Source organism: Monodelphis domestica, chromosome 1 (assembly GCF_027887165.1).
Source record: "Monodelphis domestica isolate mMonDom1 chromosome 1, mMonDom1.pri, whole genome shotgun sequence".
NCBI classification, from domain to species: Eukaryota; Metazoa; Chordata; class Mammalia; order Didelphimorphia; family Didelphidae; genus Monodelphis; species Monodelphis domestica.
Genome location: NC_077227.1, coordinates 508541108 through 508685286, shown reverse-complemented (window position 1 = coordinate 508685286; position 144179 = coordinate 508541108). Strand labels below are relative to the sequence as shown.

The window sequence follows — 144179 nt, the reverse complement described above, 5'->3', positions numbered from 1 at the left end:
GAGCTACCCAGCTGCCCCCACAAATATTATTTTTTTAAAGGGGGGAGAGAGTGGGAGAAGGGAAAGAAGGGGAGAGGGAGAGGGAGGGAGGGAGGGAGAGAGACAGAGACAGAGACAGAAAGAGAGAGAGAGAGAGAGAGAGAGAGAGAGAGAGAGAGAGAGAGAGATGCATATTATAGAGGACTGAGCTTGACTTTGATTCCTGGCAAAATTGAAGACATTATTCGAGAGATGGTTCACGATGGTCAACATCTGGAATAGGAAGAAGTCATCATAGAGAGCCAGCATGGTTTTATCAAGAGCAAATCATAACAGACTAACCTCATTTCCTCTTTTGATAGGTTTACTTTTACTATCAACTAGGTTGATAGGATAGAGTAAAGGGATGTTGTAGATTAACAGTTTTTCTAGACCTTGGCAAAGCATTTGTCTATCATCCTATTTTTGTGGAAAACATGAAAATATATGAAATAGATTGATTCAATAGTAACTGAATGAGGGCAGGGGAACAACAAGGTAGCCCAGTGGATTGAAAGCCAGACATAGAAATGGGAGGTCCTGGGTTCAAATATGGCCTTAGGCACTTCCTAGCTATGTGACCCTGGGCAAGTCACTTAACCCCCGTTGCCTAGCCCTTACCACTCTTCTGCGTTGAAACCAACGCACAGCATTAATTCTAAGATGGAAGGTAAGGGTTAAAAAAATAAGTAAATGAATGGACTCTCATCCCTAATTTCCACTTTCCCATTCTAGAATCATAATAAAATCAAAACTATCTTTAGCCTTGGAAAGAGTATGTCAATCTACTCCACTCGCCACTGGCTCCACACACCAACTCTGTAACTTTCCAAGCCAAAACATCCCTCCTTCACCACTATTGCCCTATTAGAATGTAAGCTCCTTGAGGGTAGAGATTGTCTTTTGGTTTTGTGTCCCCAAAGGTTTAGCCAGGGCCTGGTACTCAATAGCAAGCACTTAGTCAACACTTTTTCATTCATTAGCAAAGTTTCTGATGATGTAAGATCAGGAGGAATAAATAGTTAATACACTAAATGACGAAGTCAGGATCCAAAAATATTTCAAAGGCAAGAACATTAGGCTAAAGCTAAGGAGATTAAATGTGATAGAGATAAATGTAAAGTCCCTTACTTGGGTTTAAAAAAACCAACTTCCCCAAATGAGGGAGGCATGATCTAATTGCAATTTGTCTCTAAGAGATTTGCAGGCTTCAGTAAAATGTGAGTTTAATATGAGTCACCTCTGGAATATGGCAGCCAAAAGAATTAATGCAATCTTAGTCTATATTAAGAGAAGAAGAGTGCCCTGAACGTGAAAGGTTCAGCCTTCTGACTTATCTTCTGGTCAGATTCCCTCAAGGGGATATTGTGTTCATTTTGGGGTACCACAGTTTAGGAAGGACATTGATAAGTGGACAAAAGAGGACAACCAGAATGGTGAAGGGTCTCAACAATGTGCCACATAAGGAGAGTGTGAAGGATTTGTTAATGTTCAATCCAGGGGATAAAATAATATTAACAAAATAGCTAACATCCCACTATGTGCCAGGCACTTTGCTAAACACAATTATTATCTCATTTGGTCCTCATAACAATTTGAGAGGCAGGTGCTATTTTTGTTTCCATTTTACAGATGAGGAAACTGAGAGAAATATGTTAAGTGATTTGCCCAGAATCACATGGATGGTAAGTGTTTGAGGCGAGATTTGAATTCAGGTATTCCTCAGTCCAGGTCCTGTGCTGCCTAGCTGACTTAAACTACTTGTGGGACAATGGGCAAATTAGTCAACCTCTGAACCTCATTCTACTCATCTATAAAATGAGAAAGTGATATTAAATTACCTCTATAGTCCAAGTCTATGCTCCTATGATTTAAGGAGAAGATAAAGCTTTCTTCAAGGATTTTAAAGTCTCTCCTTTGGAAGGAGGATTAGAGTTATTCTGTTTAGTCTCTGAAGGCAGTAACTATGGAAACTAAAGAGATACTATTGTGCTATAAGGAATGATGAACTGCTGGGTCTCTAAAAGAACTGGAAAGACCTACATGAACTGATGCAGAGTGAAATAAGCAGAACCAGGAAAACATTTTACAAAGTACATATTGTGAGATGATCAAATGTGATAGACATAACTACTCTCAGCAATACAATGATCCAGAACAATTCTGAGGAACTTATAAAAAAGAATGCTATTCATCTCCAGAGAAAGAATTGTTGGCATAGGAATGCAAATGAAAGCATATGATTTATCACTTGTTTATTTGTGTATATGTATTGGGGTTTGGATGTTATACAATATAATTATACAATAGGCACTTGAATAGGAGAACATTATTGAAGTGAGCAAAGTGCTATTGAGATGAGTTGATGGTAGGATTATTATTCACCCTATCAGGAGGCAAGAAGGAGAAGAAAGAGGGGAAGACATATAAGATTATTCACTTACAAAAATGAATAATATGGAAATGTGTTTTGCCTGATAATACATGTATAACCCAGATTGAGTTGCTTGCCAACTCTGGGAGTGGGAAGGGAAACAATTTGGATCATATATAACTTTGGAAAACTTATATGGAAACTTGCTATTAAATTTTTAAAAAATGAAATAAAAATATAAAAAGGGCAGTAACTAGAAGTAAAGATTCAGGCTTGACAAAAAAGAAAACTTATTAGCTATCAGTGCTGTCCCAGAATGAAATGAGCCTCCTTGGACAGAGGTTTCTCCTTCACTAGATTAGAGATCTTTGAAACAAGGCTGGATAAGCATCACTTTGGAATGTTGTTGATGACACTGTCAGGCATGGCTTAAACTAAGTAGCTCCTGAGTCCTTTTTGATCCTGTGACTGTGATTCTGTGAACCCAGGCATGGACACAAAGGCCACCCATCATATTGTATAATTATTTACATATATATTGACCCTCTCCCCTATTAGCCTTGGAAGATCCTTAAAGGCCATGTATAATTCTCTCTTTGTGTCTCTACCAGTACAAAACACATTGCATTGCCCATAATAGAGTTCAATAAGTGATATTCAAATGAATGAATGAACAAATGAGTAAATGGAGTCACTGACCACTGATACTTGATGACCTCAATAATCTTATTTACTTGCCTTAATGGAAAGGTTTATTCCTCCAGTTCACAGGGGAGCTTCCTGGGGACAAAGTGGGGAAAATCATATCTATGACAAGTCAGCTGAGCCCTGGTCCCGAGTAAGATACATATTGGTAAGACAAGGCACCAGTGAACTCTGGGAGAGCTCATGCATGACACATACATGAGGAATACATCTGCAGGAATTCAAAGGCTTTAGAGTGCCAGAGAATGAAAGGCTCTTAGAAGTCACCAAGCCAATTCCTCAGTTAACAGAAGAGGAAGTTGAAAGCTTAAAGAGGGGCTGCCAGGGGACAATGTGGTTTAGTGGAAAGAGTGTTGGACTGGGAACCAGGTGACCTAGGTTCCAGTCGCTTTCAATCACAAACCAGCTGTATGTGTCTGTTAAGTCACTTAGCTCAGTAAGACCTTGTTTTTTCAGCAACTGTCAAAGGAATTGAGAAAGATGAATCCTGACATCCCTTCCAGCTCCATCATACTGTAAGCCTATGAATCGATTTGTCTCTGGGATTTCTCAGTCTTCACTCTTTCTGCCACTTCTAGCTCTTCTCTATTTCTTCTCAACCCTTGTCCTCAGACTAACTTGTAAGGAAAATTCCTGTACACTCATCCATGCTGCTATTATGGGTTTGAATGCATAGATACAGTTTATTTTATTTTTTTTTAATTTCCCATGGTTACGTGATTCTTGTTGTCTCCCTCCCCGCTCCTGGAGTTGACAATCAATTCCACTGGGTTATACATATATTACATAGATGCATTTTAAAGGGGGACTAGAAAGCAAGAGTTAAACCAATAGAATGAATCACTAATGGTGAAATTTCAAGTAAGAGTCATAGAACACTGGAAAAGCTGCTTTGGGGACAAAATGTTATCACAGTCAAGAAGGTAACATACTTTGGAGTGCAAAGGCAGTGACTGTTGCCAGTTCTGAAGAAGGGGCCAGCCTCTCTTTTCCTCTGAAGCTGCCTATAGAAGTTCTGTAATGTCAGAAGTAGCCCAGGCTCCTGAGTATTTCTAAACTGGCCCTCATAGAGATTTATGGGAAAGAATGCTATCTACATCTAAAGAAAGAACTGTTGGAGTAAAAATCCAGAAGGAAACATACAATTTATCACTTGTTTCTATGGGTATGTGATTTTGGTTTTAAAAGATTACTCTATTACAAATATAAATAATATGGAAATAGGATTTGAGTGATAATGTATGTGAAATTGCTTGTCAACTCTGGGAGAGGGCAGGGAAGAGAGGAGGGAGACAATATGAATCATGTAACCATGGAAAATTTTTTAAAATTAAATTTAAAATAAACATTAAAAAACTGTCCCTCCTAGTGCAAAGCTGGCTGCTTGTGTTTTTAGTAGGAAGAACCAAAGAGTCGGGAGAGATTTTGGCTGTCGCAAAGAGATGCAACTCTGGGAAGCCTGGGGACTTGGGTAGCTTTCCTTGGGTGCCTATTCATTCTTACTTGTGTTGTATTCATCCACAGAGGAGTATATTTCAGGGTGTAAAAGGGAACTCTTAGGGGGTCCACTTTCCTTTTCTCCCCTTTAACTGCTCCATCTTGAGGCACCAAGACTCACCATCATCAGGAATAAGCTTCCTCTTTGCCTGGGCAGCTTGGCTATTTTTTTTAAACCTTCACCTTCTGTCTCAGTATCAATTCTAAGAAAGAAAAGTGAAAAGGGATAGTAGTCACTTAGGGTTAAATGACTTGCCCAGGGTCACAGAGCTAAGACATATCTGAGGCCAGATTTGAACATAGGATCTCCTGACACCAGGTCTAATGCTACCTCACTGCCACTGAAGTTTGACTATTCACAGGACTTGGATGAAATAAGAATCAATAACTCCATTTCTTCCCAGGAGATGGAGCACCACCAGGCTATATTAACTGCCCAGCATTTCCCTAAGGGCCTTCATACCTTGCCATCTGCTCTGCCTGTGCAGAGTATAGTCCCTTAGCATTGTCTCCTGCCTCATATATGGAGCTTAAGGACCTCCAAGTATTATTATTTGCCCTAACACTGCACCGTTAGGTCTTTTGGGCCTTTCCATCTGCTCTACAGCTGAATTTAATTTTATATGTTATCTCACCCTATTAGAATGTGAACTCTCAGGAGCAGCTATGTAGCTTGGTGGAGTAAGAGCCAGGCCTAGAAGTCCTAGTTTCAAATCTGGCCTCAGACACTTCCTAGCTGTGTGTGACCCTGGGTTTAACCTCCATTAACCAACCTTGGAACCAATACATGGTATTAATTCTAAAGCAGAAGGTAAGGGTTAAAAAAATAATGTGATCTCTTCAAGAGCAGAGACTGTTTCAGTTTTTTCTTTTGTATTCCCAGAGCTCAACACAATGCTTGACTAATAGTATTGGAGAGCTTGAACATTGAAGAGTGTATCCTAGAGTCACCACTGACTTTCTCCTTATATACCCTTCTGAGTCCTGCCCTTTACTTAAAAAACAACCAAACAAAAAGCAACCCTTACTTCTGTCTTAGAATCAGTATGGTGCATTGGTTCCATTGCAGAAGAGTAGTAAGAGCTAGACAATGGGGGCTTAGTGACTTGCCCAGGGTCACACAGCTAGGAAACCATTTGAACCCAGGACTTCCCATCTCTGGGTCTGGCTCTCAATCCATTGCTCAATCTCTCAACCCAGTTGTCCCCTCTCCTCTATGCTCTCATTTCAGACATTGTAGAACTTTCAGGGCCAGAAGCCAAAGGATCCTGACACAAGAGACTTCCCAATGCTTTAAGTCTCACCCTTGGAGTAATCATCTCCTTTCCTAGGCACCATGCCATCTCTGCATGTCCTACCTATTTCCCATTGCATTGTCTTGAGACCCTCATTTTGCTGAGGGAATTTTGCAACTATACTAGGAACAAATGTGAGTTCCTGTGGAATGCAACTGAATAGCCTTGAAGTGGGAGAAAAAAATCAAAGAGAGATAGGCCTGTGCCAGACTGCTTCTCCCCTAGTCAGTAGCAAGGGGACAGGGCGAGGATGGGAATCCATTGCTTGGTCTCTCTGCCAGGTCTCACTGCAGATACAGAACTAGAACAATCTATTAAGTAGGATCTGCTTAGCTAAGGAGCGATGGGATGCAGAAGCCATATGGCTCCTTCTTGAAATTCCATCTGAAAGGAAAGAGAGAATATTGGGGAAATTGCACTCTTGAAAGTTGACTTTATCCTTGGAAATCCATTGCCTCTCTCCTTAAGGTCACATCCTGGCTCTTCTCTTCCCACAGAACCAGATTTCTTTTGCCTGTTTCAATCCATTAAAGGTCAAAGGCTGTAACCCAAATTAAGGTCAGTGATGTGCACTCACTGTTCTACCACTCAGAATATGCTGGGATTCATTCCTGGGACTAATGGCAAATGTTATATGCTAAGGATGCCTGGATAGAGCCTTCTAGGAAGAAAAATACTTTCCCTCTTATCTTTGGTGAACATTCCATGGATCTATTTCTGAGAGACGTCACAGTGCAGTGGTTAGAGGTCTGGCTTTGGAGTTAGGACAACTCAGGTTTGAGTGGCACTTCTGACACATACTCGCTATTTGACAAAGGTCTAATTTGACTTAAACTCTCAGTGCAGTGCCTCTGGGTAATCTCTAGGACTAGGAGTTATAAATCCTTGCTGATGTACATTAGTGGAGGGAATTTCCACACTGGAAATTGTCTTCCACATCTGTAAACTCAGAGGTCTAGACAACCTTCCATCCCTGTCCCACTCCCCCAATCTATAGTAGTAGAAACCTTTCAAAGATTCCATTGGAAATTACAGAAACCTGGCGTGCCATAATAGGGAGAAACCTTAGAATATAGAGAAAAGAATCTCAGAGCTGGAAGGGGCCATAGAAGAGACTTCAGAAATTATATAATCCAGTCCTCTCATTTAACTAAATACCAAACCAAAATGGAGACCAGGAAAGTGATTAGACTGAGGGTAGGGATTGAAAATTGGTGAAAACCGGGGACAAAGCGAAGGTCCCCTGACCCCAAGGCCAGTATTGCCTCCACCTCATTAAAGTGCTCCTAAGCCTTGTACCCACTCACTTCCACAACAGACATGGAGATTTTTTTCCCTAAAAACTCTTACTTTCTCTCTCAGGGACAACTCTAAAGCAGATGGGCACAGGTTAGGCAATCAGGGTTAAGCGACTTGCCCAGGATCACACAGTTAGGAAGTGTCTGAAGTCAGATTTGAACCCAGGACATCTTATGTCCAGGCCTGACACTCTATACACTGTCATCTAGCTGCTCTATACTTCAGATCTGAAACTAAGAGAATCTGCAACCTCTGGCCCTAGGCCTCCTTCCACTAACAGCAGCTAATCAGCAGAACCTGTCAGTTTAAAAAGAAAAGGAGGCAGGGGGAAGAAAACTGCATCCTTCACTACTGCCTGAAACAGCTTTTGATTGACAAGAGTTTTTTGTTCATCCTGGATATGATGTCATCCCATGCATAATTTGGTATTTGACTGATGGTTGAACAATGGGACTGTATCCATATGGCGCCCAACATTGACAAAAAAGGGAAGTTAGAGGAGATGGTTTTCTGGATGTTGTTCTCAGCACCCTTCTACCAAGGCACCCAGTGTCCAGGGCTTCTTACCCAGACAGACCCTTCCAGGGACTTTGCTCTATGACCCGGAGAATATCAGATCTTGATCACAGACCATAGACTATTCAAAGCTCAATGGGTCCTTGGAACACAGAATATTAGGACAAGAGGGGACCTTAGCACATAAAACAGAAAATGTTAGAGCCAGGGAAGGAAGGAGCTTAGAGTACAAAGTGTTAGAGTTGGAGAAGGAATGGAGACTGATCAAAGGAGCTTGGGAGCACTGATTAAATGCTGGAAGGGACTCCCCATAGCCATCTAGTCCAATCCCCTCATTTTATAGATTAGAAACCTGTGGTCCTGGGGGAACTAACTTGCCTAAAGTCACACAGCTAGAATCAATGTTTTAATCCCATTTTAATCATTTCAATTTTATTTATTTTGATTTATTATTGAATTTATTTATTACTATTAAAATGATTTAATTTTAATTATTTCAAAGATAAGAAAATGGAATTCTAGGGCAGTGAAATTACCTTGGTCGAAATGAGAGTTCAAGTTAATGGCCTGTACCCAAGCCTTCAGTTTCTTTTCTCTTCTTTTTAAAAAACCCTTCCTTTCCATTTAAATATTCATTCTATGACAGAAGAGCAGTAAAGGCTAGGCAACTGAGGGTAAGTGATGTATCTAGGGTCACACAGCTAGGAAGTGTCTGAGGCCAGATTTGAACCCAGGTACACCTGAGTCCAGGCCTAGGTTTCTCTCCACTGTACTTCCTAGCTGGCCCAGGCTTGCAGTTTCTAGATGTAGTGCTTTCTTTATAATGTTTCTCCTTGGCTCACCATTTGGTCTGAGTTTATCAGGCCCAGCAGTGTGGTTCAGAAGGCTGAGGCTACAAGGGGTGCTGGGCACGAGGGTCTGCTTGGGTGGAGGTACAAGAACCTTGAGCAATGAATCCCACTTCCTCCCCACCCCACTCTTCTCCAGTGCCTCCCTTGGCTCTAGAAGCAGGTGGTAGCTCTAAGGATGGCAGGAGGTTATTTTTGGCAACATGGCCTACTTCCCAGATCCCAGGAGGGCCCTGCCAGGTGGGTTCTGGCCACTTCATCCCAATGTCTCAGTTTCTTGCTGCAGTAGAATATAACCCTGGCTCAGAGGCCCCTTCTCTCGCTTCAGAGCAAGTACCAGTACAATTTTTACTAAGCATCCTTCTGTGCCTAGTACTGCGTTATAAAAATAATAAAAGATTACATTTCTTTGATGCTTTACATATACTCACAAAGGAGTTGCCCCCGTTTTACAGAGTAGGAACTGTAGACCCAGAAAAGACAATTGCCTTGCCCCAACCACAGATATTTAGCAGGCCTCTGTCTTCATACTATCTTCCAGGTATCATCCTTTGCTTTATTATACCTTTATAATAATATCCCTCCATCTGTATGGAAGGTAAGGTAGGTGCTTTTATTCCCATTTTACCGAGGGGCAAAGCTAAGACAGAAAGAGTTGGGGAGAAGAAAAGGGAGAAAGGAAGAGATGGAGAAAGAAAGAAGGGAAAGAGAGAGGGGGGAGGAAGAAGAAAAAGAGGAGGGAGAGGGGAGAGAGAGAGAGACAGAGAGAATAACTTGTCCCAGGACACACCAGAAGCTAATCATACCGTCAGGACTAGAATCCAGGTCTTTTGACACCGGTACACAACCCTACAAGCACCCCACCTCCTCCCATACTCTTCCTTCCCTGTGAAGGGGCAGTTGCTTCCTTCTATTGACTGGTCCTAACAGGAAACTAGAGGCTAAAGAAGCTTAGAGTTGGATTCTCATAACGTGATGGTCAAGCAATCAGATTTTCAGGGGCTTGACCACAAAATGGGTGAGGGGTGTGTGTCTGTTTGTCTGTGTGTGTGTGTGTGTCTCCTGTGTGCTATTTCATAGCCATCAGCTGTCTAGCAGCTTCTACTTCTGTTCCCATCCCTAAAAAGAGCAAGAGACAAATTTTCTGTCTCTCACCTTCTCTCTTTTCTCTGTCTCTTTCTTCCCTTCCCTTTTAGTCTCTGACTTTTTCCTCTCTCTTTATTCTCCTCTCTTTGTGTCTCCCTCTTTTTCCCCCTCCCTTACTCTTCTCTCTCTCTCTCTCTCTCTCTCTCTCTCTCTCTCTCTCTCTCTCTCTCTCTCTCTCTCTCTCTCTCTCTCTCTCTCTCTGTCTTCCCATTGTTCTTGGTCTCCGCCTGCCATTTCCTCTTTCTTACAGTTTCTCCTCCTTTTCCCTGCCTTTCCCTCCTCTTTCTGTCTTTTAGGGAAGTTGTGGGAGGACAGGACAGAACAAAACAAACAGCCAACAGGACCCCCCCCCCCAACCCCTGCAATTCTTATTTACAAACAAGAGGCAGCTATTCATGGAGCAAGGGGAAGAAGGCAGTTCCAGCATTATGTAATTTCCCAGCCAATTTACGTAGGGCTCATTCACTGACACTCCAGGGTACAGATGAAGGAAAGGGAGGCAGTCTGTGGGAGTGGAGTAAGCAGTGGGCTGGGAGTCAGGCAAGCTGGTTCTTGTCCTGGTTCTGAAATGATTGGCTATATAGCCATGGGCAAGTAATTTGTCCTCTTTAGAGCTCAGTTTTCACATCTGCACAATGGGATCATCCTTGAGATCTTTACTTGCCTTAAAATTGTGGGTTTTAAAAAAATCCTTACCTTTCATCTTAGAATGAAAACCATGTATTGATTGCAAGACTGAAAAGCAGCAAGGGCTAGACAATGGAGGCTAAGTGACTTGCCCAGGGTCACACAGCTAGGACATACCTGATGTCATATTTGAACCCAGGACTTCTCATCCCTACACTTGGCATTGAATCTACCCAACTGCCCCCCAAATTCCATTTCTGACTTCTAATGAAGCATTGCCTACATAAACAAAGGTAGTTGAAAGAATTCTAGGTTGGGACTCAGACAACTTGGGTTCTAGTCCTATATGACACTAGGTATCTTATGCAATACTGGGATCTCTTCCCCTCCTTGAGTTTCTCTTTCCTCATCTATAACATGAGGCAATTAGAACTGATGATCTCTTAAAGTCCCTTCTAGCTCTGACTGCTTACTTCCTCTCCTATTTGGGTATCAGTTTCCTCCTTTGAAAAATCTACAAGATCCTTTCCAGTCCTAGATCTTAAATTGACTATTCTATAAAGACAATGACACACAGAGACTTTCCTCCACTTCTCCCCCATCTCCTTTTTCTCCCTCCCTGCCTTTTAATCACTTTGACTCTGTCTTTCCATCTCTCCCTCCCTCCCTCCTTTCTCTCTCCCTCTTTTCTCTCCATCCTCTCTCTTTCCCTCCTTTTTCTCCATCACTCCCTCTCTCCATTCTCTTTTCCCCTCCTCTCTCTCTCATTCTCTCTCCCTCTCTGCCTCTTGCTATCCTTTTACCTCTCCTTTCTCCTCTATCTCTATCATTCTTTCCCAAGCTCCCTCTTCTTCTCTCTTCCTCCTCTGTCTCTCTCCCCCTCTTTTTCATTCTTTCTCCAATCCCTCTTTTCTTTCTCTTCATCTTATCTTTCTGTCTTTCTCTCCTTTTCTCCTTCACTCCCTCTTTCCCTCTCCTCTCTCCACTATTTTTCATTCTCTTTCTCAAATTCCCTTCTCCTCTCTCTCTGTCTCTCTCTGTGTCTCTCTGTCTTTCTCTGTCTCTCTGTCTCTCTCTGTCTGTCTCTCTGTCTCTGTTTCTCTCTCTTTGTCTCTGTCTCTCTCTGTCTCTGTCTCTGTTTGTCTCTCTGTGTCTCTGTCTCTGTCTGTCTGTCTCTCTGTCTCTGTCTCTGTCTCTGTCTCTCTCTCTCTCTGTCTCTCTCTCTTTCTCTCTCTCTCTCTCTCTCTCTCTCTCTCTCTCTCTCTCTCTCTCTCTCTCTCTCACACACACATCAGAATAGCAAATCAGAGATTGTCTGTCTTACTTAGCAGCTATCTTCAGCCTAGCTTCATCTCCCCATATGGGAGGAGCCCCTGGGTTGCCAGCTGCCTTTTTCTGGTTTTGTTCCATCTCACCAGTCTTTACACACAGGCACTGTCAAACATTAGCATCACCCTCAGATGTCTCACTCTCTAATGCTGAAGCTTTGCAAGAGAGATTAGTATCATAGGGCTTCCTTACATGTAATAAAAGTTCAAGACATTTGTTGCTTGAATTTGATCCTTAAAACATTTTTTATCTTTGTCTCCTCCCAAATCAAACCATATATCATTTGGGAGCACTGGATCACTTGGAAACCTCACTTAAATATTTATGTGCCCCAAAACTCTTGGGGGAGGGAAGACCCACAATCACCAAATTGCTAAAATAGTTCTGATTCATCCCTCTCCTTAAGGCAGTCAATCAACATAGCCTCATAGAATGAGGGAGTAAGAGAAGCTTGCTAAGGGGGTATATGGAATGAATTGTCTTTGTTGTTCAGAAGTTTCAGTAACATCTGATTCTTCCTGATCTTATTTGGAGTTTTCTTGCCAAAGTGATTTGCCATTTACTTCTCTAGCTCGACAGATGAGGAAATTGAGGCATGCAAAGTTAAGTGACTTTCCCAGGTCACACAGCTAAGTAAATGGCTGAGGCCAGATTTGAACTAGGAAGATGAGTCTTCTGGATTCTAGACCCAGCAGTCTATCCACTGAATCACCTAGCTACCCTCAAATATTGGGCACATAAAATAATATCTTTTTAGGATATTTCAATTCCTATTTATAGTGTTAACAAAAAATTAAGGATTGGATAAATCAACAAATATTAAATGACTATGATACTAAGGCATTATGTAATAAAATTTTCTTTATGAAAAACTAATCTACTTTATTTCTTAAGTGCATGGTAAATTTGGAATCTACTTTTTCATATCCAATAGGAAGTATGGAAGGGCTTTACTGGTTGTGAGGACCAAAAAAGGTCGGGAACTCCTGCTTTAGAGGAGAGAATATAGAATAACATATATGGGATGGATTATAGAACACAAAATGTCAGAACTAGAAGAGACCTTAGAGAAGATTCCAACTTCTTCATGTTACAGATTAGGAAACTGAGGTTCAGAAGGGATAAGTGATTTTTCTCAAGATCATACAACTGGTTAGTGGATAAGCTAGGATTTCCTGGGAAATGCTCTTGGCAGCTTTAGTGCAATGGATCTAGTATTGGGCTTGAAGTCTGTAAGACTTGAGTTCAAATTCACCCTCAGACACTTATTAGCTGTGTGAACCTGGGTAAGTCACAATGTCTGTCTGCCTCATCTGTAAGATAATAAACCTTCCTCTGCAGGGTTGTGATGAGGATCAATTGAGATAATATTTGAAAAAGCTGCTTAGTACAATGCCTGGCATGTAGTTGGCATTTAATAAATGCTTATTTTCTTTCTTCTCCCTATATTAAATAAATAAAATAATAGTTAAAATAATTAAAAGCATTGCCACATCTCAGATGAATACTTCTCATACAAATCTTTCTTATGCTCCTTACAACTACTTTTTTTTGTCTTTCTTCCCTTGAATTTGATCCTTTCCAATGAACCTTTTGTTTGTAACTTCCAGTGATTCTCCTCCATCAGTTGGATCCATCACCTTCCCAGGACCTGGCCCTTTCTAGCTCACTCTGCACACACTGCCCAGATCTTTCTCAAGCTTCAGTTTTTATCAGACTGTTCCCCTTCTTAAGAATCTTCTGCCACTTCCTTCCTACCTTTCACATCTATTTACAATTATCGGCACTTTCTCTCAGTCTCCTCATTTGATGCTCATGTTATCCCTTCAAGGTAGAGCAGATGTTATTACCCTCCTCCTACAAGGAAGGAAATGAAAGGTCAGAGATTAAGGGAGATGGCGGAGGTCACACAGCTCATAGGTGGCATGCACTCACTCATTTCTTCAGACCCCAAATGCTAAATAGTGTCTACAAGAAGATTAGGAATCTGGAGAGGGACACCTATTGATTCCAGCCAGAAATGACCTGGTTTTCCCTCCTGGATCTCCCAGGGTGTTTGTCCTGACCCTGAGATGAACTGATTCAGTGGACTGATTAACAAGAGATTTGGGGAGAAGGAAGATGGTGAGTGGCCTTGAGATAGAACATTTTGGAAGGGAGTAGCTGTGACCAGGAGGAGCTGTGAAAGTGGGGAAGAAAAGAAGGCCTAAGCAGTTATTAGAAGGAAACCAAGAGGGACTGGGGACCAGGTAGATGACACAATAGATAGGGCATCAGGCCTAGAGTTAGGAGGACCTGAGTTTGAATTTGACCTCAAACACTTCCTAGCTGTGTGACCCTGTACAAGTCACTTAACCCCAGCTGACTAGACCTTGCCACTGCTCTTCTGTCTTTGAATTGATACTAGTTGATCCTAAGACAAAAGTTTTTTTAAAAATCTACTGTGGGTGGTCGGAATATTATTGTGACAAAAAGATAAGAAATATTAGTTTAAAAAAAAAACAAAAAAAGGAAACCATTCAAAGCAATTGACTTGGAAGAGAGAAAGATGCTTCTGGGATAAGGTCACCTATGTCTGTTAGGAAGATTCTGCTTTGCTGAAAACCATGTATGGCCTCTTGAAACTGGAAGCCTAAAGACTAGAAGTCTGCTGCCCCTCATTCAGGCACAGAGCATCCAATAATCATTCTCCCAGGCAATAAGGAGTCAAGCAAATGTACCAGATTGGAGGCCTGGTTATTCTTAAAAGCTCCTTTATCTTCCATTACCTCAAACTGGCAATTCTGATAAAGGAGATTAGCCATTTCTTGGTTAATTTATGTGGTTGGTCAGTTAGTCAACAAGCATCTATGATGGGTTCATATGTGTCAGGCACCATGCCAATCCCTTGCTACAAACAAAGGACAATTTGGTCATTGTGCATCTTGAGGAGAGAGGGGCAGCTGGAGAGGGCCTCCACCAAGGAGGTAAGGAGGAAAGAAAGATAGATTTAGAATTATTTTTGTTGTAGTTGTAACCCTTTTTTGTGTCATGTTGGGACTTTAGAATAGAGAAGTATTGATTTACTTTTACAACTTTCCAGCGTGAAGAGAGAAATTTATACAGGATCCCTCCAGCCTCTGAGTGAGAAGTAGTGAGTGGCCTGATTAGAGCTAGACTGGGATTGATTTACCATTTTCCTTCTTTTTCCCCCTCCCCTAAATTAATAGAGGAGAACCAAATCTCTAAATGGGGAGGACCTGAAGGACTGGCTAGAGAGTCACCCTTAAGGAAGTGGAACTTTTGTTCACACAAGAGCAGAGACAAGAAAGAGGAGGAGGGAGACTATTGTGCCCACCAGTACAACTAAGCAGCCCCTTCTTCACTTCATGTGAATCAGTCAAGGTTTCTCCCTCCAAGTTTCAAACTAGGAAAATTATAAAGAGATCCAATTTTGCCTTTCCTTTGCCCCTGTCTCTCTCCTGGGACCATGTGCCTTGCTGTTTTGCTTTCCTTCCCTTGGATTTCCCAGTTAAATGGGTTTGCCAGACACTCCATCTCTGACTCTGGACATTCTCTCTATCACCCATACTCTTTCCTTCTCCTGACTACTGACTTCCCTAGCTTCCTTTAAATTCCAACCAAAATCTCACCTCCTATAGAAAGCCTTCCCCAACCCTGTTAACTATTTCTTATTTATCTTGTATATAGTTTGTTTTGTCTGTTTTTGTTTTCATATTGTCCCCCCCATTAGATGATAAGCTCCTTGAGGGCAGGAACTGTTTTATGCTTCTTTTTGTATCCCCAGCAGTAGGCACAGTACCTGGCACATGATGGGTGCTTAATAAATGTTTGTTGAATTTTCCTGTCCTTCATTCACATTTAGGCGTCAATAGCTGAGAACTACCTTAAATTTTCTTGAGGTTTTATGTTTAAACAAGGATCAAAGCCTTGAACTAAAAAGAACAAGTCAGCTATAATAACATTTTAGATTGTAGCTAGCTAGGAGAGAGAGAAAGAGGTCAGAGGAAAGGAATTAAAACCTGCCTGGGACCCCAGAAATCACACCATGCAATCAGTAGCCTATTTGGCCTACTGCAGGTTGACTCTTACTCTTGTCAGTTGCTCTTCAATCTGTTTTTCCAGCCTCAGTGTTCATGGGTTCTTACCATGGCCACTCCCTTAGCCATATGACCTTTAAATAAGTTGTTTCCCTTCTCTGAGCTTTAATCCATTCTTCTGCAAATTGAGGGAGTTGGGTTTTGTGACTTCTAGTCATGAAGTTCTGTGAGTCTCTATTTTAAATCCTCTGAGTTGGATGCAGTAGATGGCGCTCTCTGAGAATCAGGAGATCTGGATTCTAGCTCTTTCTGTTGGAAGCCCAAAGATAGGATCTCTCTTCTCTCTAGTTCTCTCTGACTCTGTCCCTCACTCAAGTGTGGACCATTGAGTAACCAATCTCCACCAAGGAGGGGAGTCTCATACAATAGACTTTGAGGCTGAGGGTACATACACATAGCACTTTAAAGTTTGCTAAGTACTTTACATGCATGATCTTACCTTACCCTCGCAACAACTCCTTGTGATAAGTGTTAGTATTATCATTGCTATTTGACTTGCCCAGAGTCACACCAAAGAAAAAATAGACCCAAAGGAGTTAAATGATTTGATTAAGGTCATACAATTATTAAGTGGTCCAGCACTGATTTGATTTGCATGAAATCCTGAGAGTCTAAATTCTATGTTCTTTCCATCATGCCCTTTGGCATCTCTTTGCATCTTAGTTTCCTCATCTTATAAACCAGTGGGTTAGACCAGATGATCTTGAAGGTATTTTTAGCTCTAAATTCCACAATTCTGTCATCCTATAAGATAAGTATATGTATGAAGGGTGGGATTAGAATAGGAGAATTAGGTAGCTAAAGAAAGAGTCAGTGAAGGGCCCTCAGCACTGGTGAAGTTGCTCAGTGACTGAATTATCCTGGCAGCCCATTCATTCTCTAATTTATTCAATTCACTTGTACTAAACACCTATAGTGTGTGATTTCCTCTAAGGATTTGACTAAAGAAATGAAGGATATTTGGGAGGAGATGGGAATCCACTTTCTCTCCATCCTGCCCATTGGGGTGCCTAGGAGAAAGGAATCATAGGATCACAGAATTAGTCAGAATTTCAGAGATAGAAAGGATCTCAGTCACCATCTAGTCTGACCCATACTGGAAAAGATCCCCTCCCCTCCCCCAATATACTGAGGAATGGTCATCCTGTCTCTGCTTGAATACTTCTCCAGGCAGCTCATTTCACTTTGGGATATTACTAATGGAAGTTTTTTAGGAAGGTTTTTTTTTTTGCTTTATTTTTTCTCACACTGAACCTCTTAAGAAACAATTTCTACTCGTCATTCTTAGTTCTTCTCTCTGGGGTCAAGTGGAACAAGTCTAATTTTTTTGTCATTACCCCTCTTGCCTAATTTCATTATGGGAATAGGTGACTTTTCTGGAGACCCTGTTCATGGAGGGGTGGGGGTAATGCACCAGGTACTATGTAGAGATAAGGAAATGGAGGCTCAGAGACCTTGAATCACATTTTTTAAAATGGTATTTCCTGAATGGACTTTGTACTCGTGGGTTCCAGTAACAAATATGGAATATGTAGTAGTGCATACTATTCCACAGTGAAGCTGGCTATATTTTCCTTCATGGTTCTAAGGGGTACCCCGGAAGGATCTGGAAACTCTCTAATTCCATTAGTTCAATCCCCCCTTCCAATGTGTTTTCCATATCTTTAATCTGCAATTATTAGAATGCCCAGTTCCATGTAATTAATATTAACTAGATTTTACAAAAATTTTTTTTTACTTTAAAGATATGGCAAGAAGAAAAGTACAAATATTTTTTTCTTATCACTTTCTCATATGCCTTCTCAGTCCCTGGGGAAAGTGAACTAAGATTAAATGCAGTTTTTGTATGTGTGATATGTGTATTCTACCACAGCATGAGAAATATGGAAACATGTATTGTGTGAAAATACTGTTATAAGCTATAGTGGACATTTACCACATGGTGGGGGTGGGAGGGAAGGAGAAAATCTGAATCCTAAAGTGTCAGAAAATAATTTTCAGTTTCCTGGGGGAGGCAGAGTCAAGATGGCAGCTTAGAGACAGCAACAGCTCAGACCTTTGTAAACCCTTCCTCACTGATCAAAAACGCAATGCTTCCAGGGGATTGAAAACCAAATCTAACAACAGGACAGAACTAGGAAACCCTCCTCCTGGATCCAACTTAAAAGGTACGCCTCTCAAAAAGCCTGAACTCTAGAACACACAGGTTTAAAGGGAAGGAAGAAGGAAGGTTCCAGGATCCCTCCCCCACCTACAGCACTAAGCCTTCAGCAGTGGCTGGAATCTCTGGGTGGACAAGGGCGCTAGTCCAGAGGGAGTACCTTGCCAGCAAAGCTGTGCCAGGCTCAGGGCGTAGAACACAGGCGGCATAGAGGCAGCTGGAGGAGAAGTGCAGAGGAAGCAGCTCAGTCACAGCTAAGACACTCCATCTTGCCTCTACACACACACCCCCCAACCCCCTACCCCCTCCTTTCTGGAGATTTTGGCTTCCGGGCACATCTAACTTTGCAGATCAACTCCTATGCCCTGGCTCAATCTCACTAATAGGGCAAATAAGAAGCCTTCAGAGGGCAGGGAAGCTCAAGCTCCAACACCTCTCCTCCACAGACTGATCTGAGAGCCTTTCTGACTAAGCTCCAAGGGGAAAAGTGTAAAATGGAGATTTGAATCCTAGACTTCAATTCCCAGAAGTCCTTGGTACCTCCCAGAATTCCCTATAATCTCACCTGAGTCTCCACCTGGGTGAGATCACAATGAGTATTTAACTGGCTCTCTGCCTCAGACAGGTCTCTCTACTCAGCCATTGCAATGGTGTAAGTAAGCTAAGCGCAGGCATTCTGAATTGGCTAATCAGCCATGGGCACATGGTGTATTTTCTTTATTCCTTGATTTTTAATAATCCTTAATAAACCTCACAAAGTATAATATTTTTATTACTAGACTAAATTTAATTTTACAAAAGGCAGCAACAAACTGCAGGCAACAACCTTGACAACAGAGCAGGAAGCCCAGCTCCTTTTCAGCTTCTGTTGCTAGTCAGGGAAGATCTTACTAACCTGATCAAACACCAGAAAAGAGAAGAAGCCCCTTTAGGACAGAACAGTCTAAACCCACAGATCCAGCACATAATGAGAGGAGCAAAACTACTGGCAACTACAGTGGAGAAAGAAGGGGGAAATATGAGTAAACAACAGAAAAAGAAAAAAGAAATTACAATCAACAGCTTCTATCCAGGCAATGAATAAAGAGCAAATGAAACAGAGGAAGATCAAGGAACACCAAGCAAAAAAACAGAAACTCCAGCGAATTGGACCCAGGTTTTGGAAGAACTTAAAATACAATTCAAAACACAATTAAGAGAGGCTGAAGACAACTGGGAAAAGAATTTAAAAAGCAAAATAAATCATCTGGAAACAAAATAGTGTCTTGAAAGCCAAAATTAATCAGCTTGAAAATGAGGCAAAGGAGATGAAAGATCAGAAGGAGAAGGATGACCAAAAAGCCAGGTATGAAATTCAGTCTTTAAAAACTAGAATCCAACAACTAGAAGCGAATGACTTTACAAGGCAGCAGGAAATTATAAAACAAAATCAAAAGAATGAAAAAAATTGAGGAAAATGTGAAACACCTCATCCACAAAATGGAAGATTTAGAAAACAGATCAAGGAGAGACAACTTTAGAATCATTGGATTACCAGAATATCATGACAAAAGAAAAAGTCTGTACATCATCCTACAGGAAATTATGCAAGAATACTGCCCCAACATTCTAGAGCAAGAGGGAAAAGTGGAGATTGAAAGAATCCACAGATCACCTCCTGTACTTAATCCCCAACTGAAAACACCCAGCAATGCTATAGCCAAATTTAAAAACTATCAGATGAAAGAAAAAATATTACAAGATGCTAAGAAGAAGTCATTCAGATACCATAGAACTACAGTGAGGATAACACAGGATCTGGCTGCATCTACACTGAAGGAATGAAAGACATGAAATATGATATTCTGGAAAGCAAGGGAACTAGGTCTATAACCAAGAATCAACTATCCAGCAAAACTGACTATATTCTTGCAGGGGAAAGTATACTCATTTAATAAAAGAGAAGACTTCCATGCATTTGTAAAGAAAAGACTGAAGACTGAACTTGAACAGAAAATTTAATGCCCAAACACAGAACTCAAAAGAATCACCAAAAGGTAATTAAGAAAGGGGAAACAACAACAACAAAAACTTTTTTAAAGGGACCCAATAAGTTAAAATGATATGTATCCCTACAAGAAAAGAGGATATTGGTAATTCTTAAAAATTTTGTTATTATCACCTGGGTAGCTAGAAGAATTATACTTAGAGGGAACAGTGACAAACTATATAGGATGAAATGCCAAGACACACACACACACACACACACACACACACACACACACACATATATATATATATATATATATGTGTATATATATATATATATATAACTAGAGGGGAAAAAGAGGTTAATACTAAGAGAAATGGGAAAAGAAACAAAATGGGGTTAATTTATATGTCATAAAGAAGCACATGGCAGGAATGGGGGAGAACACCAATATACTGGAAGAGTAAAGAGGTTGGAGACAGGAAATACTTATTTCTTATGTGCATTGAAATTGATTCAAAGAGGGAGGAACAATCAAATCCATTGGGGCAGAGAATTGATTCATGCCATATAGAGAAGTAGAAGGGTAACAAATGGACTGATGGGGAGGGAAGCAATACAAGGGAGGGAGGGTAATTTAAAAAGACCATAAAGAAAATAAGAGGGGAACAAGAAGGGGGGTAGAAAGGGAAGTAAAATAAGGGTGGGAATTAAGGGGACTGATTATAAACAAAATACTGGTATAGAAGGAAATAGTGAAAGAAGAAAGAGCAGGACTAGGAGTAGAAATCAAAATGTTGGGAAATACATAGCTGGTAATCATAACTCTGAATGTGAATGGAATGAACTCATCCATGAAATGCAATCAAATAGCAGAGTAGATCAGAAACCAAAAGCCTACAATATATTGTCTACAAGAAACACACATGAGGAAGGTAGATATGCATAGGGTAAAGGTAAATGGATGGAGAAAAATCTATTGGCCATCAACTGAGAAAAAGAAGGCCGGAGTTGAAATCATGATAATAGGCAATGCCAAATTAAAAATAGATCTAGTTAAAAGAGATAGGGAAGGTACTTACATCCTGATAAAAGGCAGTATAGACAATGAGGAAATATCAGTATTCAGCATGTATGCACCTAATGGCATAGCACCCAAATTTCTAAAGGAGAAACTAGTGAAACTCAAGGATGAAATAGGTAGAAAAACTATACTAGTGGGAGACGTGAATCTTCCTCTATCAGAACTAGATAAATCAAACCAAAAAAAAAAATAAGAAAGGTCAGAAAAGTGAATGAAATCTTGGAAAAATTTTGAGTTAGTAGATATGTGGAGAAAAATAAAAAGGGACAAAAAGGGATACACCTTTTCAGCAACACATGGTACATTCACAAAGATTGACCATGTACTAGGGCATAAAAACATTGCAAACAAGTGCAAAAGAGCAAAAATAATAAATGCAAACTTTTCAGATTACAATGCAATAAAATAATAATTAGTAAGGATACATGGAGAGGCAAATAAAAAATGAATTGGAAATTAAATAATACGATCCTTCAAAATCAGTTAGTTAAAGAACAAATCATGGAAACAATAATTTCATTGAGGAAAATGACAATGATGAGACATCCTTTCAAAATCTATGGGATGCAGCCAAAGTAGGCCTCAGGAGGGACTTTATATCCTTGAGTTCATATATTAACAAATTAGGGAGGGCAGAGGTCAATGAACTGGGCATGCATATTAAAAAACTAGAAAGTGAACAAATTAAAAATCCTCCAATGAAAGCTAAATTACAGATCCTAAAAATTAAAGGAGAAATTAATAAAATTAAAAGTCAAAGAACTATTGATGTAATAAATGAGACTAGAAGCTGGTACTTTGAAAAAACAAAATAGAGAAAGCACTGGTCAATCTAATTTTAAAAAGGAAAGAAGAAAACCAAATTAACAGTATCCAAGATGAAAAGGGAGACCTCACCTCTAATGAAGAGGAAATTAAGGCAATCATTAAAAACTATTATGCCCAATTATATGGCAATAAATATGGCAATCTAGGGGATATGGATGAATGTTTACAAAAATATAAATTGCCTAGATTAACAGAAGAAGAAATAGAATACCTAACCCCATATCAGAAAAAAAGAAATTAAAAAAGCCATCAAAGAACTTCCTAAGAAAAAATCCCTAGGACCAGAAGGATTCACAAATGAATTCTATCAAACATTCAAAGAACAACTAATCCCAATATTATACAAACTATTTTACAGAATAAGCAAAGAAGGAGTTCTACCAAATTCCTTTTATGACATAAATATGGTACTGATTCCAAAGCCAGGCAGGTCAAAAACAGAGAAAGAAAACTATAGACCAATCTCCCTAATGAACATAGATGCAAAAATCTTAAATAAGATACTAGCAGAAAGACTCCAGTGAATGATCACAAGGGTTACTCATTATGATCAGGTGGGATTTATACCAGGAATGCAAGGATGGTTGAATATTAGGAAAATCATTCACATAATTGACCATATCAACAATCAAACCAACAAAAATCACATGATTATCTCAATAGATACAGAAAAATCCTTTGACAAAATACAACATTAATTCCTATTGAAAACACTAGAAAGTATAGAAATAGAAGAGCTTTTCCTAAAAATAATAAACAGTATATATCTAAAACAATCAGCAAACATCATCTACAATGGGGATAAACTAGAAGCCTTCCCAATAAGATAAGGAGTGAAACAAAGATGCCCATTATCACCTCTATTATTTGACATTGTACTAGACATACTAGTAGTAGCAATTAGAGAAGAAAAAGAAATTGAAGGTATTAAAATAGGCAATGAGGAGACCAAGCTATCACTCTTTGCAGATGATATGATGGTCTACTTAAAGAATCCTAGAGAATCAACTAAAAAACTAGTCGAAATAATCAACAACTTTAGCAAAGTTGCAGGATACAAAATAAACCCATATAAGTCATCAGCATTTCTATGTATTTCCAACACATCTCAGCAGCAAGAATTAGAAAAAGAAATTCCATTTAAAATCACCCTAGACAATATAAAATACTTAGGAATCTGTCTGCCAAGACAAACACAGGAACTATATGAGCATAGCTATAAAACACTTTCCTCACAATTAAAACTAGATCTAAATAATTAAAAAAACATTAATTTCTCATGGGTAGGATGAGTTAACATAATTAAAATGACCATCCTACCCAAACTAATTTACTTATTTAGTGCCATACCTTTCAAACTACCAAAAAACTTTTTTACTGAATTAGAAAAAGACATAACTAAGTTCATTTGGAAGAACAAAAAGATCAAGGATATCCAGAGAAATAATGAAAAAAAATGTGAAGGAAGGGGACCTAGCAGTACCAGATCTCAAAGTATAGTATAAAGCAGTGGTCATCAAAACAATATGGTACTGGCTAAGAGACAGAAAGGAGGATCAGTGGAACAGACTTGGGGTAAGCGACCTCAGCAACAGTCTATGATAAACTCAAATATCCCAGCTTTTGGGACAAAAATCTACTATTTGATAAACACTGTTGGGAAAATTGGAAGACAGTATAGGAGAGATTGAGTTTATATTAACATCTCACACCCTACACCAAGATAAACTCAGAATGGGTGAATGACTTGAATATAACGAAGGAAACTATAAGTAAATTAGGTGAACACACAATAGTATACTTGTCAAATCTATGGGAAAGGAAAGATTTTAAGACCAAGCAAGAGTTAGAAAAAATTACAAAATACAAAAGAAATAATTTTGATTACATTAAATTAAAAGGTTTTGTATAAATAAAATCAAATGCAACCAAAATTAGAAGAGAAGCAACAAATTGGGAAAAAATCTTCATAACAAAAACCTCTGACAAAGGTCTAATTACTCAAATTTATAAGGAGCTAAATCAATTGTACAAAAAGTCAAGCCATTCCCCAATTGATAAATGGGCAAGGGACACGAATAGGCAATTTTCAGATAAAGAAATCAAAGCTATTAATAAGCACATGAAAAAGTGTTCTAAATATCTTATTATTAGAGAGCTGTAAGCCAAAACAACTCTGAGGTACCACCTCTCACCTAGCAGATTAGCTAACATGACAGCAAATAAAAGTAATGAATGATGGAGGGGATGTGGCAAAGTTGGGACATTGGGACATGAATTGCTGGTGGAGTTGTGAATTGATTCAACCACTCTGGAGGGCAATTTGGAACTATGCCCAAAGGGTGCTAAAAGACTGTCTGGCATTTGATCCAGCTATAGCACTACTGTTTGTACCCCAAAGAAATAATTAGGAAAAAGATTTGTACAAGAATATTCATAGCTGCACTCTTTGTGGTGGCAAAAAAATTGGAAAATGAGGGGCTACTCTTCAATTGGGGAATGGCTGAACAAATTGTGGCATATGTTGGTGATGGAATACTATTGTTCTCAAAGGAATAATGAACTGAAGGAATTCCATGTGAACTGGAACAACCTCCAGGAATTGATGCAGAGTGAGAGGAGCAGAACCAGGAGAACATTATACACAGAGACTGATACACTGTGGTTAGTGGTAGTCTCTCGGTGACCGAGAATGACTATTGTTTTTGTGCAGTTTCATCTAGGGTGTACTCTCATGGCTTTGGAGTCCAAAGGCTGAGGCACAGAGTTTGTGGCACATGGGGCATGGGACTCCAGTTGTTACGGGAGGTGTGGTTGTGGCCTGGTGTTGGCGTTCACGCGCAGGGGCAAGACGTTGACGTCGTTCATCTTCAAAGGTGATGGCGGCATGGTTAATGTGGGCTCGCCAGCTGCTTCTGACAGAGGCAGCGAGTTCTAGTTGCTTTGGTGTAATGCCAGCCCACTTTAAGTTTGACTTTAGCTGATCCTTGGATCTTTTCTTTGGTCGGCCTTGTTTCCTGAGTCCAGCTGACAGTTCCCCATAGAATACCTGTCTTGGTATTTGCTGTGGGTCCATGCGGATGACGTGTCCAGACCATCGTAGCTGGGTTTGGAGGACCAGGACTTCGATGCTGGTGGAGTTGGCTCTGTCAAGGACTTCCTAGTTGGTGATTTGGTCCTGCCATCGGATCCTCATGATTGACCGGAGGGAGCGTTGGTGGAATTGCTCCAGCTGTTTCATGTGCTTCCAGTACAGTGTCCATGTCTCACAACTGTACAGGAGTGAGCTGAGGACCACTGTGTTGTACACTTTGAGCTTCGTTGCAGTGCTTACACCACTGTGTTGGAGGACTTTGGAGCGCAGCCGCCTGAGTGCCTGGCTGGCCTTTTGGATCCTGGCATTGATCTCATTGTCTAGGGACCCGTCGTTGGCAATGGTGCTGCCCAGGTACTTGAAAGTGTTGACATTAGAAAGCTGTTGAATGTAATGGACTTCTCCATTAGTGGCAATGCAGTGATCCAGAACAATCTAGAAGGATTTACAAGAAAGAACACTATCCACATTCATAGGAAAAACTGTGGGAGAAGAAACACAGAAGAAAAACAACTGCTTGAGTCAATGGGGATATGATTGAGGATATAGACTCTAAATGATCACCCTAGAGCAAACATCGACAACATGGAAATAGGTTTTCATCAAAGACACATGTAAAACCCAGTGGAATTGCGCGATGGGGTGGGGGGGAGGGAAGGGAAAGAACATAAATGATGTAACCATGGAAAATATTCTAAATTGTCTAATTAAATAAAAATAAAAATAACAACAAAAAAGAAAATAATTGTCAAAAATTGTTTCTACATGTCACTGAAAAAATCAATAAATAAAACATTTAAAAAGGCTAAATGCAGTTTTTATGTAGTATTGATCCTTCCATGTTCATATTTAAATCCATGAGTCCTCATCCCAGCAAGAGATCTGTGTTGGATGCTCAAGGCTTTGATTCCTGACTGACTGAAAAATCCAACATGGATTCCACTCCCAGACCTCTTGGTCTTTTGTTCCTTTTGCAACAGGATCTCACCTGATTGTGACCAGGCAGGAAAAAGAAAGGCTGAACTAGGGAAAGTATTGTCTCTGGATGACTGGTGCCTTTTGAATGCGCCCTAGTTCTAGCGCCACAGTGAATCATAGGTGCTCCTCTTTACCACATGGCTAGCTAACTAGAACAAATTACAGGATGTCTGCACATGCTCCATATCTCTCCAGTGCCTTTCCATTAAACATCATCATGCTCTAAAAGAAACAGTCTCTTTAGCCTCTTTTTCATAGATTTGCATTATCATGCAAAACTGTAGGGAAAGAAAATCTCCCCACCCACTTTGTCTTTTAGTCAATGTCATTGAATGAATTAACTGTCCATCAAAAATGACAGTTTAATTAAGTAAGATACCTGACCAAATGCTGATGGCTTCAGCTAGCTAGTCAGATGGGACAAAGGTATGTCAGGTGATTCAATATGAGAGAAAGGTCCAGGGCAGAAGCCAATGGGTACTGCCACACCAAAAAAAAAAAATGGACACTAGGCAATCTGTGGAAGGTTGCTTAATGTTTCATGTTTCTTAGGTTTTGGAGCTGGAAAAGACTTTTAAGATCCTCTAGTACAAGGATGGTGAACCTTTTAGAGATCACATGCCCAACTGCACCTTCAAGCCACCTGTGAGCCCCCTGAATTACCCCAGACAGAAGAGGGAGGAAGTTATGGCATTGGGTGGCTGGGCAGAGGGACGGGGCATACAAAAATGTCCTTAGGCTCAGTGGAGAGGGGGAATAGAGCACCCCTATCCATGCCACCCAGGCATTCATGCAACATCTTTGTCAACATGGCTCTGGTATCGCCCCATCATTTTATAACTGAGATAACTGAATTGGGATTCAATCCCAAGTCCTATGATTCAAAATCCAGTATTCTTTCCATTCTATTCCCTTGATAATTTTTGAGATAGGGAAAAAGAATGAAATGCTTACCTTCCATCTTAGAATCAATACTGTGTTTTGGTTCCAAGGCAGAAGAGTGCTAAGGGCTAGGCAATGGGGGTTAAGTGACTTGCCCAGGGTCACACAGTTAGGAAGTATCTGAGTCCAGATTTGAACCCAGGATGCCCCATCTCTAGACCTGGCTCTGAGTCACCTAGCTATACCCCCTTGATACTTTAGGATTAACTGAGGGGAGGATGTCCCCACATGGGACAATATCTCTGAAACAGATTCTTGGCTTTGCTTGGGACCCTATGAAAGGGTCACCCAAGTTAGGGTTATAGACAAAGCCTTTTACTAGATGAGGAGGGAGATCAAGGGCAGAGGCTATTTGAGGGAATGGGTCAGGTAATGTTGCTGAACATGAAGAACACATGAATGCTGGATTTTGAGAAACTAACTGAACTTAGAGTTCTGAACTCATATCTGTCTCCAGGGACATGCAGATCTTTCCGTATTGCCCTCCAGCATTTGGAAAGGGAAATGTATGCCTAGCACTGCCCACCCTCCTCACAGTGACTTAGAAGTAGGAGAATCGGCCCTATTACATTCCCTCAGAGGGCTGGCTACTTTCCTGACTTTGCTGAAGTAGATGAAGGTAGGATTCATACCAGCAGAGAACCAGGAACCCCAATCTGGTGAGGTGAGCTCAGGAGATATGTCCCAGTTCCCAAGCTGCTGGGTGGGAATCCTACTCTACCCCCTTCCTGCTCCCAAAGAGTTTTCCTGCCTCCCAGTCCCTATTTCTCTGGCCCCCAATCTCCCTTTCTACCATCTCTTTATTGATACTTAATTTGCTCATTTTCTACCCTGGAGGCCATAATCATAGTGACATTTTCCATTTCCTTGGCACTATGAGTCACTTTGGCACAGGTGAGGCTTTTCATTTATATGTGGGATAGGATCTGGAGGGGCAAATCCCAGGGCTTTCTGTCCCCAGAGAAAGGAAATGAATGTTTCAGATAGGATCTGGCTGAGCTCCCATATCTGCTTCTGGCCTGGGAACTTGGACTTATAGGAGGGAATGAAGGACATACCCAAGGGGCCATCCCCAAGAATACCAGCTGAGTATTACCTGTGGAACCATGGACAAGCCCTACATCCCTTCTCCTTCGAGGCAGCTAGGATCTCAGGTAGATAGACTGGAAGGCCTGAGTTCTAAGCTGATTTTCAGATACTTATTAGCTGTCACTAGGCAAGTGACTTAACCTCTGTCTCTCAATTTCCTCACCTGAAAAAGATAATAAAAGCCCTGCCTCAGAAGGTTGTTGTGAGGTAGAGAGAAAATATTTTAAAGTGCTTCTCATAGGACCTGGTACACAGAAGTTACTTTAAACATGCTTTTTCCTTCTCCTCCCTTAGTTTGCTTTTCTGTAAAATAAGAGGCTAAATGATAGCTAAGATTCCTCTTAACTCTGAAATCTATGATTCTATTTTATTAAAGACAAAGGGAAAGGACTGAGGGATGAGGAAGGAGAAAGCACCCCTAATGAGGGGGATACAGAATCATCCTGACCCAAAGCAGGAAAGAGTCATTGTTCAGAGAGATGAGTAAGACCGCCCAGCTCGAAACAGTGGCCAAATGGATAGACAGCCACACAAAAGGCAATGATACAGTGAAATTAGGTGAGACAGGCAGAAACAAAGTGACAGAGAGTTAGAGATAGGAAAAAAGAATGAAATAGGCCTGTTTCTGCTACAACCACTTAAGGCAGGATCTGCACAGGTCTGAGGGCCTGTCCTTGCAGGTTCTTCTGCAGCTCACGTTCTACCTTGTAAAAGGTAAAAAGCCTTGCCTAGTTCCTCTTCTCCACCCAGTGCTAGCGGTCTCCCTAAATAACAACCCTGTATTTGTCCTGTATATCTTTACATATATTTCATGTTGTCTCAATGTTATAGAATGGAATATTCCAATGGAATAGAAGTTCCTTGGGAAAAGAGATTACTCCTCCCCCCCCTTTTGTGTATTTTTAACCTCAGCACCTAGAGAGTGTCTGACACTATCATATAGCAGTCAACAACTACTTGTTCAATGACTTATTGGTTGATTGATTGAACCCTTTCTGCTCATTTCCTCATCTGTAAAGTGAAGGGATTATACAACATGACCTTAGAGCAGGGGTCCCCAAACTACGGCCTGTGGGCCACATGTAGCCCCCTGAGGCCATGTATCTGGCCCCCACCACACTTCTGGAAGGGGCACCTCTTTCACTGGTGGTCAGTGAGAGGAGCACTGTATGTGGCGGCACTGCAAAGTATTTGTCACTCATGTACAGTACTACTTCCGGTGACATAATCCTTTTTTTTTTTTGCACTCAAAGGATTATGTGGCTGCACAATGGAAGATGTCAGCATGGTGAGAGGTGATCTGGAGGAGGGGATTCCCCACTGTATATACTGCTGCCAGGTTAGGATTAGAGTTAGGTTTTGGATTAGGTTTTTATAGTGTGGCCCTCCAACAGTCTGAGGGACAGTGAACTGGCCCCCTGTGTAAAAAGTTTGGGGACCCCTGCCTTAGAGGTTCCTTCCTGCTTTAAATCAATGATGTATGATAGCACCGTGGCCTTGGACAACTCCTAATCCAACCCCAAGTCAGGATCAGGTTAGAGCAACTAGAAAGAGTTCCACATCTTTGATTTTCAAGCTGAGAAATTTCTCATGGACACCCCTACTTCTTAGAGTCCAGAGAAGTTTGCTCTAGGTGCTACTATGACAGAAAGAGGATAAGAGACTGCTTAACTCTAGTAAATCTAAGCCTTTTCCCCTTATAGAGGACACTCATGTTCACAGAAGCCCATAGAGAGAGAGAAGAAGGCCATTGGAAAGGGAAGGAGAGTTCTGCTGACTCCTGGTGGGTTCTGAGTGCCTGTTCTTGTTTAGTGGATAAGAAAGCCTGTTTTTGAATGTTTCCCAACTTGAATGTTTTTGCCTTTTTTGTAGAGGCCTAGATGCTAGTCAAATTCGGATGTGCCTGAAAATCCCGTGGGTCACAGGTTTTCTTCTTCCTTCCACAGTAGAGATTGGCTTTCTTTAAAAGGAGACAAAGCTGCTGCTCCCCCTACCTTTACCCCCCCCCCCCCCCCCGCCTGATTGACTCCTGCTTCTCTGGTCACCTAAGGGAATTAAAAAGTCCCACCCACCTAGAGTCAGGAGTCTTCTGACTTGGCAAATGTCTTGGAAGAGCACAGAGTCAATGCACCTTGACCACTTGACCAGATGTGTTTCCATATGGTGGGGAGAGGCATCTCTAGAAGCCTCTGTTACATCTCCTTGTCTCCTTAGGGATTACCTTTTGTTAACCGGTCAATGATGTGTGAGTGCCTCTTTTCATCCCCAGATTGAATCTGAAGGAACAGAGTGGCAGCATCACATCTGCTCCTACTGTCTCTTCCTACTACAAGCCCAGTTATTATTTCACAGATAGAAGCCCTAGATTCCACAAGGCTAGGGAAAGTCCTAAATTTGAACTGCTTTGGGAACCTGGAGAAAGTCAGTATAATGTACTGATGGAAAGCACTGGAGGCAACTATGTGATGCCATAATTATATGATCACTGGATCTGGGGTCAGGAAGGCCCGAGTTAAAATCTGTCCTCAGAAACTAACTTTGCGACTTTTGGCAAGTCACTTAACCTTTGCCTCAGTTTCCCTATTTGTAAAATGGGAACAATAATAGCACCTATTTCAGAGGATAAGAATCAAATGAGATAATATTTGTAAAGTACTTGGCACGCAGTAGGAAGCCATATAAACACTAGTTATCCTTATCTTTAGAGGACTAGGATTTAAATCCTAGCTATGCCACCTGTGTGAACATGAGCAAATCATTTCCTATTTCTAAGTGTTGGATTTAAAAGAAATGAGTTCCAGTCTTGGCTTTGACACTAACAAGCTATATTGTTGTTGATTAGTCCTGTCTGACTCTTTGTGATTCCATATGGACTTTTCTTGGCAAAGATATTTGATAAAAATGAATTAAGGCAAACAGGTTAAATGACTTGCCCAGGGTCATAAAGATAGTAAAGGGCATGGGGCTGAATCTGAACTCAGATATTTCTAACTCTGGGCCCACTGCTCTATCCCCTGAGCCACTTCATTGCCTTGTAAGCTTTAAGGTGAGCTATATGAGCCTTCAAAAAAAAAAGGAAAGGAAAAGGATGGAGTTTGCAAAAGAAAGTCCAGTGAACCTAACTTTGATTCCTGGCAAAATTCTAGAATATATTGTAAAGTTTTGATTAGTGAACATGTCAAAAAGGAAGACATGATCATGAAAGACTAGCAAGACTAGAAAGAGAGAAAGTCTATGCTGGACCAACCTCACTACATTTTTGAGAGGGTTTCTAGGATGGCAGGTCAGAAGAATTCATGACCAAACGAGATAGAAAGTCTCATGGGAAATAAAATGAATAGTTTTGATTAAAAGTTTTTGTACAAACAAAACTAATGGAGCCACAATTAGAAGGAAAGAAGGAACCTGGGGGAAAATTTCACAAGTTTCTCTGATAAAGGCCTCATTTCTCAAATATATAGGGAATTGAGCCAAATTTATACAAATAAGAACTATTGCTCATTTGATAAATGGTCAAAGGATATGAATAGGCAAGTTTTCAGAAGAAGAAATCAAAGCTGTCAAAAGTCTCATGAAAAATACTCTAAATCACACACTGATTAGAGAAAGACAAATTAAAATAATTCAGAAACAACACCATACACCTATCAAATTAGCTAACATGACAGAAAATATGCTGGAGGGGTTATGGAAAAATGGGGACACTAATGCACTATTGGTGGAGTTGTGAACTAGTCTAATTATTTTAGAGAATCATTTGAAGCTATGCCCAAAGAGCTATAAAACTGTGCATAGCCTTTGACCCAGCAATAAGACTGCTAGGTTTGTAGCCAAAGAAACCAAAGGAAAGGGAAAAGGACCTATTTGTATAAAATATTTATAGTAGCTCTTTTTGTGGTGTCAAAGGATTAGAAATTGAAGGTATATCTATTGAATGGGCATGGCTGAACAAGTTGTGGTATATGATTATAATATGATACCATTGTGTTATAGGATATGATAAGCAGAATAGTTTCAAAAAAACCTGGGAAGACTTATATGGACTCATGCAAAGTGAAGTGAACAGAAGAACCAGGAGAACAATGAACACAGTAACAGCAATACTGTAACAATGATCAACTTTGAAAGACTTAAGCTACTCTGATCAAGACAGTGATCCAAGACAATTCCAAAGGAGCCATAATGAAAAAGGCTATCTACCTCCAGAGAGAGAAATAATGAATTTTGAGTACAGATTGAAGCAGATCTTTTATTTTAATTTTTTTTACCAATTACATGTAATATATTTCCATACAAGTTTTCCTAAGTTGTGTGATTGAACTTATCGCTATCTCTCTCCCTTTCCCTTCCTCCTCCCAGGGCTGACACATGATTTGATCTGGGTTATACATTTATTTTCATGCAAAATATATTTCCATATTCATTTTCACAAGTGATTAATATTATAAAACAAAAAACCCCAAACATAAACCCAAGTAGACAATTGAAAAATCGTCTGCTTTTATCTGCATTCTGTCTTCAACAGTTCTTTCTCTGGAGGTGGCTAGCATCCTTTGGCATACATAGGTTTCTCAGTATTGTCCTGAACCATTATATTGCCAATAGCCAAGTCTGTCAGAGTTGATCATTCCATAAAATTGCTATCATTGCATACAATGTTTTCCTGGTTCTGTGAAGCATTTGTTTTTAACTGTCTTTACTTTTCCTGTTTTCTTTTTTGTCTACATTTTCTTTTACGACATAACTAATATGGAAATATGTTTTCATGACTTCACATATATAATCAATATCAAATTGCTTGCCTTCTCAAGGAGGGGGAAGTGGGTGAGAGGGAGAGAATTTGCAACTCAAAATTTTAAAAAAGATTGTTAAAAATTTATATGCAATTGGGAAATATTTAACTATATGTGTATATATATGTATATATATTAAAAGGCACTTCCTGTAAAAGTCCAAGTGAAAAGTGATGATGGTGTGGACTAAGACAGTTATAATGTGATTGGAGGTAGAGATATATTAGGAAGGGAGAATCAACCAGACTTGGCAACCAACTGTATAAGTGAAGGGGGTTGTTTGGAAACCTTAAAGTGATATAGAAATGCTAGCTCTTAGCTATTATTATTCCTTTACCTATTTTATAGAGTAATTTCAAGAACCATTAATAAATTACCAGATAAATCTATTAACAGTATCATGAACATTATTTTATAGACAAATTTGAGATGGAAAGACTATCTCTTCTTATCTTGAAACTTAGGGGTCTCTCTTACCCCTCATATCCAATCTATTGTTAATTCCTGTTGATTTTCCATTCTCAACATCTCTTATATAGGACTCCCTACTTGCCTCTGGCATTGTTGCAGGCTCTCATCACCCCATGCCTGAATTACATTTTCTTAAAGTACACATATGACCATGCCATTCCATCTGTTCAATAAATTCCAGGGATTATCACCTCCAGGCTCAAATATAAAAGCCTTTGGGAAATTTGTAATTACATATAATTGGTAAAAAAATATCTTTCCAGAAAAAAAATCCTCTGGCATTCAAAACTTTTTGTAAACTACCTCACTCTTACCTTCCCATTTTTCTTAGACCTTACTCCCCACTCCCACAAGTATTCTACAATCCAGTGACCCTGGCTTCCTTGTTTTCTGGAATAAGACAGTCTGTCTCCCCATCAGCACCCCTGCCTCCTGGCTTCTCTGACTTCCTTCAAGTCCCAGCTAAAATCCCATCTCCTACAGGAAGCCTTTTCTGATATCCTCTCAATGCTAGTGCCTTTCTTCTATTGATCACCTCTAGTTTACCACACATATACACACGTATCTTGTTTCTGTAGAGTAGTTTGAATATTATCTTCTCTGTTAGATTGGGAGCTTGAGAGCAGAGACTTTTTGCCTTTTCAGAGATTATCTCTTGCCTTTCTTTGTATTTCCAGTATTTAATACAGTGTGGTAGGTGCTTAATAAATCCTCACTAATTGATTTATCTTATTGAGAAATGAACAAGACTCAGTGGACAGTGATTTACTCAAAGTAATGGCACTTAAAAAAAAAACCCCAACAAGTTAGGATTTGAACCTGAGATCTCTGACTCCAGAGCCAGACTCATTTCAAAACAGGTTCTCAGAGAAATCTAGGGGCAGGAGAGAAGGGAGCTGGCCTCTGTACCAGGTGGTCTGTAGCTTGCAGGTAGAAGCCTGTACTGGAACTCTCCAAAGCAGCATTGTTCACCCTGGGATTCAAGCCTCCACTCTGATCTACTTTCCCAGGCAGGCTGGTGGGGCATTGGGGTTGTGGGGGAGAATGGGATGGGAAGAGACCTCAATCAGGAAAATTTCATTGTTCTGGGCTTTAAGGCCCAGGAATGTGCTGCACACTCTTTCTATTACATTATTTTCACTGCTTGCCTGTCTGCTTAGCTAATCAGCAGCTCCAACTTTATCAATACCAACTAATTTCCAAAAAGACAGCAGCTGCATGCAGCCAGAGCTCCAGAATTGATTCGAGAGTCAGCATCATGAGATGACTTGAATGAGCTGAAGCAGAGTAAATTAAACAGAACCAGGAAAAACAATATCCACCATGACCACAATAATGTGAAAGGGAAGAGCAAAAAGATGGAATTCTGAATAAATAGTTACCAAGCTTGGACCTGGACAATAGTTAGGGAAATGCACCTTCCTTTCTTTTTTGAAGAAGTGGAATGCTCTGAATGTGGAATATTGCATATACTATCAGAGCCATCTGGCTGATGTGTTGGTTTATAAAGCTGAACTGATCCTTGCCCCCTTTTTCTATTCTTTTAAAAGATATAGATTACTGGTTGGGGAGGAGGGAGTTATATTCACAAGTGGAAATGAGGTGATAAGAAAACAAAAGATACCAACAAAAAGGAAAACGAAAAAAAATGCAGGACTTAAAACAACTAAGCTAGAAATGGGCCAGGAAAGAGACTACCTCTTTCTTGGAATACTAAAAGGTCATGGGGCATCAAAGCAAGAGCACTGGATGGAAATTCAGGTGACTTTGTAGTCTTGGCTCCACTAAAAACTTGCCGAGTGACTTTGGGACAGTCACTTTGTTTCTTTTGGCTTCAGTTTCCTCCTCGGTCAGATGAAGGTGTTGGAATAGATGATTCTTAAGTTATTTCCTACTCCTCCATCTCTTCAATCTCATGCTTCCTTTTGCCTGTTGTATTCCCCTATTAGATATACATTCTCTGAGGACAAGGACTGCTTTTTTCTCATTTGTATCTCCAGGGCTTAGCACAGTGCCTGGCACATAGTAGGTGCAATGAATGTTCATTGAAATGAATGAGGCAGAAGCTATTTAGAGCTAGGATAGGTAACACACAGGAAGGATTTCTATGTGGACACATGGCTCTGGGGCACAATTATTTCCAACCTTCCTGGTGTTGTAATACACTATTGTGTGATTTTGAAACATCCCTTCCTGCCCTTAAAATTGGAAACAGGTAATAGGATGAGTTCTCCTTTACTGGACACTTACTTGGGTTCTACTCTTGGCTTTGCCACTAATTTATTGTGTAACATTGGGCTCATCAGTGAACTTCTTTGGTCTTTAATGAACCTATTTGTCAAATGAGAATAATAATACCTACCTTATCTACTTCAAAGGACAATGAGATGGTGTATATGAAAGTACATTGAAATTGTAACAGCTTCCTAACCAGCCTTAATGCATGTCTCTCACTCCTTCAATCTATTCTGCCTGGGCTTCTGTTATCATGGTAAAAAGTACAACTCTGATCAAGTTACTTATTGTCTCGAAAAAACTTTGGTAGTTCTCTGATACCCAAAGTCTCTGAACCATAAAACATAAAATGTCCAAACTAGAAGAGATCCAAAAACATGTAATTAAAAACACCCCTTAGCTTTTGTCTTAGAATCAATACTGTTTATGCATTCCAAGGTAGAAGAGCAGAAAGGGCTCAGCAACGAGGGTTAAGTGACTTGCCCAGGGTCACACAGCTAGGAAGTGTCTGATACAGCTAGGAAGCATCTGATATTTTTAAAAATGAATTTTTTATCGGTATCTTAAGTTTTTATATTATCTCCATTTCTCACTATATCCTTTCCCCGACAATCCTGCCCAGAGAGCTATCTCTTATCCTAAAGAATGTGAAAAAAGGAAGAAAAATAAAGTTCAGCAATACTAACCAACATAAAGAAAAAGACAGACATGATTATATGGTGTTCTACGTTCATGGTCCTCCACTTCTTCAAAGAAATGTAGCAAGGAATCTTCTCATATCTTTTCTTTGGGACCTAAGTTTATAATATATACACACATATACATGTTTATATATGTATATATATGTATATATATAATTTTATTGATCTTTTGTTTTTATGTCACCTAATGCTCTCCTTTTATTCCTCTCTACTCCACTTTCCTAGAAGGCATCCCCTATGACAAAGATGTTTTAAAAGAAAAAAAAAAGAAGAGCAAAAAATTCAGCAAAACCTAGCAATTCATTGAAAAAAAATATGACAGTATATGCAGTGTTCCATACCCATAGTCTCTTATACCTCTGCAAAGGAGTGTTGGGGGAAATTTTTTCATCTTTTTGTCTTTGGGATCAAGCTTATTCTTTGTAACATTGCCACATTAACTTTCAATTGTTTTGTGGTTGTTATTCTTTCTAGTTAGTTGTAGTTATTATATTATTCCTTTGGTTCTGCTTACTCTACTTTGCATCAGGTCATCCAAGTCTTCCCATGCTTCTCTGAATTCACTATAGTCATCACTTCTTAGAGCATAATTCCATTACATTCATGTACTACTACAATGTATTTAGCAATTTCCAAATTGATGAACATTTTTGTTTTCAGTAGAGATTAATAGAATCTAAGTAAAGCTTAAAATATTACAGTTGGAAGGAATCTTAGCTAATAGAATGGCAGAATTAGAAGGGAATTTGGATATCACTAGTTCAATCCCTTTACTTTTTGAAGGGTAAACTGAAGTTTGGAGAAGGGAAATATGGCTAATTAATGGCTCCCAGAAACTCAAACTGAATCCTTTGGTTCTACTTCTAGCCTCCTCCTCCTACAACTATGCTACTTCTTCACACTCTAATTCCACCATACCTGATTTCCCATGGTTCCCTGCCATGGTGCAACCAAACTAAAGTTTTTGTTCATTTTTTTTTTCAGTTGTGTCTGACTCTTCATGGTTCCTTTTGAGGTTTTCTTGGCAAAGATACTAGAGTGATTTGCCATTCCCTTCTCCAGCTCATTTTATTGATGAAGAAATGGAGGCAAATAAACTTAGGTGACTTGCCCAGTATTACATGGCCAGGAAATGTCTGAATTTAGACTTGAACTCAGATATTTCTGACTCCAGGCTCAGTACTCTATCCATCTCACCAACTAAAGTAATTGCCTGGAAGCCATATCCTTCTGTTTTACTGATTAATGTGATTTTGCTCTTTCTATTCCTTCCCCAACATCTTAAGAACCAGCTTAAAACTCACGTCTTCCATAAAGCTTTTGCTGACTTCCTCAGCCAGAAGTGTTTTATCTGTTCTCTGAACAGTGCTTTACACTTCTTTGATAAAGTCATCATTCTCTCTATCTCTTCTACATAGATATCTGTATACCAATCTTATCCTGTCTTTATAAATCTATGAGCTAATTGATATCAACTGTTGTTTCTCCTTCCATCCCTTCACCCCCTACTTTTGAACATTCTCTTCTTCTTTTCTCTCAGCCTCAATGGAATTGCTTCCCTTTGATTGTAGGTAAGGGGTAAATGTCTCACAGTTTGTGGATGATTTCCAAAATAGCTCTTCATTGTGGCCCAGAAAGTAATATCTATTTTGTTATTGTTGAGGTGTTTCAGTTGTATTTATGACCCCATTTGGGGGGATTTTCTTGGCAAAGACACTGCAGTGGTTTGTCATTTCCTTCTCTGACTCATTTTACAGATGAGAAAACTGAGGCAAATAGAGTCAAGTAACTTACCCAGGGTCATGTAGCTAGTAAGTGTCTGAGATCAGATTTGAACTCAGGAAGATGAGCCTTCCCGAATACTTATCCATTGCATCACCTAGCAGCTATGAATTCCCTGTAAATGCCAATAACTATATATGGTTGTATGTTCCATATAGGAGGTAAGGATTATATATTCTGTGTAAAAGCCAATGATGGCATGCTCTGATATGTTCCATGTAAATGGCAATGATTATATGACTGATATATTTCATGTACATTAGAGGAATTTCTTGTGTTCTTAGTGAATGGCAGTGGTTATATGCATTCTTTCGGTGACTGGCCGTACCGTTTCTCAAATGTCACTGCTAGCATATGTGCACATGTTTCATGTAAATGATGATGATTGTATGTACTGGGTTCCCTGTATTAGTGGGGACATGTACCAACATATTGTGTATATGCATGTCAGGGATCTATGTGCTATTGTTTTTCTGGGTAAATGACATTCTTGTTAATGTCTTTCCTATGAAAATGAAAATGCTTAAAGTGATGATTTGCATTCTAGATAAATGGAAATGTTTGTTCACAAGGAAGTATCTGCTATGGAAATGGGAGCACTGCTATATACTAATATGTTAGAAATTCTTTGGAATGATAAGTGCTTATATATGCTAATGATTGTTTTATGTAAATACATACGTATTCATATAAGGTAATGCATCACCTGTACAAATGGATGAGAACTCTGTCTCCTAGTTCTTCTTAATGCTCTACTCCTTCAATGATACTATCTGGGGAACTGACCATTTTGGAAAGGTATAAACTACCAATATTCCTAATCTTCTTAGGCTGCCCCTGAAAACAGGCCATTGAGACAGATTCTAAGCTTCCCCAAATGTGAATATCTGTAATAATAGTAACACATACAGAATAGCCTTTATTTCACCCTATAGAGAATGTATGAAATCCTAAAGACTCACAGAGGCCTATAAAGAAATGCAAAAAATACATAAAGGAATTCACGACAGCCTACAAACAACTGGTGCATCTCTTTTTTGTGGTTCTTGCCTCCCTACCACTGTCCCAAAGTCTTTCTACTCAGTGCCACCCCAAGGGTTGGAATCCACATGAAAAGGAAATGAGCTTCAGGTTTCCACTGGGGGCAATACCCAACATTCTTGTGAATCCCACTTTCCTCACAAGAAAAGTTCACCCCCCTCACCCTCCATTCGTGCCCCAAACTCATACCGTCATCAACCTGTGGTCTGAACTCCCCCTGGAGTTCAAATTTGACCTCATACACTTACTAGCTGTGTGATCCTGAGCAAGTTATTTAACTCTATTTGTCTCAATTGCTTTATTTGTCACATAAGCTGGAGAAGAAAATGGTAGATCATTTAAGTATATTTGTCACAAAAACCCCTAATGGGGTCACAGAGTTGGACATAATTAAAAATCACTAAACATTTATAAGAAGGAGTATGGAGGAACAAGGAAAGAATGACACTACGGCAGTCCATAACCACCCCTTTCACACAAAGGAACAACTGAAGGAAAAAACCTTCAAATCAAATCAGGAGTGGGAAGGGTGGATCAGCAATCATGGATGTTGCCAGAATTTCAGGAATGGTGGTCTTCAGGCTTTGACAAGAGAAAGAAGCCCAATTTGATGCATTGGAAAGAGGTTGTCTCCAGGATTTAGCATATTACACCAAGCTCATTGTCACATACTACATCAGGATAGCCCAGACTTCAGCTTTTATAGGGATGTGATCTTACTCAAGTGGATGTGCTTGGTTTTCCACCTTGATATCACAGACAAGGAGATACCAGGACCATATCAAAGAACATGGAATATTCTAGCAGGAAAGGTTCCATTCTTAGAAAAGTCCTAGCATCACAGGATCATAATTTAGAGTTATAAGAGACCTTAAAGTCATTCTGTCTAACCTTTTGAGTTTAAATATGAAGAAACTGAGGTTTACAGAGTTTAAGTGACTTGCCCAGAGGGGTAAGTGTTTAAGGCAGCATTTGAACCCAGCTCTTCTTGGCTTTAAGACCAGTTCCTTCTAGCCTGGGAAAGAAAAAGGACATCACTCATGTATGAGATAGCTGGATGCTAGAATAATTAGGTCCCTAAATACTCCAGGGGCTTACTCCCTGTTCCCTACGATGGTATGTAGGCTTTACTCTATTTACTTGAAATTCTTTGGCACCCTCTTGGAGTTCTCATAGTAAGCAAACTGTGTCCTGAAATACATTCTTAAGAAATGCTTGTTCTTTTCCCCTTCCTCTCAGTGACTCAAGGAAATAATTCAAGCATAACTAGTATAATGGAGGGGGAGAAATGGAGTCCCCTATTACTTAATTCAGGACTAGAGTGTGGTAGTGTGTAGAGTGTAGAGTGTAGAGAGATGGAATGGATCTAGTTCATACACTTGTATGAACAGAGGGGAAAGCAGACTGGGGGAGATGAAAAGGTGCTGGTTCCAGTTAGAAGAAATGAGTTCAAATCCACCATTCTTCCACATACAAATTCCAGGACATTTGGCAAGTCATTTCAATTTCCTCATCTCTAAAACATAGGGGTTGGACTAGGTAATCTCTAAAATATATCTACCTGTACATCTATGATATCATGAGCAAAGGACTGAGGATCCTATATATTCTGTCAACCAATATTCATACTGTATCACCACCTCAGACTTTTTTATGTGTTCTTGTAATAGTTCTTTTCTACAACATGGCTTTGAGGAATCATAAAATTGAAGACTGGAAAGGACTTTAGAGATGTTCAGTTCAATATCCTTATCTTGTCATTATTTTGTAGTCATGTCTGACTCTTCCTGACCCCATTTGTAGATTTCTTGGCAAAGACACTGGAGTGGTTTGCCATTTCCTTCTCCAGTTTGTTTTACAGATGAAGAAATGGACACAAATTGGGTTCAGTGACTCACCCAGGATCTTATAGTTAGAAAGCATCTAAGGCCATATTTGAATTCAGGAAGATGTGTTCCTGACTCCAGGCCCAGTACCCTATCAACTGTGTCACCTACCTGCCCTTTGCTTAAGATCACATAGATAGTAAATACCAGGAACACTATTATAAATTAAGTTTTAAGACTCTGAATCTAGTGCTGCATAAGACTGCTTGGGGACTCTTGTTTTAGTCTAGAATGTCAGAATCAGAAAACTTTCCCATTCCTACAAGCTATAGCTCTCTTACCTTTCCCAGCCAAACTCCTAGAAAGAGCTATCCATACTCATAGCCTCTATTTTCTCTTCTCAAACTCATTTCACAATCCTTTGTAATCTGTCTTCCAGCATCGTTACTCAAGTGGAACTATTATCTCTAAAGTTACCAGTTATCTCTTAATTGCCAAGTCCAATTATCTTTGTTAGTCCTCAGCTTTCTTGACTTCTCTATAGCATTTTACACTAATGACCAACCTCTCCTCCTTGATACTCTTTCTTCTCATGACATTGCTTGCTCTCTTATGATCCCTCTCCTGCTTGTCTTGCTACTTCTCATCTTCCTATAGGCAAAAATAGTTAAAAATATTACTCTCCCCACCAAAACCTTACTTTCTTCCAGTCTTTCTGAATTCTGTTGAGGGTGCCTCCCTTCTTGCTTCAATCATTGGGAATGGAACCTAGGAGTTATATTCAACTTACTCTTAAAAAACCCTTACTTTCCATCTTGGAATCAATACTATATGTTGGTTCTAAAGCAGAAGAATGGTAAGAACTGGGCAAAGGGTGTTAAATGAAGTACCCATGGTCACACAGCTGGAAGTATCTGAGGCTAGAACCTCTTTTCTATCTTGCTCCCAATTCATGGAGCCACCTAGCTGCCCCCACTTAACTTATTCTTATCCAAACAGTTGCTAATTCTTGTTGGTTCTACTTCCACAGAATCTCTTATGTTGTCCCATTATCTTTACTCAGACAGCTATCATCTTAGTTTAGGCCCCCATCACCTTTTAACAGAATTATTACAATAACCTCACAGTTCATTGCCCTTGTTCTAATCTCTCTTCTCTTTAATCCATCATTGACACAGTTGCCAAAGTGATATTCTGAAATGAGGTCTAACCATTTGCTTGAAAAGTTCTGGCAGCCTCCAATTGCCTCTAGAATAAAATATAAATTTCTTTATTTGGTATTTGAAGACCTTCACAATCTGGCTTCAGCTAAGCTTTCTGGACATTATACATTGGTCCTTTCATGCACTGACAGTTCAGTCAAACTTACCCACTTGCTGGTCTTTCTATGTGATATTTTATTTCTCATATCTGTGCCTTTACATGGGTTGTGTTCACATATTTGGAAGGTAGTCCTTTTCACATTCTTGTCTTTGGACCCCATCTTCCTAAAATTAAACTCTTGGCTCAAGTGCTATCCATATATGAGGTCTTTTCTGGCCCTTAAGCTGCTATTGCTTTTTTTTTTCATTGCCAGTGACCCAAAAGTTACTTTGTATGCTTATATACATACCTATGTAAGTATACATATATTTTAAAATCTACTTATGCATATTTATACTTTTCTTATAATATAAACTGTATATTTACAGTTTTCTCTGACAGAATGTCAGAAAATCCTCGATTTCACTAAGAGTGGAAAGTGAGGAGGCATAGAGAAACTGGGGCTAGAGGAGGAACCTCCCCGACCCTTAAACCACCATTGCAGTTAACAGGATTCTGTTCCCCCCAACTGATAGAACTCAAACCCATAGCAATCAGATTTCCCCTATTAGTACAGGACTTAGAAATTGTTAAAGAGCCTTCTTATTGATTAACATTTTATCTTTATGATAGCCCTAGGAAGGAGGCAGGGCCTCACTATTTTGGCATAGAAATAGAAGGGACTTTAGGCTGTACAATGCCAGCAATGGAAATGACAGTAGGGATTATCTAATTCAAGCCTCTCATTTTGCAGATGGAAAAATTAAATGGAAAGTAACTTGTAATGATGATAACAGTAAACATTTGTATATCACTTTAAGACTTGCAAAGTGCTTTATATAGATATTTCTTTCATCTGAGCTTTACAACAGTACAGTGAATTAAGTGCCAATATGAGCCCCAAGTTTTTATTTCTTTTAAACTCTTACCTTCCATTTTAGAATCAATACTAAATATCAGTTCCAAGGCAGAAGAGGGGTAAGGACTAGGCAAAGGAGGTCAAGTGACTTGCCCAGGGTCACACAGCTAGGAAATGTCTAAGGCCACATTTGAAGCTAGCACCTCTCATCTCTAGGCCTGGCTCTCAATCTACTCAGCCACCCAACTGCCCCCAGCCCCAACTTTTAGATGATAAAGTGGAGGCTCAGAGAGCTTAGACAATTTGCCTAGGGTCACAGCGCTAGTAAGAGTCTGAGGCAAGATCTGGATGCAGGTCTTGTTTGGCTTCAAGCCCAGCATTCTAACCATTGCAGCACTCTACTTTTTGAATGAGGTCGCACAGTGAGTTAGGGTTATGCTGAACTGGAACCCAGGCCCCTGACTGACTCATTCAGAACAAGTGCTGATCATCCTAATTCTTCCCAGGGAAGTTATGCTTCTGTCTTGCTTTTCTGCATCAATCAACCTACCTGGCCTGGTCTACTTATTTCCTGGGGCTGTTGTGAGGAGATGGCTTTGAAAAATTCAAAACTAGAGTCCCAGTTTCAGAGTCTGAATCCAGCCTTTGCCTCCCACCCACCAAGGGAGTAAAAAACAACTTTTCTTTCCATTGGAGCTTCCTTTTTAAAAGGTTCCTCTTATGGGAAAGGACCCCCCCCCCCCCCCCCCGCCCTGCCCCATAAAGGTTCCTCTTGTGGAAAAAGGCCAAAGCTATCCAGGACACTCCTCCCCCCAAAGGGATAACATTTTAAAAGTGGGCTACAAATACAAAAGAGGGAGAGATTAAGGCGAGTGGAGATCATGTGATCCAGTTTGACTGATTCCTTTCCCTATATGCCCAGGCAGGGAATAAGTAATGGTTGGCACAAAGAGGAGATGGGAAGCTGGAAATGGGGGGAAGGAAAAGAGAGGGATACCATAGAACTTTGGGAAGCAGTATGGTGTATGGGCAAAGTCAGAAGCCTGAGCTCAAATCTTGCTCTTCTGCTTAACTACCTGTGTGACCTTGGGCAAGTTCCAAGCCTTCTCTGGGCCTCAATTCCCCCCCCCCCCCTTAAAAATTCGATGGTTGGATTTAGGTTATGACTCCTCTGACTCTAAATATTATGCGCCTGTAATTAGACCATGGTTAAGGCTCCTTCCGCGCTTTAAGACCTCTGCTTCTCTAACCAGTACCGCCCCACTTGTCGCTCTCCATTCTCACCACGGTCAGTGACACCTGCTCCTTAGCTTGGCGCCTCTCTGATTCAGAAGCTGATCGAGCGCTGTCCAGCGTCCCCGGAGTACGGTGCGCCCTGTTTGGGGCCCCGCCCGCCTCAAGCCCACTTTCCCTTTAACATCAAACCCCCCAATTCCCCGGCTCCCCGGGAGCCCCCTCCCTCCACGGGCCGCGCCGATTGGCTAAACCGATGACTTCACTCTAGAGCCCGCCCCGGGCTGGGGGAATGAAGCGCCAGTCAGGTCTCCGCAGCAGACTGGAAAGCAGGCTGTCCCTCGGTTCTGTGCGCCTCACCTTGGCGCGGCCCAGCCCGGCCCTGCCCCACTCTGTCCCATTCTATCCCATCCACTCCCAGCGGTCCAGGCTCAGCTGCCCAAACCCAGAGTGCCGCGCAGCGCCCTGGGTGTGGGCCCCGCAGCCCGGTAGCCCAAGCCTGAGCCCCAGCGGCTCCCTCCCTTCTTCCTTCGGAGCCCCAGCCAAGCCGCCAAGACGCCGCGCGCGGTGCTCCGAGTCAAAAATGGGGCGGCTAAGCTGGCCAAACCGCCGGCGGCCGAGGCGCCCGGGGCCGGTCCTCCTGGGCTCTACATGGAGCGCTCTCAGAGCCGCCTCAGCCTGTCCGCCTCCTTCGAGGCACTCGCCATCTACTTCCCCTGCATGAACTCCTTCGACGAAGAGGACGCTGGTGAGAGCCTGGAGAATTGGGGGGGGGGGGGGAGGCTGGGGTTGAGGGGAGATAATGGAAGAGAGAGGCCCGCGGGCTGGTGGAGAGAGGGTGGGGTGGGGTGGCTCAGGAGGCAGAGGTGGAGGGGTGAGCATTGGGGGAAGCGGGAGCTGGAATTCTGGAGAGGCCTTGATGGAGGTGAGTGGACGAAGTGATAAAGGATGGCCTTCAGGGATGGGACTCCGAGGGTTTGTGAGATGTGGAATGGAGAGACAGAAGGGGCCATAGAAACAGCGCTGCTGGTCTTGGCACATGAAGTGGCCACTGCCTGAGGGCTCTGGAATAGGATAGAAGCCCTTTCCCACGAAATGGCCCGCGGGGTGTAGTCTGGGTTCTAAAGCAGCCTCTTAGGAGCTCTAGGAGCAGAATCCTGCTTGGAGACTTGCTTGTACTCTACACGTATCTTCCGCTCCCTGCGCCACCCCCACCCCCTACTCCAATTTCTAGTGAAGGCGCTTGCTCCAGGCCCCACGGACCCCCTAGCTTCCTCCTCCGAGATCTAGACCTAATGGACACTGGGGCAGAATTGGAAAGGGAGAACAGTGCCGAGGTCTCTCCTGGACTCTCTTTTATCTATAACACCTGGGGGAAATATGTGGTTTAAAAAGGGATCCTGACTTTGGGCTTTAAATTAAAGGTGGCTTTCCCTGGGGGGAGTGTCTCTATATAGCTGGTTGTGGAATGGGTTGAACTTAACATCATCTAACCCCAAAGGGACATTTGGGGTGCTGGAGCCACATATTTATTAGCCCTTTCCCAGAGGAAGAATTAAAAAGGAGTGTATTAGGTCCTGGGGATATTAAGGAAGAAGAAACTCTAAAGCTTCAAGTTTGGCATCATACAAAACAGGCAAGTTTGATGGGGTTGTGTGAGGAGGGGGATGGACTTTCTTTTGCTACTTTATTTTGTGTAAGTAAAAGATGGCTCCTAAGGAGATATCTTGGAAGAGTTGGGGGTGGGGTGCAAAACTATCTTGTAAGATTGACTTTGGCTCCATTGCAACTGTAGTAACTGGTTGGGCCAGAAAGTGGATCAAGTGTAAGGATCTTAGAATCACAGATTTAGAGCTGGAAGGGGCCTTTAAGATGACTGAGTTCACCTCCTCCTCTCCATTTACAGATGAGGATTGTGAGACACAGAGAGGTTAAGTGACTTGCTCAGAGCTATACAGCTAGTATCTGTGACAGGACAAATCTAAATCTCTCTGTCTGCTTTACCATACTCCTAGCCTCTCAAGGAGAAGAGGGGATATTAGAACCTTTCTCTGAAAGTCTTCTGTGCTAAGCTGGAACCTGTTAGCATAGATACTTGAGAGGAGGATAGTGGAATAACAGGTAGATCCCTAACTTATTTCGGACAGGAAGGAAGCTTATTTTGTAATCCTCTGCTCTCCTGGTGTCACTGGAGAGAAACAGCAGACATAACCAGAGAAGAGTTAGAGCAGTGAACTCAGAGCACCTGGATTTAAATCCCACCTTCTGATGCATACTGTCTGTGTGATGAGTGGACAAGTTATTTATCCTTCCTGGGCCCTTCAGTTTCCTTATCTGTGAAATGAGGGGGTTGGACTAAAGAGCTTCTGAAGTCTCTTCCTGCTCTCAATCTATGGTGCTATTTAAGTCTGAAAGAATTTCAAGGATTCTGTGTGTAAAGCTCTATTCAGACTACTGGAGGCAGGGGGAAGGAGAGGGAATAACAATTTGATGCAGCCAGACTTGGGGACAAAGTCATACTGGCTCCCTTCTTCCCCCTTTCCCATGTAGTTATCTGTTCATATGCCAACAGTTGCCATTTTGAATGATGTTTCTTCACCCACCAGACAGGGGAGAGAGAAAGAAGGTCTACTAAGAAGATATAACAGAACTTCAGGGCTAGAAGGGAATGTTGATATTCATTATTCTAAGAAGATCATTGAATGTTAGAGCTGGACTTCACTCTAGGGATCATCTGTTGAGGACCAGAGAGGGAGAAGCAGATCCCTTCCCTTTTCTCTCCACTCCATTCCACACCCATCAAATCTTTTCAAATGTATAGCTTCACCCCAATATTCCCCTTCCTCAAAAAAGAGGTCAACTCTTAGAGGACACTACTAGGTATCCTGGAAGAAAGGCTTTGTGCCTCTTCTTCAACTAGGAATGAGGAGCCCCAAAGTTTGATGTCATCAGGTTGGACAAGGACATCCACATGTTTTTCTAACTTCTTCCTTTTCAAGTAAGGAGTATGAAATCCAATTTGTAGAAAAATGACCTGGGATCTAGAAAAGTTTAAGGGCAAAGCAGCAGTTCACAAAAATCTTTGATTAGGGACTTCCTGCTTAGTGACTGGGTTGTGATGGGGATGGAAGTGGGGCACAGCTTGAGCTTCCTAGGAAGGGGGGGGGGCTAAAGCTTTGCCTCCAAAGATTTTCACTAGAAAATTAGAAGCCATGGGTATAGTTCATTTCTCTTCTGAAGAAAAAAATTAAGATCATTTTGGATTTTTCCTTAACACTTCTACAGTCATTAATATAACCAGTTGCACTTTGTTTCTACAAGAAATTGTTTTATCCCTGGATAAAGGCAAGGCTCTTATTCTCAGAATATCCTCAGTGTATCTGTGGTCTCATGGGCTTACTGACCCTATCACCTATGAAGATCATAACCCCTCTTGGACTACTCATGCTTCCCATCTTGTCCATGTCTTTCCCCATCTCCTTCATAGAAGTCAATGGGGGGAGGGGGGAGGCCTTTCTCCGGTCCTTTTAAATGTTTCCAGGGCACAAATGTAACACCCAGGCCATCCATGTTTTCAATTTAATTAATATCTCGCCTATGAATAGTACTTGTTTTTACAGTCTCTACCTCAAAACCTCCCTGGTTGGGGAAGCAAGGGATTCGATTCTAGAAAACTGAGACTTGGAGAACGGGATGGTCCCACGAAACCCGGGTCGAGCCCAAGCCTCTTGGCTCTCAGCTAGGGATCTTTCTCTCACTGCTTCGGAAGCTTTCAAAAATGGCATAGCGCTATCTCTCCTTTCTCCCCTCCCTCTGAAATCCCCTCCATGTCCTTCCTTCCCCCGCCATTCCCCCTTCCTGAGAAAGAAGACTGTGTCCCTGACCGCGTTTCCGGTGAAGCGAGCCCCCTCCTCTGCCCTATGAGCGCTGCTTCTGAGTCATGGCGCAAGGAGCAGCTCCACGAAATGGATCAAACTGGAAATCGTTTCCAGGGCGAAAAACCTTCCCTTCGGCCTGGCGGGGCTGGGTAGGGAGGCCAGGCCCTCCAGCTGGGTGTCTATGCGCGCGCGCGAGATGCAAGTGTAGCTGTGTCTGTGGCTGCGGCTGTGGCTGTGGCCGTGCAGGGGGTCTCTTTCAATAACGTTTCGTCTTCGTTGGGACAAAAGCTTGGAGCAAGACGCGTATTGTCTCTGCCTTCTCGCTAAGTTCGAACTTCATTTAAGAATACCCTAAGAAGATGAAGGGAACTCGAAGGTGTCCTTGCGTTCTGGTTATTACCCCATTTCCTCTTTTGCTTGCTTTCCTACTCCTGCCGCTAATGAGGGTCTTTTCAAAAGCCTCATTCGGTACCTTTACATAAGGGCAGTAAATACCTTCTTGAGAAGCTAGCATCCGGTCAAGAATACCGAGAACACATTCGAATGAAATGTTTCCCAGGAGACATTTCAGATGATGTGAGGCTCAAAACTGATGAAATGATAATGTTGTGGGGTTTTTTTTGGGGGGGGTTAAACTTGCTAAACTATTATTTGGGCATACTGTATGGTAGGAGCAGGGTACTGGGGGAGATTGTTGGGACATGAGTGAGTTGTAAAAAAAACAAAATACATTAATAATTTTTGTCAAAATCTGATACTCCCTACATCCTCCCCCCCCCCCCCAAGCACACCTCTCTATGTCTAGAAGTGACTCAAGAGCTCATCTTTCATTTCTTCAGAAGATGAAGCTAAAACCCAGAAAGGGGAACGCAGTCACACAGCACAGTTAATGGCAAAGATGGGCGAAGGAGAAAGAAAACCCATTAAGGTTAAACAACTTGTCCAGGGTCACAAATGCCAGCCAAGATTGGAACCCGGGTCCCCTAACTCCCAGTGCTATGACTTTTCTACTATGCCACTACTCCTTTCAACAGATTATAATTCAGACGGAGAGATAGTTCTAGACTTGTCTTTTGAACCATTCCCCTGTGTGTGTGTGTGTGAGAGAGAGAAACACTGAGAGGCAGAGAGACAGACACACACACACACACACACACACACACACACACACAGAAGGAGGGAGGGAGGTAGAGAGAGGTAGAGAGAGAGAGATTGAGAGAGGGAGAGAGAGGGAGGGAGGAAAGGAGGGAGAGAGAAAAGTTGTGGGCTGCTTCCTGTGTTAAATTCAATTTCTCAGTCTTATTTCACTCGATTTATTCATTCTCCTGCTGGGAAATTGTGGTTTAGGGAGCCAAATCCCGCTACAGACAATTACAACTTTCTGTGACCTTGGACAAGTCACTTCCCTTTTGTGGACCTCATTTTCCTCATCCATAAAATGAAGGAGAGGGGGCATCTGGCTTTTTTCCCCCTTAGGGTTCTTTCATCTGTTAATCTGATTCCATGCTAGGATTTCATCACCACAGCCGAAGGCACTCCTGGAAGCAGTGTACCATGAGGATGGGGGAGGGGCGGAAAGATCCACGTGGATGTCGTCCCACCTTAAACCACCTTCTCAGTTTTGTCCACATTTAGAACGATGGCTTTAGGAGCCCAGTACCAGGTTGTCCGGCCGTTAAGCTTGGATAGCAGATTGGTAGCCCCATGGGACTTCTGGAATGGGGTTGTTGGGAGAAAAAGATGGAGGTGGAGAGTGCTAGAAGTGACACCACAGCTGGACCTTTTGTAGCTTTCACCTGGTACTTTGTCAATTCGGTCCGCCGGAGACTACAACCTTACCCTGGGAGGTGAGGGAGGAGGTATCAGGAAAATATAACCTCGCCTCGCCGCCGCAGCCGCCGTCGCCGTCTCTCCACTAGATTCTGGCCCCCGCAGCTGCAGGAGCGGCGCCAGGATGCTGTGAGCGCGGAGAGGGAAGGGAAGAGGTTTCCATGGCAACAGCCCATCAGCAGCGGTCCTCTCCCAGCGGAGCCTGGGCAGTGTCTTTGGGATAGAAGTTTCTTCAGGCGCCCACAGACCAGACCAGCTCTCTTCTCCTTCCCACCCCGCCCCTTTCCTTCAGCCTAAAGGATGAGTTTTCGTTGGATTTGGGGTTTAGGCTGCATACGGTCCCTATGAAACACCGGAGGCCCCCTCCCTCAGTTCCCACCCCGATTCCAGAGCCTTGGAAATTACTGCCCAGAGTGAGGAACTCTCACTAGCTTGAGAAGTCAAACCCTGTGGGCAGATTTCTTATGATAAGCCATATTTCTATAACACTTTAAGATCACACACAAAACTGCAGTATGTATAAAATGTATACGATGTTCTAGTTCCACTGCCATCTGTATCTGTATATCCTTGTACTATTTTCCTCACCGTCTTGTTGCATATAAATCTTGGGCTAAAATAAACACTCGGGGAGGGGAGACAGAAACAGAGACAAAGACAGAGAGGGAGAGACACAAAGACAGCTAAACCAGAGCTAGACAGATAAGCAGCATGGCTTTCTGAGTCAGGAAGACCCAGATTCAAATCCAGGTCAGTTAAATAATGACCTTTAGTTATTCACTTCACTCTTCAGGGCCTTAGAAACAACTTTCTAAGACTATTTGTTGTTCCTGTTCAGTAGTTTTTCACTTATGTCCAACTCTTTATGACATCCTTTTACAGATGAAGAAAGTGAAACAAACAGGGTGAAATTAAGTGTGGGGGGGCTGGTTTTGAACTCAAGACTGAGTCTTTCTAATTCCAAGCCAAGTGCTATTCACTGTAGAAAAGGTGTTGATCTGCACTGATAGAAGTTCCCCACCTAAAAGTACCTTTGTACCAATTTTTAAAAAAAACTTTGGTCCCGAGGAGACATAGTACAGGAAGGATTATTCCTCTTTTACAGATGCTGCCTCAGAGAGTATAAGCACCTTTCCTAAAGTCTCAGTAAGCAGGTGTCAGAGCCAGGGTTCCATTGCTGGTCTTCTGAATAGGCCAGTGGTGTGTGTGTGTGTGTGTGTGTGTGTTGAAGAGAAACTTAGTTATTACCCAGAGTCACAGTTTACATTTATATAAGCACTTTAGATGGATTGTCTCATTGGATCCTCACAACTTTTGAGAAGAGCAGGACGAGGATTTTCTACTTTTTACAAATGAGGGAGCTGAGGGCCAGAGATTAAATCACTTGCCTGAGGCCAAATAGCTGAAAAATAAAAGAGAAAGGATTCAAATCCAGGTCTTCTGCCTCTTAGCCCAGTGATCTTTCCACTGTATCATATTCCCCATAGAAATGGATCCTCTGGGGCTCTAATTAAGGCAAGGGTAGGAGTCAGAGTCAGAAACCCACCACTCTGGATCCTCTTCTCATTCACTGCCATGGTCCCAGAAGCCCCTGGGAATGCCTTCTGTATCTCTCTGTTCCCCACCCCTGCCCCTGTCTCTTTGACCTTTTTCTTCCTGTCTTGGCAGAGTTTCTTTCCCAGGGCCAGTGTTCCCTTCAGTCCTTGAAAAATGACCTGAGACTTTTGATGGGAAACAAACTATCTATAACCTCCCTGGAGGTGACAAAGTGCAGTCCTTGACCTTGCAAAACCCATGGTCTAAATGTATGACTAGTCCCCATCCTTGTTAATCTGAGGAAGGGGTCTCTACATCTCACTTCTCTTCTTAAAATTGATTGAGCCCTTGTTGCTTCTCCTATAGCTCTAGCTGTCTTCATGATAGTATAATATGATGGGAAGGACATTGGACTCAATATCAAGAGACCTATTTTCTAGTAATAATTTAACTCATTAACTATTATAACCCTCAGCAAGTTATTTTCTGTGTCCCAATTTCCTCATCTGTAAAATGGGGATAACAGTGGTGTAATGGAAAAAAAGATTTAAAATCAGAAGACTTGGATTCCATTTTTCACTTCTTTACTTATTAAGTCATAATTTCTCTAGGCCTTTGTTTCTTTATCTGCAAAATGGAGTGAATAATGTTTGGACCACTTCACAGGCTTGTTGTAAGGAAAATTTGTGAAATATCCTTAAAGGATTCTACAGTATAACCTTTTCTGGCTATTTCCTGGAAAAAGAGAAACCATTTGAGACTTCTACAGCCCAAGTGAAGTAGGGAATAACACCAATTACCCAATAAATTCAGTAAAGAATAAAAAAGTTTCACTTAAGTTATCCTGAAGGGATTTCCAAGTCTGATTATGGTACTGGGATACTATAGACCAAAGTGCCCTTCCCTCTCCTCTCCCAATCCCCCCCCCCCCAATCCATATATTGTATCTACTTAGCTCAGCTACCTTGGTACTAAAAAGACTCATTGAGTGTTACTTCTTTTTCAGTCTGAACTTTCTGGCATTGGCTTGATCTCTGGTCCCTTTGGTAGCAATTAATAATATCCCTGATCCTCACCCTAGAGTTAGAGGAAAGTAGAGTCATGCTCCATAGATTGTAAGTTCCATGAGGGCAAAGGCAAGACATTCAAACTGTGTATCTCTTCCTCCACTCTCCCCTACTCCTAATTTGAATGACTTGCCCTTGCCCTCTGTGAACATGAGGTATTTGTGGATGTTAGTAGAATAAATGTGGTTGAGTTAAATGTATAAGGAAAATTTGGGGAGAAAAGGACAAGTCTTTTTCCAAGATAGGGAAGGCACCACAGAGGAATGTGTATGTCTGAGAGCTCCTTACCAGGGTACCTGTGCAGATGGAACCTTAGAGATCATCTACTTTGACCCTTCTCATTTCATAGTGACCCAGAGAAAGGAGATGAGTTTACCTAAAATCACATTGTGAATTAGACAGCCATGGCCAGAAATTTTGGCTTCCTGACTCAGTCCAGAGCTTTTTCTAGGACTCCAAGGTGACTCCATGTGTGTTCATATTTGATTCCACTCTTGCTGGCAGCCTCACTCAATGCCTGTCTAGGCAGCTTTCTTTTCCAAATCATTTAAATGTCTTAGAAGGCTACTGTCTGATCTAGCCATGGACCAAGTCCCTGGTGTCCTCTCTCTGAGCTTCTCTCTTTTAGCTCCCATGGCCATATGCCTCCATCTATCTACCTCCTTAGACCATGGAGGCCAGATTTAAATTATATTTAAGGCTTTGCTTTTGACTTGACAACTAGGAACATTCTCTCCAGTCCCCCCTCCTTACCTCCTCCCTCTTCCCCCCAAGCTGGGCTCTGATTCATTCGGAAACTGACAAGGCTGATGTCAGCTATATTCTTAGCCCCCAGAATTGTAACTGCATTTAGCAGCGCACTTCATTAACAGTTTTGGAAACAGCACAGGAGTGAGATGTCCCTAAAGAGTCCTTGTGCTGGGTCCCTTGTAGGGAAGGAAAGAGGTGAAGGGATGGAGGGGGTTGGGTAAGAATCACTAATTTTACACATAAGGAAACATTCAAAGAGGGATATAACTTCCCAAAGGTCACACAATGATTAACTGCAGTCCCAGCTAGAACCCAGGCATATCCTGGTCCAGTCCTCTTATGATGGCATTAGATGCCTTCATGAAAGTCTTTTCAGACTGAGAAGATTCTCTTTTTGTTTGGGATGTGTTAGATGGTATTAATTAGATCTGAAATTTGGCTTTGCTATCAGAAGCCTGAGTTCAGAATACCACTGAGCCCTGCCATTATGATCCTTGACCCTCCAAATAATGACAATCACTTCCATTTTCTTAGAAATCATCATAATTCTTTAAATAGCACTTTTCAATAAGTGCTTTTTTTTTGGTAACAACACTGAGAAGTAGGTAGTGCAATCAATTTACAGATGAGGCAATTGAGGTAACGTGGTGTTTTCGATCACACTGCTAGGAAGTGTCAGAGCTGATATTTGGACTTACATTCTCAATCTATTCAAATTCTAGAATCACAGATCCAGAACTGCAAAGGACCTGAGAGTTCAAATAATCCAATACTATAATTTTACAGATGAGGATTCTGAAGCTCAGGGAAGTTAAATGACCTGTCCAGGGTCATACAGGAAGTATATGGTGGGAGATGAACCCAATTCTTGTAATTCCATAGGCAGAGCACATCTAATTTTTGAAGTGGAATAGTCTTAGAGAACATCTAATCAAAAGTTCTCATAACATAGATCAGGAAACTGAGGCTCAAATGTGGAAGGAACTTATCTGAGGTCATATGGCTAATAAATAAATAACAGAGCTGGGATTTGAGTCTCGATCTTCCTACTTTGGGAAAAGGAGCTCAAAAACTACTCAGTGGGGAAAGAGTCCTAAAGTAATAATCTGAAAATCAAAGTTTTGGTCCTGGCTCTGCTATAAACTCACTATATGTCTTTGGGGTTGTCCCTACCACTCTAGGGGCCTCGGTGTCCTCATCTATAACATGAGAAGATTCAATGAGATGGTTTCTAAGGTCTTACCCTACTCTAACAATATATGAATCCACGATTCACATCCTAGTATTTCACACTTTAGCATAAATAATTCCCACAATTCTTTGCTTATCATTTGAGACCTTTGGTTAACCCTTCTTCACTGTGACTATTCCCACAGAAGCCTTTACCTTCTTTTCTCTGAGAGAAATTAATATCCTACAGAATTGTATGAGCCAACTCCATGATAGATCCCCAACAAAGGGTTTTAAAGCTAACAAAGATAGCTCCTATTTCTATAGGTCTTCGAGGTAAAAAACACTTTTAAAAAAATACCTTGATTTCATTTGTTCCTCACTAAAGCTCTGTTAGTGCTAGCATTATTATTCCCATTTTATAGATGGAGAAACTGAGGCTTCTAGATGAGAAGTGATCTGCCCAGGGGAGATTCAAATTTGGAGTTTCCGATACTTTTTTCCCCTGGGCCATGTTGCCTCTATTAGACATACCATAATTTCTGGAGTGATTTGCCATTTCCTTCTCCAGCTCATCTGATAGATGAGAGAACTGAGGCAAACAGGGTTAAATTACTTGGTCAGGATTAGACAGCTAGGAAGTGTCCAAGGCTGGATTTGAACTCAGGAAGATAAATCTTTCTGATCCCAACGCCAGTGCTCTATCCACTGTACCATGTAGCTGCTCCAATTACTTGTTGACTGCTGACTTATAATAAATGAAGTACAAGGAGGATGGGCAATTTAGCATTTCATGGTCAGAGATTTTGTCTCAAATCTATTCCAAGGGGCAGTTAGGTGGCTCAGTGGATTGAAAGCCAGGCCTAAAGACAGGAAGTCTTGGGTTCATATCTGGTCTGAAACACTTCCTAGCTGTGTGACCCTGGGCAAGTCACTAACTCCCATTGCTTAGCCCTTACTGTTCTTCTGCCTTGGAACCAAAACATAGTAGTGATTCTAAGATGGAAGTTAAGGTTTCAAAAAAATCTATTCCAGTGTCTCCTGCTTGAGAAAGGCCTTTTGGAGCCCTCCTTTCTCCCACTGGGTCTATAGAGTATTAGAAGGCAATTCCAATGCTACTTTTTCTCTTCCAGTTATTACCAGCTAGAGTTTTTGGTTTAGAATTAGCCAAAGTGAAGGACTTATGGTGTCTTAACAAATTATAGAATATCCCTACATTTTCCACCTGCTATTTAGTCCATCCAGCAGGAGGCTGTCTCCTGCTACATCCTCTGTCCCTGGAAGGAAGAGAGGCTTAGCGCTTGAAATTCTTGGGAAAGAGGTGCTGTCTACCACGGAAGTGACCGATTTAGATTAAACTTCCTAAAGGTGATCTTAGGTTGTCATAGCTGAGAGGACTCACAGCAAACAAAATGTCAAAACTGGATGGGATTTTAAAACAAAGAACCAATCAACAAGCATTTTCTTAAGCACCTACTATGTGCCAGGCACTGGGGATTCAAAGACAAAAGTGGAACATTCCCGCCCACAAACAACTTAAATTACACCAGGGGAGACAACATATATGTTTCTAGATATATATAAAAATGTCAGAGCTGGAAGGACTCTTAGAACATAGAATGCCATAGCTAGTAGGGACCTTAGAAATCTTCTATTCCACCTATTTATTTAACACATGGGGAAAGTGATGCTTATAGAAAGTCTTTCTATACTACCAGAGACCTCAATCAATGGTCAGGCATTTGAGGAGCACTGAATGTGTGCTTTATCCCCATGGAGAACACAAAGCAGACAAGAACCCTGTCCTCAGCTGAATCTTTGAACATTATCTCTCTTCAGTCTCCACCCCTGGAGCTCTTGCTCTCTTTGGTGTCTCCCAGAGATTGCTAGTTTCCGCCTGGCATTACCCTGGGAGCATGTGGGAGGATGTGTCACTAATTGGGGCCCATAATGGGAAATTAATTAGTTCTCAAAGCAAATGTCTCTGATGGAGCCTAGAGCGTAGCTTGAGCTGAGTGCCTCCCAGGCCACCCTCCCCCAACCCATCTGGCCCTGGGAAGGGGATTCACTACTTGGGGAAAGAGTCTCCTTCAGACTGTCCCTAGGATATCAGAAGGCTCCTAAAGGTAGAAGAGTGCTAGCGTGTGTGCAAGTGTGAGTGTGTGTGCATGTGTGTATGTGAAGGATTCAAAGTCGTTGGAAATTTGCCATTTTCCACTTTTGACCTGTTGAATACCTACTAACCCAATGCCCCTTCCTTCAGGAAGCCTTCCCTGATGCTCTAATTCCCCTCCCCTGTCCCAATGGTAGTGATCTGCCCCCATGAACCTTGTATAGTACATTATTTTGTACTATGCTTTTGTACCAGTCCTCTGCTTCTCCATAATATCTATAGAGCTCCCTGGGTTTGAGTCTTATCCTCCTTCTAGATAGTGAGAGTAAGGATCTTGTCCTAGCTAAACTTTGTAATTCACCTAGTGCCTTGTATAGTTATCTGCAAACAGTAGACACTTAATAAATGTTTATAGGATGGGTAGAGAGGTGGACAAACTAATTGATTAATTACTAGGAACTTCTGAAAACACAAAATACTCTTGGAATTGTTCATAGTTCCTTGGCTGAGAGGGCCCCGGAGCCTGGCAACAAAAATATCAATCAGCAAATATTTTATCAAGTGCTTTACATGTGCCCAGTACGGTGTTAGGTGCTGGGGATACAAGTACCAATAATGAAACCATTTCACTCCTCAAGGAGCTTATGGGAGCTTGTGTTCCAATGAGGAAGACCACAAATACAGATATCTTTTTCACCTCATGACTTTTCCCATCATGCTCTTTCTATATTGTGGGTTGGCATAAGAAACTAAATGGGAATTTGGGGGAGGGGGTTTGCAGAAGCCACAGATGACACTTGAAGGATGAAACAGAAAACATTTAGAAACTCAGAAATATATAAAACATATGTATATCCTTGTATAGCATCAACATATTTTATCTTTTAATACCATAAATATCTGTAATTTCTTTTTTAAAATTAAAATAAGTAAAAAGTTAAAATTTGTGAAAAGAGCACAAAAGCCAACAGATGACACACAAAGGCTAGAAATGTGGAGCTATCTTTAAAGGTTTAGTAATTCATAAGTGCATTTGAGGTACTGTAAAACACCCCACATAGAAAAAGAAAAAATTCAAACTTCTTCTCTAAGTATGAAGGCAGGATCAAAAAATTTTATATGTGGGAGCAGTGGGGTCCCTAACCCCCGTGGTGTAGAAGTGATGCCTATACATTTAAAAATATGGCACCAGTGCAAAGTGAATAAATACAACTATATGCAAAATAGTTAAATACCAGGTAGTTTAGGAGGGAAGGCATGGAGCAGTGGAGGGTGAAATCATCCACAAAGATTTTAACCTCTTTTTCTTTTGCTGTTTCCCCAATTTGAGACTATCACTGCTAGCCCCAGGCCCCCCGAATATTAATGGAGCTCCTGAATGTTCAGATTCCTCCTAGAGGCCCTCTTCTATGAACCTTTCATACTCTGTCCTCTCCCTGAAAAGTCACTTGTCCTGTGTGGCCTATCCTTTGAACAACTTGCCAGCTGTTCTCCAAAGTGGTGACAATGATTCATGTATCTGATTGCTTGCTAAGTTGTTTATGGCTCATGATAGATTGAGCTTATCTTTGAGTGCTAGAAGTTAGAGATGAAAGGGATGTTGTAAATCAAAGATTCGGGGAATCATGGAATCCTTTGATCGCAGGTTAATGGTTAATTGAAAAATTACTAAATTTGGAGTCAGAGGACCTAGGTTCAATTCTCTGCCCTGCTATTTTCTGCCTGGCTGACCCAGGACAAATCACAGTTCTTTGAACCTCAGCTTCCTCATACAACAGAAGGATTTGGATATGGCACTATGCAGCTGAACTGGTAGTCAAAGGACTTGAGTTCAAATTCAGTCTCTTTAGCTGACCCATGTATCTTTGGGCAAGTCATTTAATCTCAGTGGGGCTGGTTTCCTCACCTGTAAAACAAAGGGGTTGGATTTAATGATCTCTAGGGACCTCCCTGCTCTAATCCTGTGTCTAGAAGACCTTTAAAGTCCTTGCTGGTGATTTTATAATGTCTCTTGAGTCTCAGTGCCCTCTTGTGTAGAATGGGTATACAAGATACTCTTCTACTGATCTCACAGAGTTGGTGTGAGGGTAATAGATGCATGAATGTACCCATTATAGGAAACTGGAGAAAAGGTTCAGAGGAGGTAACAAAAATGCCCTGAGAATATCCAGGATGAGGGAAGGGAGCTAAGAAAGGTTGTAAAATGTGCATTCATGGGCAAAAGCAGCTTGACCCATGCATAGGGGACAAGGATAGGATATGGTCTTGAGGGGTCTGTCGAGGGGAGGCTAATGTAGAGGGAGGGAACTGGACACAAAAGAATGTTAGTTGATGAGACAAATGTCCTTTCCTTTTCCCTAAGTGTGAGGGTCACTTTCCTCATTCTTGGAGGAAAACAGCTTTCTCCTTAGCACTGGACTCTTTCCTTTCTGTCCAGCCCTTTAGTTTGTGATAGCCCTAGCCCAGGGATCTGTGAACCTCTGAGGCGTTCAGAGATAAATTTCAGAGAAGTCTGTGAACTTGGATGGGAAAAATCACATTGTTATTTCAACATCATCCCTTTGTAACCTTGTGGGGTTTATTTTATGACTTAAAACATTCTGGGGAAGGGTCCCTACCTTCCCACCTTCACCAGAGTGTCAAAGGGGTCCATGCCACAAAAGAGGTGGGAAAATCTCACCCTAGACTTTCCTTGCGGAGAGGCTTAGAACAGAAAATGATTTGAGGAAATAGAACCCAGAAGGTCAGAGCTAAATGGAGCCTTAGAACAGAGACTGTAAAAGCTGTAAAGGCCCCTGTAGTGACTGTCAGAAGTGGAAGGAGTTTTGGAACACAGACCTCAGAAGATTTGAGCTGGAAGGCCCTTCAAGATCACTTGGTTCAATCTTCTCCTTTCAAAAAGGGAGGGATGGGAGGCTCAAGTGACTTGCTTTGTCCCCCAGTGATTGCTAGAGAGAAGCCAGGCCTCCTGACTCCTAGGCCCGTGCTTTTGAAGGCAGGAATAAATGGAGGAATAAAGCATTTATTAAGCGCTTCCGGTGTGTGATGCTCCCCGCTGCCCCTTTGTCCCGAGTGCTTCCATTCAGGTCAGGTTTTCTTCCCCGTGAAGGGAGTGAGTCCATTTCAGCCCAGAGAATGGCTGCTGCAGGCAGAGAAGGCAGAGAATTTGTCACCAGTCTTGACCGGTGACTGTAGGGCCGGAGAGAACTGGTTTGAAAGCAGAAACAAATTACTCTCCTAGAGTCAAGGCTGGGCCAATTCCAGCTGTGTTACATTATTAAATTTGTAATCTTCATTCTAATGCTTTCCCCAGCACCGAATAAGAAGCAAATTTAAAATGGGAGCTTTACATTTATGGAATGAAGCTCTTTGTCAAGGTCTCTTGAAACCTTTAATTTCTCTCTAGAGGTGGATTTCTAAATTTATCTTAAAAAAGAAGGTAAAGAAACCTTTCTTGGGTTAAAGTTGGTTTTGAAAGGATAGAACCAATCTCTGGACAAAACGGGTTTGTCTTTCCCTGTTCTTGGCACATCTAGAATTGAGACGGCGGCCTATCCTTTCCCTAACCCCAGGCCAGATCCCAAAGGAGAGCAGAGGAATAGAGGATGTCTTTGGAGGCTGCCCCCGAAACCCAGACCCTCAGATCTGGGGTCTGTTGGGGAAGAAAGGGGCACGATGGCAGCTTCTTCTCTGGAACAGTGAGCCACAAGCCTTGTGCCCTTCAGCAGTTTGTAAATGGGCATGTATGTGCCTTGGTCTTAGAACAGCCAGCTGGTGAGTCCCCCCAAGAAATGCTTCAGGTTTAAATGAATGCTGTTCCAGTCAACTTCTTCCCTACTTTTTTTATGGCAATGTCCAGAAATTGGTGTATTTTGCTTTTGGAATGCAATAATGATAGGGATAATAATGCTAATGATAATAATAACAATGATTACTACTCATATTTTCATAGATCAACAAATGTTTTGGGGTGCAACTATGTGGTAGATAGAGTTCCAGGTCTGAAGTCAGGAAGACTCACCTTTCTGAGTTCAAATTTGGCCTGAGACACTGTGTTGTCACCAAGTCACTTAAGTGCCTCAGTTTCCTTATCTGTGAAATGTGCTGGAGAAAGAACTGACAAACCACTCCAGCATCTTTGCCAAGAAAACCCCAAATGGAGTCACAAAGTTTGATATGATTGAAATAACTGAAAAACAAATATTTAGCATTTGTAAAATGCTTTCACAGCCATTATCTCATTTAATCCTCACAAAAACCCTGAATGCTATATGCAGAGATTGTGTGGACCCTGAGAGGAGGATGAAGGTGATAATAACTGACTTATTCTTCCCCATACATTGGCATTGAAAGGATGTCTGTTGTTGTTATTTCCATTTTAAGGAGGAGATAACTGACACCCATAGATGGGAAATATCTTGCCTGAGGCCACTCATTTAGAGTTAGGATTAGAACTTGGCTCTTTGGATTTCTGGCCCAGGACTCCCCTTTCTTTATAGAGGTGCTTCCAGACCCCTCTTCTGCTTTGCCTCTACCAATGGAGTTAATCCTTGTTGTTGTTGTTTAAAACCCTGACCTTCCATCTTAGAATCAATATGTATTGATTCTAAGGCAGAAGAGCAGCAAGGGCTAGGCAATGGGGGTCAAGTGACTTGCCCAGGGTCACACAGCTAGGAAGTGTGTGAGGCCATATTTGAACCCAGGTCCTCCTGTCTCTAGGCCTGGCCCTCAATCCACTGAGCCACTCAGCTGTCCCCTTAATCTTTGTTTTTGAACCAACCGAAGGGGTCTGTATGGGTCTATCTGTTCTCTTGGCTTTGGTGTGTCCTTGGATCTCAAGAGCATCCCATGAGGAATCTGTGGCCCCTGGTCCTCATCTGGCATCTTACATTTTCTCATGTGATTTGAAGAAAGGGGGGACCTTGAAGATGAGCTAGGCCAACCCTCCCACCTTCCAAAGGAGGAGACAAAGGTGCAGAGGGGATGCCAATAGTCACTAAAAGCTTGGATTTGCACCCAGGTCCAAATCTAATGCTCTTTTCTTTGCATCAGTCCTCTCTGTCTCAGATAGCTTGGCTGGTCTCAGGAATAAATCCAGAGACCATAATCTTCTCTCAGGTTTGCCCAGCAACCTGACACAAGGAGATGTAACACTATTAGAGTGCAGTTCACGTTTTTTCCTGCTAGCCACAGCCTTCAAAGATTCAAAGCTCCCCAGGATTCATTCCCAGCCTGGCCCTTAATTTAAATACGAGAAGCAGAAGGCCTCCCATCACAAGGAGGGTGTCTATGGGAGCTATTTATATCCCAAGCAGCTTCTAAGGCAGCATCAGTGTGAATTTGCAAGTTGTCTCTCTTCCCAACCTGGTGACCTGGATTAATCCTTGCATCTGATGCCATCTTCTTTCCCTTCTGTGGAACTAAACCCTCCCCCATGTTAAAGGCATAGCCCAAGCCCTGCCTTCTCTGAGGAGCCTCTCTTGACCACCCCAGCCCACAAAGCTGCACACCCCAACGTCACCTCCCTGAGCTCCTCCAGCCCTGTCTGCACCAATCATAGGACAGTGAAAGGAACAGGCTGTCTGGTGGAGGTATATGACCTTCAAATGAATTCATCATGTCTCCAACTCCACTGAGGGCTCCTTGAGAGGGGGATAGTCATTTCCTTGGGCTGGACACATGGTCTCCCAAGTACAGACTAGATGAATGAATGAAGCGAGTGAGCGAGCCAGGGAATGTGAGATGAGAGGACTGCACAGTCCTGAGGGTACAGAAGAGCCCTAGTAGAATGAATGGTCTCATTTCCTTGGGGCCAAACTCTGAGAACAGGAAGGAGGCCTCCATCTCTGAAGCCATCATCACCCAGATCAGGGCTTTGGCCATAGAATTTACTCAGTAAAGATTTGTGCAATGGAATTGACAACTTCCAAAGTCTTCATGTCTTGGGGACTCCACATAGCTTTCTCTGTGGGATGAAGGGGGGAAGAGATGGAGGCAAATCATATAGTGAAGCTTCTCTTTCCTGTTCCCCCAATCCACATAGCCTTCAATTCAACAAACTCAAAGTGTATTTTATATGGGAATTTGGGGTCAGAAGACCTGAATTTGAATTCAGAGTTACATTTACAATCTGATATTGACCTTTTCTGAGCTACATTATCTCCATCCCACAAAATGTGAGCATTGGACCAGATGACCTATAAGATTTCTCTTAGCTCTAATCTGAGGATCCTTTGTGCAGGGCACTGGGGAAAGACAGAATTCCTGCCCTCGTGGAGCTAATAGTCTAATAGGGTCATATAACATATACATAAATTCCTGTAATATCAAGTCAAAGTGAGGTACAAACTGAGTGTTCCGTGAGGTCAGAGAAAGAATCATCTGGTCATGGATTTAGAGTTGGAAGGGACCTCAGAAGCCATCTAGTCCAAATCCTTCATTTTATAGATAAACTGAGGCACATACAGAGATTAAATGACTTGCCCAAGGTCATAGAGGTTACAAATGCCAGAGGCAGCCAGATGGCATAGTGAATACTATGTATTCAGTGCTCAGTTTGAAATCAGGAAGTCCTGAGTTCAAATCTAGCTTCAAACTCTTAATAACTGTGTGATCCTGGGCAAGTCACTTTACTCTATCTGCCTCAGTCTCCTCATCTGTAAAATGAGCTGGGAGAAGGAAATGGCAAATCATGCCAGTATCTGCAAAGAAAACCCCAAATTGGGTCATGAGAAGTCAGACACAATTGATATGACTAAGCAACAAGGATTTGAATACAAGCACACTGATTCAGGAAATAGTATTCTTTCCATGGTACTACTACCTGGTAAAGTTGAGGGAAGGATTCCTGGAGGAAGTGGCATGTGACATAGGTCTTGGAGGATACAGATGGCTTCAGTAGGCTGTGGTAGGATAGAAGGGATTCTAGTCACAGGGGATATCAGGAGCACAAGTGCAAAAGGAGAGTGAGATTCATGGCATCATAGGGCTGAGAAGTGACAGGGACGCATTCAGTCCAGACTTCTCATTTAAGATTCCTTCAGGGATACTGAGTCATTCCTCTTGCATGGATCTTAGGGTGAGTGTTGCTGAGTAGGCTAGAGGATTTTTGAACTACAAAGGATTCTCAAGACTATTTAGTTCAACGTTTTCAGTTTATTTTGTTTGGAAAGGAGCTAAATTAGAGAAGAACTTTATTTAGGTAATTAAGGAGAAAAGTAGCAGAACAAAAGGAAAAGTGCAAGTCATTATTATTTTCATGGTCTGAAGCCTATTTACCCTCATACCCTCCCCCATGCAGCCCCAGCTTGTCCTTTTGCTTCTTTCTTCCTCCTGTCCTTCCATCTTGGTTTGGAGGGCACAGATTGAGGGGAGGAGGTGGGGAAGGAATATGGAAAATAATAGGTTGCTTGAAACATGCTATAGTTGTAGACTTCTTTCTAAATGGTACCAGGAAAATGAGACACACATTTATAAGCATGGCCAATGTGGGGATTTGCTTGATTATGTTTATTTGTAACAAGGATTTTGTCTTCTTTCTTTCTTTTTTTTTCCTTCAGTAGGGAGTTCTGGGTTTGGTTGTTGTCCTTTGTATTTGACCAGGACCAAATGGCATCACTGAGTGGTGTCTTTTTATTCGAAAATGAATTGGATTTAAATAGGTTCTAGGGTTAGGCGGTGGAAGGAAGAGAAAATAAATGTTTATTATTTGAAAGAAATTAATTTTTACCAATGGCAATAAATAAATGGTACCAATGTGGGAACAAATTAATCTATAAAAATGAGAAATACAGGCCAGGAAGAAAACCAAGGGGTTTTTTTGGGTTGTTGTTGTGGTGGTGGTTTTGGTTGTTTTTATATACTAATCCTCACCTTTTGTAGAGACAATGTATGCATTGAGTGGTGTCCTGGAGATCAGAGTCACTCCTCCCAATTAAAGACACCTCATTTTATAGTGAAGGAAACTAAGGTCTAGAGAAGTCAGTAACTGTCTCTAGATCCGCACAAGCTAGCAAAAGACAGAGGAGTGATCCAAACTCAAGAACTTTCACCCCAGCTATGTTGCCTAATGTGGGCAGGTTAGAAAGATGAATTTGTTTACCTGGAGCATCAAGGGCAGCCTTATAGAGGAAGTGAAGGCTGAGAACAGAGCAGCCTAAAAGTTATTCCCTGGGGGGAATAAAGGGGAAAGGAGGAAGGGAATGAAAGAATAGAGACACAATCCCACTGATGGTGTGTTGGTGGTGATTTTACAAATAGAGTTTAGGGACTGATTAGAGAAACCAACCTTACCCTATTTAGAATCATGGAACCATTAGAATCATCAGAGATCATCAAATCCAACACTTTCATTTTGTAAAAGAGGAAATAAATGGCCAAGGAAGGAAAATGTCCCAAGTTCTCTTTCCACGAAGCCCCAGAATCTTTGAGCTCTCCCTCCTTCATGCAAGGAGCCTTCTCTAACTAGCTTCATCCCCTACTGGTCTTCCCCTTACCACACTGACAATATCCAGGTCAGACAGAAGAAAGAATTTCCTGAAAATAAAATTTGGAAAAGGTTGGAATGTGATTAATGGGAAAGGGAGAAGGTACTTCTTGAAATTCTTTTCCAGAATCCTTGGAATCCATAAGAATCTCTTCAGAGATCCTTTGTTATATAACTGCCCAAAGATGTCTTTGGCTCTTACCTCTATCCTTGGTCCTCAGGGAGGACAACTTTGCTTGTTCCCCATCTTCCCCTCTTGTCTTCTATATTCCTCTCAGAGCCACATGAGACTTTCTCCCCTCAAAGTCAGTTCTGATGTCCTTACAATACTCTTCTGTATTCAGTAACAGTATAACAAGTGCAGGTTCCCCCAAATGGCTTTGAGTAAATGCCCAGTTATGTTCTAGGGTAGGCTGACCCTGGAGAGAACAGGGTGGAAAGGTCCCAGATGCCAAATAAGTCTTCTGCTCCATTTTCATCCCAGCTCCTAAAATGAAGCAGATTCTCTTCTTCCTGGTTTCCTGGTAGCTTGGTCTATTCCCTCATTCCCTCATCAAACATTCATTAAACACCAGCTATGTGTGAAGCTCTATTCTCTGCACTTGGTATACAAATAAGGTAACACAGGTCATCCTCCCCAGGAGGTTACAATCCAGTGTGGGAAAGGACAAGCATGCAGTGAATTGTGGTTTTGAGGAGAGAGAAATACGGGCAATGGAGAAGTCTAGATTGATGAGAAACTTGAGACATCTCTGGAAGATAGAGGAACAAAAGTCCATTCCAATTATGAAAGAGGCTGTGAGCAAAGACATGGGGGTGGGAGGAAATAGAATCAGAAGAGGGATCAGAGAGGGAGAAGGGCAGTTTAGGTCTACCTTCACTTGGCTTCCCAAGAAAAATCTTTTTCCTTTCCCCTTCCTCTGAGGACGATAGCTGTCCCTGCTGCAATCCCTCCCTTCATATTTGATTCATGTCCTTGGAGTTAAAAATAACCCAGAAGAAAAGGACAAGGGCACATTGCCCTGTCCCTCTGTCACTGAGCTGGGGTTTCTCAGTCAGGGGGTGGGGATGTTGGTAATGGGGTGGAGAAAGAGGAGAGCAAGGCTGAGAAGCTGATGACTTGAGACTCTCCCTACTTTTTTTTTAAAACCCTTGCCTTCTGTCTTAGAGTCTATACCAAGTATTGGTTCCAAGGCTGCAGAACAGCAAGGGCTAGACAATTAGCGTTAAGTGACTTGCCCTAGGTCACACAGCTAGAAGGTGTCTGAGGCTGTATTTGAACCCAGGATCTCCCATCTCTAGGCCTGGTGTTCCTTCCATGGAGCTACCTAAATGCCTCAAGAATCTCTCTTCTTATGTTCATGAGGAGGAGCACACCTTTCTCTGAACCCAGTCCAGCTAATTTCCAAACACTTCCTTTCTCCAGACCTGTGCATGTGAGCCATTGAGATAAAAGCAGTAAAAGGACTGGATTAAGGATCTGTGAAGGATGGACTCTTAAAATGTAGCATGATGGATATATCATTGGGTGGCTGACATTCAGATATAAATTCATTTCAGATATAACAATCATTATATTGGTTGTGTAGCTTTTAATAAGTCATTTAAGCTATCTTGGCCTCAGTTTTTCCATGTGAAAAATGGAGCACTTATATCACAGGATTGTTGTATCAAATAAGACCAAATATACAATTTATAAAATTGTCAGCCTTTGGTGGTGGTGGTGGTGGACAAAGAGGAAGTGCTTCTTGTTAGAGTCCCTAAAGTATCATAGAATGGACCTGAAGGGAATTTCTAATAGACTGTTAGAGAAGAAATGGTTCTTAGAGATCATCTGTTTTAACCTCCTTGATAATGTAGTAACATAGGCAGGGTCTGAAACTCACAGGAAGGGAAATAAGTTGTCCAAGGTCACCAGGGTGAATTTGTGGTGGAACTGGGACTAGAACCTGCGGCTGTCTCTCTTAATTTTTCCATTCCCACCCCCTTAGCACTTTCCACTCAATCATGCTGCCAAGAGAGGAGGTATTCGGGATGATGACCAGCCTGCTGTTTTCTCTCTCTGCTAAGTCAGAGCAGAAGGAAGTGTAAGTTTATATTTCATAAAGACAGAATCAGGTTAGATACAAGTTAGATCTTCTAGGCTATGGACCATGAACCTCTGGCATGGGCATTTTTTCCCTGAAAAAGCTTTGGGTATTAGTTGAGGGTGGAGGGGAAGGTTGCTGCCCTTTTGCCTAGTGGATGGAGGAGGGACGTGATTTTGCCACATATATGCTTTCATTTATAATAATAATATTGGCTTGTGTTTCTAGGGCATTTTAAGGTTTAGAAAGAGCATGTTCTTCTCAATGGTCCTTCTCAGTAGTGCAGAGATGAGTGGTGCAAGTGTGGTACTTTATATATTTTTAAACCCTTACTTTCTATCTCGAAATCAATACGGTATATTGGTTCCAAGGCAAAGATAAGGGCTAGGCAATGGGGGTTAAGTGGTTTTCCCAGGATCACACAGCTGGGCAATGTCTGAGGTCAGATTTGAATCCAGGACTTCCTTTCTCTGGGCTTGAATCTCAATCCACTGAGCCACCTAACTGTCCCATCTCCTTCATTTATTAGGTGAGGAAACTGACACTCATAGAGATGAAATGACTAATCTATGGCCACACAGCTTGGACAAGAACCAGAATATGAAACCTAGGTTTCTTACTGCTAAGTTCTGTCCACAAGTATTTATTTGACAACTGCCAGGTGTTGTGCTAGGGACTGATAAAATGCAACCTCTAGTCCTAAAGTATCAGGAGACACATACACAGCATGGTGAGCAATCTCCGACTGAAGCTCAGCAAACAAAGTGTCCAAAGGTATTCAGAGGACTTCTCTCTTGTGGAGCAGGGAGCCAATTCAGAGAGCCCAGTGGAAGGGGTGGGAAGCTGCCATTCTAAAGCAATTTTCCTCCCAGCCTCCCCATCTGAGGGCGGCTGGTGTAAAGCAATGTTGGCTCCCATTGTGCTCTGTGACTGCCTGACTGTGAGGCCAGCTGGTTCCTCTTGGCTCCAGGCTGTCCATGGAGGTAGTTGACATGAGCCTTCTTCTGTTCGGGCCAAGAAGGTCACCAGGAGCAAATCAAAAGAACTGGAATCTTCTAGGACTGAAAAAGTTTGGGGCTATGATGGAAGATCATTTGTACATATAATATACGCATATCTAGCTCATAATGTTTCTCAAATGCTTCCAGTTTTACAAAATACTTTTCTCAAAATAATCCTATGAGGGAAGCAAGATAAGTATCCCCCCCCCACATTTTATAGATGGGGAAACTGAGGCCAAGAGAAGTTAAAAGAGTTGCCCAGAGGCACAGAGCTAGTAAATGATAGAGCTAATATTCAAATCTCTCTCTACCCCTCTCTGTCCCTCTCTGCCTGCCTGCCTGTCTGTCTGTCTATCTCTCTGTTTCTATCTCTGTCTCTTTCTTTCATTCTATCTCTTCCCCTCTTCCTCCCTCTTTCTCTGTCTCTGTCTCTTTAAAGAAAAAAAAACCCTTACCTCCCATCTTAGAATCAATACTGTGTATTGGTCCCAAGTCAGAAGAGCAGGAAGGGCTGGGAAATGGAGCTTAAGTGACTTGCTCAGGGTCACACAGCTAGGAAGTATCTGAGACTAGATTTGAACCCAAGACTTGTGGTCTCCAGACATGGCTCTTTATCCACCAATGCACCTAGCTGCCCCTTGGAGCTCTCTTGATTCCAAGTCTAGTACTCTTTCAAAGGTGTCATGCTGTTCCTTTGTACATATTTATAATAGCTTTCACATAATACTTTAAAGTTTGCAAAGCACCTAACAGGTTACCTCATTTGACTTCTCTCCAAACCTTGCAAGGTATGTGCTATCATTATCCCCCCCTTTTGCAAATGAGGAGACAAAGGATGAGAGACAAATGATTTGCCCAGGGTCATGTGGCTAGTAAGAAGTTGAGACAAGATTTGAACTTGGGTCTTCTTGACTCCTAGTCTAATATTCTCTCCACTCTACCACCTAGCTGCCTGTTTATACACACATCTGTACTCATGAACACGCAGTGCCCTCACAGAATCACAGAACAAGAGAGCTGGAAAGACCCTTGAAGATTTAATTCTCTAATTTTACAAATAGGAAAGCTGAAGCTCAGAGAGTATATTAATTTGTGCCAGTTATGCAAGGTCACACAGTGACTTCCTACTTGTATGAGCCTCAGTTTCCTCCTTTGTAGAATGAAAGGACTTGGGCTTTATGACTTCTAAATCCTCTTTCTATTCTATATTTTGAGCCTTTAACCTGGGGACTAGAATCCCAGTGTCCTGGTACCCAGTCCAGTACTCTTTCTTTTACTTCTGTTCTTGTGACCCACGATAGCTTGAGAACTTTCCAAGGGCAGACTGAATCTACATGGTTTCTTCAGCCTAAACGGGGGATTCTGGCAACCTCCACATGTAGTATTTTCCTTTCTGGGCCTTAGGAAGATGTTTTGGCTGGCAAGAGTCTAGACCTATGCCAAAATAGCCCCCTGCCAAACTCATTTCTAGAGCATTTTACAAATTTTTCCCTTCACAACAACCCAGTGAGTAGGTAATGCAAGGATTATTATTCCGATTTTACAGATAAGCAAATTGAGACTTGGGGAAGTGAAATGATTTTCCAAAGGCTCCAAAGCCAGTAAAAGTCATCCCCCAGGAGGTATTCCAGTCCCATCAGCCATGTCACCTGCCTCATCAGATTTCTCTCTCCAGATTTCTCTACACTGTGTTGGTTCCCTTGGTTCTCTGAAACCACACTCCTACCAACCAAAAGACACATTTGGCCCTGGTCCTGTGACCTGCTTCTCTTCACCCTCCCTGTCCTCACAATAGAATAAGATGAGGTTCCCTTGTAGTTCTATTCAGCACTGTGGACGGGGCAAGCACCACTCAAATGCCTGCAATAGACTATGAACTTCTTGTAAGACTTAGTCCTTGAAGAGGCAATAGAATGTAGAATGTCTAAGCTGGAAGGGAACTTAGACATCAACCATTCGACGAGGGCTCTCTTCCTCATTTTGCAGATGAGGAAACTGAGGCCCTCTCCTCTCTGCCTAAAATCACACGAGTAAGTAGAGTCAGGATTCAAACGTAGAGCCTCTTCCTTGAAACCCGCTGTTCTTTCTACCATACCAAAGTACTCTACACAAGTGTAGAGACTAAATTTCCTGCTGACCCATTATCTTCCCCACACGACCCTTCCCCTCACTTGGCACTTTGTGCACAGTGGGCTCTCTTAAGTAACAGTTGCCTAGGCTGATCCTTCCCTCATCTCCCTCATAGCATTTTGTCTTATTTTTACATCCCACCTAATTTAACATCCTGATTTTAGAAATGGGGAAACTTGGGGTCAGAGCAGCAAGGAACCACTGCTTGACGTGTGCAGGATGACACAGGTGATAAGTAAAGGCTGCATAATGGAGTGGACAGAGTCTTAACTTTAGAGAAAATGGGTTTCAGTTTCAAATTTGACATGTGCTTGCTGTATGATGCACTAAAAGAAGGATGAAGATGAATTCTGCCAACTAGAAGCCAGGGAGCTTCATCTAAACTTCTAGCAGAATATTAGAATATATTATTAAAGGCTGCCTAGTGAAGGTCTTGAATAGTGATGATCAGGACAGCTGGGTAGCTCAGTGGATAGAGAGCCAGATCTAAAGATGGGAGGTCCTAGGTTCAAATATGGCCTCAGACACTTCCTAGCTGTGTGACCCAGGGCAAGTCACTTGACCCCCATTGCCTAGTCCTTACCCCTCTTCTGCCTTGGAAACAATATGTAGTATTGATTCCAAGATGGAAAGTAAGGGCTTAAAAAAAGGAAGAAAGAAAAGTTATGAAAATCAAGAACTGGTCATGCCAGGTTAATCCTATTCATCTTTTTTTTTTTTTTACAAGATCACTAGACTGATCAGTTAGGGGAATACCATGGACATAGTTCACCTCAAATTATTTAAGGAAATGTCTCCTGCTCTTCTTGTGGACAAGACAGAAATAAGTGAGCTAGATGATCATATACTCAGGTAGACTTAGAACTGATTGGATTTCTAGACACATAGGAAAGTCATTCATTGTTTGATGGCAACATAGAAGGAAGTCTCTAGTGAAGTGCCCCAGACATCTGTGGTTGACCTTCTGCTAATTAGTCTTTTATCAATGGTGTGAATAAAGGAATAGGCAGAATTATTTTTTTAACCCTTACCTTCTATCTTAGATTCAATGCTGTGCATGGTTCTAAGGCAGAAGAGCAGTAAGGGCTAGGCAATAGGGTTAAGTAACTTGTACGGCGTCACACAGCTAGGAAGTACCTGAGGTCACATTTGAACCCAGGATTTCCTGTCTCTAGACCTGGTGCTCAATCCACTGAGTCACCCAGCTGCCTCTAGAATTTAAAAAAAATCAGATTTGCAAGTAGGAGAGATAGCTAATGCATTGGGTGGCAGAAAAGGATCCAAAAAGATGTTGGCAGGAACACTGGGCTGAATTAAGTAAGATTCAACTTAGTGGTAAAAGTGAAAGGTAAAGTTGGGTTAAATCTACAGTTCTACACTTGGCCTCAAAAGTCATTTCCACAGAACAAGATAGAGAGATGTAGCTAGACAGAGTTTGAAAAAGATCTGGAGGATTTTGTGGACCACAAGTTTGGAGGCAAAAGTCTGATGTGGCAGCCAACAAAAGCTGATGTGATCTTAGGGTACATTAAGATAGGGCTGGAAAGATGTCATCACCCTGTCCCCTACTCTGAGCAGACTAATCTTAAATATTATGCTAAGTTCTAGAGGCAGAATCATGTGGTACACAGAAGTCCTGAGGTCTCGCTTCTGATAGATCCAGGTGGTGGACAAGTCATTGAACTCTTACTGCTTAGGCAGCTTCTCAAGACTCTCTAAAAGCAAATGCTTCAAAAATGGGACAAAGATGGATTCTGCGAAGCAGAAGCCAGGGAGCTTCATTTTCATTTCTGGCAGAATGTTAAAATGTATTATTAAAGACTGGCCGGTGAATGTCTGGAAAAGTGATGATGACAAAGAGACAATGTGATTCCATCCGTGACTGGTCATGCCAAGTGAATCAATCCTCTTAACCCTTCCTTGTGCCTCTCGGGGCTCTAGGCAGCTCTCTAAGTTGCAGGGAAGGGGATGATCAACATTGGTAGTAGGCATCTCCTTACCCAGGAGTCCCTTCTATTAATGGAATCACAAGTCTAGATATTGGATTTTAGGAAAGAGATTGGCATACTGGACAATATTCAGAGGACGGTAAACCAGACGGTCAAGGACCCCAAGCTCATACTCTAGGAGGAAAGAATTGGGGAAGGGACGTCATCTGAAGAGACAGTTTGGAGGTGGTAGTAACGGTCTTTAAGTATTAGGAAGGCTGCCACCTGGAAGAGGGATTGCAGTCATTCTGGTTGGCCCCAGGCAGCAAAAATTGGATCAATGTGTATAAGTTGCAGAGATTGAGTTATCTTGTAAGGAAAAAAAATTCTGAACAATTAGAACAATCTAAAAATGGGATGGCAGGGGCTGTGGGGCAGGGGAGCAGCCAGGTGACTCAATGTATTGAGAGCCAGGCTTAGAGACAGGTTCAATTCTGACCTCAGATACTTCCCAGCTGTGTGACCCTGGGCAAGTCACTTCACCCCCATTGCCTAACCCTCACCACTCTTCTGCCTTGGAAGCAGTATACAGTATTTACTCTAAGACAGAAGGTAAGAATATTTTTTAATGGGATGGGCAACCTCCAAAGATAGCAAGCTCCCTGTCACTTGAAGGTCTTCAAGCAAAGGCTGCATTATCATTTGTGAGACAGGACATCTGATGGAGAGAGCATTGTGTTTCAGGAGTGCATTAGTGTTCTCTGAAGCATCTTCCAGCTCTGAGATACTCTCCCTTAACAGGTCACTTCTTCTCTGAGTATAATTTCCTTCTCTGAAAAATAGGATAATAGCATTTGTACCAGCTGCCTCTTGAGGTTATTGTTTAAAATTTTATTTAAGTATTTTTCCATGGTTTCATGATCCATGTTCTTTCCCTTCCCTTTTCCTTTCCCCCTCCCAGAACTGACAAGCAATTCCACTGGGGTTTACATGTACTCAGTACCTATTTCCATGTTATTCATTTTTATAATAATCTTTTAAAAATCAAACCCCAAATCTTATACCCATATAAACAAGTGAAAAATCAAATGTTTTCCTTCTGCGTTTCTATTCCCATCATTCTTTCTCTCAATGTCGATAGCATTCTTTCTCATAAGTTTCATGGGGTTATTATGAGAAAAGTGCTTTATAAACTATAAATTACTATGCAAATGTGAATTGCTCATAGTTGGGGCAGTGGATAGAGCGCTGGACCTGAAGTTGGAACAGGTCAGAGTTCAAATCTGACCTCAGACACTTACTAGCCAGGTGACCCTGGACAAGTCATTTAACTTTGGTCTACCTCAGTTTCCTCATTTGTAAAATGAGCATAAGAAGAGTACCTACCTTCCATAGTTGTCAGAATCAAATGAAATATTTGTTAAGTGCTTTGCAGACCTAATGGCACTCTTTCAATGCTAGCTACCATGTTGTCTAACCCCTCCATTTTGCCGGAGTGGCTACTGAGGCAGGAGGGTGGAGGTGGTGTAGGCAGTGATTTACCCAAGATAACACTGGTATTTGAGCCTAAATCCTCTGACTCCAGTGCCAACATGCTTTCTACCATTCTGTCTCTCCTTCCAGAAATCTGCTTCAAAGAAGTCTTCTTGGGAACGGGAGGGAGGGACGGGGGCTCCATGCTCTGCATCTAATGTTTAGAGCTTGGAGAGAGAGCAGAGAGGATTCTAGATTGAAACAACCCAAAGCAGCTTTGCCCCCTTGGGAATTCAGGCCTCTAGCCGCTTCTCTTCTTCCAAGGTAGTCTGGAGGGGGGCAAAGGTGTGAAGGCAAAGTGGGGTATGTGCCCCAGCCGGGCTGATTGCATTGATCCAGTCATAGTTAAGCCCTGGGAGGATGCTGTAGAGGGGCTGGCCAGCTGCTCAGCCCCCCAGTAATCACCAGCCCCAATTTTGTCAATATCAATTAATTTTAGAGGCGGCGGCGGCAGTGGCAGCTGGAGCCAGACCCAGATTCAATTCTTGACATACCCAGGGGCAGAGGCTCAAAGAAGAAAGAGTGCAGAGACCCAGGAAGCAGGCTACTTGCATCTTACTCAGGATGCTCAAAAGCAGGGATGGTGGGGAGAGCACCAGAGTGTGACTCATGAACTCTGGGTTCTGGTCCCAATTCTATCCCAGCTTTGCTGTGCATGTGAGTCCCTGGGCAGGGAACCTCAGTTTCCTTTCTCTGCCAAATACTAGATTTTGTTCAGATCCCTTCCCTCTCTGAGATTCTGTGTCTACCCTTAGAAATGATAACGTTTTTATGATTTTTAGCCCATGATGAATCTAAAATTGAGGAGGCTACTGGGATAGGGAAGGGCTGTTTCCACACAGGCCAAAGCATACAGGGCTGGGTCAGAGCCAGTGCTGGCAGGAGCCTGGGGGAGGTGTATGAGGGCGGGAGCAGCTGGAAATAGCAGGGACTGGGAGTGATGAGCTGGGTGGAGAGAGGAGAGGCAGCGGCTTCTGAAGGGTTTGTCTCTGAGGTGCCAAGAGGCTCAGCGACCACAGAATAAAGGCAGCCGGGGGGGGGGGGGTCATTTCCCTTCCTCTTCAGGCCTGGACCCAGCCCCACAGACAGCCAAACAAAAGGCTTAGCTTAACATGGACACAAGGCAGCATGATGTACTAGAAGAAGGTGTGTGTTGGAGTCCCAGATCTTCTTCTTTCCCTAACTATGTGGCCTTAAGGAAGTCACTTCATTCCTTTGAGACTCAGTTTACACAGCTATAAAATGGGGATAAAAACACTTGCCCTGTCTACCTCATAGGGTTTTCTGGGAGTCAAATAAGGTAACTTCGTAAAGCTTTAAGTGCTGCATAAATGCTAGCTATTATTATCTCATATGCTGAGATCTGGGCTACGGAGTAGGGGGATGGGGCATCTGTCTATCCAGCTGACAGTGCTGTATCCAGGGACCTGAATCTTAAAGTTCAGAGGAGTATAGCTGGGTGGGAAATGATGAGACGATCTTGCTAGACCTCAGTTTCCTTCTCTGTAAAATGAGGGGCTTAGATTAGGAAGTCTTTAGAGGTCTGGGACTCGGATTGGAGCTCTTGGGCCCCAGTTTTCTTATCTGTTAAGCAAAATTGGGAAATTGGTATTTTCTAAAACTATCACCCACCCCCGGTCCCCTGCTATCATCCAGCTCTTGCATTCCTCTGCCTTAGCAAAACCTGCTCTCAGAAAAATCCCCTGATAAACTTATTCAGGTTCAAGTATATGTGAGACCAGACCTGGAACCCCCTCTTAGAGGGATTTGCATCATAACAGAGAGCAGAATCTTGAGTCAAAAGAACAAAGAATTAATAGGGGAATTTTTGGCATAAGTTAGAGGGGTAGGGATGGTGTTTGGAGGCAAGGGGTCTTCCCATTCTGCCCCTCCCCAATATGGCCATTTATTCATTCCATCTTTGTTCTCTTGAATGCATAAGACCTGATTCAGCTGCCCCCAAATGCTTCTTCGACTCCATCCTTTAGAGATCTTTTTTTTAAACCCTTACCTTCTGTCTTAGAATCAATGCTATGAATCAGTTCCAAGGCAGAAGTGCTAGAAGTAAGGGCTAGGCAATTGGGTTAAGAGACTTGCCCAGGATCACATAGCTAGGAAGTGTCTGAGGTCAAATTTGAATCCAGGACCCCCTCAGCTCTCTATCCACTGAGCCCTTTAGCTGCTCCTGCCTCTAGGGGTCTTTACCTGTGCCCTGTTACTCATTCATTGGCTCTCTTGTTTACTACAATACAATGCAGACATTGCAAGAGGTTTAGAAGAAAGAATTTTAGCTCATTCTAAGTCTGTAGTATATGGTGGCCAGACAGTGAGGGACAGTGAACCGAGCACTGGATTTGGGGTCAGGTTTGAATTTTGCCACTTGTGGCTTGTATAATTCTGGTTGCCTTTTCTGCAAAATGATGGGTTTGGACTAAATGACTGAATTCTGAAATCCATGTTGGTTCTAACTATCCATGAGGTTCCTGGATCTTGGCTTCATTGGACCCAATTCCCAGGTTGCACCATCATCCACAAGAGGCTTCCCCTCAACCCCAACCAAGGGCAGCTGCGAGGTGCCCTCCCAGCACCAGCTTTAAATAGTTATCTGTCATTATTCAGCTTTCTTCTTCCTAGGTACCCATGTCAGGCCCTGGGGGAAGAAAGAATGAAGGAGAAAAAGGAGTCCCATTTTGCTCTGCAAAATGATGGGCTGGGAGGGACAGGGTGAGTTTCCAAAGCAAATATTTATCCCCTGATAAAGGCCAACAGAGGGAGGGTATGTGTGTGTGTGTGTGTGTGTGTGTGTGTGTGTGTGTGTGTGTGTGTGTGTGTGTGTACATGCTTGGGCCTGTTTCCAATATTGTCATTATATCTGTTTTCATGTGTGTCTTTGTGTTTGCTTCTGGTTGTATGTATCTATGAAAGAAAGCTGGGTGATGCAATGGACAAAGTACTGTACCTGGAATCAGGAATCTAATTCAATCTGACTAGCTATGTGGCCCTGAACAAGTCACTTAATCTCTGCCTCAGTTTCCTTATCTGTAAAATGGGCATAATAATAGCATCTACCTCCTAGAGTTGTTGTGAAGATAAAATGAGATATTGATTGTAAAGAGCTTAACACAATGCCTGGCACATGGTAGGCACTACATAAATGGTAGTTATTTGTGCATGTGTCTTTCTGTGTATATCCTCCTATTTGCACATCTCCACATGAAGGTACTTTTGTGTAACTGCGTCTCTGTGTTTATGTCGGTATATGGGTCTTGTGATCTATTTTGGTGCATCTTTTTGTGTCATATCTATGGAAGCGTATGTGGGTCTCTTTTTGTGTGGTTTCTGGTGCTCTGTCCACTGAGCCACCTAGCTACCTCTGTATGTGTCTCTGGTTTATGTATGTCTGTAAATATGTGTATTGTGTATGTGTCTCTCTCTTTCTGCCTGTCTTTGCCTGTGTAGAATTTTCTGTGTAACTCTTTCCTCTCCCTTCATTTCGTCTCTCCTCTTTCCTCTTCTCCCCTTCTGTCCTCTCCTCTTTTCTTCTTCCCTCCCCGCCTCTCCTGTTCTCCCTCTATCCCACCCCTCCCTTCCCCTTCCTTCCCCTCTTCTCCTCTCTACTACTCCTATAGCTCTCTCTCTCTCTCTCTCTCTCTCTCTCTCTCTCTCTCTCTCTCTGTCTCTCTCTTTGTCTCTCTTTCTGTCTCTGTCTCTGTCTCTGTCTCTCTGTCTCTGTCTCTCTCTCTGTCTCTGTCTCTCTCTCACTCTCTGTCTCTCTCTGTCTCTGTATCTGTCTCTCTCTGAGTTTGTATTATAGTTTTCTGTGTATGTGCTTGGGGGATCTTCAGGTCTGTTTGTCTCTGTATGGGCTTCTGTCTGTCTTCCTTTGTTTAGGTCAGTAGCTGTATGTGCCTCTGTGTATATCTGTCCCTGTGTGCCTGTCCATCTGTGTGCATCTTTATATGTGGACATGACTGACTCTGTATTGTTCTATCTGTATATTTTGCTGTTGTTCAGCAATTTTTCAGTCATGTCTGACTCTCTTATGACCACCATTTGAAGTTTTCTTGGCAAAAGATACTGGAATGGTTTGCCATGTCCTTCCCCAGCTCATTTTACAGATGAAAAAACTGAGGCAAATTGGGCTAAGTGACTTGGCCAGCTTGTAAGCATCAGAGGCTGGGTTTGAACTCAGAGCCTTCTGAGTCCAGGCCTGGCATTCTATTCACTATGTCACCTAGTTACCTCATATGTGTCTCTGTCTTTATGTATATCTGTATATATATATATATGTGTGTGTGTGTGTGTATGTGTGTCTGTGCTTCTCTTTTTGCCTGTGAATAACTTTCTGCATGCAGGTACATCTGGCTCTCTATGCACGTCTGAATACACGTGTCTTTCCATCTATGTATGCTTTTGCATGTCTGTAAACATATATGTATCTGTCTCTGTGTACCTAAATCTGTGTACTTGCATTTCTGTGACAATTGTTTTTGTGACTGTGTGCCTATCCGTGTATCTTTATGTGCCTTTTTGCCTATTGTCTCTGTCTGGGCATATGTATTTCATTTATCTATGTGTGAATGCATGTGTGTATATGTGCATGTCTTTATGTCAGTATGAATCTGTGAATGTGCCTGTCTCTATGTTGAACTTTTCCAGAACATAGGAAGCTCATTTACTCTTTGCCAGGTACTCCCTTACACTGTTGGACAGCTCCAATGGTTAGATTGCTCTCCTTCATCACTAGGCAAAACCCACTTTTTGTTGACTTCTCTCCTTTGCTTCTAATTCTACCTGTGGGGGTGAGACAGAACAAGCTTGTCCCTCCCGTTCTATGGCAGCTCTTCCATTACCCAAAGACTGTGATATATCTCCTGGACCAGCAGAAGAGACTGGTGTCTTAGGTTAGTTAGCATTTATCTAGTAGAGACCCTAAATATATAGAGAACTTTGTCAAACAGATAAGAACATGAGCTATTCCCCAATCAATAAATGGTCAAAAGATATAAACAGTTTCTGGGTAAAGAAAGCAAAACTATTTATAACTATGTTAAAATGCTCTAAATGATTATTGTTTAGAGGAATGCAATCAAAATATTAATCAGATTGGCTAGAATGACAAAAGGGCAGAGGGACGAATGTTAGGGGGATGTGGAAAAATAGGGACACTAATGCACTGTTGGTGGAACTGTGAAATGATCTTGGAGAACAATCTGGAATTATGACCAGAGTTATAAAACTGTGTATACTTTTTGATTCGGCAATAACATCATTAGTTTTATTTCCTAAGGCGAGCAGGTAAAGAGGAGAAGAATCTATATGTTCTAAAATATTGATAGCAGTTCTCTTTGTGGTGGCAAAGAACTGGAAATTGAAGTGATGCCCATCACTTAGGAAATGGCTGAAAAAATAATGGTATATAATTGTAATGGAATACTATTCACTATAAGAAATGATGAGCGGGTTAATTTTGGAACAACATGGAAAGATTTACAAGAAATTATGATGGGTGAAATGAGCAGAACTAAGAAAACACTGTATACAGTAACAGACACATTGTTTGAAGAATGGCTTGTGTATGTCTGCCTCCAAAGAAAGAACTGATCATTAGACATGTCAGACACAGTTTTATATATACATTTATCTTTTTGTCAAATGGTGACTTCTTTAATGGGGGAGGATGTTTTAATGTTAACAAACAAATAAATAAATGCATTTACATTAATCAAAGAAATAGGACAGTTAACTTTTCATTTGGAGGGGAGCTATTGGATGGGAGTATTATAGGGACCTAAGGGAAAGCAAGTATTAATAAGGAGTAGAGAAGCACCAGAAAAAATCTATGCTTCTTTCCCCAGGATGTCGACATAGAGTCTGCTTCAAATGGAGCAATAAATTGCTTATACTTGTTTACTATTTTACTATTTCAATAAGTCAACAAATACCTAGTAAGCACCAGGAACTGAATGTGCCAAGTGCTGGGGATACAAAGAAAAGTTTTAAAAACTTCTACTCTCAAAGAGCTCACTCTAATGGAGACAAAATACAACAACTAAGCACAAACAAGATGTTTATGAGATCAGCTGGAGACAATTAACAGAGACAAGGCACTAACATTAAGGGTGATCAGGAAAGACTTCTTGTAGAAGATGGAATTGTAGCTGGGACTTGAAGGAAGCCAGAGAAGCCAAGTGATGGAGACAAGGAGAGAGCACCCCAGGCACAGGATATAGCACAAATAGAGAATTGAGGGACATCTAGGCAGCACAGTAGATAGAACTCTAGGCCTGAAGTCAAGAAGACCTGGGTTCAAATGTGTCCTCAGACACTTCCTAGCTGTGTAACTCTGGGCAAGTCACTTAACCCCAATTATCTAGTCATTGTCCCTCTGTCTTAGAGCACAAAAACAATTAGCTATCTGTTATTCCCATTCCCTACCCTGATCCCAGGCTTTTTTAAAAACCCTACCTTCTGTCTTGGAATTAATACTAAGTATTGGTTCCAAGGCAGAAATGTAAGGAGTAAGAAGACCGAAAAGGAAGGAAGGGACTAAGTTTGGGAGGCCGTTAACAGTCAAACAAATGATCCAATATTAATCCTAGAGACCATGTGGAGGCAGTAGAATTGATTGAATGTCACCCCCCAGGAAGGCAACAGAATCTAACTTTCCTTATATACAATCCTATAAATTGAATAGTACGAGAATTGTCATGTTCTCTTTATTCAGGAGGAATCTAATATTCAAGGAGGATCAATGACTTATTCAATTTCACATGGCTAGAAAGTCATGAGGAAAATATTCAATCTAAATAGATTACTAAAGTTAATTAAGTATAGTAAAATGAGTATGGAATTTAAGTCAGACAACTTGGGTTCAAATCCTACTTCTGATGCTTATTAGGGCAGCTAGGTAGACAGAGCACTGGATCTCAAATCAGAAGGATCTGAATTCAAATGCAATTTCAGACACTTTCTAGCTGTGAGAACCTGGGCAAGTCACTTAACCCTGCTTGCCTCCATTTGCCTCGTCTTTAAAATCACCTGGAGAAGGAAATGGAAAACCCCATCCAGTATCTTTTTTTTAGATTTAAAACCCTTACCTTCCATCTTGGTAGTCAATACTGTGTATTGGCTCCAAGGCAGAAGAGTGGTAAGGGCTAGGCAATGGGGGTTAAGTGACTTGCCCAGGGTCACACAGATGGGAAGTGTCTGAGGCCAGATTTGAACCTAGAACCTCCCATCTCTAGGCCTGACTCTAAATCCACTGAGCCACTGCCAGGAGCCGGCTGCCCCCTCCAGTATCTTTGTCACAAAAAATCCCAGTGACATTATGAAGAATTGGACATGACTAAAATGACTCAAGAATAAAAGTTGCTTATTATTTGTTTTTCCTTGATCAAGTTTAGCCTTTGGGGCCTCAGTTTTTTCCTCTATAAAATAATAGATATTGCACTTTTTGTTTTGCAAAGTGCTTTACATTTTTGTAAAATATACATATCTTATTTGAGCCTTACAACTCTATAATAGGTATTGTTATTCCCATCTGTACAATGAGGAAACTGAGGCTGAGAGAAATTATGTGACTTAGCTAGTATGTGCCAAGGCAGGATTTGAACTTATGTCTTCCTGATTCCAAGTTTAGTACTCTATCTCCTACATAACTACCTGCCTCTTAAAAACTAGAGTTTCTATAGCATTTTAAGAGTTACAAAGAAATGTATATTTTCTCATTTGGCCCTCACAAGTCTGTGAGGTAGGTGCTATCCTGATTTTACAGGTCTGAAAATGGACGGAGGCAGAGAGAGGTTAAATGACTTACTCAGGAACATAACATCTAGTAAATGTCTATGGCAGGATCTGGACTCAGGTCTTCCTGACTCCAGGTCCAGCATCTTATGCTTTGAGCCATTTAGCTGGCCACATGAAGGAGTTGAACTATCTGATGGCTAAAAATCCCTTCTTGCTCTGATATGCCAGGAAACTGTCATCTTGGACTGTTCTTAGTAAAATGTACAGGTGAGAGACTAATGAGACCTTCCTATCTTTTTCTTTTCCTCCTATATATTTATGTCTCTTCCCTTTTTCCCCTTTCACTTCTTTTCCTAGATGGGGATGGCCGAAGGCTAAAAGGAGCTATCCAGCGAAGCACAGAGACTGGCCTGGCTGTGGAGATGCCCAGTCGGACCTTGCGTCAAGCCAGCCATGAATCTATTGAGGACAGCATGAACAGCTATGGCTCGGAGGGCAAGTAAGTGGAAGGTTGGAAGACCAGAGACCTGGTGTCGAAGTCCCAATTACCACCAGATAGTTCTGCCCCAGACTCCCTTATTTCCTTTCTATCAATATCCTCTCCTCCCCTCTTTGTTCCTTTTCTCTCCTCTCCTCTTTTCCTCACTTCTTTTCTTCTCTTTTCTCCCCTTCCCTCCCCTCTCTTCTCCCTTTATCCTCTCTTTTCCCCTCCCTTCTACTCCCTTCTCTTCTCCGTTTATCCTTTCTTCTTCCCTCCCCTCTTTTTCCCTTTCCTCTCCTTCCTTCTCCCTACTGCCTTTCCACTTCTTTCCCCTCCTCTTTTCCCCTTTCCCTTTCTTCTTCTCTACTTCTCTTCTTCCTACCACCCCTCTCTCATTCTTTCCCCTCCTTTCTCTTTCCCCTTTCTCCCTTCTCTCCCCTCCCTCCCTTCCTGAGTTAATAAGCTCCTTTGGGTTATATTATCAAATCTCAGCAGATAACTCCCAAATCCACAATCAAAGACTCATCTTTATCCTGAACACAAGTCCCACATCACTAACTAACTACCAGTTGGAACTTTCCACTTGCAGTTTCCTTAAGCATCTCAGCCAGTCAGGCGAGTATAGAACTCATTATCTTTCTGTCCAAACCCACTTTTCTTCTGGACTTCCTTATTTTTCCTTAGTATCTTTCACATCTCACTTCTTGCTAGATATTCAACTCCCAATCTGATCTAGTCTCTTATCAGCTCTCATCTTTTAAAAAAAACAAACAAACAACTCTTATCTTCTGCCTTGGAATCAATACTGTGCATTGGTTTACAGCAGAAGAACAGTAAGGGCTAGGCAATGGGGGTTAAATGACTTGCCCAGGGTCACACAGCTAGGAAGTGTCTGGGGCTAGTTTGGAACCTAAGACCTCCTGTCTCTAGGTCTAGCTCTCAAACCAGTAAGTCACCTAGCTACCTCCACTTTTTTTTAAACTCTTACCTCCTATCTTAGAATCAGTACTATGTATTGGTTCCAAGGCAGAGGAGTGGTAAGGGCTAGGTAATGGAGGTGAAGTGGCTTGCCCAGGGTCACATAGCTAGGAAGTGTCTAAGGTCAGCTTTGAACTCAGCACCTCCTATCTCTATCCACTGATCCACCTAGCTGTCCCACCCCCAATTTTTTAAAAAAATATTTCTTTTCTTCTCTCATTTTTTAAACCCTTACTTTTTGCTTTAGTGTCACTTCTAAATTAGAAGAAGAGCAAGCACTAGCAATTTGCCCAAGGACACACAGCTAGGAAGTATCTTAGGTCAGATTTGAACCCCTCTCCTCCCAGCTTCAGTACTGGCTCTATATCCACTGTGCTATCTAGCTATTCCATCCCCTCTCATTTAATCTGCCACAGTATCCTTCTCGATGGCTCTCTCTTCCCCCCAGGCCCTTTCCTCTCTAATCCATCTTTTATGCAGTTGCCAAATTAATATTTCTAAAGCCCCGTTCTGACGGCCTCTTCAGTGTTTTTCCCTCTTCCCTCTTTGATAAAATGCAAATCCTCCTGTTTTCAATCAAAACCTTTCACACTCTGCCTCCTACCAATCTTTCCATATTGTTTTCACATCATTCCCCACTATAAATTTTCTCATCTCCTTGCTTTTGTCCAGGCTGTTCCCTACTCCTGGAATACACCTTCCCTTCTTCCTCTTGAAATTCTGATCATCCTTTCAGATTCAGCTCAAGGGCTACCCCCTAGAAGAGGCTTTCCTGAACCACTTGTTGGGGTGTCTCCTCTCAAAATTAATTTGTATTTACTTTGCATTTGCTTATCTGTACAAATAGTGTTTCATCTCAATAGACTGTAACTTCCCTGAGGGCAAGAACTGTTTGAATTTTGTATTTTTCCTCCTAGCAACCACCTCAGTACCAATAGAAAGTGCTTCCTAAACACTTTTTGAATTAAACTTAACTAGCCATCCCTGTGAATGCTGACCTTTTGGTGCTTGAAATAATTTTGGAGTGAGAGAACACTGGATTGGGAACTAGAGACCCTGGGTTCAAATCCTAGCTCTACCATTTACATACTAGATGGTCCTGGGTCTGCTACATCTTCTGAAGGCTCAGTTTCCTTATCTGCAAAGTAAGGAGCTTGCATTTAATGACTTCTAATACTCTAGGATTTAAACCTAAGCACTGCTTCCAAATTCACTATTTTTTTCTATTTTACCATCCTCCAAGCAATTTTTAAAATGCATCTGAATGTACCTTCTTCCTAAGGATTCCTGGCATGCTTTTTTCTCTCCAGAGACTTTTATTTTTCCAATTTCTATCAACAAGCATTTAATTTTCTCCTAATTTTCTCCTATCCATTCTCAATTAAAAAGGAAAATAGAAAAACAAAATCCCAAGCAAAGACAAATTTGCACACTGGCCATGTCCCAACAGGTATGTATCCTTTTACTTCTTGAATCTATTGCCTCCCTGACAGGAAGTGGGCAACACAATTCCTCTAGCATGCTACCTAGTCACATTGATTAGCATTCTTAAATCTTTTAAATTATTTGCTTTACAATGTTGTCTTTGGATAAACTGTTCTCCTGACTCTGTATCAGTTGTTATGAGTCTTCCCAGGTTTCTTGTAACTCATCCCTTTGGTCATTTCTTACATCAGACTGCCACACAAAATATTTCATTATAGCCATTACCCAACTATATGCCATAATTTGTTCAGCCATTCCCCAGTGTTTGAGGGCATTCTTAAGAGTATTGCTTTGATTCTGATGCTGTCGTTAAAGCAGAGCAAAGTCCTGATGATTCAGTAGTTCACAGGGCTTGGTCTTTTGGGTGCTAAAATTAGAGCTTCCCAGGGTAGTCGATGGCCCCAGAAGACAGCTATGTTTGCCCCCCTTCTTAGGCAGCCCAGCTGGCAGTGGTACCCTTCATAGGGGCACCTGACTGAATTATTTCTAGTAAGAACATATGTGTGTACTCATTAACCTATATGTAATTACATTTCAGTGCCATGGACCTCTTTGGCAGTCTTTTGAAGCCTTTGGGCCACTTCTCAAATTATTTTTAAATAATTGAAGGAAATACTAATTTAGATTAGAGATTAGGGAAAATAAAGATGTGGGGCTTCCCCCCACCCAAGTTTATGAATCTCCTGTAATTTTACCCCTGGACCCTTTGGGGCTCTGGGAGCACTAGGTTAAGAAATATCGTGGCTGGGTGGCTCAGTGGATGGAGAGCCAGGCCTAGAGTTGTAAGGTCTTTGGTTCAAATGTGGCCTCAGACACTTCCCAGCTGTGTGACCCTGGGCAAGTCACTTAACTCCCATTGTTTAGCTCTTACTTGGACAAGTCTTCTGCCTTGGAATCAATAATTAGTATTGATTCTAAGATGGAAGATAAGGGCTAAAAAAGGGGAGGTGTGGTGGGGAATAATGAGCAGAACAGTGTATTGCAGTGGAAAGAATACTGGGTCTGGAATTGGAAAAGCTCCTCCTTCCTACCTGTAGGGCTTGGAGCTAGTTTCCTTCCTTGACCTTGAGTTCCTCTGGAATGCTGGAAAGTGGAGGGGCTAGAAACCAATAAAAGCAATTCACGTTCCCTCAGGGTCCTAGATTCAGAGTTGAAAGGAACCTTCAAGGTCACAGGGATGGAAATGAGGGTGCTGGCCTGGCGCCCGTCCAAGTTCCCCTCCAGGGCTCAGTCTGGAAGCCTTTGAAGAGGGTGGCTGGCAGGGACAGGACTTCAGCCAGCGACCTGGAGAGGCGGCTTCAGGGGGAGTGGGAGGATGGCTTACCAGGCTGCTGCTTTTACCGGCCACCTCCTCCCTGTTATTACCAGGTATTCTGGCTGAGGGCTGACCTCCTGCAGATGCCAGACTCATGTCAGAGCTCCCAGAGAGGAAGGAGCCGCTCCCCCCTTCTCTCCCACCTCCTCTCCGAGCCCTAGAAGTGATGGCACCAGGCTGAAAATTGCTCAGCTTTGGCTTAAAAATAGACCCACACAGGCCCATGTGGTTCTGTGGGATGGGTAGGACGGAAGTGAAGCATCCAGCCCCTCCCCTGGGCTGAGGGCCAGAGCTTCCCAGGGCAGCCGAGAGCCCCACCAGACAGCTGTGCCTGCCCTGCCCAGCTGGCAGCGGTGCCCCTCTGCCCACAGATCAGAGCGAAGGATTCCTAGTGAGCTCACATGTGTGTGCACTTTTTTACATCTATGTATGTGGGCATGTTTCCCCCTGTGAGTATGGGAGTGATGTGTCTAGATGGCATCTGGGTAAGAAATTTGCCTGTGTGAGTGCTTGTACACAGAGTGTGTCTGCCTTCATGAGTGAGAGCATGTATGTCTGTACAGGCAGAAGTCTATGATTGAGTGTTTGTGTTTAGAAACAGATACCCCTATCATATATAGATGTATTTTTATTATATATGTGTGTACGTATGCACATGCCCAATCATTCCCTTGTGCTTCAACTACACACACACAAACACATGCATGTACAGGTATACACACCCAATACACACATGTATGCATACATACATGTGTGCATGCACATATATACACATGCATGTGTGCTTGTGTGTGTGTATAAATGTAACCTGGGTCCCAAAGCCCAATGACATGGAACTCTTTTTTTCATTGGTGGAGCCTGCATGAGGGACAAGGAAGAGTTGGAGAGAGGAGAGAGGAGTCTTCAGTGGCTTGAGGCATCTTAGGGCTCTTGCCCAAGTGTAGCACAGGGGTGTCTCTGAATGGCTTAAAGGGAGGCAGAACAGGCATCTCTGGCTTCTACTCTCCAAGAGAGCTGATTTTCTGGTGGAAGAGAAGCATAAGGGTAGGGCCCAGAAGCTTGGCCACTCTGCTCTTCTTAAAGAGAGGAGGTTCTAGGCGCTAGAATTACATCTGTTTATCTTTTTTGTTGTTGTTAGTCAGTGTGGTTTTCATGTTCGAGCTAAACTTCTGATCACAATTAATGGGGAAAGGCATGCATCCCTCAAGCTTTCAAGGCTTGATTTCCTTCCTACCAAATACCAGTTTCTCAACAAATACACAAAGCACTTAACCAAGATACCCATTTGTCCAAATTGATAGTAAAACATATCAAAGAAAGTATACATTGGAGAGTCAAAGACTAGAGTCAGGAAAACCTGAGTTCACACACTTCCTAGCTGTGTGACCCTTGGAAACCTTGCTTAACCTCTGATTGCCTGACAAAAGGTCCACTGGAGCTGCTGGAAAAGGGAATGGCAGACCACTCTAATATCCTTGCCAAAAAAAACCCCAACAACCCATGGGTAGCTGTGGTTCATAGGGTCACAAAGAGTTGGACATGATTCAATGATTAGACAACAACAATGAATACATAGGAAAACATATACCTGACAACATAGAGTGAATGAGCTCTCCCATTAGAAGCAGTTCAACCAAGGGAAAGTCTCAGATCTCACCCAAAGGCAAATTCCACAAAATATCTAATGTAGGAAGTTAGGAAGAAGGATAAGATGAAGATGACCCACTCCTCTCATCTTGACTTCTTCCCATCTTATTCTCTCTTCAGCAACCTGAAGTGAAGTTGGTATCATTCATGGTCTATATAGATATGTTTCCATAATTATCTGTCTGTTTATCTATGTGTCTGTCTATCTTTCTATCTCTGTCTATCTTTCTATCATTTATTGCTCTATCTATCCATCCATCCATCCATCTCTCTATTGGTCTCTATCCATCTCTCTCATCTATCTGTCTCTTTCTATCTATCTATCTATCTATCTATCTATCTATCCACTTATCCACCTATCATCTATCCATCTATCTACCTATCCATCTATCCATCTATCTATCTGTCTGTCTGTCTAACTGTCTGTCTCTACCTATCATCTGTCTACCTATCTAAATGTCTGTCTTTGTCTATCTATGTCTATCTATCCATCCATCCATCTCTCTATGTCTCTATCTATCATCTCTCTCTCTCTATCTGTATAGTTCTCTATCATCTGTCTATCCATCTATCTATGTCTGTCTCTATCATTTTTCTGTCTATCTTTGTCTGTCTATGTATATCCATCCATCCATCTATGTCTCTTTCTATCATTTGTCTATCTGTCTGACTGTCTCTATCTGTCAGTCTACAAGCATTTCTATGTGTGTAGAGCTCTATGCGTGAATATATATTATTTAACTGGGAATATGGGGGGGCATATTTCTAGAGTGCAAGCTCCTTGAGAACAGGAATTGTTTCTGCATTCATTGCCTTTGTATTGCCAGCACCTGGAATAGGGCCAGTAGCTGTTGATAGATTGATTCATTGTATAAAAATGAACTATGTACCAGTGAGTGAGTGCCTGGCTTTGTACATATGCTTATAAATGTTCGTGCGGTCCTGTGGAACTGAGTACATATTAGTATCCAATAATAGTAAGAGCTAGAATTTATATATAATTTTTTCAAAGAATCTAGATAACCTTTATTTACATAAATCATTCTAAGGTTTACAAAGTACTCTATATATATGCGTGTGTATATATGTATATATATATATAATTTTCTGTTTATCCTCACAACCCTGGAAGGCAGTTTTAATTGTTATCCCAGTTTTACATATGAGGAAACTGAGGCAGACAGAGGTCAAGTGACTTGCCCAGGGTTACATAGCCAGAAAGTATCTGAGGCTGGATTCAAACTCAAGTTTTCCTGACTCGACTCCAGTGCTAGTGCTTTTTATTCACTGCACCATCTAGCTGCACATGTATGGATGTTATATGCTCACCATTTCTTTCCATTAGGCATGGCAAGACATCTGACTTTGATATGGAGGATGTTCAGACCACAGATGCTTCTATCTCTTGAAGAAAGAGACTCCCTTTTCTGGCTTGACCTGTTGTCCCTGGGCAACCTGGCACTGTCAGCCTGCATTCAGGCATGTTATCTGATGCCCTGCTCAAGCCCTCTTTTTCTCATATCTCCCCAAAATCTCTTCTGTGATTCAATGTACAATGCCATCACTCTAGAGGTGAAAGAGTGGAGCTCTGATCCCTTCCTCTCTTTTCTACTTCATTCCACTCCCTTTTCATCCTTGAGCATCCGGGTTCCCATCTTCTCAACCCTGGAAGGAAGCAGAGACTGAACTGGCAGTGAGCTGCCATCTTGGCCCTGGACTGACCAGGACCAGGCTTTCTTGGCACAGCCTGCTGCCTGGTTACCAGGCACTTGAGGACTGCAAGTGTCAGGCAGGCCCCCTCCCCTCTAAGACCATCTGTTGTCTGGGGAAACAGACACATTGGACAGGCCAGGATGAGCATGTGTGTCTTGTGGGGCCACCCTGAGCAGGCTTGGGAAGCAGCAGAGCAGAAAGGGAAGAACACTGTTTCAAGAGCAGAAAAATACAGGTTTAAACCCCAGCTCAGTCACTAACTAGCTCTAAGGGGAAGCCAATTCCCCTTCCTTCTCCTCAGTTTTCTCAGCTGTGAAACCAAGCAAATTAGACTTGATCTAAAGTCCCTACCAACTCTGACTCTCTTTGTTCTAAGATTCTTTGTACCTTTCCTATTATTTGTTCTAGGCTTCCTTTTCGCTCTATCTATGCTCTATGATCCCTTCCAGCTCTCAAATTCTATGTTCTATGATCCCCTTCAGATCTTACTTTCTGGTTCTAGGGTCTCTTCCAGGTCTGACTTTCTATGTTCTAAAATCTTTTCTAGCTGTCATAGTCTATATTCTAGGCTCCTTTCTAGCTTTGTCTTTCTATGTTCTAAGCTCCCTTCTGGCTCTCATATTCTTTGTTCTAGGCTCCCTTCTAACTCTGATTTTCTATGTTCTAAGATCCATTCTACCTTTTATATTCTATATTCTAGGCTCCTCTTTAGATCTGACTTTCTGTGTTCTAGAGTCTCTTCCAGCTCTGATTTTCCATGTTCTAAAATTCCTTCCAGCTGCTATATTCCATATTCTAGGTTTCCTTCTAGCTCTGACTTTCAAGGTTCTAAGATCCCTTCTGATTCTCATATTCTATGTTTTAGCCTCCCCTTCAGATTTGACTTCCTATGTTCTATTACTTCCAGTGGCTGTGAAGGGAGATGGAGTATTTTCTTTCCCCTTCACATGTACTGCCTCTGCATAGATGTGTGTATGTATATATGGCATATATGTATATGTGTACCTATGCTACATCAAGAGGTCAACTTCTTGGGCTTTTTATCTATAATGCATCCTTACAAGTAATAAATGTATATTGATTAGCTGACTGATATTCAAATCAATTTTTTAGAACTAGGATTGATCACTATTTTTTTCTAAAACTCCTACCTTCTGTCTTAGAATCAACACTATGTATTAGTCCCAAAGCATAAGTTCCAAGCTCTAGGTAACTGTAGTTAAGTGAGTTGCCCAAGATCACACAACTAGGAAGTATTCCGAGGCTAAATTTGAATTCAGGACCTTCCACGTCCAGCCCTGGCTCTTTATCCCCTGAGCCATCTAGTGGTCTCCTAGAATCAGTCACCATTAAGACCAGGCCTCTTTTGAATGTCTTAGGATCCTAGGATCTGAAGTCAGAATTAACTTGTAATAAACAATTCTCTGGTCCCCTTCATTCTAGAGAGGAGAAAACTGAGGCTCCATAAGTAGATGGGAAGGGAAATATGACTTACCTGCAATCAAGAGCTAGTGGAAAAGCTAAGACTAGTTTACTATTCTTCTGCCTCACAATTCAATGTTTTCTCACCACACTACACTGTTTTCCAGATTCTGAATGAAATGGAGGAAGTTAATCCAATTGGGAAACAGAATGGAGGCCTGGTTGTTTTACTGACTGAGAATACTGTGTATCTAAGAGCTAACTCAATCTCAAAAACTAATCAATAGACAATCCAGGAGTTTCAAATAAATGAGCAGAACATGTAAGATTTGAAATGCAGGAAATTTCATTTTACAGTTCCTGTTTTGTTTTTGTTTTTGTTTTTTAAAGGAAAGCAGGGATTTTTGTCCAAGTCCAGACTCCTACCTCCATCTCCAATTCATATTAGGCGCAGGAAGGAACCAATTGCACAGGCTCCATTTCTTTATATGGAGGGAACAAATAAAGCAATATCATTAGCTTGCTGAGTGACTATAAGTAAGATACTGTCCCTCTATGGGCCTCAGTTTCCCTACTTGTAGTATGAGATGGTTAGTCTAAATGATTTGTAAGATCTCTTCTAAATCTTATATTCTGTATTTCAAGGTGCTTTCCTCCCTCCCTCCCTCCCTTCCTCCCTCCCTTCCTTCCTTCCTTCCTTCCTTCCTTCCTTCCTTCCTTCCTTCCTTCCTTCCTTCCTTCCTTCCTTCCTTCCTTCCTTCCTTCCTTCCTTCCTTCCTTCCTCCCTCCCTCCCTCCCTCCCTCCCTCCCTTCCTTCCTTCCTTCCTTCCTTCCTTCCTTCCTTCCTTCCTTCCTTCCTCCCTCCCTCCCTCCCTCCCTCCCTTCCTTCCTTCCTTCCTTCCTTCCTTCCTTCCTTCCTTCCTTCCTTCCTTCCTTCCTTCCTTCCTTCCTCCCTCCCTCCCTCCCTCCCTCCCTCCCTCCCTTCCTTCCTTCCTTCCTTCCTTCCTTCCTTCCTTCCTTCCTTCCTTCCTTCCTTCCTTCCTCCCTCATTTCCTCCCTCCCTCCCTCCCTCTCTCCCTCCCTCCCTCCCTCCCTCCCTCTCTCCCTCCCTCCCTCCCTCCCTCCCTCCCTTCCTTCCTTCCTTCCTTCCTTCCTTCCTTCCTTCCTTCCTTCCTTCCTTCCTTCCTTCCTTCCTTCCTTCCTTCCTTCCTTCCTTCCTTCCTTCCTTCCTTCCTTCCTTCCTTCCTTCCTTCCTCCACTGTTCTACCTACCTGCCCCTTATAGGCACTCTTCAATGCTGATGCTTTGTATTCTCTGGTCTAAGGTTCCTTCCATGTTTTGCTTCCCATCTTTTTCTAAAACTGACATTCTGTGATATATATCCTAAGGTCCCCTTTCACTCTGAGTTTCTATGTTCTATGGTCTCTCTCATTTGTGATATTATTTGTTGTGTGGTCTAACCTTACTAACAGAATTAAAGAGTTTGAAAATCAGAAAGGAGCTCACATGCCATCTAATACAGTTTTACCTTGAAAAGAGCCCCTCTCAGCTTTGCCTCAATTCATCTGGCTTATTTCAAGCATCAGCTCAAATCTGATCTTGCAAGAGATAGTTCCTGGTCCCTTCAGCCACTACAGTCTTCTCCTTCCCAATAATCTTTATGAGCTCAGCAGCTGTTCTTTTTGTCCCTGATTATTATGTGGCTCCCCATTAAGAATGTAAGACACAGGGGCAGCTGGGTAGCTCAGTGGATTGAGAGCCAGGCCTAGAGATGGGAGGTCCTGGGTTCAAATGTGGCCTCAGATACTTCCCAGCTGTGTGTGATCCTGGGCAAGTCACTTCACCCCCATTGCCTAGCTCTTACCACTCTTCTGCCTTGGAACCAATACACAGTATTGATTCCAAGATGGAAAGTAAGGGTTTTAAAAAAAAGAATGTAAGAAACTTCAGATGATGAATTTTCTCCTTAAGCTTTGAGAATGTTGCCATTGTGACCCTTCTTGGTGATTATCACCTGATGAACTAACTAGGGTTAAGTACTTAATAGAAAATGATGTATTTAAACTTGGAGGGGGGAGGAATCCCTTCAAGTTGCAAAAATTTTGGCTTCTTTTGGTAGCTTTCATGCTTTGGCATACTGCCTGACACATTATGAGCACTTATTAAATGATTATTGACTGAGATCCAGGCCTAGAGATGGGATGTTCTGGGTTCAAAAATGTCCTCAGACACTTCTTAGCTGTGTGACCCTGGGCAAGTCACTTAACCCCATTGCCTAGCCCTCACCAGTCTTTTGTCTTAGAACCAATATACGGTATTGATTTTAAGACAGAAGGTAAAATTTTTTTTAAATTATTGACTGACTCTTAGCCTGCCACCCACTTGAAAAATGGTCATTCAGCAACCTGCTTGAAGACCTTCAAAGAGAGGGAACTCTGACCTCTGGAGGCAAGTTTCTTCAAGGCTTAACATTCTCTGTTCCCCACTCTTAGGTCCTTCAGATGCATAACTTTGTGGAGCTGCAGTCTGGGGGACCTTCCCAGCAGGAGAGGCTCTGGGAGCCAGCTGTAGGATAGGAAATAAGGCAGCAGCCTAGGCATCACAAACAATTACAGATAATTACCTCACTGTCAGTCTTACCATTGTCTCCCCAGGAACCCGCCACAAGAGCTGGCAAAGAGACAATGGGGATGTATATTAGAGGAAACTTTTAATTTCAGGATGTTGAAAGGCTCCCTTGGGTCCCCATGAAGGGCGGGCATGGGGTTGGGCTCCTAAGCTGTGTTGTGGCACCCACAGATTCATAGAAGGTTAATGTGAGAAGGGCACTTTGAGATTATCTAGTACAACCTCCTCATTTTTCTGATTGGGAGAGTGGGGCTCAGAAGGAAAAAAAGAGCTTGCCTCAAGTCACTACCCATAAGCACTTAGCTTAGGGTTGGACAAAAAGGTAAGTGTTTGATAGGCACTAATTTAATGGAATTGAAGTAGGAGTTGAAATTGCATAGCAAGGAATATTTGGCTTAGGCATTGGGAAGGACTACTAGACCCCAATAAATCAAATTTGCTTTCTTTGGAGACGGTTCACTTTAATTCAACCCAGCAGATGATTACTATACATCTGCCTATACTGCTTGGCCCTAGAGATGCAAAGATGAAAAACAGCAGAACAAAACCTGATGCAGAACACAAGGTATACAAATAGATAATTCTAAAAGTTTTTCTTTTAAATGAACTAAAACATAAAATAAATAACCACACTAATAAAATAAAACTACAAAATGGAATGATATCAGTGCTTAAGAGAAGCATAAAGTTCTGAGTGAGGTCTTAGAAGAATCATTTCTGGTGGGTGAAGGCTTCATGGAAGAGGTAACATCTGAGCTAAATCCCAAAGGGGGAACAGTTCTTCCAAGAGGCAGGGAAATGGACTGGATGACCTTCAGAGATCTCTGTCTGCTCTTCTCTTAGTATGCCCTTTTTTGGTAGAGGATCAAAACTTTTTTAAGTCCACAGTGCCTATGATGGAGGGAAGCTATAGGGCAGAAAAAAAGGCAGCCATGTTTCCTGTACATTCAGATCTCGGGGATAAATAGTGGAGCTCTGAAGTGGTTTTTGGATTTAGAAACTAGGAAAAGGAAATCAAAGTACCTGAGTCAGCTAAGGGCTTCATTCATTCAATGAGCATTTGTTAGTAAGTTGTTTTGAGTATATGTATGTATGTATGGAGAAATAGATGGATGGATGGATGCAAGGGTGTGTTGTAAAATGTTTAACAACTGGCTCTTTAAAAGATGTATGGATAACACATCTTAAAGTTTAATCTGCATTATAAATACTTTCTTAAGCCTAGGCTATCAATAAAGCAATAAATCAGTCCCTGAGCTATAGGGGTTGTCAGTTTCTAAGTATAAATGCTCAGTGAAAATTTAAAAATTGTCTCATGAGCTAGTTCAAGTTGATCATAGTACAGTCCTGGATGGATGGTTGGATGGATGGATGAAAGGTAGAATATAAGCTCCATTCCTGAGACACTAAGGTGCCATAATGGAGAAGATGTTGGGCTTAGAGTCAGGAAGACCTGAGTGTTAGTTCTGCCACAGACACTTGCTGTATAGCCTTGGGAAAGTCACCTTAACTTCTTTGCCTCAGTTTCCAAAATGTATAAAATAGGAATTAGAAAAATTAGAAGAAAAATCTTTACCTTTTGTCTTCGAATAGATAGTAAGTATTGGTTGCAGGGTAGAAAAGTGACAAGGGCTAGGCAATTGGGGTTAAGTGACTTGCCCTGAGTCACACAGTTAGGAAGTGTCTGAGGTCAGATTTGGATTTAAGACCTTCTGACTCCAGGCTTGGCACTCTATCCACTGAGTTACCTAATTACCCTCAAAATGGGAATTTTAGAATCCAAAATTTTACAGAGTTGTTATGAGGATCAAATGAGCTAATATTAGTTAAGAGCTTCGCAAACCTTATGGAGCTATAGAAATGTTACCTATGGTGATTCTAATGATTATCTGTGCAGCCAGGTATATCAAACAGTGGACATCTCTGGAGCCCTGGCTGCATCCCTGGACCATGGTATGGCTATTGCTTAGCAATAGGCAGTCTCCAGGCAGGGAGAGAGGGAACAGATGGGATTCCATGTGGAGCCACTTCAGTGGCAATAAATTAGGTCGTCTATAGTCATAGTATCTAGGACTGGAAGAGATCTTAGAAAGTATTTAGTTCAGCCTTCTAGGTTTTGCAGATGAGGAAACAGGAAAGCGAGGAAGGGTCTTGCTATGTATCACAGAAGAAAAACATAATAGATGGGAGATTCACATCCAGGACCTCTAATTACAAATCTAGTGTCCCTCTTGTTATACACTGCATTCAAGACCTAACACAAGTTCCATCTCCCCCAGCAGACAGCTAGGTAGTACATTGGAGAGGGTAATGGACCTAGATTCAGAAGACCTGAAGACAAATCCAACCCCAGACACTCACTAGCTGAAGTGCCCTGCAAGTCACTTAACTTCTATCTGTCTCAGTTTACTCAAATGTAAAATGGGGATCAAAATAGCGTCTAATCCAAAGGGCTGTGGTAAATATCAAATGAAATATTTGTAAACTCTTTGTGGTCAGGAACCATATTGTCTTTTTTTGTCTCTTTTCAAATCCCCAGCACTTTGCACCATGCCTGGCACCTAGTAAGTGGCCAGTAAATGCTTCCTAACTGTATAACTGGAAGATAGCTTAGAGAGAAGAGCTTGCAGACTTTTGACTTGGGAAATTACTATTGACTGCTGCATTTCCTTAGACAAGTTCAGACCTTTTCATCAGTCATTTCAGGGTATTAAAACATAGTGCTAATATAGTATACATTCTTATATTGGCCATTTGTATTAAATAAATGTTTCCAATTGATGTATTTTTACTGTATTATAATTCAAGTTAAAATAGTTTTTTAAATTAAATTTTCAAACAAAGAAAATCGGAAGACAGGAGGTTACTACAGTAGTCTAGACAAGGACTGATGGATGCCTAATCTAGGGTAGGGACCACATGAGTGACAAGAAGATGCAATCGACCAATGTAGTGAATCAACAAGTCTTGGCAACTGATTGACTATTTTGGGATAAGGGAAAGGGAAGAGTCAGGAATGACTCAGAGCTTTCCAACCTGGGTAACTGGAGAGGTGGCGGTGCCCTCTTCAGAAATAGGGATGTTTGGAGGAAGGGTAGATTTAGGGAGGAAGATAATGAGTTCTGGTTTTGGACATACTGCATTTAAGATTCTGATGGGATGTCCAGACAGAAAGGTCCATCAAGCAGTTGATGACACTGGCCTGGAGTTCAGGAAAGTGATTAGGGTTGCATATATAGATTTGTGCATCTATATATAGATGATAATTGAATCCAGCTTATGTCTCTGCCTTTGTCTTCACCGGCTCTTTCCCTGTCCCATTTGTCATTTCTCCACCAGCTTTTGTTCCTATCCCAATAGGAACCATTAAGGCCTTTTTGAATTGGTTTCTTCTAGCACTCTGGACAGTCCAAGAATCTTAGCACTCTCTCTCTTGAGAGATTTGCATACTCTGTTACCCCATCCCATCCTCAGACACCAGGAGCTCTTGCAGGGGGATGAGAATTGGGAGTCACAATGGGTTCTTACACCACCCAAGCAGATCTAACCTAGGCACTGGTCCCCATTCCCTTTCCTACATTATTGCAATTCTGCACATGGCTTCAGAGAAAAAGAGGCAATAGCAGAACCCAGTTCTGGGACTGTGGGCAACACACAAGCCCACCATCTCTGGGTCATAGAACATAAAATCTGGAAGGGTCTTTGGAGATTAGGGAGTCTGACTCCCTACTGTGATCAAGATTCTGCACAATTTGTGTTCAAATATAGCTCAGGACTCCTGACTCTCAACTCACTACTCTTTCTTCAAAAGACAGCAAACAAATAAATAAATGTGAAGCAATTTAAAAATAAGAGGAAGAAAGAAATCTACATTAGGAGCCAAAAAAAAAATCTGAATTCAAATTCTAGCTCTGGTTATTGCTGCCTCTGTGATAAGTAAGTCATTTCCCTTCTCTGGCCCTTGGTCTCCTCATCTTTAAAATGAGGAGCTCAAACTAGATGATCTCCTAGGTCTCTAGTTCTAAATTTACAGTTCTGTGATTTGGGGACAAAAAATAATAAATGTAATTACCAACTGGTGCTATAGGAGGTAAGAGGAGGGAGGGCTTCCTAGCAGCTAATCTGGTTAAGGAAGTCAATATAAGAATGTATACTTAATTAGTGCTATGTTTTAATTCCCTGAAATGACTTTGATGGAAAGGTTTGAACCTGTCCAAGGACATATAGCAGTCAATAGTAATTTCCCAAGTCAAAAGTCAGCCAAGCTCTTCCCTCCAAGCTATTCTCCAATTATACGGTCAGGTTATTTATGAAGTGCCAGGCACCATGCAAAGTGCTGGGGCTTCAAAAAGGGACAAAAAAGACAATATAGTCCCTGACCTCAAAAAGTTTATGGTCTAATGGTCTAGCTCCATGCAGCTCTCCAAATAACCTTTCTAAAGCATGCTGGACCCTCACACTGTCCTCAGAAACTTTCAGTGGCTCCCCATTGTAGATAGGCCAAAATACAAACTGCTCCTCCACAACCTGGCTGCCATTGACATTTCCAGCCACATCTCATTCTGTTCTCCTTCACTGAATCTATGCTGCAATCAGGCTTACAGTTGTTTCCAAATTCGTCGTTCTAATGCCCATCTTCATGCCTCCTTAGAGACTTTCTCCCATTCCTCCCTCCTCAACTCTGCCTATACTTCCTTCAAGACTTGACTTATATATCACCTCCGAGGAGAAGTCTTTTTAGGTCCCATTCAGTGGTTTCTTTCCTCTCCTCAGTTACCTTTTAAAAAATTTATATGTGTACATCACATATACCCACCCCCAGTAGAATTGCTCTTTTTAGGGGAAGCTAGGTGGCTTGGAGAATTGAGAGCCATGTCTAGAGATGGAAGGTCATGGGTTCAAACCTAGTCTCAGATACTTCCGATTTGTGTTACCCTGGACAAGTCACTTAACCCCCATTGCCTAGCCCTTACTACTTTTCTGCCTTGGAACCAATACACAGTTTTAATTCTAAGATGGAAGGTAAGGATTTAAAAAAATAATTGCTCCTTGGAGGTAGGTCCTATGCTTCATTTTTGTCCTTGTGTCCTCAGCACCTAGCAAAGTGTCTTGTGACTAGTGAAGGGTTGGAAAATTTTTGTAGAATTGAGTTGAAGCTGATGGACAGAGGAAGATGGTTGAGAGGCTGAAGCTGATGGGGAGAAAGGCCAAGGTAGAGATAATCAGAGACTGATAGAAAGACAGGCAGAGACCAGTGAGGAGGTAGGAGCAATGTTAGAATAACAGTAACAGACAGACGGTCAGACAAGATGAAATGGAGAGGCAGAAACAAAGATTGGTATGAGGACAAAGACATTGCAGAGACAGCAAGGACTGAGAAAGATGTGGACAGAAACAGATTCCGAGACAGACAGCTGGATGTAGTTCTTGGGGACAGCAGGGCTCTTTGACTGCTCAGAGGACCCCTCTCAATGCTGTTTTTTCCTCTTTCAGTCTTACCTATGGAGGTGTGTGCCTCGCATCTGATGCCCAGTTCAGTGACTTCCTGGGCAGCATGGGGCCTGCACAGTTTGTGGGACGTCAGACCTTAGCCACTACATCTATGGGTGAGTAACCTTCAGGCCTTAGGGAAGCCCATGGAGATCCAACTTAAAAAACACGAGAGTCTCTTGTCCAATATACCAGACTAAGCTTGCCAGCACCCTCAGCTGCCCCGTCCATCCCTAAGTCCAGATGTAGCAGTTCCTGGGCCTGAGACTGGATTCCTTGGCCCCCTCAACCTTCATTTGATACCTCTTGAAGCAGTTACCATGTCTTCCCCAAAGTAATCCCACTCAAAGTTCTGAAGACCATGCAGGTAGGACAGTTAGGCCACTGCCCTTAGGGACACTTCCCTGTATAGTGAAGCCTCTGGGCCTGTCGTTGGCCAAGTGAGCTCCTGAATCTATGTTTTCTTTCTTTTGGGGGCCTTGTAGGAGATGTGGAGATCGGGCTGCAGGAGAGGAATGGGCAGCTTGAAGTGGACATCATCCAAGCTCGGGGTCTAACAGCCAAGCCAGGCTCCAAGACCTTGCCAGGTAACTAGAGTCATTACTGAACCTCGAACTTAGGACCAAGAAGGGCTTGGAGTAGGCCCTGCCCAGTCCATCTTCTCCTTTGGGGATTCTAACCACCCCTCAGTCATGACTCTAAGTCTTTATCATCTCCCTGACATGTTAGTGTCACATCCCCAACCCTGACTGTAGACCTGACTTTCCCCACACCCCCACCTGAATCATATTTCTAGATCTTGTGCCCTAAATCTATCCATAAGCCTGACCATACCCTTCTAACTGAGCCTTTTTTCCAGGCCATAGCTCCCATCCTTGTCCTTTCCACAACCCTGGCCATTTCCTTCCCCAGTCATGCTTTCATCTCAGCCCTAGGCCTGCCTTTAACGTCTGACCCTGACCACATCCTTAACCTGACCTAGGTTAGCCCCAGCCAGGGTCAACGACCTCATCATGAACTTAGTCATTACCAATACCACCAGCCCAAGTGTACCCCTAGCCCTGATTACATCTCCCCTCCCTTGATCACAAGCCCGGAATATTAGTATTAGCCTGGACAACAATACAACCCCAGGACACCCCTTAGCCCTGCCCAGGACCTTGGCCTCAACCACTTGCAGCCTTGGCCATAAAGAGAGGGAGCCACTATTTAATGGGGAAAATGCTTGATCCAGAGTCAGAAAACCTGAGTTTGACTCTTGAGTCTGTTACTACCCCAATAATCCTAGTTCATTAGTCCTTCTGGATCTCAGTTTTCTCATGAGAGGGTTGGTCTATAGGACCTTCAAATCCTTTCTGCTTCTCAATCCTACAAACCATTTCTGAAATTTGACCTGAGTTCCAGTCCTGAACATGGACTCTGATCTGATGCCCTTCCCCAAGTGATCAGACCTCCTGACCTGATCATTTTACTCTCGTCTTTAAAAATTGTTTTTTCAATTAACAAGTATTTTTCTTCTTCCCTTCCTCCATTGAATAAAAAGAAACAAAATAAAACCCTTCTGATAAGTATAATCAAGAAAAATGAAATTCTCTCATTGGTCTTCTCCAAAAATTTGACCACTCCTTGAATGTCTTGAATGTCCTTGACAGTAATCCCTAACTGTCTACTGCTCCAGACTCGGAGGACTATAGTAGAAGAGAGTGGAACCTAGAAAAATCCTGAGAAGGGTAGGAAACCAAGGTAGGAAGGCCTGATCCCTGCTTGGACATAGGGCTGCTCGAAACAAAGCCAAAGCTACTTATCAGTATCTTCCTCACGGGAAAATTCCATCAAGGTTCCCCTCCCTCAGCTCATTCCTCCCATTTTCAGGGCCTTCTCCCAGCCAGTGAGAAGAAACAGGAAGGAGTGGAACAGGGAGTAACTTAATAAGACTTGACCCTCCTGCCCATCTGTTCTTTTCTAGCCGCCTACATCAAAGCATACCTGCTGGAAAATGGTGTGTGCATTGCCAAGAAGAAGACCAAAGTGGCCCGCAAGTCTCTGGATCCCCTGTACAATCAGGTGCTCCTGTTCCCTGAAAGTCCTCAGGGCAAAGTATTGCAGGTGAGAAGAATGCTTCCTGGCTGGTGCCTCAATCTTTGTAGGATGAGGACCTGACCTTTGGTCGGGGAGGGATGGAGAAACTGGGTTGGGGCAGGGGGGGATTGGGTTATGGCCTTTGGTGAATGGGTATCTGGTCTATAGAAGAATTGGAGATTTGTGGGGAGGAATGGAAACCTGGTACTTGATCTTTGAGGAAAGATGGCAACATGGCCTATGGAAGAATTGGAGACTTGGTCTTTGGAAGGAATGGGAACTGAACCTGTCAAAGAATTGAGGGTCTGATATTTGGCAGAATAGGGAGAGGGAGAATCTCAGGTTTAGAGAAGATTGGGTCTGGTCTTTAGAGGGATGGAAAAATGACTCATTTGGAAAAATTGGGCCCTGGTCTTTGAAGAATCAGGAGAGAATCTAGGAAAAATGGAATCCTTGGATCTGAGTGGGGATCATAGAAGAGGTGGGATCTCAGCCTTCTAGAGGAATACAAGGTTGGCCATGTTACATAACACCTCTTTTGGTTAGGCCACCATTTCCCTCCCACTCTGGGGTCATTGCTTATACCAAAAAAGCAGCTGACATTTCTAAAGTACTTTTGGATTTTACAGAGTACTTTATATGAATAACCTCCTCTGATCACCACCACCACCCTGAGTGGTAGATACTAGAGTTACTATTGGCCTCATCTTACTGATGAGGAAAACAAGGACCTGGCTGGTTAATTATGACCAGCCCATGGTCACACAACATGGGGTAGAGATTTGAACCCAGATTCTGACCTGACTCCAGGTCCTTCCATTATATCACTGCCTATGATTGTTAGCAAGGATGACTGGCAATGGCCAGCAACAACAAACATTTAGAAGTGACTGCTACATAACAAGTCCTGTCCTTAGCACTAGAAGAAATGTCCAATTTACATGACAGATAGTCCCTGCCCTCAAGTTTGTAATGGGGGAAAGTTTATATTTGTGGATTTGTGGTGGAAGTTCCATATCATTCCAAGTCTTGGGCTAAAGTTTTGGCTGGAACCTAGAGTTACAGTGTAGGAAGCCAACCTAAAGTATAGTAGGGTAGTGCCAGGAGGGCCTAGAATGACAGGTATAAAAATCTAAATTTGACCACACAGTTGGCTGAGAAACCTGGAGCACTTAGAAAAGGCATTTCCCCTCGAGGGGAGTCAATGACAGAGGGGAAATGGGCTGCATGGAGTGTCCAGTCTCCTGTGGAGGGCTTGCTCCACCACTTCCTAGACCAAGGGTTGACAAACTGTGCCCTGAAGGTCAAGTCCCAGCATGTAAAAACTGTCCTACAAAAGTAGAAAACGACCTGAATTTGGCCCGTGGGCTGTAATAGTTTGTCAAAGCCTGGCCTGAAATCACTGAGTCCCAGAGTGGGGAATCTCAGAAAGTCAAACGCTGTGTGATCCAGCTAATACCCAGCCAAGAATCCCCTGAGTGACATGCTTGACAAGTGGCCATCCACTTAGCCTGAACACCTCCCTGAGACAAAGGGTAGCTACCACCTCTAAGCTATCCAGGGCTATTTGTAGATAGTTCTGATTGTTGGGCAGCTCCAACCTACATCACACCTAAATCCTTCTCTTTGCTGTTTCCCATTGTTTCTAGTTTTATCCCCTTGGGCCCAATAGAACAGCCTCCTTCCTTTCTGTGTGACTGAATAAACTTGTCCTCCAAATAAACTTGTCAGCTCCCTAAGTCTCTTTTCCAGGCTAAATGCCCCAATTCCTTCAACCTATCCTCAAAGGCATTAACGCGAGGCCATCTACCATCTTGTTCCTTCTCTTCTGGCTGCTCTCCAACTAATCAATGTCCATTCTAAAATGGTGTGTCCAAAATGGATAAACAATACTCTAGGTGGGATCTGACCAGGATCTCACTTGTCCTGGACACTATCCTTCTCTTAAGGAAGACTGAGAGTAAATTAGCTTTCTGGGCCACCATGTCACCCCATTGACTCATCTTGAACTTGCAGTCCACTAAAAATCATCAAATCTTTCACAAACTTGTCTAGCTTTATTTCCTCAGTCTTGTACTTATTGATTTTTGTCCTTTCTTTTTATTTTTTCAGTTACATGTAGAAACAATTTTTGACAATTGTTTTCTGACATCTTAGAATCTAGATTTTTCTCCCTCCTTACCCTCACTCGGAGACAGTAAATATTCTGATATCGGGTTATATCAGTACTTTCATGCAATAGGTATTGCCTTATTACTCATGTGATAGAAGACACATACCACACATATAATTAAAAAACTCATGAAGGCCATAAAGTGAAAGCTGGCATGCTTTGATCTGCAATCAGATTCTGACAGTTCCTTCTTTGGCTGTGGATAACATTTTCATCATGGGTCCCTTGTTGTATCTGACATTGATTTTTAATAATAATAGATAGATAGATAGATAGATAGAACATTTATAGCACTTCAAGGTTGAAAAATACTTTATAAATTTTAACTAATTTTATCCTCAAAGTAACCCTGGCAGATGGGTGCTGTTATTATCCCCATTTTGCAGATAATAAAACTGAGGTAGACTTTAAGTTACTTGTCCAGAGTCACACAGCTAGGAAGTGTCTGGGATGGAATTTAAACTCAGGTTTTCCTAACTCTGGATCCAGTGCTCTATCTACTGCACCACCCAACTATCTCACATTTTAAACTAACACTATATGCATCCCATTCATATTTCATCTTATTAAATTTGGCCCATTGTTCAGTCTATTGAGATTTGGGGGGGAAGTGGGTGGGGGGAACTATGTCTCTGAATTTGTTAGCTCTTCTTCCTAGCTTTAAGTCACCTGAAAAATGTGCTGGAGCCAGGTCTTGAAAGCCAATTGTTAAATTTTCACTTTTAACATTAACAACTTGGAAATGGGCAAACACAATAAGACTTAATAAAGTGATGGATAAAATGTTAATAATAATGCATGTTAAACTTAAGAGTGTGTCATATATATGTGACATAGGAGAAATATATATATATATATATTTCTCCCCTCCAGAGAGCCAGCTGTTAAACATTTACCAGCACACCCTTGCATCTGTAACTTTCATTAATAAAAATATTCAGCAGCACAGAACTAAGCATAGGTCCTATGCACTTATTGAGAAGCCACCTTCCAAGGAGTCATCGAACCATTAATTAACTATTAATTTAACTATTAATTTATTAATTTAACTATTAATTTAACATTAACTATTTGATTCCTGCCATTCAGTTAGTTCTGAACCTATTGAACTGTATTATCATCTAGACCACATCTTGTGTGCAAGAGTAGCACAAATCATTGCCAAATGCTTGCTAAAATCTAGGCCAACTATGTTTATAGCATTCCCCTATTGCTACAGTCTAGTAATCTGTTTAAAAAAAACAAAACCATGAGGCTAGTTTGACATGACTTATTCTTGATGTCATGGTGACTTTTTTGTGATCATAGCTTCCTTTTCTAGATATTTACTAACCATTCCTTTAGTGTATTACTAAAATTTATTGTATTATTATTTAGTGTATCATTCTAAATTTTTTTTCAGGAATCAAATCAAACCTATAGTTTGAAAGTTCCTTTATTTTGCCCTTTTCTTCCCCAAATTTGGGACATTTGTCCTTTTCCAGTCCAGAAGTGTCTCCCCAGTTCTCCGCAAACTTTCAAATTTCACTGAGTGACTCAGCAATTAACTTTGTCTGTTCTTGCAATCCCAAGGTAGGTCTGGTGACTTGAACTTCTCGGGAGCCACAAAGTGCTGTCTTGATATCTCCTGACTTATCTGAAGTATCACCTCCTCATTAATCACATTTTCCCCTTGTCCTTTCCTGTCTAAAAATCCTTGCCCCTAGAAGAAAAATCAGAAGAAAAATAAAAGAAGCTGGCTCTGTGTTCTCTCAATCATCCACTGTTCAGTGATTCTATCATTTTGTTGCTAGAATCCTATCAAGAAATCTTTGTACCTAGTATTAAAACAACGGTAACTCTTTGGAAAGCTTTATCATTTTTTTACTTGCTTCAGTTAATTCTGTGCATTAGACTAGACTTTTTTTTAACAGAATTTCTCCACACTTACATTTTCCCTCCTTGCATCTATCTTCTCTTGATGTCCTTTAAAAATCCAAGTCAGAAGGGCAGCTAGGTGGGCCTAAAGTCATGCCTGTAGACAGGAGGTCCTGGGTTCAAATCTGACCTCAGATACTTCCTAGTTGTGTGATTCTGGGCAAGTCCCTTAACCCCCTAGTCCTTACAGCTGTTTTGCCTTGGAACTGATACTTATTATTGATTCTAAGATAGAAGGTAAGAGTTATTTTTTTTAAATCTAAGTCAGTTGCTGAGTTCCCTAGACATAAATAGGTCTCTTTTGAGAACTCCTTTTTTCATCCTCATTAGAATTTTTTCTCATTGTGTGTGGCTTGTACATTCCATTCTTTTAAAAATATTTTTTATTTAGACTATTTTTCCATGGTTACATGATTCATGATTTTCCCACCCTTCTTCCCTCCAGTTCATCATTCTTTATAGCACAATAGTATTCCATCACCATCACATGTCACAATTTGTTCAGCCATTCTCCAATCAATGGAACCCCCCCTCATTTTCCAATTTTTTGCCACCACAAAGAATGTGGCTTTGAATATTTTTTGTACATTCCATTCTTAAGAGTGCCATCGCCTACCTGGGCTGACATCTGTAGATCATTAGGCTATTTGTTAGACTTCCCAATAGTCTATCATGGAGCTCCCATGATACTGCAGAAGATTTGTTGCCAAATTATTCGAGTGAGTATTCACGATCAGCAACTAAGCTCTCCTCTTTCTCCAGCCTTTTCAATATCTCTCAGAACGTCCTCTCTCTAGCCCATTGGCATAGAAAACAACAATAATGAGGAGGAAGAAAATGATGAAGATGAGGAAAATTTAAATGAGGAGGGGAAGGATGATAACTGGGGGAGAGGGAGGAAGAGAAAGATGAGGAAGAAGAAGATAATGAAGAGGATGATTAAGTGGAAGGGGAAGAGGAGGAAAATGAAGAATATGAAGAGGAGGAAGAGGAAGAGGAGGGGGAGCAGAAGATGAAGATGAGGAGGAGAAGGATGAAGAGGATGAGGATGAAGAGAGGAAGAAGAGGATGAAGAGAGGGGGAAGAGGAGGATGAAGATGATGAGGAGAAGAATGAAAAGGATGAGAAAGAAGAGGAGGATGAAGATGAGAAGGAGAAGGATGAAGTGGAGGAGGATGAAAATGAGGAGGAAGAAGATGAAGAAGAGGAAGAGGAGAATGAAGAAGAGGAGGAGGATGACAATCCTTCACATGTGGTCGAGAGGCTATGTGGTATGATGGACTAAGAGCAAGTCTTGAAGCCAGGAAGACCTGGGTCCAAGTTTCACCTTTGACATACTCCCGTATGACCCACTGTCAAGTCACTGAATCTCTCAGGTGCTCTAGGCCATGTCTAAGACAATATGTTGCAGAGAAAGTGCTGACTTGCATAAGTAGTAAGAATTTCCTTACCAAGGTACCCCGTGCCTATGAATTCATAAAACCAGATCCTATCTCTATTTCACTTGTGTGAATGACATTTTAGGGACAACTGAGTGTCACCACAGATAGAGCACTAGGCCTAGAGGCCTAGTTCAAATCCAACCCCTGACTAGTCATATAGCTGAGTTGCCCTTTAAGTTTTATTCTTCATTCACAAAAATCTGTGGTACTGCCAAAACGTATGTAATCATTACCATTTTGCAGATTAAGAAATTAATACCCCTCTCCAAAAGTTTGAATTATTTATTTAATGATACATAGTTAAGCCAGGAACAGAGTTGAAACACCTCATCTGGGAAAGAGTATTGAACTGATAGGCAGGAGAGCAAAGTTCTAAGCTCAATCCACCAACTAATTTACTGGGTTTCTCAGGCAAAGACACATCCCCAATCTAAAGATTCAGGATCCCCATTTGTAAAATAAAAGGATTAGATTCAATGATCTCTCTTCTAAGTTCTTTTCCAGCTTGGTGGTCCCTTCCACACTGGACATTAGATATATTCCAAGGTTCCTTTGATCTCTTACAATTCTGTGATTTCTTTTTCTAGAGCTATGGCTCTGATGCCCTGTCCGCAGCTTTCCCCATTGGAGTACACGAGCCCTGTGCCCCCTTGTGGCAGAATGACACTGGTCCTGAGATAAGGCTCTGGGCTTTCTGTTCAAGAATGGGATGCCTCCCAAGACACAAAATTCCCAGGTCTGGGGAGGAAGGCAGATAGGTGACCAGAGGCTGGGGATGCTCCTCTGTGCCCAGTAGGCCTCAGAGGCAAGAATTTAATTATGAAATATGAAAGGAAAGGGATTCATTAGAAAGAAGAAGAGGACTGAGGACTTGAGTGGAATAAGGGCAGATCCAGATTCCATTCTTTTTTTTTTTAACCCTTACCTTCCATTTTAGAATCAAGACTGTGTATTGGTTTCAAGGCAAAAGAACAGTAAGGGCTAGGCAATGGAGTTCAAGTGACTTGGATCACACAGCTAGGAAGTATCTGAGGTCACATTTGAACCCAGGACCTCTGGTCTCTAGGTCTGGCTCTCAAACCACTGAACTACCTCACTGTCCCCCAGACTCCATTCTTACTAATTCTCTGAACTTGCGGGAAAAGTTCCTTTCCTTCTCTAAGCCTTAGTTTTCTTTATTATAAAATGGATCACTCAACGTCTTGGTGCTCCAGGTAATCCTCCAAGATTCTAAATCGAAGCATAACTGCAGATACATATTTGTAGTGAGGGTTTCCATCCAAGGTATTCCTTCTACTAATGAAATCATTGATCCAACACCCCAAAAATAGTGGATCGTAGATTTAGAGCTGAAGATTTTACAAATCATCTCATCAACCCTCTCATTTTACAGATGAGGAAACTAAGACAGGGAGAAGACAAGGGACTTGCTTAAGGCCACACAGATAGCAAAGTAGGCCAAAGTTACCTTGAACCCAGGGCCACTGACTCCAAATCCAGCCCTTTCTCCTTGACCACACTGCCCCCGTCCCCCTCTGTGATAATACTTGTGCTGCCACTACCTCAGAGAGCTGCTTTGAGTAAAGCATTCTGAAAACCTTAAGATGCTATGGAAACAGCTATTCTTGTCTGAGCTTCACAACAGCCCTTTGAGCTCAACAGGACAAGGATTTTATCCACATTTTACATAAGAGAAAACCCAGGCTAAGAGAAATTTACTGACTAGAAGCTGTTTTTCCTCTTTGATACTTTAGGAAGTCAAGGCGGAGGGAGAGGAAACAACTTACCCAGTGTCATATACCCAGTTAGAACCCACGTCTTCTAACTCTCAGCCCAATAATAAATAGAATAGTTCTTCTTTCTAGAGCCAGACCTAGAATCCTAGAATATGTCAGGACTAGGAGGAATCTTATAGCTTATAAAGTACTTTCCACACAAAAAAAGAGGTCATAGAAATAATAAAAATAATAGGCGCATTTTACAGATAAGGAAACTGAAGGCCAAAGAAGTTACTTAGAATGCCTAGACTCAGATTCTACCTCCTCTTCCGCACTGTTTGACCTTGGTCAGTGAGCTCCTCCAAGTCTCAGTGTAGACCTCAGTAAACGTGTAGAAGACTAGTTGGAATCCTGGCTCTACCATGTCCTAGCCATATGACCTTAGATAAGTCACTTCATTTTCCCCTCTATCAAAAGAAGGGTGTGTGTGTGGTGGGGGGAGGTCCTAGCTCTTGATAGTCTGGCTCACGTTGTGGACCTCTGATGGGGTGTTCCAGGTGTGTCCGGACTCATTTTCAGAGGAAGCGTAGTTATGGGTAGATGCGAAGGACGATCATTCTCAACCTTGCTGTGTCTCTGTCCTGCAGGTGATTGTCTGGGGCAACTACGGACGGATGGAACGGAAGCACTTCATGGGAGTGGCAAGGGTGCTTTTGGAGGAGCTGGACTTGACCAACCTGGCCGTAGGCTGGTACAAGCTCTTCCCCACATCATCCATGGTGGACCCCGCCACTGGCCCGCTACTCCGCCAGTCTTCTCAGCTGTCCCTGGAGAGCACCGTGGGGCCCTGTGGGGAGCGCTCGTAGTGGCTGAACTTGGGGAGGGGTCGCCCAGGGACCATGCCTGGATTTGGAACTCCTGGCACTTCAGATGGAAGCAGATAGGGCTCCCTCCCAAGGAGGGGAGACCTACTCCGTGGGCTCCTCCCCACCCCTTGTTTGGCCCCCTTCCCCACCCTGAGGCCTTCCCTCTATCAGAGCAATTAGCTTTACCTTTGACTTGGTCACTTCCAGGCCCTCCAGATTTTGGAGTGGGCCTATTGTTCAACCTCTCCGTGTTTTTTGTGTCCTCCTGGGAGCTAGTTGCCTGGAGCTGTCTCCACTATCCTAGGCCCGGGGCCTGCCTTCCCTCTAGTGCCCATCTACCAGCAAGTGTCTTTCTTGTGGCACTAGGCTCCAGCGGCTGCATACCCTGCCTGCAGCCAGTTTGACAGGAGCCCAGGGAGTTTCCAGGGAGGATGGTAGAGCCAGTCTTTGCTCAAGGCCATCTGGATCCTGGAGAGGCCCCAGAACATCAAGGCAGCCTGGAGACTCTGCCCGTCGGTCATCAGGGGCGTCACCTCCTCTCGACTGAGTACCTCCTTCTAGGCATACATCCTCCTCTGAGGCCAGGAATTGTTGGCACAGCTCTTCGGATGTCAGGCCTGACCCGTGATGACTCAGGATGTAGATGGTGCCTCCTTTCTACAAGGAAAAGATCTCCCTCCTGGGAGCTAGGAGGCAAGGGCCTCAGTCCTGACTTAGCCACTTGGTAGCTCTGTGTGACCCTAATGAATCACCTCCCTTCTTCGGATCTGTTTCCTCTTTTTAAAATGAGGGGTTCGGACTAGACGATCTCAAAGACCTTCCATTGTAGGGCTCGGGGATGCCTTTATTTAGTGTCCAAAAGGAGATCCTTTTCCTCAACAGCAGAGCACTTGGATAGCTTCAGGGAAGGGGACTGCTGCTGCCCATCTCCTCACCTTCAGATCCTGGGGATTCGTGTCTCAACTTGGAAGCAACTGAGACGAAGGGAACGCTATCTCTCCGCTCTGCTCTTGGCAGAGGCTGGATAGAACTGGGCTGAACTTGCTAGATTTCCTGAGGTCTCGGCCTGTTTGCTACAAGCCTGGTCCATCCCTAGATGGGTCTGAGTGGGCTAAGCCAAGATGTCAAGGGAGGCAGAATTGGGAGAAGCTAGGGCTGAAGGTGTAGCCAAGGCATTCCATGCCAGCCATGGACTCTATATCCCAGGGACCTGGGACAGTCTGTTGGAGAAGAACCCCCTCTGTTTGATGCCCTTGGGCTCCATAGGTCATCTGGTCCAGCCTGTTGCCTCTGGGCAACCTCTTCTTTGAGGTCTCTAAGGCCAGAGAACCTCAGTTTGACTTTTTAACAAACACACACAAAGACCATCCTGAAACAGGTGAACTAGATGCAAAAGAATCATTTATGTGGACTCTAGGAAAGCAAAAAAATAGATGAGAGAAAAAGAGAAAGGGCCAAACTATTGGATATTTCCTTCTTTCTCTCTTCCTCCCCTCCCTTCCTTTCCCCTATTTCTAGCTGCATGAGGGTTTGGCTCTGTGTCCTGGTGCTCCCAGTTCCAGGTCTGGCTCACTGGCCTGACCCCTGACCTAGCCAGGGGATAATGTTGAGCAAATTGTTGCATACTGGGTAGGAACTCTCTTTAACGAAGCACATTCCTGCCTCCTTTCCCAGGGAGGGCCCCTTCCCCTTCCCTTCTCTTCCCAGCACCACCTCAGTGTTGAGCCTGGTCCCCCTTCCTCATCTCCCCCATCCCTGGCATGAAGGGACTGGTCCAGAGCAGGGCATTTCCCTAACCTCTCATATTCATAAAGTCCAAGGATGGGGAACATAAAATCCATTCCAAATGTGGAGAATGATGGGCCAAATGGGCTGGACAGGGAAGGGTTGGATGCTGTCTAACCCTCTTCTTTTCTCCCGGATGGCCCCAGAGGCAGCAGGTCTGTCTTTTCCTCTAGAACTTTGAGGACTGAGTGGGGGCTGGGGAGGAGTTGATCAAATCCTCCTAGTTTCATGATTTCTAAGTTTGGCTGCTGGGGCTGGTCCCTTGGGGGTAGTTTTGCCCATCTGGCTTCTCTCTCCCACCTGGCCCAAAGAGGTTTTACTGGGGGTATGGAATTATATAGTGTTATTTATTCATGTTAATACTCTTCTTATGATTACACATTTACAAAATCTCCCTCAGCTCCTGGGCTAGGCTTGAGCCCTGATGACTGGCCAAGGACAGGCCAGGACACTCAGAACATGGGTTCTAGGCCACATTTCTTTTAGGGGGTTGGAGAAAAAGTTCAAGGATTCCTTTTAAATTGGACTGGGGGAAGCAATAGAGGCAACTTATCCTATTGAGCCTCAATTTGCTCTTTTGCAAAATTCAGGACTTGAGACTAGATCGTCTCAAAGGTTCCTCTCACTAAATCTCAGATCCTGTGGCTCTCCATCATGTTTGGGGTGACTTGCAATTGGAGTGGGAGGCTATGAGGCCTTGGGCCTGGGGTTCAGGTCTAATGCCCTATTCTCTTAATACCAAAGCCAATAGAGCTGGGCTTTCCTATCCCAATTGCTAAGGGCTTCTGGTTTCTCCTGGCTCAGTCCTTTAGCCAGATTGGGGTAGCAGGAAGGGGTGAGAGAACTTTTCCAGTCCTGGGCTAATGGAATAGAGATGGAAGGGGCTCCCTAACCTAAGACCTTGGGGAAGGAGACTTCAACATTTCCCCCAGGGTAGCTTCTGAGATGGGAACGTCGTTACAGGTGAGGAAAGGGGGCAAGGTTAAGAGAGTTTGTGGTACAGTAGAAATCTGAGGTTCTTGTGAAAAAAAGATTTCTTTCTTGTCTGTTTATTTCTCACTGTTAATAGCTAATGCCCCCTCTTCCCTGGCTGGAGATTACTCTGGGTTCTTTCTGGCCCACCAGCCCTGGCAGGTAGGGCTTCAAGGCCAGACTAAGACCTGGGGTCAGAATGCATCTGTGGTCTCAGGACTGACCTAACCATAGTGAGAACTTTCAGACAACAGCAATTCTCAAAGACACAGCCGTAAAGGGAGGCTGGATGATGCTGTAGTCCCTGGCAGGAAGAGAATAATCATTGACCCCTGATGCATTGAAATAGCAACTGCTGGAACCAGGAGACTTCTCTTGGAACCGTGTGGCCCATGTACAGATCATGGCCATTTTTTCTAAAGAAGAGAAGAACTGTCTGGGGCTGCCAGGAGGAAGAGCTGCCTGAGGCTGCCATGGGGCCAAGCCCTTCTCTGGAGCACCAGAAGTTCTCACCCCCCAGCCCCAGGCTGAAAAGAAGGCAGGGGCAGGGGAGACCTGTGTGAAGGGAATTCCTAGGGGGCAGTGAAGTGGCCTCATCACTTTCCCCTCCAGACCTTGGTGTTGAGGAAGAGGACTTGACCAAGTTCTCCTCCCTTCTGTCTCCTACCAAGGCCTATTTTGTGAAAGAGACTGGGTACGAAGCAATAATCCATCCAGAGGTGGGGTGGGGGCCACGGCCTCAGGACCCCCTCCTCCCGCTGCTTTTCTTGTTCCTTCTGTGAAATAACTGGCCTCCTGGAGGGGCCTTGAGTTGTATCCTTATCTCCTGTCCCCCCATCCCCACTATTAATGGTCCATTCCTGTTGGTGTGTCCTGAGTGTGTTCTGTGCTGGGGTGTATGTAGGGGTGGGGTGGGGTAGTAAACTTTTTGTTAAACTGTAGTTTTCGGAGAGACTCTGTATGAACTTGGCTCCTACTTGGGACCCAAGGAGGTTCTGGCTGCCACCCTGTCATGTCCCGTCTGTCCATCCTTCTGACACTTTGGCAGTAGAAAAAGACTGGTCCCCTAGGGTGGGATGAACTCTGTCCCCAGAGCTGGGCAGACTTCTCCCAGTTGTCTGGGCCAGGCCCCAAGTGGGGAATAAATAGAATGTGGCTTCTCTACATTAAAGAGAATAATACTAGTAATAATAATGATAAATAATAATAGTTGACATTTCTATAGCACTTTCTAATTTACAAAGCGCTTTACATCCATTATCTCATCCAATCTGTATAACCCTGTGACATAGATAGTGCAAGTAATACAATCCCCTGTTTTACAGATGAGGAAACTGAGGCTTGCAGAGACCTAATTTGACAATTCAGGTCACTGGTAGAGTAGCAGTCTACATGTCAGTCTTCTGAGCATGAACTGAGCAGAGGGGTTGAGCCCCTGGGGTGATGAGGTCCCCAGGTCTATTTTTCTCTTAGTCTGCAGACCTTCTGGGGCCCCCAGGAAGCCAAACCAGGAGTGACTCATGTTCTATCTTGTCTCCTGGGGATGCTGATGGGTTCTCCCTAGGTGGCAGTTGAGATCTCTAGCTAGAAGGAATCAGGTATGAGAAGTTTCTCAGGCTATAGAGAGAACACCAACTGCAACCATTCCTTAGCTTTGGAGTGAGCACCCTTGCCCAGGAGTTACCTCTAGCCGGATCTGCAGAGGACAGGAGAAGGTACCTTCAGTTGGGTCTGGAAATACTCATCTTTCCTCACATTTGTACAGCACTTTAAACTTTTCAAAGAGTTTTCCTGCTTATTCTTGTGATCCTTCTCCATATGTTAGGCATTATTTCCATTTTTATGAGGGGGAAACTGAGTCTCAGAGGAATTAAAGCTAATCGGTGTCCTATAGTGATTCAATATCAGAACCAGGACAAGGCCTCAGGTCTTGTGCATCATGCCCATTGATGCCTTGAGTGGAGACCTGGGAGAATGACCCAAGCCTAGGAAATAAGGATTTCTGAAAACTAAAGGCCAGGCCAAAGCAGCTACCTTCAGGTCATGCTGTTATTGTAATGCAATTCATTGTTGGGATTTGAATTTAGTTGGAGAATCTACATGTCCTCTGAGGACCCTCCCAACTCCTGGTCCATGAGCTGGGTTTGAATATCAGCTGTGCTACTTACTACCTATGACCTTGGTTAATCACTTTAACCTCCCTGGACCTCAGTTTCCTCCTCAGAAAAATTAGTAGGTTGGACTAGGTGATCCCTTTCAGCTCCAAATCCTATGATTCCCCCAAGTCAAGACTGTGCAGGGCTTTTCAAAATAGCATACAGGTCCCTTGGACTGGTGGTAGCACCACCTGTACCACTTGGGGGTGGCAGTGCTTGGGCATAGTGATCATTTTTATTTTGCCTAGGCTGGAAGGCCGCTGAGTAGCTGCTTGGCTGGCCCCTTTTGCCCCCCATAAGTCCCACAGCAATAGAAGTTTTTTAGTTAATAAGTGTGGGAAAAAATCCAGTCAGCACCAATGGGTGTTGGGTAGGATTGGACCAATTCACACCAAGTGGACCACATACACACACACACACACACACACACACACACACACACACACACACACACAGAGTTCAGATCAAAAGCATCTCACAGTGAGGCTGGATCACCTTGCTAGACCAGGTGCAGCCGGTGTGCACCAAGGCTCTGTTCATCCCATCTGATGGATCAGAGGCACTTCATTCCCCATGTGGGACTGAGGTCAGACCACCCTTCCTGCCCTGTGGAGCTGACTGACCCCTCTTCGGTAGGAAAGGGCTCTCTAAGCCAGGCAGGTTAAAGTCAGCGGGATGTCTCAAAGCGAGTTGGCAGAGGTGAGCTTCTGAATGAATGAACCCAGAGTCAATGAGGTCATCAAGATGCAGGGACAAGTGTGCTGTGCTGGGAGTTAGTGCACCTGGGTTTTCAATTCAGCTGTGCTGCTTATTACCTGGGTGATCTTGTGCAAGTTACTTATCAACTTGGCTTCAGTTTCCTCATCTGTAAAATGGGTTAGATGAGATGACCTCAAAGGTTTCATTCAGCTTAATTTGATTCTATGGACCCTCATCATAGCACTGGAGTGCAGTTTATAGCTCCAGGGGTTCCCCATTTTAAACAAAGATCCATATTTTTGGATAATACTTTGTCTCTCAGCTTCAAGTTTTGGATCTAATCAATTTTCCCTCTCACGTGAGCCTCGTCACACCCCGGTGATCGCACTCATCTTATAGCTGAGGAAAACGAGGGCCAGAGAAAGGGCATGACTTACTCATAGTCATACAAGTTAATGGCAGAGCTGGGACTCAAACCTAGGTCCCTTGACAAATTAAGGAAGGATTAGAAAGAAGTCTTCACTTCATGAAAGTCCAGCTCACTGTTGAGATTCTTGAAAAGGAGATCTTTTGGGTATGATTCCATTTACAAAGCTCTTTTACACTGTTCTCCACAGAAGCACAGTTGTTACATAAAGCAAGGACCACCTGCATTTATTTATTGAGTCTGACACTGTGCCACCCGTCCTGCCTCCCCCCATACTTCCCAGCAGCCCAATGGCTCCCAGAGGGCTTCCTTGGAACGCTGAGGAAGCCTTGTTACCAGTCTGTAGATGCCTGGGTCCCTAAGATGGAAGATTTTCAGTAGATAGGGTGATCCACCCTCTCACCATGAATCCACCTCACTCCAGGAGCAGGTTGTTTTTGGTCCTGGGGTGGAAAGGACTTGCTGGGAGGTTTCTTTGTCAGGCAAAGCTGGGCCAAGTGGCAAAAGTTTTGGAATGGGGTCCAGGCCCCTAGGTTGCAGTGTCTTATGTTGAGCTCATGTAAATCATGTTGAAAAAAATTAAAACATGTTTTTGTTTTTTTCTAAATGGTTCTGCGTATTGATTTATATATCTTCCTCTTGGCACTCATCTTCTAAGTGAGGGCCATGGCAGTGTCCGCCACTCTCAAGTGGTTCTTGGGAGCATCTTTGTCTCAGCCTGGCACTGGGGATACCTTGTACCTAGGAAACATAAGACAGGGTAAACTGGGTGTAGACTACCTTGGGTCTTAGTCCCCCGGCAAGCCCAGAAGTCTCAGGGGAAGCCTTGGAGGATGTCTAATGGAAAAACAAAACAAAACTATGGACCTGAAGTGTGAACCTTGTGTTCAAGGATCAACTCTACTAGTCACTAGCTCTGTGATCCTAAGAAAATTACATCACTTCTCTCCAGTGTCTCTTTTTGTAAAATGAGAGCATTGGATGAACTCCTGAGGTCCCTTCCTATTCTAACTGGAAGGAACAGGTTAGGACATGTGTTGGTGGGGTTAGGAAGGGGGGCCAAGGTATCCTTTAGCCCTTTGTTCCAAGGCTGAAACAGCCAAGTCATACAACTGTGGTATCTGGTGAAATCACTATTGGACTGGTTTGGGGTGTTGCAAAGCAACCTGACCACCATATCATATTCTCAGTGCCTCCTAGCAAACAGCTGAAATCAGTTCCCAGGACTAGTCCTAGCAGTAAAAGCATGGAAGACCTCCTTGCTTGATTCTTGAAAATAAACCCCAAGTACCTCTCTCCCTGGGTCACCACCTCCAGAAGCTCTTTGGTACCAGATCCTTAGAAAGTTGAAATCGAAAGGCACTTAAGAGATTATTTAGTCCAACCACCCTTTTCCCAGAGAAGTTTAAAAGTAAGGATCAGAAAGAGGAAAGAACTCGCCAAGGCCACATAGTAAATCATGGCATAAATGGGACTAGAACCCTTTATCTTGATTCCCAGTCCAATCTACACTGTGTTATTTATTCTAGGAATGAATACTCAACATAAATCAAAAGGGGTCAAAGAGCTAAAGCCCATTCCCTCATCTCCTATGCTATGTCCATAGGCTAGTTTGCCACAGAATTATGATGTAAGTATTGGCCAACATCCTGTGGCAAATATCAGGTTTCAGGACTGGGGACTTTTCAAACAGAGTCCATATTGCTGTTAAGAGCCCCAAAGTCCTTGCACATAAAATGCATTCCCTTCTCATTTCAACTCTAGGCGGAATGGAGTAGCTGTTATCATATTCATTTTATATAGGGGAAACTGAGGCCCATACAAAGGTCCAGAAGCACCTTAGCGGCAGAGCTGGGCCTAGAACCCAAGCACTTCTAATTCCCAGTACAATGTGCTCATCACCAAATCCATGGCATGAGACAGAAGTGTGCTGGTGATCTCTGGAAGGAAAGAAGGCGTACTGAGGGATTGAACTTACTCCTCCAGCCCAAGAGAGATGTATGTGTTGGGAACTTGGAAAATAATAATCGCTCACACATTTGTATAATACCTTACAGTTTACAAAGCACTTAACACATTCTCATTTGAATTTCATAATCATCCTATGAGGTCAGCAGGGCAGACATAATTATCTCCATTTGCAGCTAAGAAAACTGAGGATCAGCAAAATTAAGTCCCATGTCCATGGTCACTAAGCAGGCAGTCAGAACTTGAATCCAGCAACCTTCATTGCAGCATTCCACAGTGAGGAGCCCCTCCAGTCAAAAAAGTCAACTCAACCCATTCTCAGACAACATCATGCCATTACAATCACCCTGAACCCTAAAAATGACTCAATCTCCTTGGAATTTACCAATAACCTGACCTGGTCCAGCCTAACTCGGAGCCCAGTGTGATGTTTGAGTGTTTATAAGTCTGAGGCAGAGCTCTCCATATCCCTGAGGATTTCATCCTTCCTTCTCTGTTTTCCTGGGAGCCAAGTTCCTTCAGCTAATACCTCAAGCACTTACTGAGGACTTGTTTAAGAAACATAAAAGGCAGAACCATGGAAACCACCAAATCCAATCTTCTCATTTTTTAAAACCCTTACTTTCTCTCTTTGTAACAACTCTAAGAAGGACAAGGGCTAGGCAAACAGGGTTCAGTGACTTGCCCAAGGTTGCACAGCTAGGAAATATATGACAGCCTCCTCATTTTACAGCTGAAGAAACTGAGGCTCAAAGATGAGACTTCCCCAAAGTCACAATGGTAGGAATTGGCAAACTGGGATTCAAACCCAGACCTTCTGCCTCACCTCAGAGTCCAATGTATAACCAAATGAGAATAAATCTTCTACAATATGCCAGATAAATTGCTGCCTCTGCTGGAAACCTCCAATACATAGAAATCTCCACACCACCCAAGCAGCCCCTTCCACTTTTGGACAGACCTACTTTTAGGAACCATTTCCAGATATCATCCCTCTGTCTGCCTCAAGCACAAGATTAGTCCCTCTTCCAAAAGACAGCTTCTCAGATACCCGAACACAACTATTGCTTCCTACCTAAATCTCTTCTCCAGGTTAAACATCCCCAATTCCTTCAATTTCTCTTCATATGATGTGTGATATGTTAGCCTCAGAAATCACTGGTGAAAATGATAAGACCTACTAGTATTCTGGAGACCTTTTAAAAGAGCCTGAAATCACTGAATTTAAGAGATGTAATACTCATCCAGGTCAACCCATCCGTGCAAGGAATCCCTATGATAATATTCCCAACAAATGGTCCTCTACTCTGTGCTCTCCATGTACAGGTCACCCATCTCTTTTCAAAGCATCCCATTCCACTTAGGTGGCACCATGGACAGAAAGCCAGACCTGGAGTCAGGAAGACTCATCTTCATGAGTTCAAATGTGGCCTCAGACACTTACTAGCTGTGTGACCCTGAGCAATTAATTTTGCCTTGTTTGTTTCGGTTTCCTCATCTGTTTAAATGAGCTGGAGAAAGAAATGGCAAATCACTCTAGTATCTTTGCCAAGGAAAACCCCAAATGGGGTCATGGAGAATTGGACATGACTAAGAACAAGAAATGGTTATGAAATTTTTCCTGATATTAAGCCTAAATTTGCCTTCTCATGACTTTCACCCATTGCTCTTAATTGTGTCCTCTGAAGCCCAAAAGAACAAATCTAATTCTTCTCCCCATGGTAGCCCTTCAAATAATGGAAGACAGCTATCATGCTCCCCCTGAGTGTTTACTACAAACTAAACATCCCCACTTCCTTCAAACTAAAAGGCCAATTTACTAAGATTCCAAAACTCTTTTCATAGGAGGTGATTAATAAATGCTTGTTAACTGACAAGCTCTAAGAGATAACATGGAGGAGGCCAGCGTTAACATCCCTAGTGTCTCCTTCACAAATTATGAATTAGCCTGGCCCTCTAGAAGCCTGCAGTCTAAAACAGTAGAAGTGGGGATGATCAAAGCAGAAACATCCAGCAATTACAGTTGAGTGTTTTAGAAACTTGAAGGGAAGTGTGATCTCTGTGATAATCAAGGTGGGCTCCTGGGGAAGAGGTGAGACTTGAACAAGTGTGAAAGAAAGAGAAGGATGGATGATATTCCAGGCATATCTTCACTGTTTTCCCCCCACACCATACTTTAACATACCTTCAGTTTAACTCATGCTTACAAACAAAACATTATTCAGCATGATGTAATGGGGAAGTGGGCCTAATTGTCAATCAAGAGATCCCATTTTATTTTTTTTATTTTTATTTTTTTAAAAAACCCTTACCTTCTGTCTTGGAGTCAATACTATGCATTGGCTCCAAGGCAGAAGAGAAGTAAGGGCTAAGCAATGGCGATCAAACCCAGGGTCACACAGCTGGGAAGTTTCTGAGGCCAGATTTGAACCTAGGACCTCCCCTCTCTAGGCCTGGCTCTCAATCCACTGAGCTACCCAGCTGCCCCCAAGAGACCCTATTTTAGCCCATGCTCTACCGCTAACTTGCCATGTTACTTCAGGCAAATCATTTCTCTCTTGAGGCCTTGGTTTCCTTAGCTGTAAAATGGTGGGGGTGAGGAAAGCAAGGGCAGGATGGGGCACAGAGTTAGATTGCATAGTTTTCCAGTTCTAACATTTCATTTCATTAGGTTTGATCAGGATCAGGATTCAATGAGTTGACAGCCTGGGAGCACCAGATCTAGGTTCAAGCTAGAAAGACTGTTTTCAGCTTTTGCCACCAGGAGAATGAGACAGAATATCAGCATCCCACCCTCACCTCCTTTGGGCCCAGGGTTCTATATGACAGATTCTATTACTTCTTGGATCAAATATATAATCATTTATTTGGTTTTTAATGTCCTTCATAATTTATCCTCCCTTACCTTTTTGGTCCTCTTTTTTAATTTAAAATTTAAAGTTTTTCAGTTAAAAAAAAAAAAACCCTAACCTTCCATCTCAGAATCAATACAATTATCAGTTCCAAGGCAGAAGAGTGACTTGCTCAGGATCACCCAGCTAGGAAGTTTTTGAGGCCAAATTTGAATCCAGGACCTCCCATCTCTGGGCCTGACTCTCAATCTACTGAGAAACCCAGTTGTCTCCCTTTCTGGTCTTCTTAGATCTTTTACTACCTCCAGATAGTCTTCAATTCTGTGACACTCTAACTCTGCTACATTTTTACTGTCTGTCCTCCTTTCCTGGAATCCTTATCCACCCTGCCTCCATCAAAAGGCTTCATTCAAACCTCAGCTAAAATCCCGTCTTTTGTAAGAGGTCTTTCTTGGTCCTCCTGAATACTAGTGCCTTCCCTCTGGGAAGACCTTGATATTATCCTGTACGTATCTCGCTTGTACATAGTTGTTTGCAGGTTGTCTCCCCATTAGCCTGTGAGCTTCGTGAGGGCAGAGATTGTGTCTGTCTCTCTTTGTATCTCCAGTGCTCAGGACAGTGCTGGATACATAGGAGATGATTGATAAATGCTTGTTGCCTGACAAGCCCCAAGAGATAACATGGAAGAGGCCAGATTAACCTCCCTGGTATCTCTTTTACAAGATGTGAACGAGCTCCAAATACCATGATCTCTTCTCTATAAACCACAAAACATAAAGGGAGTTCCCCAGTAAGATTCTCATCAGCTAGACCAATGTGGTTTTCCTCAAGGGTAATAGGAACTGAATTATACTTTCAAGAGAAGAAGGAATGGCCTGATCCCCCAGATCATATGGTAAGTAACAAAATTTCCGAGCTTGATTCAACCTTAGTGACAATACACTCTCATTGAGGTAGAGACAAGAAAGCCAGAGAGGGAAAGTACTTACCCAAGGTCACACAACAAATTAGTGACAAAGCCAATTCTTTAAAAACTAGGTTCCCTGACTGATTCCCAGCATGGTGCTTTTTCCACAACATAGTGCTTTGGTATTTAGGGCCAGTCTCTATATGTCTAGCCTCTGATGGAATCCACATGCTATCAGAAGAGCCCTGTGCAAAATCCAGTTCATTTCCTCCACTGCATAGATCAGTTCTTCTCTATCCCCAGTTAGATTTGCCCTCCATGAATCCAAGCCCCACATCTTGAAGGCATCGTCCATTCTATAGAACACAAAGCCAGGCATGGCCTCTTCTCTATGCCAGCAAGGCTCCTTTTCAGCAACAGTGGCAGCTGAGGCTTAGATGTAGCAAATAGAGAGAGAAAATATCAACTCTAGAAATTAACTTTCAATCCAAAGGAGGATTCAAACAGTTCAGGAATCTGAGATGGGCAGAGCCCAGGACTAGGCATAAAACCAGATCTCAGAAGCCTCATCTGTACCCTCCAGGGGGCATGTATCAGTGGCATCATCACCAGATGGCAGGCTCCTTGCCACACTAGATCTGAGATATATGCATCCTCCTCTCTGTCAGCTAACCAGTCATCCGCCCAACATCAATCCAAATACTTTGTCTCTCCCTTCTCTTTGTCCCCAAATTCTCCTTCAAATATCCCCATTGGCTTCCCAGCACCCCAGATGAATGTATAATAACGAGAACTCTCACTCCCATCTATACAAAGCTCTCTGGTTTACAAAGTATTTCTACATCTATGATTCTGGACTGGATCCTTACAGCAGTCCAATGAGGCCCGTAGGGAAGGTTTTATTATTCTCACTTTAATAAAGGTGAGGAAACTGAAGCTAACAGAGGCAACTTTCAGCTGTTATTCCCATTTTTGTAGATGTTTAAAGAAATTGAGCCTCAATGACTGTAAGTGATTTACCCAAAGTGGCAAAACACCCAGAATTTCTGATTCCTTAGTAGTCCTCTAGTCTTTGTGCTGAAATTTGTATCAGAGGTCAAAAATCCTAAAAGTCTATTTTTCTGAAGGAGAAACTAACTGAAGAAAAGGGAAGTGTCTTCAGGAGTGTGGGGCACAAACTGGGACTAGAATCTGCCTTTATTTCTATGTTATTTCAACAATACCACCAATTTTTGTGTGATCAGGTGGTGTCTAAAATAAATACCTCCAAGCTGTTAGGGTTCTTAGTTATAGGGCCCTTTGCCTCCTCAAATTGCATTTATTTATCTGTTTATCTGGTATATTCCCCAGTAGAATACAAGCTTCTTGAGGGCAAGGTCAATGTTTAATTATTTTTCTTTACACCTAGCACAGTGCATCATATATAGAAGTTATCTAATAAGTTTTGTTGAATTTAATTGGGGCTTGATATGATATTGGCAGGATCCCTAGCTATGGGATTCTCACAGGGCTGGTTGAGCAGGGCCTAAGTAGCCTTGCAAACATTTACTAGCCAGCCTGGCAAGAGGCAGGTTCAACTGAAAATGGGCTGGTTTAAAAAAAAAAAAGTTAAGAGATATCTACAAGATCACAGAATGAATGACTAAGCATAGTACATACAATAATAGAACTGGACTACACCTTAGTCAGCATGACTCCTTAGTGGGAAGAACACTGAATTTAGAATGAGATCAATTCATAATTTCAAAAATGAATAATAAAATTAAGTAGATATTTTTAAAGGTTTTGTATGACTTCATATGTATAATTGATATCAGTTTTCCTTCTCAGTTGGTTGGTTGAGAGAGAAAGAATTTGGAAATCAAAATTTTAAAAACAAAATGTTAAAATAAATGAATAAAATGTATATGAGTGAGAAGACCCAGATTTGAGTCCTTGCTAGGTTATTAAATCCGTGTGTGACCTTAGACAAGTCCCTCAACCTCTATAAGCCTCAGTTTCTTCACCTGTAAAATGAGGGCATTGTACTTGCTCCCCTCTAAGGTCCCTTCCACTTCTAAATGTGTTTTATGACTTTAGTACAACCCCCTTGTTTTTATAGATGAGGTATCAATTTCGGAGAAGAGAGTGCTGCCCAAGGTCACACCAGAAACAGTCAGCTTCTGGTCCCCTTCTTGGGCTCCCAGGTTGGCCTCTTTTCCCAATTCAGACGGATTTCCGTCTGGTCAGGACCCTGCCAACTGCACTGCCCGAGGATGTGGTGCTCCCAGGAGGCGAGAAGCCGAGGTTGTCCCTGGCACCCAGAGCCAACTGGTCAATCCGATAGGAGATGGAGCCGAAGTAGACTGGGTTGGAATGACAGCTCGGCGGAGGCGTCTCAGGATGGCTTTGGGATGCGGTCACAGCGGCCAGAGAAGCCGGTGCAACAGGGGCCCGAATCAGCTTCAGACGGCTGCAGCTCCGGGCCCCGAGGCATGGAAAAGCGGTGGGATCCGGGGAAGGCCCGGAGTGGCAGTGGGCGACCTCCTGCAGCGGTGGCGGCTGCATCCTCAAGGGGTCCCCAGGTCTGACTCGGCGCAGTGAGGCCCGGCCCTCTGCGTCTCGTCGCTCGTCCTCCACGTTGAGAGTGAGGAAGCGCAAAACCACGAGGTTGAGGAAGGCGCCGATGACCGTCAGTCCCAGCAAGATATAGAGGAAGCTGAAGGCTACGTAGGGCGGCCGCTTGTGCAGAGCCTCATCTCGCTGCAGGGCCACGAAGTCACCGAAGCCAATGGTGGTGAGTGTGATAAAGCAGTAGTAGTAGGCATGGAAGAAGGTCCAACCTTCGAAGTGGGAGAAGGCGGCAGCCCCCACGGCCAGCGTGCCTACGCATGACAGCAGCCCCACGGCCACCATATTCTCCGTGGACACCTGTGTCCTCCGCAGCCCCACGCAGCGTTTCAGACGCTGAAGCAGTTTTCGAACCAACACATTCATGCGCTCGCCCAAGCTCTGGAATGTGACCAATGTCAGGGGAATGCCCAGGATGGCGTAGAACATGCAGAAAATCTTACCCGCATCTGTGCCTGGGGCCGCGTGGCCGTACCCTGAACAAGAAAGAAGAAATCAGTGGGTGACTTGAAATGGGGAGGGGTGGAGAAGGGAGGAATGTCAGGTGAGGAAGAAGAGATGAGGAGAGGGGGGAAAGGTGGCAAAGGGGATATGGAGGGAAAGTTGGAGGAAGGGGCAATTATGAGGAAGGGAAAGGAGGGTGTTGTAATAGGGGTGCCCAAGTGCCAGTCAGGAAGTCTTCTTGAGAAGCGGTACTGAAAAAAAAATCGAATTTGATTTTGGAGACACACTACCAAGGTACAATCAGACCATCTTGCCTACTAACAGTATGCCTTAGGGCAAATTGCCTCATTTTTCTCATCTGTAAAATGAAGAGGTGGGACTAAATGAAGTCTCTTCTAGCTCAGAAATCCTGTGCTTCTTAACCTCTCCCCCTACTGAAAGTATCTTTTCCAGATTGTCCTAGAACACCTGTCTGACTTTTCTCTTTCAAAAACAAACAAACAAAAAGCATTGTGTATTAGATCAAAAGTTCTTTGAGGGTCTGTCATTTTTATTCTTTATATTTCCAAAATGGAACCTAGGACCCTGAGCAAAGTAGGAACTTAATGCATTTTTGATGAATTAAATTGAGTTGGGATGGGGTAGATTGAGATGAGGAGTGTATAATAATATAGCAGGCATATGCATATATGTAGAGAACAGCTAAAAATGAGCAGTAGTTGAGAATGGAAAGAAAACCATTTTTGTTGAATTAAATTGGAAGGAGGATAGTCCTTGATTGGGAAATACAGTGGATTTAGCCAGGGAGTGTGTAATACATGTGCTCACAGAGAACAATTAAAGATGGGCAGTAGCTGAGAGTAGAAAGGAAATATTTTTCTAGAGTCCCTAGTATTTCCTTATAGATAAGTTAACCTTTCACAATCCCAGTCTCCATAGATGTTCTTCCTACTTGACTCCTACTCCATGCCCACCCAACCTACAGAGAATAAAACAAAATCTATGAACACTCATTCCTTCAAGCCTCTCTGGCCTGGATAGTTGCCATTTTCCTCAAGGGGGAAGAGTCTTAGGAAGGGCCAGATGCCTGCAGGATCAACAGCAAATACCCAGGGTCCACCCTGAGCCAAGACAGAACATTCCTCCATTTCACCTGGGTCAATCTTCATCTGTCTTTTTTCTAAAACCCTGCCTAGGCCCTATTGACAAACCTAGAGATACCCTAAACCCCAAACTAAACCAAAACTCTAAGGAGGAAAGGGGAGGGGGAGGAGGGCATGGAATGGACTATCAGAGTTAACCTGGAACAAAGTTTTAGGTGGAAAAATCTCTGAAGTGAGAGACAGAAGACCTTGCTTGACTCACATCCCAGTTACACTCTGAATAAAAGAAGTTATTTTCCTTCCTTGGAGTTTTTGTCTCATTTGTAAAAATAATGGTTTGGACCAGGTTGTCCTTCCCAGATCTAGTTTCTTATTGTTCTGCCCTGGGTTTCAGAAACAAGTTTGCAGATCGGAATTCCCAGGAAGATTTTAGAACTCAAGGAGAAGAAACAGAAAACAGTTCAAGTGGCTTGATTCACATGAGGCCTGAAGGTGGGAGACTGTTCAGAAACAAAGAGGGAAGACTGTAGCATTCTTCCCTTTACTGGCTGGAGTCCAAAGAGAGACCTCAGTCTCTAGGGACTGCTCTTAAAAGGAAACTTTCTCCAAGCAGTAGATTGGAGAGGGAGGCAAGTGGGGGCAGGGCTTACAGGGTTCAGTGTATATGGGGAGAGAGGTGCTCAGCCCTCCTGCTGGGCCATAATGAGTCTTCCATCTCCCACTTCCCCTACCCTATCCAAGCCAGCTTCCCCAGTCACTACCAAGGGATCGAAATTTCATCTTGGGATGAATCCGGCTTTCTTGGTCTCCATAGCGATGAAGTTACAGAGGTGGTCTGAGTCTACTTAGCCCAGTAAAAGCTAAGGGATGAGGAAGCCGGCCGATTGAGGGAGGGGTGTGAGGAGCCTCCTTCCCTCCTTCCCCCCCAAAAAAAAACCCCAACACAAAACAATTATTTAGAAAACATAGTATTTAGCACTGATAGAAAACTTGGTCTTCATTTAGTAATCCCTTTATTTTAAGGAGAAGAAAATCTTTTCAGAAGGCTCATCTAAGGATGCACATCTGGTAAGGGTCTCGGGCTCTCCGCTAAACATGTGCCTTCGGGCCAAGGTTTGCAAATAGTTTCAGGCACCCGGTCTTCCAAAGCCACCCTCCTCCCGACCCACTCCAGTGGTTTAAGGCTGGGGCGCAGAAGTTGGGGCGCCGGGCTCCTGAGGGTGTAGAGAGAGAGACCGAGCTGCCCAGCGAGGGTTGCGGGACTAAGCTCACCGATGGTGGTAATGACCGTGATGGCGAAGTAGAAGGAGCCGGCAAACTTCCACTGGCGGCCGGCACGATGCGGCTCCGCCTGCAGCACCAGGCGCTCCAGCTCTCGGTAGTCCTCCGGCGAGAAACGATATTTCCTGCGAAACTCGCTGCGCTTCTGCTCCAGGAGCCGCTTCCGGGCGCTCTCTGCCTCCGACTCGAGCGCGTCGAACACGGCGGCGCCCACCAGCAGGTAGGAGAAGGTGCAGAGGATGAGAGACGCGGTGCGCACGTTCTGCCGCTTCATGTCGAGCATGTCCGCCGGGGGCTCGATGTAGGGGCCGTCTCAACTGGGCAGGAACTCGGCCTAGGGGGCGTAGGCTCCCCGCCCCCTCACAATCACATCCACCCTTCACTTTGCGCTAGCAGCCTGGAGATGGGACAGGTCCCTGACTCTAGCTTGCCGCCCAGTGATCCACCGCTCCCCGCCCCGGCCGGCCAACCTCCCTGCTCAGCGGCCATCCACAGTCTGAGCCCCGACGGCAGCGCTGGAGCGCAGAGCCTAGCACAGATCCGTGTCCCTCCTGGCTCCCAGATTAGCTGGAGTGCCTCCCCCTTATCGATGCAGCTACCTCTGAGGCGGGGCTGTTCCTGGGTTTGTGTTCTACTGGCTATTCCTCCAGCTGCTTGCTCCTCCCCTCTCCAGCTGCTCCCAGACCCAGTTAGATAGAAATGTATGATGCAAAAGAACTGGAAAGAACTTTAGAGCCCAACCCCCTCATTTTTAGAGAGAAGGAAGGACGCCTGGAAGGGGCGTGTGGGTGGGAAGGGACTTGTTCAACACCGCATAGAAAAGTTAGACTAAACCTAGAACTCAGGTCTCCTAACTTTCAGTCCGTTGTGAGCATGGGGACTGCTAGCCCCTGCTTAGAGACATTGGAAAGTTCAGCTGGGAGAGCTGGGAGACGGGTGTGCTAATTTAGGCTTCTCAGGACCTTTCAAGGCTCACTAGACTGACCCGTTGGGGAGGTGCAGCTCCTCGCTAGCCTAGCTAGGGAAAGACTGAGTTGATGCCCATACTGAGGGGAGCCGGTGGAATGGGGGAGGGGGTGGTCTCACTTGAGTCAGTCATCACTCATCTTCCCACATCTCTGTTTTCAGCTCCTTGAGGTCATCACCTCGGAACTAATGCTTCCTCAAACAGTGACATCTGGCAAGCGGGAACTCATTCTCCCACCTGCTAAGACCCTCCAACCTTCCTCTGGGCTGGACCATATGGTCCCTATGCCAGCTCCAGTGTGAAGGGAAGGAAGAAAGAGCAACTGAAGGCAAACCTACCTACTTCTGCCCTTGATTCCATTCGCTCCTTGCTCCTCTAACAGTTTACCCTGATCTTCTCTCCCCACCCCTCTTATTTTCAATCTCCCCTTATTTATCTATTAGCTCCTTCCTACAGCCAACGAGCATGTCCAAATCTCCAACGTCACTGAAAAAACTTCACTTGACCCTACTATTCCTTCAAGCTATCGCTGATTATCCTATTATCTATCACAGCCAAACTCAGGGTAAAAAAGCTCCTTGTTTTCATTTTCTCTCGTCTCTCATTTCACAACCCTTTGCAAACTGACATTATACTTCATCAGTCATCTGAAGCTGTTCCCTTCAAGGTTACCAGTGATCTCTTGATTGCCAAATCCAAATGGCAATCTTTTCCTTCTTCATCTTACTTGACCTCTCTGCACCATTTTAAAATTTAAAAATGTTTGACATGTCAATACCATTTTAAATAATCTTTTCCTGACATTTTGCCATCCATGTTATCTCCTTCTCTCCTTGTTAAGAGAATAGAGGGGCAGCTGGGTAGCTCAATGGATAGAAAGCCAGGCCTAGAGACAAGAGGTCCTAGGTTCAAATCTGACCTCAGATACTGCCCAGCTGTGTGACCCTGGGCAAGTCACTTAACCCTCATTGCCTAGCCCTTACCACTCTTCTACCTTGGAACCAATGCACAATATTGATTCCAAGATGGAAGGTAAGGGTTTTTATGAGAGAGAGAGAATAGGCAATATAGGTTGTACCTGTGCTATCATATAATATATATTTACATGTTCATCATGTTGTGAAAGGAAATATATCACTTACATTAGAGAAAAATTCATGGAAGAAATAATGTGAAAAATGGTATGCTTCAATATGCATTCGGACTCTGTCAGTTCTTCCTGTGGTGGTAGATGGGAGTTGGTCTTCTTTGTTGAATCATCACCCTGCTATATGTTGTTTTCTCCATTAGAATATAAGCTCCTTGAGATCAGTTGTATATGACTGAAGTGACCTATTTCTGTTGAAAGCATTGTCATCCATCCAGTCATCCTTCCTTCACTATTTCTCACCTCCCATTGCCATCAATTGTCAAGTCTTATTGACTTTACCAATGTCTTTTTTTAGAACAGATCAATATATTTCTCTTTTTTGAATCATCATTTATTTTTATATATGATATAATAATATAATAATGTGATTTGTTATAGATCTGTAATAAGTTATAATAAATATGCTTATACAAGAGAGACAAATTTTCACATTAACTATGTCCAAAAATATGCCATTCTTTTTCCCTTCTTCCCAATTCTCCCCACTCTTCAAGAAAGCAGGTAGTATGATATAGGTTGTACATATATTATCATATAATACATATTTCCCTTTTCATCATGTTATGAAATAAGGCACATGTTGCTTACATAAGACAAAAATTCATGGAGGAAATAAAAAATTCTATTTGTCTTTTTTTTTTTATTTCAATCAATGAAGATCTACCTACTCTTCCTCCAACTGACATAATTGACATAGTTGCATCTATGGAACCTCTTGTGACTGGGCACTGTGCTAAGTACTGGAGATACAAAGTGGACCTAGGATGAAGTCCTTCCGGTACACTTATACAAGAAAAAAAAATCCAAAACCTTTGTTACAAACATGGATAGTCAAACCAAATTCCTACCTTGGCCATGTCCAAATATATGTAGGTATATATGTATATCTTCACTCAATCTTCATTCCGAGTCTGTCACCTCTCTGTCAAGAGGTGGATACCTTGCTTCTGATATCATGGTTGATATTGTGTTAATCAGTTCCTATGTTGTCTTTACAATATTGTTGTATGAATGCTTCTACTAGTTCTGCTCACTTCACTCTACATCAGTTCGTACAAATCTTCCAAGGTTTCTCTAAAGCCACCATCTTCCTTTTTTCTTACAGCATTGAAGTTTTCAACTGCATTTGAGTACCATACTTTGTTCAGTCATTTCCCTTTCCAATTCTTTCCAATTCCTCATTTTCTAATTCTTTGCTACCAAAAAAAGAGCTAGTATAAATACATATATATGTGTGTATCTTTTTTCTCTTTTTTGGGTTCCTTTGAGGGTACAGACCTATTAGGGATATTGCTGAGTCAAAAGGTATCCATAATTTAATCACTTTTTTTGAATATAGTTGCAAATTGCTTTTCAAACCGGTTAAACTAGTTCGTAACTCCACCAAAAGTGCATTAATATTCTGGTTCTCTGTCTTTCATTCTTCTCTTCTCGCACCACCACTCTCCTGGCTTGTGCTCTTACCACTTCTTACTTGAATGACTGCTCTTCCTGCCTTGAGTTCCTCCTGCCTCCAAAACATTCTCCACAAAGCTGCTCAAATGAGATTTCTATTACAGAGGTCTAACAATATCAGTCCCCTGCTCAATAAGTTCCAGTGGATTCCTAATTATCTTTAGAATAAAATACAAACTACTTTATCTGACATTCAAAACCCTTCATACTCTGGTACCAGCCTACTTTGTATGTATTCTGATTTCCAGGCAAACTGGCCTACTTGATCTTCCCCAAAGAGGCCACTCTATCTCCCATTCCTGTGCCTTTGCATAAGCTGTCTCCTGATGCCTAGAGTTTGTTGTTGTTTAGTCATTTAAATAGTGTCTATCTCTTCATAACCCCAATCAGGTTTTTCTTGGCAAAGATATTGCAGTGGTTTGCCTTCCCTTTTCCAGTTAATTTTACAGATGAGGAAACAAGCAAACAAGGTGAAGTCACTTGCCCAGCTCACATAACTAAGTGTGTGAGACCAGATTTGAACTCAGAAAGATGAATCTTCTTGACTATAGGCCCAGTGCTCTATCCCTATGTTACCTAACTTCCCAAATGCCTTGAATGCACTTTCCTAAATTGTTTGTCTTCTCAAGGAGGTGTAGGCTTTATATTTAGCTTTATTTTTTTTTAAGTTTTGGACAATTTTAATTAATTAATTTAGAATATTTTTCCATGGTTACACGATTCTTGTTCTTTCTCTCCCCTATCCCTACCCCCTTCCCATAACTGATGCACAATTCCACTGGGTTTTACATGTGTCATTGATCAAGACCTATTTCCATATTATTAATATTTGCACTAGGGTGATCATTTAGAGTCTACATCCCCAATCATATCCCCATTGACCCATGTGATCAAGCAGTTGTTTTTCTTCTGTGTTTCTACTTCCACAGATTTTCCTCTGGATGTGGATAGTGTTCTTTCTCATAAGTCCCTCAGAATTGTCCTGGATCCTGCATTGCTGCTATTAGAGAAGTGTATTACATTGGATTGTGCCACGGTGTATCAGTCTCTGTGTACACTGTTCTCCTGGTTCTGCTCCTCTCACTCTGCATCACTTCCTGGAGGTTGTTCCAGTTCCCATGGAATTCCTCCAGTTCATTATTCCTTTAAGCACAATAGTATTCCAGCACCAACATATACCACAATTTGTTCATCCATTCCCCAATTGAAGGGCAGCCCCTCATTTTCCAGTTATTTTGCCACCACAAAGAGAACAGCTATGAATATTCTTGTACACGTCTTTTTCCTTATTATCTCTTTGGGGTATAAACCCAGCAGTGCTATGGCTGGATCAAAGGGCAGACAGTCTTTTAGTGCCCTTTGGACATAGTTCCAAATTGCCCTCCAGAATGGTTGGATCAGTTCACAACTCCACCAGTAATGCATTAATGTCCTGACTTTGCCACACCCCCTCCAGCATTCATTACTTTCCTTTGCTGTCATGTTAGCCAATCTGCTGGGTGTGAGGTGGTACCTCAGAGTTGTTTTGATTTGCATTTCTCTGATTACAAGAGATTTAGAACACTTTTTCATATGCTTATTAATAGTTTTAATTTCTTTATCTGAAAATTGCCTATTCATGTCCTTTGCCCATTTATCAATTGGGGAATGGTTTGATTTTTTGTACAATTGGTTTAGAGGAGTGGACTTTAGAAGTGAAATTTTTAAAAAAATGTTTTAAATATTTTGGTTTGTATGTAATTTAGAAAAAAATAAAAATTAAATGTAAAAAGGGAAGGGAAGAAGAAGGAAGGAAGGAAGGGAGGGTGAGAGGGAGAGAGGGAGGAAAGAAGAAGCACTTTTTTCACCCTTCTGCCTAGTAGAATGCTTAAACTTTTTCAGGGCGTGAGCTCAAGTGTCACAAGAAGCTTGGTATTGTCCCTACAGTTGGTGTTGGCTCACTCCCCTCTTTCTATGAATTTACTTTCTATGTATTTTGTATTTATCTGTGTTCATTCTACTTACCCTTTCCTAATAAAATGTAAGCTTCTTGAAGGCAGGCACTATCTCTTTCTAATCCATATCCCAGTGCCTAGCACAGTGCCTGGGACAAAACAGACATTTAATAAATACTTGGTGAATGAATGATGCCAAAATCAGAGAATCTCTTCTGGCTTAAGGCTGGAAAGGATCTCAGAAAATAAGCAATTTAATCTCCTCCTTTACAAATGAAGAAATAGAGTCTCCAAGTGAGGAAATGACTTTCCTAAATAATATGTGGCAGAACTGAGATAAGGACCTAGGTCTTCAGAAGCTTAACTCCAGAGCTATAAAGGACATCATAGTGTGTCTAGCCCATTCTGATCCTGAGAATTAATTCCATCATCAGCATCCAAATAAGTGGTCATCTGCCCTTTTCTTTCTTAACCCCTTACCGTCCGTCTTGGAGTCAATACTGTATATTGGCTCCAAGGCAGAAGAGTGGAAAGGGCTAGGCAATGGGGGTCAAGTGACTTGCCCAGGGTCCCACAGCTGGGAAGTATCTGAGGCCAGATTTGAACCTAGGACCTCCCATCTCTAGGCCTGACTCTCAATCCACTGAGCTACCCAGATGCCCCCTGCCCTTTTCTTGAAGGCCTCTGATGATGAAGAGCTCATTACCTCCCAGGATAATCTAGTTAGGCATCTGTTCCTTCCATCATCATAGGCTTTTTGTGCAACTTCTTCAGGCACCCTTCCCTTTAGAGAAGCACAACCAGGTTGGGAGTTTATCCTTCCTCAAACAAGAAAAATTATTGGTTAGGGCCAATAACTGGGTTGGGCCCTGGACTCAATGTTTAGAGCTTAAGGAAAACAAGAGGGTCCCTGCTGATATATAGTGATGTGAGTAGGGGAAGGAAACTCTCAGTTAATAAGATAGGGTATTTGGTCTAGGTGTGCACATTACCAATGCAGAGTAGAGGCTATGTGGTATAGGGAACAGAAGAAGGGTATCTAGGCATAGTGTGACCATCAATCAAACTCAACTGTGAGAGCCTGGGACAGTTACATGTTCTAAGATTCTTTTGTTGTTCAGTAATTTTCAGTCATGAATCCAACTTTTCACAATCCTGTTTGGGGTCTTCTTGGCACTGATGCTAGAGTGGTTTGCTATTTCCTTCTCCAATTCATTTTACAGATAAGGAAACTGAGGCCAACTGGGTGAAATGACTCATCCAGGGTCACTTAGCTAGTAAGTGTCTGAGACCAGATTTAAACTCAGGTCTTCCTGACTCTAGGCCTAGAGCTCTACTTACTGAGCCATCTAACTGCCCTTTGGGATTCTAATCAGGACTCAATAGATGAATCTGTGATCTAGAATGGGGAGAGGAGACTCAATGAAAGAACACAGTTCCCTGTCTGTTCTTTCATTAAATTTTAAGTCAAAGATCTGGGTTTGAGTCACATTTTGTCATGTACTTCCCCTGACCTCTTTAGGCCTCAGTTTCTGTAACATGAAGAAGGGACTGAATGGCTTCCAAGGTCCCTGCCAGCTATAAAAACTTTTCCAATGGCTTTTCTCACAAACCTCCTTCCTTTCCTCCAGTTCTGCCCCATCAAACTCCTACAGGAATGGAATCCTGCCTTCCTTCACAAATGGCCTAGCAGCCACTTACAAGAAGGAGTTATTGGATCCCATCTCTGTCCCTGGTCCCAGCCTGGAGCTAAGAGGGATTTGGGGGGAGCCAGTCAGGTCGGGTCAGGCTGCTTGCTGACTTTGCCTTACGTTTGGCATTTTCTGCTCAGCAACTCTATTTTAAGCCTGAGAAGTGTGGGGTGTTTTTTTTTTTCTTCTCAGCTTGGAAAAATTTCAGCTGAGCAGCCACCAGGCCCCAAGCTCCTGGCAGTACTCAGGGAGTGCCCCCTCCCTTTCCCTCCTCCACCTTCCTCAGCCTTCTCCCACCACTTCTTCCCTCCTACAGGGACCCTGAGACAGAACCTGGGAGGTGGGCAGAGTGGAGGGCTCTGTCATGCCATCCGGGGCCCCTGCCTGGATCACCAACCATATAATGTGGTATGTGGCTTTGAATCTGCCCTTTCCTGACTCACAAATCTGTATCAGTCATGCATGGAACCATTGCTCACATAAGTATAGTAATGCAGCAAGTACCTCGTCCTTTCCAAAGCTGCTTCTCATCCATTTCCTGAGTGGAGAGGCAGCTTGAGATAGTGGATAAAAGAGTAGGAGTCAGGAAGGTCTCCGTTTGAATCCTGCCTCAGCCAATTACTAGCTGTGTGACTCTGAAGAAGTTACTCAACCTTTCTGGACCTCAGTGACTCCATCCTTAAAATGAAGGGGGTGAACTTGATGACCCATTTCCAGATGTGGCAGGCAGCTTTAGTAGGGAAGGAGTGGGGCAAAGTTAGTAATCTCCTTTTTACAGATGGGGAAAATAAAATCCAAAGAAGTAATGATAGGTCTAAGGCCATATAATTACCTTAGTCCTATGAGACATTTCCAAAATAAATAAATAGAAAAGGGGGCAGAGCCAAGATGGCAACTTAGTAGCAGCAAAAGCTGGAACCTCTCCAAGAATTCTTATAAGATATTTCAAAAGTATTTGATGGTAATGATGCTGCTGCTGCTGCTGATATCCTAGAGATCCCAGTTCCCTGTTCCTTTGATATTGAGGCAGCTAAGTGGTATAGTGACTAAGACTAGTGGAGTGACATCAATAGGACCTAAATTTAAAACTTGCCTCAGACAGTTACTAGCTATGTGACCTTGGGCAAGTCATTTAATCTCTGAGCTTCACTGCTCTCATCTGTAAAATGGGGATAACAACCTACCTTGCAATATGGTAAAGATCAAATGAGATAAAGTATGTAGAGTTTTAAAATAAAATACAATATAAATGTTAGCTATTGAATGTTATCGCATTTGCCTAGAAACCTCAGGGCTGGTTTTAGTAGGATAAAAGAACATTAGACTGAGAGGTAGGAGACTTGAATTCAAATTTGGGTTTAAGATTTGCTAGCTATATGACCTTGGATATGTCATTTCAGCTCTCTGTCTAAAATCTTCATTTTAATAATTGAAATGATAAGTCTTGCCAGTGGTCATGTGAGAAAAGCTTACAGGTATAATAGAAATGTGAGCTCCCATTATTTTTGAAGACTTCAATAATTGGAGTATAGGGGGCAGCTAGGTGTCTCAGTGGATTGAGAGTCAGGCCTAGAGATGAGAGGTCCTGGGTTCAAATATAGCTTTAGACACTTCCCAGCTGTGCCCTGGGCAAGTCACCAAACCCCCCTTGCTTAGCCCTTACCGCTTTTCTGTCTTGGAACTGATAGACAGTATTGATTCCATTGGAGCGTGTATCAATATGAGTGTGCCCTCCACTGATGCAGATTGCAACTCCTTCCTACCTCAGCAGATGACTCTGAGTTTCTGTGGGCAGCCCTCCATTGCTTAGCAGATAGTCCATTGTGATTTTACTGCCTCTGTGGCAGGAAATTCAAAACATGTCCCTAGTGACAGGAGAAAGGAGGCAGGGATAAGGGTGGCTATGACTAGCAGATACCAACAGTGCCCTCCTCTTCCCACTCTGGTTCAGCCTTGAGGCTCCTGGAAAGACCAGAAACCATCTGGGGCAGGGGGTTACCCTCTGCTTTTTCTGGCATAACCTGGTGAGCTGGGGGCTTTGGTGGTCCAGCTGCATCCCCATCAGACCTCCGATTTATTCAGAATAACTCACACTGGATTCTCCAGGGATCTGCCTATCCCAAATGGAAGAGGAGTGCTAAGGTGCTAATGAGACACAGAACGAGGGCCACTGGTGGGTTCTTTCTCCCTAGATATGCATTTATTTTGGCTTCAGATTGAAATGTCCCAGTTCACAGTTTTCCTCCCTAGGCAAATCCTTTGGACGGCGAGCATGTGACTGGTGCTGAGATGAGGACAGTTAGGACCAACGTGACCAGGATGACTCCTAAGGGATCCATCATAAGAACATAACTTTAGAGCTAGAAGGGACCCTCAAAGGTCATCTAGCTCAAAGCCTTCACTTTATATTGAAGAAACTAAGATCAAAGCAAGTTAGGTTAAGTGACTTGCCTAAGATCACACAGGAAGCAAGTTGCAAAGTGGAGTTCAGTCTTTGGTTCTTTATAAAGAACAAAACTAGCTCCTTTAAACATTTCCTCTTCAGCGCTCCACATGCTGATAGAAGCCCAAAACATTACAATGAGCAGTTGGAAGGGACCCTAAAGGCCATTTGAGACCAGAGAATGGAAGTGACTCACTTGCTCAAGATTATGGAATGGCATGGGGTGGGGGTGGGGGTACAGATATGTGATTCAGTAGATAGAGTGCCAGGCCTGGACTCCAGAGGACCTGGGTTCAAATCCAGCTTAAGACAACTTGCTTTGGGTTCAAATGTGGCCTCAGACCTAGCTGTGTAACCCTGGGCAAGTCACTTAAGCCTGATTTGCCTAGCCCTCGTCACCCTTCTGTCTTGGAACCAATACACAGAAAGTAAGGGTTAAAAAAAATCATGAAATGAGTGTGGCAGAGCTGGAAAAGAGCGTAGACCTTTAAATCTAAACTAATACTTCCCTATAAAATGGAGATGATACATACTTGTATTCTCCTCCTCCAGGGTTATATTCCTTTCCTCTTGAGATTACTTTGTATAACTTTGTTTATCCACCTCCAAATTGTAGCTTTTCAACAGAATTGAAAGCTTCTTAAGGACCATTTCATATTTGACTTTGTATTCTGAGCTCTTGGCACAATTTTGGGTGTTTAATAAATGTCTGTGAAATTGAACTGAGCTGAATTGAAAGTGTTTAATACAGGAAAGAAAGCAACAAACACTTATTAAGCCTTTTCTATGTGTTAGACACAGTGTGAAGTGATAGGAAAATATCTCATTTGATCCTGACAATAGTCCTGGGAGGTCCATGCTATTATTAACTCTTTTACAGTTGAAGAAACTGAGGCAAACAAAGGTTAAGTGACTAAGGTCACATAGTTAGCAGGTGTCTTTTTAAACACTAAAATAGAAAGGTAAGGACTAGGCAAATAGGGTTAAGTGATTTGCCTGGGTCACCCAGCTAGGAAGTGCCGGAGGTCATATTTGAACTCATAGCAAGTGTCTTAAATTGGATTTGAACTCAAGTCTTCCTGACTCTAGATCCAGGACTATCCACTATGCTGCTACCTACCTTCCCTAAACACTAAACACTAAAGAAATGCCAACTGCTGTAATGTAAGAAGAATGTTAACAGTTTTCATTAAAATAACAATGATAAGGAGGAAATTAGGCTGGAGGCATATAGAGAAAGCCCAAGTCCATATAGAAAAGAGGAGGCTCACTCTTATTTGGTTGGGTCTTCCTGACCCCCAATGAGTCATAAGGATCTCTCTAGCTAGCTGGTAGTAAGCATGGATCCAAGGTTACCTTCTCTATGATCTGCTACCTCTTTTCTCATGGCTGCTTTGCATTGAGGCATTGATATGCTTTTATGCCCCTGTTTATCCTAGAGAATCACTACTGTCTTGGAAAAAGGGCAGGCATCTAGGTGGTTTGAGAGCCAGGCCTAGAGGGAGGAGATTCTGGGTTCTCCTGCCTTGGAACCAAAGCACAATATTGGTTTTAATACAGAAGACAGGGGTTTTAAAAAATACCAGGCCTCTACAAAGGCTTCAAACAGCCCCGTCTCATCTGTTCTCATAAAATCATCACTATGAAAGAAGAGTGACTGAGATATGGGGGTCTTCTACTTCTTAAAAAAAATCAACCCTTAACTTCTGTCTTCAAAGAGATACTAAATATTAGTTCCAAGGCAGAAGAACAGAAAGGGCTAGGCGGCTGTGGTTAAGTGACTTGCCCAGGGTCACATAGCTAGGAAGTGTCCGAGACCAAATTTTAACCCAGGACTTTCCATCTTCCAGGACTGATACTCTATCCATGGAGCTACCTAGCTTCCCCAAGATCTTCTTCTGATTAATACAGGGGAAACTAAGACTACCAAGAAGTGTGTGTCTAGAACCCCCCTTCTGAAATAAGATTCTCCTCTATAATGATAGTCTCCAGTGCTGATGTTGATTCTGAAAAAGATAAAAAGTTGGCATTTTTCTAGTGCCTTAAGGTTCACAATGCACTTTACCAATACTGTCTTTATTTTATCCTCACTATAGCTCCAGGAAGTAGGTTTATTAACTCCATTTTATAGTGGAAAACTGAGGCAGAGAAGATTTAAGTGACTTGCCCAGGATCACACAGCTAGTGTTTAAATCTGAATTTGAACTCAGGTCTTCCTACCCACGATCCAGTGTTCTATCCACTGTAATAATTAGCTTACTCTAATGTACCTCTTTTGCTCTTGTGAATATCTCATTTCTGAGTTTACAGTAAGAAGAAGAAAAGAAAGCTGACACTTCTGTCATTGTGGTTACAAATTTATCATCTCAGTCAATTCTCAAACATTCCTTGGAAAATTCAATACAATTATCTTTTGGTTTCTATCTCCATTTTGCAGATGGTCACATATAGCATCATAGGTCTAGAGCTGGAAGAGTCCTAAGAGGTCATCTAGGCTAACCTCCTTCATTTTTCATATGAGGAAGCTGAGGTCTAAGCTGATAAAGTGACTTGTCTAAGGTCATACAGGTAATGAAAATAAGGGGTGTCATTTGAACCCCAGGTCTCTTTCCACCATATAGCATTGCCTTGAATACAGAACAGAACTGAAATTCAAACAGTAATGTCTTATATAAGCGCACGCAGCTTATTTCAGTCCTCCTTGAAACCATTAACTGTTTATTTCTAGCCTTTGCCTTTTGGAAGGGGATACATAGGGGGAAGGGCACAGAGATCAGTTCATGGTATTACTCCATGATACATGAAATAAAACTGCCTTTTGTTGTGAAAATGATCTCTTTCAGGCTTGAAAAGAAGCCTCTTGGTGTAGGATTTGAGCCTGAGCAAAGCTGTCACTGTTAAAAATAGTAACAGTTCCATTAAGATGCACCCTCTGGTTATCATCTTCTGTTTTCAGTGAGTAATGTTATACCTGCATTTCCCAAGGGCAGGAGTTATTATTCCCATTTTACAGATAAAGAAATGAGGCCTAGAGAAAAGGAACTCATCCAGATTCTCCCAGCCAAATGAGTCCCAGGACTCCAAACCAAGTTTCCTGATTCCAAGCCCAGTGCTTTCCACCACATCAGCTGTCCCTATTAAAATGAGAAAATGCAAAGGATCATTCCTCTTCTCTGCCCTTTCTGATTTTATACCCATTCATCCTATCACCTCTTGGCCTTTCTGTCGCCAGCATGAAGAGTCCCAATTCATCAGAAACAACACTTAATTGATTTTTACAAGGTGGGCAATGATTCATCTGCCTGCCCCATGGGTCCTGCCTTGATTCTAGCTCTGGGTGTATTTGTCATTACATTATAACAGAGAGGCTTGGGAGTTTCCCAGATACTTATCTCTAGCCATGTGTTTACCATCCATAAAACAGACACTGCAAGACGCCATCAGACCTCCAACCTGGGCTCGGTCTGAGCTAGCCATGGCATAGTAGGATCAATGCCAGTTAGAAGCCCTCCTATAATGTGGGCAAGAACCATAAGTCTGCACTAGACTTACACGGACTTGAGATCTTATCAGGAGATTAATAGAAATCCGTTTCTCAATGCTTTCTCAACCTATGTGACTCTTGTCACTGCTTTCCCATAAATCTACAAAGGGGGATCAAGCCAATGCTTGATCTCACTAGAGGCCTCAAAGCATCATATATCCTATATGTTGTTGTTGCTATAATTTCCCATGAGTCGTCTCTGGGATTCATTATTCAACATGCTATGAGACTCGTGTCAGAACTAGAAGGAGCCTTGTAATATAGAATATACAGTGACAAAGCTAGAAGAGACCTTAGAATTTAGATTGCTGAAGGAAGACAAAATGGTGAATTTGGGGCCAAAGGACCTGATTCATATCCTGGTTCTGGTTACCACCCATGGGAAGCTAGCTAAGTCACTTACCAACCTGGGCCCTCATTTCATCATCTTTAAAAATGATGGAGTTGGACTAAATGGCCTCTAAGAATCTTCCAGGACAACTAGGTGCCATACTTGATAGAGCCAGGCCTGAAGTCAGGACAATTCATACTCCTGAGTTCAAATCTGGCCTCAGACACTTAAGAGCTATGTGATCTTTGACAAGTCACTTCACCCTGCTTGCCTCAGGTTCCTTAACTTTAAAATAATTTGGGGAAGAAAATGGCAAATCACTTCAGTATTTTTGCCAAGAAAAGTCCAAATGAGGTTAGGAAGAATCAGATACAACTGAACAACAACAACAAGATCCCTTCCAGCTCTAAATCTATGATTTTATGGCCTTAGAATTCACCTAGACCTAGTCCTACTTCCTTTTTAGAAGAGGAAATAGACTTAGCAAGGGAAGACAATATCACATAATTCTTGGCAAGTTTGTGACTTAAACCCAAGACCCTGGACCCCTGAGGGCTCTCTCCCCTGTAGAATGCTATCCCTCTTCTTTTGTGAAAACTCCCTCTCTCCTAGTCAGACCATGGCTAGTACATGCCTTATAATCCATTATGCACACTTTTAGGTGTGTGTAATGGATTCATGATTTCATCAGTGGAATGAAATCTATTGCTGAAATTCAATCCCTCCATTGATAAAGATCCTACTATACCGTCTCATCCTATCCAACCCTGTTCTCTCTCCCTTCCTCCCTTCCTCCCTTCCTCCCTTCCTCCCTTCCTCCCTTTCTCCCTTTCTCCCTTTCTCCCTTTCTCTCTTTCTCTCTCTCTCTCTCTCTCTCTCTCTCTTTCTTTCTTTCTTTCTTTCTTTCTTTCTTTCTTTCTATCTTTCTTTCTTTCTTTCTTTCTTTCTTTCTTTCTTTCTTTCTTTCTTTCTTTCTTTCTTTCTTTCTTTCTTTCTTTCTTTCTTTCTTTCTTTCTTTCTTTCTTTCTTTCCTCTTTCTCTCTCTCTTTCTCTCTCTCTTTCTCTCTTCCTTCCTTCCTTCCTTCCTTCCTTCCTTCCTTCCTTCCTTCCTTCCTTCCTTCCTTCCTTCCTTCCTTCCTTCCTTCCTTCCTTCCTTCCTTCCTTCCCTTTTATGTTAGAATCAATATTGTATATTGACAGAAGAGCAGTAAAGGGCTAGGAATGGGGGTTAAGTGATTTGCCCAGGGTCACACAACTAGGAAGTTTCTTAAGCTAAATTTGAACCCAGGACCTCCTATCTCTAGATCTGGCTCTCAATCCACTGAGCCCCCTAGCTGCACCCAATCTAGGCAATTGTCATAGACTATACCAAGCAGATGCTAGCCTGCATTGGTAGAAAGGAAGTTAGTTTCATCCAGGAATTCCTTACACTAATAAAGTTCCTAATCTTATTTGGTTATTGTTGAATCATTTTCGGTCATATCTGACATTTCGTGACTCTTTTCTGCATTTTCTTGGCAGAGATACTGGAGTGGTTTGCCATTTCCTCCTCCAGTTCATTTTATGGATAAGGAAACTGAGGCAAACAGGGTGAAGTGACTTGCCTAGGGTCACATAGCTAGTAAAGTGTCTGAGACTAGATTTGAACGAGGATCTTCCTGACTACAGATTCAGTGCTCTATCCGCTGTGCCCCCTTGCTGTAAAATAAATGGGTGGTGAGCAGATGTGCTGAGATATCTGAACTGTGTAATGCAGGTACATCCTAAGGAGCTAGAAGGAAAGGTTTCAAAATCTATTTTAGAACTCAAAATCTAACATAACTCTTTCCATTTTGATGAAGTTGCCAGCTTTGCAGATTAGAACACAATTAGGATGAAGATAGACTGGAGGACATTGTCATGTAAACAATCATTTATTAAGCATCTACTGTGCACCAGACATTGTGCTAAGTGTTTGAGGACACAAATAATTCCTGATCTCAAGCAGCTCAAAGTCTAAAAGAGGAAACAGTGTGTAAATGACTTTGTACAGACAAAATGTATCCAGGATAAATTGAAGGTGATCTCAAAAGGATGATGCATCATTATGTCCATAGAAGAGCAAACACAATGAGGGCCTCTAGTCCACGTCATATAGGGAGGGGCTTAAGGAACTGGGTATAATAAGACCAAAAAAGAGAAAAGTCATAGGCAACAAGTACCTGAAGGAAGTTGTTATGTGGAGAAGAAATTAGCCTTGGTTTGCTTTGCCCCAGAAGGCAGGAGCAGTCAATTAATGGGTGAAAATTCTTGGCTAAAGGCAAATGTAGGTTTGATGTCAGGAAAAGCATCCTAGCAAATAGAGTCCTTGTCTGAGTTGTCTTAGAAGGTGAATGAGGCCTTTAAGCAGAGAGACTGGTTGACCATTTGTCCATAGTCCCATACTGGGGGTTCCTTTTTGAGCATTTTGGAGGAGACAAGTATTAATATCCCCTCCAGCTCTAAAATTCCTGCATCTGTGCTTCCATTAGATGAACAAGCCTTCCTGTGGAGGTCTAGAATCTTTGAATTCCAAACCCAGAAGGACTCTCAGAATTCATCTAAGTTTCCTCCCTACTCACACCTGAAACAAGAACCTCCTCTGTAGCCCATTAGATAAATGGTCATCCAGTCTCCATTTAGATTCTTCTGCTGGTGGGACCTCACTCCTACTACCTATTGAAGCTCCTTCTACCTTCTACCTCAGCATGTAATAGGCAATCCAATAAACTGGCCTTCTGCTGTTTCTCACATAAGACACTCCCATCTCCCTACTTCCAGTGTTTTCGCTGGCTGTCCCAAGGCATAGAATCCTCTCTCTTCTCATCATCTACTCCTAACTTCCCTGTTGTTGTTCAGTTGTTGGGACTCAGTGGACTGTAGCACACCAGGACCCCTTGCCTCCACTCTCTCCCAAATTTGGTCCAAGCTTAGGCCAGCTTAAATTCTACTTTCTATAGGAAGTCTTTCCTGCCCCATTTAACAGTAGTACATTCCCTCTTTAGATTATTCCCATTTTATTTTATTTTTATTTTTTAAAATTTATTTAGAATATTTTCCTGTGGTTATAAGATTCATAATCTTTCCATCTTTCCCTCCCTTCTTCCACCACCCCCCCCCCCTTCCTGGAGCTGACAGCCTATTTTATTTTGTATAGTTTGTACACAGCTTTTTATACATTGTCTCCCCAATTGGATTGTGAGCTCCTTGTCATTGGGGATTCTCTTTTCTCTTTCTTTGTACCTCCAGCACTTGGCACAGTGCCTGGCACATGGTATATGCTTAATAAATATTTATTGACTCATTGACTGATTGGGGAATCACTACCTACCAAGTCATCCCATTCTGTTGTTGGACAGCTCTGAAGAACAAGAAGCAATTTAGTCTTTCTCTGTGCTCTAATGTTTTCATCCTTGTTCTAGGAATTATGGTTAATAACAACACTGCGTATGGCAGCATCTCTCTCAGGGCTACCTAATGTCTCTGTGACCAGGACCCAGATGAGCCTCCTCCATACCTGTGACCTCTGGAAGGACAACATGCACAGACTACTTAAAGCAAATCTGGAACCTCCAATGCTCCAATAGTTCCCTTCACGCCCTGGTCATGGGCTGTTAGTCTTAATGGATGTTTTATTGACTTGCTCCTCAGTCACTTGGCAGCTCGGAGAGGAGAAGTAATCACAAGTTCACATAGCTATACCCTTTTCCTCACAACAACCCTGGGAAGTGTTGGCAGATTGAGTATTATTCTTAAAAGGGAGAAAACAGCCTCCAAGCAGTGACTAGATAGTAGGTTTCAGGAAACGAAGGTCTCCTGATGCTCTTTCCATTCCAGAATGCTACTTGTTTACTAGCATGATTGATAGACAGCTGAATTGGAATGGACTCCTCAGGTCCAGCCTTGGCTATTGACATTTACTACTTGTATTACTTTGGGCAAAACACTTAACCTTATCAGGCCCTAATTGCTTCCACTTAAAATGGGGCTATAAAACCTTGCCTACAAACCCAAGATAGGATATGGAGAAGATGTACATGGATGCGAAGTATAGATGTACAGTGAACATTGGGGCTAGAGTCAGTTCTAGTTGTGTCTTTGGTGTTTACTAGCTCTGTGACCTAAAGTCCTTTCCAGCTCTGACATTCTGGGATTCAGCGAAGTCATTTTAGTCTCTGAGTCTCACATTTCCTCATTTGTCAAGTGGAGATAATAATACCTTATTTCGTCTTTCTCACAAGGTTGTCATGAGGAACAAATAAGCCAGGAGATGTACTTTGTATATCCCAAGCATCATGCAATATGGTCCAAAAGTCTTAGTGCAGTTTTAAGCTTTTATACATTAAAACTACACTGAGAGTTTTGGAATGCTCTGTATAAATGCCAGTTACTATCATTAATATGCCCACCCTCCAATGATCCCTGAATACATGTTAGCTCAGCTGGGGACTGGAACCAAAGAGCCAAGGGAATAGGAGTCCCTGAGTGAGAAATGTTTGGAGACTGAAGCTTCCCGATGAATCAGGGTGGGGTGCTAGAAGGCTCAATGGATAGAGAGCTGGGCCTGGAGATAGGTCCTGGGTTCAAATTGGACCTCAGAAAGTTCCTAGCTGTATGACCCTAGGTAAGTCACTTTACCCCCATTGCCTAGTCCTTACCACTTTTCCATCTTAAAACTGATACGAAGAC

The 144179-nt window shown here is 42.5% G+C and overlaps 2 protein-coding genes across 2 annotated transcripts; one reads left to right on the top strand and one right to left on the bottom strand.

Annotated features, from left to right (window-relative positions):
• Positions 1-44193: 44193 nt before the first annotated feature.
• On the top strand, positions 44194-115399 carry RIMS4 (regulating synaptic membrane exocytosis 4). The gene is made up of 6 exons (XM_056813016.1): positions 44194-44890; positions 81757-81898; positions 98562-98674; positions 99044-99145; positions 100525-100664; positions 108535-115399. Exons 1-6 carry the CDS (start codon positions 44794-44796, stop codon positions 108751-108753), a joined length of 813 nt encoding a protein of 270 aa, XP_056668994.1. The 5' UTR covers positions 44194-44793; the 3' UTR covers positions 108754-115399.
• Positions 115400-116249: 850 nt separating this feature from the next.
• Positions 116250-126513, bottom strand: KCNK15 (potassium two pore domain channel subfamily K member 15). The gene is made up of 2 exons (XM_016427617.2): positions 125949-126513; positions 116250-123605 (listed from the first exon to the last, which is right to left on the bottom strand). Exons 1-2 carry the CDS (start codon positions 126238-126240, stop codon positions 122725-122727), a joined length of 1173 nt encoding a protein of 390 aa, XP_016283103.2. The 5' UTR covers positions 126241-126513; the 3' UTR covers positions 116250-122724.
• Positions 126514-144179: the final 17666 nt, after the last annotated feature.

Bases quoted from the DNA above. Each gene is read 5' to 3' on its own strand.
- RIMS4 (XM_056813016.1), top strand. From the start codon at position 44,794: ATGGAGCGCTCTCAGAGCCGCCTCAGCCTGTCCGCCTCCTTCGAGGCA. The intron at 44,891-81,756 runs GTGAGAGCCTGG...TTCTTTTCCTAG, and splicing joins CTTCGACGAAGAGGACGCTG to ATGGGGATGGCCGAAGGCTA. The intron at 81,899-98,561 runs GTAAGTGGAAGG...TTCCTCTTTCAG, and splicing joins AGCTATGGCTCGGAGGGCAA to TCTTACCTATGGAGGTGTGT.
- KCNK15 (XM_016427617.2), bottom strand. From the start codon at position 126,240: ATGCTCGACATGAAGCGGCAGAACGTGCGCACCGCGTCTCTCATCCTC. The intron at 123,606-125,948 runs GTGAGCTTAGTC...TTTCTTGTTCAG, and splicing joins CACGGTCATTACCACCATCG to GGTACGGCCACGCGGCCCCA.